The sequence below is a fragment of the Carassius auratus genome, chromosome 43 (genome assembly GCF_003368295.1).
Source record: "Carassius auratus strain Wakin chromosome 43, ASM336829v1, whole genome shotgun sequence".
Taxonomy (NCBI): domain Eukaryota; kingdom Metazoa; phylum Chordata; class Actinopteri; order Cypriniformes; family Cyprinidae; genus Carassius; species Carassius auratus.
The window spans coordinates 6,478,187-6,597,983 of NC_039285.1; the positions used below are offsets into that span (position 1 = coordinate 6,478,187).

Consider the following 119,797-nt stretch of genomic DNA (forward strand, 5'->3'; position numbering starts at 1 on the left):
ATTAGGGGGCGCCTCCACACAGCGCGCTGCTTGTCTAAGTGTGTGTGTGAGGTAGATGTCTCGTTCTGCAACAATAGTGCGGTGGAGGGCTGGAAACTCGCCGATCATCTCTGACATGGTCTGCTCCAGAAGATCCTTTTGTTTGCACTTCTCTACATCCTCCTTGCTGATAAGAACAAAAAAACATATAAAAATCTGATTAATAAAATTTCAATCCAAAAAAAACAAAAAAAAAACAAAGAGCATGTCCAGGCCATATTTCACCCACAATAGGAAAATTTTGTGGATAAACAAAATAAAGCCAATACTTAGGACCATTATTTTAACAAATTATTGACTGTCTTTTTTTATGTTAACTTATTTGGTTTACATCTTATAATTAAAAGATAAAGTTATTGCTTCCAGCCCACACCAATCAATTTGGCAAAACTTTAATGTACGCATGCAGACTGGCATCTTTTGCTGTCATGTCCTGGTGTTTTTCCGGTTTCGGAACCATATGAAGTTCCAGATTCCAAGAGACTACTTAAAAATGTCAAGGAGTGATCAATGTGTACATAAAGACTAAGTGGTGTAGAATTGTACCTGATGGGGTCAGAGAGGAAGCACAGTCCCCAGGCCAGACGAGCTTTCTGCCACAGGCTGAGAGCAGCTATTGCACGCTTAAAGGTTACTGGAATGGGCCGATCCCCAAGATGAAATTTACAGAAGGGCACTTTTCCTGCCTGCATTGGGTAGAACAGAAGGAAATGCATCTTTTATTTATTGCAGATCAGTATATGCTGTAGCATGCACTCCAGTCTCCACAGGATTCATGTTTCTTGAATATGTGCATTTATTGTTCTTTGATAATGTGTGACATCTGCTAGGAGTCGGAAACGAGTGCATGAGTTACAGTGCATGTCAGGACCATGAGGACTGCGTGAGTGAGCGAGCGAGCATGTGGATTAACACTGACCTCCTTAAAGGCTTCTCTAAACTCTCCTCCGGGGGCCATGCCCAGCTGTTCTGTAATGTGAGCCGAGACTTTGAGCAGCAAGATCTGCATGAGGCCAGACATCACTCCATTCTGACACGAGAATTGCAAGAAAAAAAACAAACGAAAAAAAAACAAACAGAAAAATTAGGTTAGACTAGTTACACGTCGATAAATCAATGCAGAGGACTGTGTTTGACAATTTAATAACTATGTCAGTACAGTCTTGGGTTTTGTGGCTGACCTGTTTAATGGCTTGCTGGACCTTCTCCAAGTTAATGTCTTTAGCCTCTTTTAGCAGCGTTTTCTCATCCATCTTAAGCATGGATACTCTGTACTGGCATAACTCCACCACCACCACATCTGGCTGGACTGCTCGGATCGTCTAAAAACAAAAAGCATCAAATCAAAACAGCATTTAATCTATCAGTAGAACACACTGACTTTGATAGTAGGAAAAAAAAAACATTATATGAAAGTCACTGGGGACCAGCAGCTGTTTGGTTAGATCTAAAAATAGGCTAAAATATCTGTCCTTCTTTTTTTATTTTGTTACCTTGTAAGGCTACGTTTTTTAAAATAGGGAAATAAGTATAAGTGTATAAACTTATAAGTGGTTTTACGTTCAAACACTGGTTGTTAGTCCATAAAAAGAGAAAGCAGTGGCTTACAGTGGCAACATCCTTCTTGCTGCTGTCGCTGAAGTGGGCGGTGCCAACCAGGTACACAATACTGCCCTCAGGTGTGGTGAGACGGGTCACAGTGTCCGGCAGATCAGGCTCCGTCTGCCGCCGCTGGGTACGCACTTGCCACAATACTTCCACTGCTTCTGAGTCCGCTAAATAGACAAAACATTTTCATACCAAGATCACAAATAAAAACAAACATTATTTATCCCAAGTACATAATAGGTGGAGCAAGTACAATATTATTATATATACTTTAAGGACACAGTAGAGGCATGGCTAAATTTTTTTTTTTTTTTTTTTTTTTAGAGAACTAGTTTCAGCACTGAAATACAGTATTCTTTTCATGGATTGAAAAAAAAAAAAAAAAAAAAAACCTTGCATGTTAACCAGACAACAATGGTAAGATTGGTCATGAGATCTGCTTATGAAATTAGAAACCTTTAAAACCCTCTAGCATTAAAAATGAAATGCCACTGGACAGGAATAATACTAGACTGTGCTTAATATGAATTTTGTGAAGCACTAAAATACAACAACTAAAAACAAATTAAATGAAATTAGAAAACCGAAAAGTCCAAATCTAAGAATAATAAAGTGAAAACTCACAATAACTGTACACTTAAATTATAAATAAATAAACATACATTCAAAAAACACTAATAACCCTACACTGGACAAGAATTTTATTTTTATAATACAGTATAACATCTCTAATTTATTATTAATTTATTGAGGACTACACAGCACCATTTCTTACAAAATCATATGAAAGAAAACTTGGATTCAGATCTATTATTTTGTAAACTTTAAATCAGAGAGTACTCACAGAGTCCGAGAGGAAATGGGAGGCTGTGCATCATCTTCTGCTGGGCCAACGGAGTCATCCTACAAACAGAAATCATGCATTATCATCTACATATTTCACTGTATGAACGCATTCTGAAAATGTACTGTACACAAAACAGGTACGAACAAGCTTGGCATTCACTATGAGGAACTGCCATTTCTTTTTTGAGGTTAAGCAGATGATATCATAAGCAGATGTGAAGCTTCAGTAAAACAAAAGAATGCTGTACATTTTTCTTCATCATGGGAAATGCCCACCTAAACAAACAAAAGATGATTATCCAATACACCCAGTACCCACAAGAAGGCACTAGAGAGACTACATGCACATTAAACCATAATGAAAAGTAAATAAAAAGCACAAGAAACTGAATCACTGATGCTTTAACTTTCTCAAAAAAAAAAAAAAAAAAGCTTTCCTTTCACAAATTTCCATTTAACGAACTGTGTTCATGGCTTGAATCAAAACCTCCTTAATATTCACAAATAAACCACTATAATCATGCAAATAAATTAGTTTCTAAATATATCTAGTACATTTCTCACCCTGCCAAATAAGAGAAAACAAAATGTAGAAGTTCTTAATTCTATACCTCTGAGTTGCTGTCCTGTTCCATTGTCCACCGTTCAGTAAATCTTTAACCTGGAAGTAAAGATAATACGAGTCAGATGCCAAAAACAACACACATAATGTGACTCCACAAAATGATCTTGAGATATTCAACAGATTTGAACACCTTTAGAAGACAGTGTACAGGTCTGTTGGAAATAAATGCCTCAACACTAAACCACACACTGTTTAATTAAAGGACTTCTAACTTTTCTGACTTCTGTAGTTGGGTTGGTTGAGTAAAGTGAGTCATCAGGCTTGATTATCAGTCTGCCATCTTGCCTTGTGCAACTAGACCACGTATGCTTTTCAAACTATTGAGATTCCAGCACAACAGGATTAGTTTGTTTTGCTGTGGGTTTATATCTTATAACATCTTTTAAGTGGCACAGCAAGCATTTGTATGTTGACCATATAACAGATCGAATCCTACAGAAGTCAGACATTAAAGGTGGCAACGTGATGTCATGAGACCATCGGGTTAACACACCAAACTCAATTCAGAAAGCTTATCGTGTCTAGCTTATAAACAGCTAAGTAAAATTTGGTTTAATTTATTAGCAAATCCGCTGATCTCGTGCCCATTTTCAAATCAATGTATTAGTCCTGACACAAAGCTAAACTAAACCACAAAATCTGATGGAATAGCAGCAATCTCAGCCACCACTTTGAATAAGCAGCAAATATAAAAATAGCTCTTACATTTGACTTGGCAGAGCGATTATCCACTCTTCACACAAATCGGATCGAAATGCAGTGCGGGATGGTTCTTGACAAAGTAGTTCGGCTACAGGCTAACTGCGCACACATACACCCAGCTGTTAGCCGATGCTATGCTAATATAAGCTAAGCCCCTTTAAAACTTTCAACTGACCAACAATAAGTAATTTATTTGACGCGCCGTAACGTCTATAATATTTAATCGTATTAGAGAGAGATCTTAACAATCTTAAAACTAACTAACTGACTGTAGTTTGTTTGCTAGCCTCGGCAAAAAATGAAATGATTAAAGTTAGAGCTACTGTCAGCTGCTGGCATGAAGTGACTCTGTACTGTAGCGCCGGCCCTTACTGCAATGCATTCTGGGTAATGTAGTATATAGGATGATAGAGACTGAGGCCTGCCTATCTATCTATCTATCTATCTATCTATCTATCTATCTATCTATCTATCTATCTATCTATCTATCTATCTATCTATCTATCTATCTGTCCGTCCATCCGTCTATCTGTAATCTATCCATCCATCCATCCACCATCTATCTATCTATCTATCTATCTATCTATCTATCTATCTATCTATCTATCTATCTATTATCTATCTATCTATCTATCTATCTATCTATCTATCTATCTATCTAATTACAAAAATATAGTATACTTTAAATGTTACCCTGTTATCTCGTAACCTTTAAAGCTGTTAACAAGTGAAAGTAGATGGAACTACTTCGACTCACGTTTATACTTTCTGAAACAAAACGTGGTTAAAACCCGAAAAAACTGTTCTGTCTTTTTTGTTGTAAAAGAAAAAAGAGAGATACATTTTGTTCAGCTGAAATAGCCTGCATCTTTGTTTAAAACAGATTATGTTGCTCAATTAAGATTAAGTTATTTGTTCATTGAAATTTGCTCTTGACATTCAGATAATATTACAACTGAAGACAAAGTTTTAAAACAATATGTTTATTATGGTAACTACAATTCATTACCCTGGTGACCATCATAACCAATGCGATGTCAGTAAGCCCAAACACGAAAAAAGGTGTTTCATATTAGCTAAAAATGCTGAATGCCTTTAACAGAGCTTATGTGGGACTGTTACAGAGACAGGTGGGATTTCTCATTATACTGGTTTCAGTGTTTTGTGAGGTAGTAGTAAGCATTTTATGCATTATATTAAAAATGGTTTACATCATTTTACAACATTGTGACCCTTATACACCTCTTTCTGAGGATCACGTATAACAGAAATATCTCATCAAACAAATTTTAGAGACAGGCTAAAAAATGATAAAGGGCTGATAAAGATCAAATAAAGACTCAAACTCATGTTTGACCCATGTAATTTGTGTATCATGTGTTTAATTAACCATTGAACATGCAGTATACAACCAATGTGATAATCTAACATTAGTTTTTTTCTTTTTGGCATAGATTAATTATTTTTTCTAAGCAGGTTACTTGGTTGAAATGCTGCAAAATATACACATATTAAACGTAAACATTTGTCAATAATTTGTGGCACAAAATAGACAAAAAAATTAAATAAAAAAGAATGAAATGTCACTTCAAAACAATTATATTTCCGCTAACGCATGAACAAAATAAACATGGCCATGGACTTTTATTCTTTTAAAACACTTTGTCTATCCATTTTAACATATTGGCTCAAAGACCGGTTGCCATAAAGCTTTTCAAGTTTGAGATTAGCACCCTTAACACCATCATATTATATTCTCATCTAAAAATTCGAGGCTGGAAAATCAGGTGCAGTGCCTTCCCCTCTAATGGTATTGCCATTCATGATCTGTGTTCGCTGTATCACAAAATCATTCTCAAAATATTGCACTTTCGATGCATGATATGTGCTTGAAAAACAGTGAGCTGCAGCTATCTCTAATATCAGTCTCATGCCTTGTGGTTAGAGGTGCTCTTGGATACTAATTGTGTGCTTTTTGTATTCACTCAAAATCACAAAAGTATGTTTTGGCAGGGCTTTTGTTATACTTTATCCCAAAATGCATAAGTGAATATCAAGGATTTATAAAGGTGGAATGACACTTACACAAACTGGGTATCAAAAGCATCTTTTATGAATCCACTTTAGTTTGAAAATCCAGCTAAAGAAGCTGAAATCTTTCCGTCAAAACGTTTGTTCAAAACAGCTGGTATAAGGATCTATATTTTTTTCTGATGATCCGGAGTTGAATGTCTTTGAGCACTTAACCCAAAGACCCAGAGTGATATTGTCTCATTTAATAAGTGCACCAGAGGTGTTTGGATGAACACATCATGTGACAGTCTTTTAAAAAAAAGAATGCCTAAAATCTCTCATATTATATATATTTTTCTGTACATCTAAGTATATACATTCTAAATGTGCATATTATTGCCACAAAAAAACATGAGGTTGCATATTTTAAGAATACATGTATTGCGTCGGATACCTTAAGACATCTATATGAAACAGACATTGATTGTGAAAGACAACATGAAACCATGTAGACATTGATGATACAGGAACAAATGGTGCTTTGTGCAAAATTCTGACGTGCCTTGCCTTCATTTGTAATGTCATAGGGAACTCGTTAACCCATATGGTGAGCACCAAGGTCATGGGTGATTTTATTTTCCCTCAAACTACACACGTCCTAATATGTGAATGTAAGGCTGGGAGATGATTTTGAAAGGTGCACTTATTTCTTACACAAATAAATTAACCGTTTTTAATAATCCAGCAGTAATTGAAAACTCCAGTTTAACATAAACAAAAATAATTAAGTGCACCTTTAAGAGTACAAAATAGGTTACACATTGGCTGCCCCAATGTCCCATAATCTTCATCTCTGAAAATGAAATAATGTGAGCTCCTCCACTCATAATTGAAAAACCATTAACATAACCCTAAAAAAGGGCATATTCCTTTGTGCTTCAGTTCATATACTAATTGCTTTTGCATTTGTGTGTGTGTCGGTGTGTATCTAAAATTTTCTTCAACACTCTCCAGCAGCAATCAACTCTCCCGGTCTGGCTAGTCTGTCCCTTCTGTTTTGCTCCTCCTCATCCTCATACAGTGTGTGATGGATGCTCAGCAGCGGGTGTGAGGGGTTTCGACTAAAAGGCCCTGGCTGGCTCTCAGGCTCTGTCTCTTGATTGAGAGGATCTTTGACATTCGGGGAGTCTGGAGGTTGCATGTTGGTCGCTCCACCATTCATATATGATGTTGTGGAGAGGGTGGCTGTGGAGAAGGCAGGGGTGGTCAACAGTGGAGGAGACTCTTTCTTCTCTAAGGGGACAAATGGTGATATAGAATTATCAGTAATACAAATATAAACCATTGTATATAATACATTGTTTTATGTCTGATATTAAAATGCAAATTTTTCTAAATAAATAATAATAATAAAATCTAAAATCAATTATTTTAAAGCCTACAGGTCAATTTATACATCACAACATTTTAATGTACTGAGTAAAAATGGATAAATTCATTTTGAGATTTGCTTAAGATTTAACAAAACATGTTATGTGTTATTAAATTATTACTGTTTTTAAAAATGAACTTGAAATAAGCTTAAGTGTGTGAATAAAATGAAGAAAAAGGTAATGTAAAAATAGGAAAATTAAAAAATAGGTGAATATTGGGTGATCTGTTGAATGTGCAATTAAGTACTGCAGGAACGGATTACTAAAACTCTAATCTAAATGCGTTTTTGCACTTCCAGTTCCATCATCCCAAGGTCAAATTATTATTATTATTATTATACATTTTTTTGTTTGTTTGAATGACTGAAATAAGGTCTGTGGTTAACACAAGTTCAAGATACATTTTCATGTTTTATTCTATGGCATAAAATATACCAGTAATATCACCTCATGATTTATAGGCGTTTATGTACAGTATATTGAAAAATGCAAGATGTGTGGCTAAATAGACTATAGAGACATCCAGATGTCTGAGACATTTAGAAGTGTGAGACATTTAGATGTCATCAGACCAAACAGAAAAACTCTACTCAGTAGCCTCATTATGTTTATATTTGTGCTATTGCAAACTATTATAATTCAAACTTTCCAACTTGTATAATTTAAATAAAGATTTTTTTAAAGGGTTGTCATGCAACTATAGTGTAGTTAATTTATACTGTATTAAACTTTTTACTTCTGGTGATTGCATTTCACTTCAAAAATTCATAGAAGTTAAATTAATTTGTAAAGATTACCTTAATGAACAAAATGTGTAATAATATGTATGCTAACCTCTGTGTTGGCCTACAAAAATACAGCATCCCTGCAGCATACTCTAATAATTCCAATATGGCACCAATCAATTGTGCATTCCTAGAGACAATCCTAGCATACCAGTATGAGAAGAGGAGACATGGACAACTGTATGTGGACCCTCAATATACACATTACTGAGAGCGTGCTCAACCGGGGGTGGCTCAGGATCGACCGTTTCTGTTTTTGCTTTCTGGATGGTTAGCATGTAAGGATGAACATCCAGCGAGAGGTTAAGAGTGTGTTTCTTCTCTATATTATTTGTTTCTGCAGCTGAAAATATAATTTTTAAAAACATAATCAGTAAATTTTAATGACATTTGCTATACTAACCAAAACCAGGTTTTACTACACCAGTACCTTTGTTAGTAGGAGGATGTTGTGTGCTCTTGCTGTCCAGAAGTGGAGCAATAATGCTATCTGGTACATTCTTCCTTCGGACTGGTTTAGGTTTGTCTGCCTTTATACTGTTTTCCAGTCTGGTTAGATTCAAGGGTTCCTGTATAAAAAACAGAGAGATATGAGGGACATTTCAATAATAGAAGGACCATTCGGCAAGTAAGCTCAACTAAATGAGTATGTCCTACCTTAAAAGGTTGTGGCAGAGGGTTAGATGAGGGGATCCACTTCATCTTCTTGCGGGGTCTCTTGATTACTGAGGGCTCTCCTCCCAATTCTCCCACACCCAGCATTGAGGGGTCCAAACTGGGGTCAATAGTCTGGTTCCCAGAGTCTCTCACAGTCGGAGTGGCATCGTGGTTGGATTGAGCCAATGCTGCCAGCAGCTGCCGCACCACGTTATCATACATGAGGTCACTCTCGTTGGTGATAAAGTCCAGTCTGTTGAGAGACTTAATGTGGTCTCTGTTCTCATTACAGAACATGGCCAGAATGTTAATGTCACAAAATTGTGACTTCTGCCAGCGCCGGCGTGTTTTGATACCAACTTTGTGCAGCTTGTCGAAGACGAAATTTGACTTCCGGACTACAAACAAATGCAGCAAGTTCACAAGGATAATGAGGTTCATAGTACACAGCAAAGCGATGTCCACTGCGGCCATAATGCGCTGGAGCTGCACAGCTGGGAGCTTGCAGTTAACATTCAGCCGGAGTTCAGGGATGCTGCTAGTGTCCGGCGGCTCGCCAAGCGCGCAAGTGAACTCGTTCTGCCTCTGACGGGCATAGTAGGTGCTCAGGTACGTTATGGGTATTGAGCTGAGGCAGATGATGGCTAAATGTCGCCCCAAATACAGCTTAGCCAGAAAGTTACTCTGCCCACGGCGCTCAAGATACTTCTCAAACAGGTTCTGCTCGGGGCTCTTCTCCTTCTCTGCGTTCTCGATGATCTCCCTCCGCTCACGTTCTGTAATCCCCGGCCCCTTGGACTGGATCTGCTTCTCAATCTTGGGTGCTCTGCCTTCGGCCGCCCTGTGGTAGCAGTTGTCAATCTCTTGAAGCAGGAAGTTGAGCTCAGAGGTGAGTCGAGTGGAGGCCAGGAACTCCCATGCCAGGGCAGGTATGTACATGATGCCTGCGAAGGCCAGCAGAGCGTAGGGCAGAAACTTGTGCTCAAACAAGGAGGGCCGAAGCTGGGGGTCGACTCCAGGCACTGCATCCCGCAGCTCTGTCCAGCAGTAGCCTCTGGCATACAGGGCCTGGTCGCGTGTGAAGTTGTGTGGGGTGTAGCAATATATAGATTCCTCTAAAAGTGAAGGAAAATCCCACTTCACAAAATATTTAGGATCTCTGAAGAGCAATCAATTAAATACCACTAGTGTCCATGCCACAGCTATAATGATAATGACACAAAGGAATGATGGGTCTGGAATCACTTTCAGAGCTATTCTTTCCAGCTGATCAACAATAAAATACTGACAACCAGAATTCAATTTGAAGAACTAAAAATGAACTGAAATGAAAATTAATCGTAATATAAAAAAACAAAAACTAATAAATATAGCTAAAACACAAGAAAATTACAAAAAAAAATATTAAAATGAAAACTGAAAATATAAAAATAAAAAGCTAGCTAAAAATAATACAAATATTAGAGTAAATAAATAATACAAAAATAACATTGACACCAATATAGTTTTATAGTTACAATTATTATTCTTGATGTTAACGGTAGAGATTTTAATTTCATCAACTACATTATTTAATATTTTAGGATTCAGTCAAAATAAATTTAAGGAATATTGTGTGATGCAATATTGACTAGATTTAATTGACTAGATTCTCATCAAAAGATGGAAAACTGCAACTAAAACTGTGTAAAAATGAACACTGGATATTACAACTGTCTCTATCCAGGAAAATCTGGCAATTGGTTTACCCAGCAGGGATTTGTTTCTTGTAACGAGCTGTCATTACGTTGGAATGGGTTTTCTACATAGTATAAGGCAGCACAGGCCAATAATGATGAATCAGTGATAAAACAAATGCTACATTTGTCTGTGCCAGTTGGACAAAGATAGAGGTAATTCTTTCACAGCTGCTGTAACTCCTATACAGTAGTTGCTTCGACCTTATTTGGGGATTATTCATTGGATTGCACTCCTGCACAGAATCAATAATGTTTAGAAAGGTAATATTGTCATTAGCTCTAGTTTACTAAAGCAGACTTGTGCATGTTATTATTTGGTGTGTCTAGATAGAATAAAATCTTTATGGTTACAGCCTGTTATTTTTTATTTTGTACCTTTAAGTTTCAGACTGATTCAAATTAATATCCTTGCAATTTATCCTAAACAGCCTCAGCCAACACAACATTGAAGGCTTGGCTTTCCCTTACCCTCGTTCCTGCTGTATAAGTATTCCTATTACAGAAACAATTATTGCAATGTAGTAGCCCTCAAATGATATGGAAAGGCAATTTAACTGCAGACTCAAAAGAGTTCCTACTACAACCTTTCTAAGCATTAATGCATCTCCAACATTTATTCAGATTTAAACTATACTGCATGTTTCTGCCCAGCAGGGTTCTCAATGTTCAGTCACAGCCAGTTGGTGCTGCTATGCAGTAAGACTGACTCAGCATTCAGAGTAAACCCCTCCTACCACCACAACCTCTCTTTATTTCTCTCTCTCTTTTCCTACTTACTCACCCCACAATATCTCTAGCTAAAATAATTTAACCACTCCTTTGCTGGATAGCAGAGGACCGCAGGAATACAGAAAATCCCATAAAAAATAGCAGTTAATAATAGCTCAACTTAATACAACTTAAATCTGGCACTTCTTTCACCAGTGTCACTCACTGATTTAACATTTTAAGCCATATCATCAATTCTTTATATGCATACATGTGTTTGCCCTAAGCATGTTTACATCCACACATTTTTATGAAAATACATTTTGCATAAAAAATACTGAATGGAAAAATATGAATGTGAATGTGCACAACAAATATTGAGGCTTGAGTCATTTTAGTATAAGCGAGGTTACTTTTTATTTTTACATTTTCTGTTTTCAATTTATTTTAGTTTTAGACATTTTTTGTGCTATTTGTAATTTGTATTAATTTTTCTTTGTCAATATAGTTTTTATACATTTTTATTTCAGTTCAAGTTTTGTTTATTCTAGTACCATTTTAATAACAAGTTAAATAAAATTAATATGAGAAAAGCTGAATAGCTGTATATATATATATATATATATATATATATATATATATATATTAGTTTTTATTCTATTTTTTATTCGGTTTTAGGTTCAGCTTTAATTTCAATTTAAGTTAACTATAATAACCCTGATGTATGCTCCTTTGAGGAAGATACATTTTTTAATTTGTAAGAAGTGCATAAACTGATGAAACACGTGTACCACATAAATCCCTAGACATGCATCAGAAAGTCATGTGACTGAATAATTTACTCAGATTTTTGTCTGCTATCACCATGTCGCTGCTCACTGGCATAAAGTCGAGCTCTGTTGTTCCTCACATCCTCAGAAATCATCACCTCATGTTGAAAAGGAATGGCTTTCAGAACTCTTTCTCGCTGCAAACTGTAAGGTGTTTACTTCTCCAGACAATGCTGCGTAACACCACTAACCTGCAAAGTTCCGTGTGAAAACTAATGTGACCAGCAGTATAGGGATGATGACAGTTCCTATGGTGACGACCCGGTCAAAGGGCAACTCTAGTTTGAGTTGCACCATGAGACCCGCCAGTACACCGCTCTTCTCATCCTGTGTGGAACCCGGCAGGATCAACTCCTTCAACTTCTCACCCGCAAGCAGAGCCGTGGCCATGTCCAAGTTCTGCTCGAGGATGTTCTGCATTCGGCACCAGCAACCCGCTCACCACTAACCTCACAACACTCCTGATGGGACCTGAAGCTCCTCCTCCTCCCAACCCGTCAGCCACTGGATTGGCTTTTCCCTGCAACAATATAATGAGTTATATGTAAGAGGTGTTGAGTTGAAGGATGCAAGTGGATCTTCTAAGTGTCACAAAGGAAGCTTTGTGGTCAGCCTGAGTTAATGGGTTATTAATGGCTGATCTCGTCAGAGGTAGATTGAAGAGAGGAAAAATCAGAGTTGATCTGTTGCTTCTACTGACAGCTGGGATGAATTTCTCATCATATCTATTCCACTTCTGCAAAAACCTGTAAATGAACAAGAGAATCAACAGATTACAGATTATCAAGAAAATGTAAACCGTAAAGATAAACTGTAAAAGTACAGTAAATTGCATTTGCTTCTGCAAGTTCAGACTATGAAAGTGCATGTTCCTTTAATTCAGTAACCAGTGGAGTGTGTCTATCTGCAGAGTCCTTCGAGAGCGTGCAATAGTGACAAGGACAAAAAGACATCCAACTAGAGGCTTAATCATTCAAGACAGTCCAGATTAGATTACAAAGATGGTACACTGTTGTTCTTTAACTCATTGGACAGATTTACAGCATTATTTCCAAATGACAGATGGAAGCTTGATATGTTGCAGAGTGTCTTTGCCCACAGTATAAAACACAGACAAGACAATATCTGTTGCACATTTAGAAAATCAATATATCTCGCTTTGAGCTCAAGAAATCAATAAGGAACAGCTTTCTAACAAATGGAAAGAGCAATACAAATGGCAGTAACCCCACGTTGGTAAGTAAACTTTATTTTTGGGATGAAGTAAATAAGTTTTTCAACTGAATGACTATGTTAATTGTTTATTTAGAATTTTAACAAAACAATGGTCAAGGCTGTGGCAAAAAAATGTTGGTGTCTTTGTGATTGACTTTATTTCGGCAACTATATAATAATATTAATTTAATTTAATTTAATTAATTTGTATTAAAATATTTAATCAATGCAAAAAGCCAAAAAAAAAAAGCCAAAAAAAAAAAAAAAATTATATATATATATATATATATATATATATATATATATATATATATATATATATATATATATATATATATATAAGAAATTACATTTAATACATATTCAACCTGTAAAATAACTTTGTATTAAATGCAAGGTTAAATTTCTATGGGTAAAATTTTTAATTGTATGTTATTTTATTGGATGTTGAGCAGTACACTCACTCTATCCATATTAAAGTAAAAAAAAAATTGCAATGTGGTTGAAAAATCATGTTACCATGCACCTAGACTGGTTGAGAATCATTAATTTGGCCGATAAAGTATATTGCACCCTGTTACATATATAACAGACACTGCGGTCAATATATTATGATCTGTTGACTTGCATGTTTTTCAATTTCGGTTTTGAATTATTACAATTGGTGCTGAATCTTGAATACAATATGTGCTGATATAAGACACTAAAAATGTACTTATGCCAGGCACAGATTAAGCTTTTATTTGTCTCTAGAAAGAGCAACTTTGGCCTAGTTAGGGACAATATAGATCACATAAGAGACTAGAAAGAAGACTGAAAACTCCTTTCACAGCAGGTTTGATAAAACTCTGAAACAAGTTGATAGTTATTAGGAATGTGCCATGCAACAGCATGCAGTATCTTTTAAGGTAAAACATCCTCAGATATAATCTATTTTCACTGACAATGCTGTAATGACACATTCTGACAGTGAATGTTTAGGAGCAATAAGGTCATGCGGTGCACATCACTTACGCTCGGTCGAGGAGCTGTCCATCACTGGATCATCTGGCTAGGATGACACACAGCGGCTTAAGACATAGATATGATCAAATATACGTTACTATATACGACATGAGCGGGGAAAAAAACAGACGGAGAGGAGAGGAGAGGGTTGCTTTGACTCTAATCTTCATGATGTAACATACCTGCAGTCAGATTACTCGATTATACCGAGGAATACACAGAGCCTGTATCCTATGATAAAATCATCAACATCAGGAAATATCTCCTCACAACGACCAACAGATCCCCCCAAAGAAACAAAGGACGCGGATGCTGTGACTTGTGCTTTGACGCTGAGCATCCCCGGCGTCTGAAGAGTTAATCTGCAGTGCGGGCGAGCCGTTTCAGCGTGTATCCGGACACACACCGGTTTGTTCCGCCTCTCGCCGTCCCTCTCACCCTCCCCTGACAAACCTCACACACTTCTCCGGTTTCCACCATCATCTTCACACAGACGTTCAAGGACATTCATTGTCAACGCATGTTTGAATTGCACGAGACTACAGTAGGCTATATCGTTATTACGCGTGTGTGGAAACGCAAATAAATTTGCTTAACTAAAAGTTACATTATGGAATTTTGAAGATATGTATTAGATTAAACTTTTTTCTATATGGTCTGCTGCTGTACTGTATTTTCCATCGGTTTTGTTTTATATTTTGCTGTATGTTATTGTAAATAAAAATCCTCCAGCCCAGGCATAAGATTCTATTCTATTCTATTCTATTCTATTCTATTCTATTCTATTCTATTCTATTCTATGTATCATGTTAATGTTACTGAAGTGTGAAATCTGGAAAATATCTCTAGGTAACAATGTAGTACCTTTATTTTTGTCACATCAGTTTTATTATTATAACAAAAATGTTATATACAGATGTGGCAAAATAATTTATGTAAAAAAAAAGACTATAAAGAAATTTGTTAATGTAATAATATAAATATAAAAAGACAGCTCTAGGAACCTTTTATTCCATAATTCTACAGCTATATGCAAATACTTTTGATATTCGACAGCAAGATAAGAACATTAGTTATGTAGTGTTTGTTTAATCCCTTTTGCAATTTCAGAAAAGAAATTATCTGAAAAAAGTATTTTATTCTAAATTAAATTAAATTAAATTAAATTAAAGTAAATTAAAGGGATAGTTCACAAAATAAATAAAATCATTCTAGAATTATTTACTCATTCCAAAAATGTTCGACTTTCTATCTTCTGTGCAACATAAAATAAGACATTTAGAGTTTTTTTTTTTTTTTTTTTTCAATTTAAGGCATTCACCAAAATGGTGTGGTGACCAACATTCTTAAGGGTGAATAAATTATGAAATAAGTTTCATTTTAGCATGAACTATCCCATTAACTGTGTCCATCTTGAAGATTCAGTGTTAGTATACATATATATTATACATATACATACATTGTATATTTTGCTGTATTTACTGCACATGCTGAGCTTTTAGGTCACTTTCTGGAAGAAGTAATTCACATTTCACATAAATAATATTTTACATTTTATTGATCTACAATAACATCACAAGACTTATATGTATACAAAAATAAAATCTAACAAAATAAAAATGGTTGCATGCAACATGGCATTGAACGATAATATGGTCCAAAGTGTGTTAGAATTATTAAAAGCATCATATATTAGGTCCCCTACTCTTCCAGCTTCTGACATATGGGTTTAGATAATGCATTACAAGTGCTATAGATTGTACATGCATGTCTTCACCATTTATTTGCATATAAATTTGCTCAGCTATTCGCTCATCACTTATGATTCTAATTTCAAACTGGTCTGGTTGGCTATATTCATGATTGTGTGACACAAGTAAGGATCTTTACAAAAGACTTTCAAAAATCAACCACACATTTTGACTTGTTGTATTTTTTCCTGACTAAATAGTCATTCAGTAATACCTTTGACAGACACTGTAACGTTCAAAAATCTGGGGTCAGTATGATTTTAAAAAAATTTATTTGAAAGAACTGTCATGCTCACCAAAGCTGCATTCATTTCATTAAAAACTGTAAAAAATGATGAAATGTTAGTTTAATATATTTCAAATGTAATGTATTTCCAGCGATGGCAGCGCTGCATTTTTCAGTGTCACATGATCCTTCAGAAATTATTCTAATATGCTGATTTAGTGCTCAAGAAACATATTATATATGTTGAAAAGAGTTGTGCTGCTTAAAAACGGAGATATTTTTTTTCAGGATTCTTTGATGGATAAGAAGTTCAAAGGAACAACGTTTAGTTGTCTTTCTTTCACTTTTGATCAATTTAATGCATCTTTGCAGAATAAAAGCACTAATTTCTTATAAAATAAAAAGTTTTAACCCCAAACGTTTGGACAGCAGTTCATAAATATGACAGGTCAGCTAACAACAATGACAGAACAGTAAGTTTCATACCCAAAAAACAAAATAAGCCTGTTTCAACTGACATTATAATCCTCCATATCTGTACCTTAACTTTTATTCTCTGTTTTTTTTCCTTCTGGTGCCTGTATCTTTGGTCACTGGGCCATCTGGACCACCACTGATTTCCATGCCTTCTCTCTGTCAAAATCCCTTAGTGTGCCATTTGATGTTTGTTGCTGTAGGAAAAGAATCAGACAGTAGAAATGAGATGACTTTAAGGTCTTCCTTTGTTAATCACAACACCCTTTACGTGGGTTTTGACGAAATTACAGAGAACAGCTCTGCGATGCTACAGCTGGCACTGTACAGTACAGTTTTCCTTTTTTTTTTTTCTTGGCTCACATGTGCACAGCCGTACAACACACACAGTATAAAAAAACTTATTTTACTCTTAAACTGACTTGTCATCTAATTCACAGAGTGTATGCTTGTGTGTTTACCTCAGAGTGTTTTTTGTGTAGTGTGTCCCATTCAGTAGCTCCTGTGCGGAGCTGGCTCTTGTAGGAAGCACACTTTACTATGGTGGCTAATGTCAGCACCGCCTGCACCAGCAGCAGCCCCATCAGCACAAGCAGCAGTATGTCATTCAACTGCTGCACGCACAACATACATTCAAAAACGTAACACATTTTGAACATCCTTCAAGATGGGTGTAAAAGTGAAAATGTATAAAGCCGAAATAAAATATAAATACTAGATGAAAAAAAAAACTGCATAAGGATGAGTCAGTTTTCATTTTTGGATGAGCAATCCCTTTAGGGAGTCAAAAAGGTCAAAATCAGACATTTTGGAACAAATTTGATTTGATTGGTGTCGTGCACAGAAATTACTCACCTTTGTTAATGGCACTTCAAGCAGAAAGATCTCAATAAAATTAATCATGCTGTAGGACAAAAATCCAGAAGCAGAGAAAAGCAGTGGTGAAGTCACACTACTTATAGCAATCAGCATTTCCACCTACAGCGTTAAAATTGAGAGGGGGAAAGAAAGAGAAAAAAGAAGGCAAGATATAGTCTTTAGCGGGGCTCATTCTACAGAGAAGGCAGAGAGACAGCTAAATGAGTGAGAATGGTGAATTTCCTCTAGGGATGTTCGATTGCACTGCTTTATTGCTGGAGAGACCCTGATGGTGACTCACCAGATGCTTGCTGGGATATTCTGCCACCACATGGCTGGCAATGGCACTGGGGAAACACTGCAGAGGAATCACACACACAAACAATATCAGTCACTCTGGATAGTTTATAATTTGAATGATACTAATATTTAATATAACAGACTGAACTCACAGCTACTAGAATCCAGAAGAAAGTGACAGAAAGATATGGATCTGGGAGGAGAGCACCCAAATTGAGAGCAATAATTCCGCCAAATACAGTGGAGATGCCCACTATAACCTCAATTACCTGCACCAGAGAGAGAGCAGCAAATCTACAGTGAATGTCATGCTGATATACAGTGCATACACACACATACACACAATCTCATTTGTAGGCAACTCACGGCATAAGCCTTGAGAAGACGAGTGGGGAACGAAGCCGGGGTCACCACCGCAGGACCATCAGACACTGGCTGGAGGAATGAGATGGATGATAGCAAGGAGGAAAAGAAAAAGAGCAGAGAGACATGAGCATATTAAATGTAATTCATACAGGTGCTGGTCATGTAATTGGAATATCATCAAAAAGTTGGTTTATTTAATTAATTCCATTCAAAAACTTGTATATTATATTCATTCCTTACACACAGACTGATATATTTCAAATGTTTATTTATTTTATTTTGATGATTATAACTGACAAATAAAGAAAATCCCAAATTCAGTATCTCAGAAAATTTGAATATAAATTAAGACCAATAGAAAGAAAGGATTTTAAAAAAATCTTGGCCAACTAAAAAGTATAAAAATGAAAAGTATGAGCATGTACAGCACTCAATACTTAGTCGATCAGTCTGTGGCACTTCTCAGGTGTTATGAGAGCCCAGGTTGCTCTGATAGTGGACTTCAGCTCTTCTGCATTGTTGGGTCTGGGATATTGCATCTTCCTCTTCCCAATACCCCATAGATTTTCTATGGGGTTAAGGTCAGGCGAGTTTGCTGGCCAATTACAAACAAGGATACCATGGTCCTTAAACCAGGTACTGAAAGCTTTGGCACTGTGTGCAGATGTGAAGTCCTGTTGAAAATCTGCATCTCCATAAAGTTGGTCAGCAGCAGGAAGCATAAGGTGCTCTAAAACTTCCTGGTAAACGGCTGTGTTGACCTTGGACCTCAGAAAACACAGTGGACCAACACCAGCAGATGACATGGACCCCAAACCATCACTGACTGTGGAAACTTTACACTGGACCTCAAGCAACGTGGATTGTGTGCCTCTCCTCTCTTTCTCAAGACTCTGGGACCCTGATATCCAAAGGAAATGCAAAATTTACTTTCATCAGAGCACATAACTTTGGACCAATCAGCAGCAGTCCAGTCCTTTTTGAGGCGAGACACTCCTGATGCTGTCTGTTGTTCAAGAGTGGCTTGACAAGGAATGTGACATCTGAAACCCATGTCTTGCATACGTCCGTGCGTAGTGGTTCTTGAAGCACTGACTCCAGCTGCAGTCCACTCTTTGTGAATCTCCCCCACATTTTTCAATGGGTTTTGTTTCACAATCCTCTCCAGGGTGCGGTTATCCCTATTGCTTGTACACTTTTTACAAGCACACAATTTAAAGGCTTTGCAGGTGTTTTGAGTTAATTAGCTGATTAGAGTGTGGCACCAGGTGTCTTCAATATCGAACCTTTTCACAATATTTTAATTTTCTGATATACTGAATTTGGTATTTTCCTTAGTTGTCAGTTATAATCATCAAAATTAAAATAAATAAACATTTGAAATATATCAGTCTGTGTGTAATGAATAAATATACAAGTGTCACTTTTTGAATGGAATTAGTGAAATAAATTAACTTTTTGATGATATTCTAATTATATGACCAGCACCTGTATAAGCTAGGGACAGTTAGTAATCCTGCTGGCTAGGAGGCACCATAAAAGCATATATTGCAAATTGAAATGAAGCTGAAATAAAAGTATATTTATCATCTGAAAAACGTAATCATAAAAAACCATAAGAAATGTTGCCTTGGCAACTTACAGAACTGTTAAAGTACTGAAATAACTAAAATAAAAAATAAATGAAAGCAAGAAAAAGACAAGTACATTTAGCATTATTAAGATTTTTTTTAAAATCACAGTATACTATACGTCTCACGCAGAATCAGTTTCTTAAAAAAATAAGGCAAGATATTACAGGCAAAAATAAACTAATCAATTCGGAAACATCAATTTCCACCATGCTAACAGAAAAAATTCATTATGAAAGATGTTAGATAATTATTTGATAAAATATTTATTTCCTGACTGATAACACAATTTGCGTAAACACAGGCCAAAATAATTGTAACGCAGGCAGTCTATACAGTATATACTCCCTCACATACAAACCTTTCCATGACTGCAGCAGTTGTCCACCGAGCGTGCTGACAGGATGACAGTACTGGCCGTGAGCACCTCCAGCACAATAAGCAGGAGCAGGTTAAAGTTAATCTTTAGGATGACAAAACAGCAGTAACGGGTTAAATAGTATAGATGTTTTACATGCACATTATGGTTTAGTATTTAAGCTATAAGTCTACAAGATCCTTTAAAATCATTTTTGCTTTGCTATTGTCATATTAGACTATATATTATACTAGACTTGAGCCGATCCATTTAATTGTGAAGGACATATTTCTAGGGTCCCAGACAGATATTTTAGGGGCATTAGAGTTGTGATGTTCTCACATTGATGGCTGAGGGACTAATGGCGAGTTTACAACCGAACCACACCAGACACGTGGTTGTCACAGCAAAGGATGACACATACACCATTTGAAAGTCTGAAACCTGTAAACAAAATGTACGTTACACATTGTTTTTGTAAAACAGTAAAGAATTGTTTATCTGCTATAGAAAAAAAATTGGGCATCTCAGTTAAGGTGATTAAACACATTTATTTACACTAAATATATAGCACCAATTCAAATAGAAAACTCTATGATTTATATATGAACTGAAAACTTGACTCATGAACAGTGTTTGACAAAATGTTTAAATATTGTCTTGGACAAAATAGAAAACACATATTCCAATAAAGAATTTTTAGAACATTTTATCTGAAAGTGTTTATTACTTGGTTGTATAATACAATATTACCAAAAAAAAAAAGAAAAAAAAGAAAATCATTTCACTTACTGCAACTTGTCTGTTCTTGGCAATAGCGAAGCTCACCACTGCAGCTGGTATACTCTGCAAACCGGAAGCAAAACATATATGAGTGTCAATCGAACCAGTGGCCTCTTCCATGAGCATATGAGTCATTCAGGACAAACACTCACAGATCCAGCTGTGCAGCGCAGGTAGTCCATGGCATCTGGAAACACATTACCCATGTAGAGGGAGAAAGCTGCCACTATTAGCAAGCTGCTCTGGGGATCAGAACCATATTAATACACTCAGGCGTTTGAGAAAAGCAGTGTGTTAAAGGATTATTTGACCCTAAAATGAAAATTGACTCCAAGGTGTAGATTGGTTTCTTCATCAGAACAGATGTTGAAACTTTTCACATCACTTGCTCACCAAATGGATCCTCTGCAGTGAATGGGTGCCATTAGCCAATGAAAGTTTAAACTGCTGATAAAAACATCACAATAATCCACAAGTAAAACATCAATTAACGCTGCATTTGAGAAACAAATCCATCATAAGCAGTTTTAACTTCTAGCTGAAATACCAATCCATAATCCATAATAACCTCTCAAAATCCACCAACATATTTGTTTAGAACTGTTCAAATGTGCATGATCTGTGCATATTTCTCTCCTGGTTCAGACAAGATGACTTTTTCACTGGAAAAAAGCAATATTATGGACAATGGACTTTACACTTTACAAAGCCGCGTTTCCACCGCAGGAACTTTACCAAGGAACTAGGGAGTAGAAGAGCCCTATTGTACCGAATTTTGGTTGCAGTACCACCAGAGTTCCACTGGGGGCGACCACCATGAGTGCAAAATGAACAGGAGTCTATGGGGCTAGAAGGCAAAATTTGTCCCTTTCACCTGATTGCCGTTGAGAAATCTCAGATCTGATTGTAGGTTTTGCAAGTTCAACATGGGTTAAAGGTCGAAAGTTAAATGAACGAGTATGTCCTTTGAATTTCTTACAGGTTGAGTTGTTGTTGCCCATAACATGCTGGCATTCTGCTAATGAACGCTGATTGGTCAGTGAAGGACTGATAACGACCAGAGATACCGCTTGATGGCATCCAAATCAGAATCAGCAGGATCAGAATGTTAAGGCCAGGGGGGCAGGGTTTCATATTTTTTTAAGCACCCCTGGGCGCCGCCATTGGCTAGCGGACCCCCACCTGCTGTTAGCATATACCGCCACCAGCTGACACCATTGACTCCCATTCATTTTGGCGTCACTTTGACAGCGAATAACTTTACATCTGAGGTGTTTAAAGACTCCATTTGTCCATTAATTATTTCTAAAGAAACACAAAAATGTATAAAAGGCTCCATTACCTTGTCTCTTACGTTATGGTCCCGTAGAAGCAGTTTTTGTAAAAGGCTAACAATTGCATCATAACCAGCGACTCTGTCGCACAGTAGAGAAATTACCATATGGACAGGAGGAGAGTTTTTATCAGTTGTTTGAACTCTCTTTCAGATGGCACCCATTCACTACAGAGGATCCATTGGAGAAAATGATGCAATGCTAAATTTCTCTTAATCTGTTCTTATGAAGAAACAGTCTCATCTACATCTTGGATAGCCTGAGAGTGAGCACATTTTTAGGAAATTCAAATTTTTGGCTGAACTATTTTTTTTAAGTCTCTTAGCTACGGGAGTGAAAATCTGTCAAAGCTTGTCAAAGCTGTTACCCCTATAACGATGCTGTAAAGCCAGACTCTGTAGCTAAAGCAGGGATGTAATGGACCGGGCTGACCCAACTGCAGGTCACTGGCCCTGACATCCACTGTGTAGCTGTCTCTCTCCATCCTCTCCCGCTCCAGATGCCTACTCAGTGTTCCTACTCCACTGTTTCGCTCCAGGGTGGACATCTGGGCATAGCTGAACACTTCCTGAGCTGATGCCTCCTCTCGTTGCATCCTGATATCCATGACCCCTAGAAATCCAATCCATATAAAGCACATATATTCATTGAACCAGAACATAATACTATTCACAGTTTGCTATGTGATGCTTTTAATGACAATCAAACTTACTTCAGTTCGCCAAAGCCATTAAAAGGAATGCAACACATTATACCTGTTACTTTTCTCAGAGCATTTGAATTCAATGATAAATATATCTCATGTATTCCCAGGGAATGCATAAACTGAGGATCTGATCAAATGCATACTCTGAATGTAATGCAAATTTGTTTTGGATAAAAGCATCTGCCAAATCCATCAATGTTAATCTTACAGTCACTTTATGTTAATCGTTAAAAATGTTAACAATTTAATAACATTGTTAAATGCAATCTTTAGCAAATCAAATTTTTATATTGTATATTCTGATGTGCAGTTTCAGTTAATCTCTAGCATTTAAAATGATCGATTTTAGTTTTCATTTTTACTTAAGTTTATACAAAATTTTGTATAAATTTTGTTTTATTTTACACTAAACATTTTTTCTTATTGTCAACTAAAACTAAAACATTGTTTTGCTGCCATATAAATATTATATGAAGAACTTGGAAAAGAACTGAAATTAAATGAAATTGAAGCACTACAATGACCAAAACTAAAATACTACTTCTCTTAATAATAATGACCAAAGCACAAAACAAAATTATTAAAAATGTAAATGAAAACTGAAAATCTTATATTTTAAAATAAAATCTAATACAAAATATTAATAAATTCTATATATAATTATTATCTGATATAATCTTATATAATAATTACTACTAATTATTATTATTTATCAATATAATTTTTTTTAATTAAAAATATGTTTTTTTTATTATTATTAATGTTGTTGTTGTTATATATTGTAATTATCGCCTTAACGGTATCGGTCAGACATTTTAATATCATCCCCTACAGTCTTCTCGAACAACAGAGAAGTTTCACAAAAACTAACTAATGATATCAACACATGTTTATATTCTCCCCAATATTTTGCTAACATAAAAAGTGCCAGACTGAACAGATTTACTTTCAGCGTATTGCTTCATTTAATAAATTTACATAAAAATGTCCTTAATTAGGCACAGCTGAAAAAACATATGGAGCAGAAAACAATGGCTTCACAGTGACATAACCGCAACCCGCTGCATTTTACACTCCGTGACAAGCTTTTGAAAAATGCTTTTTATATTTTTACGATCTGAAGAAAGTAGGGCTTGAAAATGCTCCAAGAACACAAAAGTGTGCTAAAAACACAATTTTCTGCTTTGCGCAGATAAAATAATCATACAAGACCTATGGGCTCTCAGTGCTACATTTCACTAATAATTACCAATATCTCTGCATCCAGGGAGAAAAAAAAAAAACATTTTGGTCAACAATGAAGAAAAAATGCAATCAAACTGTTCCTTCTTGAAAACCCACACGCACAATGAATATAAAGCATGTTCATGGTCTTATAAACAGCCACAGGAACACAGTGTAATAAAGAGGATGCAGTGCAGGGATAATGCATGAAGGCAATGATTCATAAATAAGTTTGAAACACATGAACCCCTCCTTCAGCCTCTTCTCCTCAACTCCATTCTGAGCCTCACTTGCATTCATTCATCTTATCTCTCCAGTGCTCTTTATCTTAATATTTGCTTCCCACTCACCTGCCTCTAGCTTCAAGACACTGTTTATTTCAGCTTGGACCACCTGTTCCTGTGGAAGGTATTAGTTGTACTTTATCTTTGTCTTCTTCCTCTTGTTCCTCTCCTCTCTCTCTCTCTCTCTCTCTCTCTCTCTCTCTCTCTCCACTCCAAGTCAATAAAAAAAGTTTTGGAACGCTTCAAAGCCTGGAACAGAAAGTTGAGAGTGTTGCCCTGCCAGCCAGTTTTAGCCAGTGAATGCAAATGGAGCGGAGAGATGGGGCTCAGATCAGGGGCTGCTGAGACCAGAGCCTCTTCCTGCTCTGTTCATCTCAATGAGAGAACTCACACATAAATCAACAGCTCTCGCTGCCATACACACAAAAACACACACAGAAAGAACACACAAAGAGTTTTCCCATGTACACACAATCAGGCACCCACAAATGTTTCCTTTCTTCATGCATGTGATTGCTTTCCAAACAAAAGTAAGAATAATTAATACATTTTTGAGTTTTTGAAAGCAGTCTCTTATGCTCATCAGTGCTTGTTTTCAAAAGTAAGAAATATTATGAAATATAAATGTAATTTATTGTTAGGATGGCAAAGCTTAATTTTCAGAAGCTTTTCCTTCGGTCTTCAGTGTAACATGATCCTACAGAAATCATTCCAACATTCAATTTATTTTTTTATTTTTTAATACTTGTGTATATAAATAGTTGTGCTGGTTAATGTTTTTGCAGAAACCGTGATCATTTTTTTTCAAGATTATTTGATGAATTACAAATTTCAAAAGAACAGCATTTATTCAAAACTGAAAACTTTTTGATCAATTTAAAATGTGTTTGCTGAATAAAAGCATTAATTCGTTTTTTAATCATACTTTCCCAAAACATTTGAATGGGAGAGTATCACAGCTACCACAAAAATATTAAACTGTACAACTCTTATAACAATAATAAATGTCACAAAATCAGCATATTAGAACGATTTCTGGTGAATCACTGAAGACTGGAGTAATGACTGCTGTAAATACAGCTTTGCATCACAGGAATAAATTATATATAAAAATATATATATATAAAAAAAGAAAATTGTAATAACATCTCACAATATTACTGTATTTAGTGTGCTTGTTATCAAATAAATGAAGCCTCTAAGAGCATAAGAGACTTACCATATGAAACTATATATATATATATATAACTCAATTATCCCCATTTTTTTACTGGTTTAGACTGGTGGTGTATGTGTCAACAAACAAGACACAAGACACACACAGTTCTCGTTGCATAACAAGTTCAAACTAAACTGTCCAGTCCTGCACTTCGCTCTTGACTCCTCCCATTTTGGCCTCCGTTTTACTAGGGTGGAAAAAACAAACTAGAGATTCGGGACATCCCACAGGGCTTCTGAAGTTTGCAACCAGTGGGTTAATAAACGGGGTCTTTAATCCTAGCACATTTCAGAAGATTCAATTATTTTACCATACACATCTCTGAAGCAATTGAATCCAATCTATTTAGCATCACAATCACAAATGCCCATATTTTGGCTTATATGTATAAAACAGATAAACAGGAGGAGAGCGAGCGAGCGTATGTGTAAAAATGCTCACGGCTGTATTCGTTCACATCAATGCTACTGTTCAAAAGTGTCCTTGAAAGTCAGTATCCATGGATACCTTTTAAACAGCCCCCTTCCACTGGCTGGCCACCATGCACACTTCACTGCCCTCTGAATATGCTCTACACAAAGATCACACGCTCATGTGGACACGTACACACATACTTGAGGCATGCCAAGCCACAGAAAACCCTGCAGAAGCATTATTGATTCACTATAATAGCTTTCAAAACTAATTTTAGGGGTTCATGAGGCAAATAGAAGTCTAAAGTTTGTGAGCTGTAGCAAAGAGAAACTTACATTTTCATTTTTATTTTCACCTAAAACACAATGCAAATCTCTTTACAGGGTCTTGATGGGAAAGCACATACATAAATACCAGTGCTCCTTTATTATGAGTGTCAAACAGCTAAAATAGTATAATATATATATATATATATATATATATATATATATATATATATATATATATATTTTTTTTTTTTTTGTTTGTTTTTTTTGTTTGTTTTTTTTTGTTTGCTATTTAGATATATTTTTTAATATTCAATTTGAGGTCTTTGACACATGGTGTAAACAGAGGTAAATTTGCTCTTATAAATAATTTTGAATCTAGGGTTTTGGATAGCCTAAACTAAAATCTTGGATTCACAGGTCACCACTTCATTAGCCTGCAAACATTGTGTCATAAACACACTGGGTCCAGATCCTTCACAATGGGCAACTACTTCCCACATAAAAGGACAATGGTTCTCTTGTTTCTTTCCTTTCTTTTCACTTTTCTGACTCCTATATCCCATGGATTTTCATTGCATCTTTTCATGCTTTCCTCCTCCCCTGCCCCACTCCCTCATTCACATCTGTTGTGCCTGTAAACATTTGCTGAGATTAAGTCTTCTTTAACATGGTATAAACAACTTGAGGGCTGAGTAACTCCAAAGTTACAAAACAAGATTTCTCAGAAAGCAAAAGAAATCTCAGAGCTGCTGAATCAGCTGACAGCATTACAATTCAGCAATTGGAGCATTAAAATGATTAAGCTCAGTGGTTCTCGGCGGGTGAGGGGTCTTTAGGTCACAGGTCTGGTCTGGTCGTGGACAGCAGAGGGGAAATATAAAATGCAAATAATAAAATACAACCAGCCATATAGTCATAAGTAAAGTAACAAAATAACTGTCACCCCGTCCCGTATACGGGACGCCCACATTTACTTCACTAAATCTTTATCTAATCATGACAAACTATATATCGTTGGAAAGGTCTAGGACTCCTAAATATATATTTTATTTTTTAATTTTATCTTATATTTTTATTTTAATGATCATATCTTTGATTTTATATACAGTACAGACCATAAGTTTGGACACACCTTCTCATTCAAAGAGTTTTCTTTATTTTCATGACTATGAAAATTGTAGATTCACACTGAAGGCATCAAAACTATTAATTAACACATGTAGAATTATACTGTATATTGAATTATATACATAACAAAAAAGTGTGAAACAACTGAAAATATGTCATATTCTAGGTTCTTCAAAGTAGCCACCTTTTGCTTTTGATTACTGCTTTGCACACTCTCGGCATTCTCTTGATGAGCTTCAAGAGGTAGTCACCTGAAATGGTCTTCCAACAGTCTTGAAGGAGTTCCCCGAGAGATGCTTAGCACTTGTTGGCCCTTTTGCCTTCTGTCTGCGGTCCAGCTCACCCCTAAACCATCTGGATTGGGTTCAGGTCCGGTGCCTGTGGAGGCCAGGTCATCTGGCGCAGCACCCCATCACTCTCCTTCTTGGTCAAATAGCCCTTGATGCTTTCATTGTGACTCTACAATTTTGATAGTCATGAAAATAAAGAAAACTCTTTGAATGAGAAGGTGTGTCCAAACCTTTAATCTGTACTGTATATAATAGGACTATGCAATTTTAATGTTTACATTTTATTAATTGCCTAAAACATTCAATATTCATTTAGAAACGAAAATTCAAAATCTTTCCATTCAGGCTATTTTATGGACACACAAAAATTTGGTTTGGGTCGCCACTTGATGTCTGTAAACGTACTGTAAAATCTGGGTTCTGTTACAGAAGTAAACAAAAAAGATGGACTTCCAGATTATTATTATAATTCTTTTTTTTTTAAATCCCAGACTATTAAAAATGACTAGAAACATGAGTAATTTGTAGTAATCTTTATAAAGAACACCGATTTAGCACTTTCAGAACATATTCCAGGCCCATTCTGAATCAGTCGATTAAGTCAGGGGTTTCACAGCTACAATTATGCAACTCCAATCTGATAATAGTTACTTTTTCCTGACAAAACAGACCCCCTGCACACACACAGAAGAGTGTAAAGTCAATGCAAGACAGCAACAAAACCCAAGCATGAAAATACTTACATGCTCATCTACATTTACAACAGTTAACAATACTTCAAGAACACTTCTATGATACATTATTGTGAGTTCTTGATGGAAGTCTTAAGATCATGACATCTTATATACATCTACTTACAGCTAGAGATCAAACGACTCCATATGAGAGATTTCCATCAGGTATTTACACTGGCAGCCACACATATGGTAACTGATAAAAAGAGCAACATCTGTACAACTGTGAAGCATCATCCCAGTGCTCAAAAATACAAATCTAGGAAGCATATTTAGTAACATCTATAATCAGTGCTGACAATAATGGAGTTGTTTTCTATTTAAGAAGTCTAACTCCTTTTACCCCTAAGCCATGACTTACCAAAAATAAAGCATGACCTGCTTGCCACTGTTTCTGGGTCACAACACATTTGCTGCTGTATATCTTCATACTGGTTCAAAATGAGTTACTGGATTTGCAATATTCCAAGGTTAGTAGAGGTATTGCATCTAACAAAACCATTACCTGTCACAGGTGTTATTCAACTTGGAGATAAAATGTAAAATGGCATTGTTTCCTTCATGGCTGTAACCTAAAGCACAGATCAAGTCTGTTGAGAAGAGATCACCACAGTCCTAGATGGAGAACTACGAGTGCATTGCTACTACCACTGCCAGTGATGAACAAATTTACACTGCACTGCTAGAGTCCTGAAGGAAGTGCACGTGTTGGGATCTCAGCATGCTTTGATGAGGTCTAGAGGCAGTTTTAGACGATGGATCCCTTCGAGGAGGACAGATGAATGGAGCGAATGCGTGTGGCCAGCGTCTTCTCCAGATCATGCAACACGTCAGGGCAGCAGTTATCCACCGGGGGGTTATAGAGCAACTGTTTAAATGGCTCAAGCTCTATGAGAACTGCCATGTTCTTTAGAAAGTAGCCCTCGATGTAGGACGACAGCTCAGGTGCCTCCAGGAACTAAGAGAGAAGGAGAGGAAAGAAAATACTGAGAATGTACAAAATGTTTTATATGCATTGGAATGCAATCTGAGAACATGTTAGATTGCTTCTTAAATAGACTGCTGTTACTTTAGCATGGTTATAGATCTCCACACAAGTTTCGGTGTTGATGTTCTTGGCACAGATGATCTCACAGTGTCTCTGTAAAGCCTCCAGCTGGAAGAACTTAGATGCAGAGAGAAGCTGGAAGAGAGCAGAGCAGAGAGACGTTGAGACCAAAAGAAATAAAACTCAAATACGCTTAATATTGTATTTAAGATTCATAGGTAATCAATAGTAAATGTCAATAAAAAAAAAAAAACAAATAAAAAAAAACATTATTTGTGTAGTTAGTTTATTTTTAGTGCTTTATTTAAATATTTTATTGCAGAAAATAATACTTTCAATCAGCAAGAATGCATTCATTTGATACAAGTTGAGAGTAAGTAAAGACATTTATAATGTAACAATATTTATATTTCAAATAAATCTTTTGAACTTTTTCTTCAACACTGATAAAAATAAAAATTTTTTATTGAACATCAAATCAGCATGACAGAATGATTACTAAATAATTGAGTGAGTAATGGTTGCTGAAAATTCAGCTTTGCCAACACAAGAGTAAACTGCATTTAGATTGTATTAAAAAAGAAAACAGTTATTTTAAATTGTAATAATATTTCCCAATATTGCAGTTTTGTCTGTATTTTTTATCAAATAAATAGCTGTGCATTTCAACCCCTTTCCACTGTGAAATGCCTGAAATATAACTATGCTAGACTGGGATTACATAAAGCCTCCAAATGAGTTATTAGTACTTACATCCATAACCTCAGTGTTTCTGATGTGAAGTGAATCTGTTCCACCAAAGTACAGATATTGCATCACCAGCTGTGTGAAAAAAGCAAAATATAATGTTTCATGCATCAGTCAGACACACAACAGACCACAATATAAAAATGATGAGGCTCCTTTCCCTCTCAATAAAATAGCAAGATACACTCGCCTCTTCTCAGAGCATTAGTGGAGCAGTCAGATTTACCTGAAATACATTGTATTTGACATGGCTGATTTCAATACAGGTGTTCTCAGCAGCTGGTCTGTTTGCCAGAAGTGATTTAAACCTTGGTATAAGAAGGAAAAGTTAAAACGGCAATACTACTCCATATACAGTAACAATAAATGAAAATATGCTGTTATCGGGCCTCATATCTGTGTTATTAATATGGTATTGTAATTACAACAATAGCACACAAGGCACACTGCCACTGCGTTTAATAGTGTTTATTTTTAGTTGGATGCTATGCATCAACTGACTTGTTGGAGGCAGTGAAGAGCAAAACTTTGTGAGCGTGGAATGGCTGTCCCTCCACCAGGAAGGTCACATCTGACATCTCCTTGTTGTTTAGAAAATGAGGATCTGACATAAACATATCACAGATACATTTCATTTATAAAGAATGGGGAATGTCGGTTATCCTCAGATTACTTACATGTATAATGCATGATCTGCTATAACAAATATATATATATATATTTATTATACATACTGTTACAGCAGATCATGCATTATACATGTAAGCCCTCTGAGGATAACCGATAGAAACAGACTGAAATTCAGCCTTTGTTCACTGAAAATCTGTAAAGCATCACAAGATCTATTAAAATTCATGAAATTCATGTAACTAATAATTTATGTAACTTATGAGCTTGAAGTTAGAAAGCTCCAGTCCTTGTTTTAATTGCAGAATGTGCTTCACTTATTTTAGCTTTATTTTGATGAACAAAATTTTTTCTTAATTGTTTTACCTAACCATAACAGCACTGAACAAAATTATTCTAAAGATGGAATTTAATTAGAATTTTAAAGATGTATTTAATTAATTCAAACAAACTGTACTTAACTGAAGTAAACTGTTCAGAATTTTGAGTTCTGCAAAAGGAATCATTCATACGGTTTGGAATGAGGGTGATTGAATAATTTTTGATCTCTTCAACCTGCATTTAAAATATTTTTTAATGTTTATATATATATATATATATATATATATATATATTTAATGACATTTTAAATTTCATTAACAAAAAGAGTACTCAGTTTAATTAAAAATGTCAATTAGTGTTGGTCATGACCAGCTTGCATTTGTTTGTATTTTACAGAGAGCACGGCACAACCTGATATCTCGTTCTACATACCCAGTCTTGATGTCTGTTTCCTCTTGATCTCTGTAAGTTTGGGGATCGGATACGGCCCGTAGCACTGAGTAAATATCATGGCCAGCTGCTGACTAATTACTTCATTCTGCAAACCATGAGAAAGTAACAGGTAACCTCTCATCAAGCCCCATTACAAAGCAAAACATTTTGACTTGCCTTGGGGGTGTTATAGCGCCTTTGTTTCAGTGTGTGCGAAGGTTATGTGTATGTGTGAGCTTGCATAGCAAAACTGCACCATCTATTCTTGAGACGTCCAAATGCATGGTGTTTTTTGGGATCAGTGTTACGGGATGATAGGAGTACTCTAAGTTCAGGAAGATTCTTAAATCCCTGTCAGATTGCTCCCTCTGCAGTTTGAACGATCAGCTTCTCTGAAAGATTGTTAGAGGTTCCTCATCAACTTGACATTTCTCTCGCCCGGCCTGCCTCTGCCTCTACAATTCACCTGCTGTCAGCACGGCACAGCTATTTCCTCTCTCTCCCGCTCTCTCTGCCGTTCTTTCTCTTGGTCTCTCTCTCTCTTTGTACTAACAAGCAGACACATTATTTTTGAAGGTTGAGCAGGGAGTGGAAACTGTCAGTGATTTCTGCAGGGCTCAGAGTAAGGTTCCTTGACTTCACCAAAGATCAACCTTGACAAACACGCTCCCACATACTCCTACTATATACTATATGAAACCCATGTTTTTCTTTACTTCCTGTACTGTCTGATCTGCTTTAGAGGGAGGAGGTATGGATGTGTGAAGAAGCAGATGTAATGGTCAGTGTCTAAGGATTCTTTCTAGCACCCTAGGTTTCAAAGCAAAGCTCACTATTACATAATGCTGTGGGAGGACATCAACAGAATTCCCAATTCAAATTATGTGAGTTTCTGCCTCCACTTCCTGTTCTAAAGTAGCAATGTGTTCCCCAGGGTTCTGGATTCCAAAGGATTCGGAGAGAAGTAACCCATGGAAGTGTTCTAGAAATTATCCGACGGGTATGATCATGTTTCTCAGGCAAGCTACTAGCAAGACCAAGATCAGAGGTTTGATTCCCAGAGAAAGCGTATTGGTGTCAATTGTGCATGTGAGTTAAGCATGTGTTTTTATTCACCTTGCTGGCACGCAGGATCTGGAACATGAGTGGGAGTCCATGTGTTATGAGTTCCTCTGTGTACTCCTCCTCTTCTATAGAGCTGAACTCTTTCAGCAGACCCTGGATCAGCGGCCGCCGGTGCTGCAGGAAACACGTTCGCAGTGACTCCAGCCAGGTGTGCAGAGTCCAGGGCACTCCTGATATACACAAAAACACATGACAATCACCGTTTTGTTTTTAAACATGGAAATATGTTGCGTGATCAGTAGCCTAGAGTCGCCTTTGAGATTTTCATCTGTATACACTACTGTTATTTTGGAATATTCTTTTATGCTTACCAAGGCTGCATTTATTCAATCAAAAATACAGTAAAACATAATTATTGTAAAATAGTATTACAATTTAAGAAACTGTTTTGTTTTTTTATATATTTTAAAATGGAATTTATTTCTATAAAGATGGCAAAGCTGAATTTTCAGCAGCCAATAATCTAGTATTTAGTTTCATATGATACTTTAGAAATCATTCTAATACACTTATTAAAAAGCTGTGACCCTTAATATTTTTGTCAACGATTCGATACGTTTTTCAGGACTTTATGATGAATAAAAGTTCAAAAACAGCATTTATGATGAACAGGAAATTCTAAAACATTATTTATTTGGAACAGAAATTTATTTTACATTTTATAATATAATATTTATTATTTTAAATATATATTTTATATTATAAATGTCTTTACTGTCATTTTTGGTCAATTTAATGTACCCTTGCTTAATAAAAGTATCAGTTTCTGGAAGAAAAAAAAATCACACACATACACACACATACAGGTTTTGCAGTTCCATACAAATTTCTGTTTAATTGTATGCCATGTCAAAATTGTCAAAACAGCACATCTCTATTCAACAAGCCATTCAATACATTAAGCTATACTTCAATTAAGCATTAAGCACTGTATTAATTCTAAACTTGATGTAAACTTGATGCCATTATTTGATTATTCTAGATACAGTATCAGCACTGACCTAGACTTCTGATGTCCAATGTGATGTCGACATAGCTGTGTTCAGAGCTGTGATACATCGCCTCTCTCAGAGCTTTGAGTTTGGCCTTCCCTGTGCGGGTTGCTTCCATCTTTAGAGAATTTCTCTCTTCCATCGTTGATCCCTCAGCCAAGATCTCCTGTAGAGACAGAATATCTGCCTTCCCCTTTTCAGACTGCGACAGAAGCTTGCAGAACACGTTCCTGCAGCACGAGGATGAGGATGATTTTGCAGGTTTATTAATAAATTACAAGACTGTGTGGGTGCATGTATTTGATTTATGCATGTGTGTGTGTGTGTGTTTGTGTGTTACCTGTGTCCATGCGCTGCGGCCAGACTGTAGGAGTTCATGTCCCCGTGTGGTGCGGTGGAAATGCCGTTGCGGTACATGGTCCCAACCATGGGGTCCGCTCCTCTCTCCAAAAGCAAACTGACCAGCTCAAAGTTCCCTACAGCACACAAACTGCTGAGTCCTCTCTTGTGGTCTCGCTGGCTAATAATTAAGGAATTCGAGAAGGAAGTGGCACTGTTATCCGGTCTGCAGTGTGAGCTTTCTTACCTGCAGCGGCAGCTAACTGCAAAGGCGTCTCAGTGTAGTTCTCCATCCCGTCCTGCAGAGAGCCCTCCACATTAGCTCCAGCGTCCAGAAGCAACTGAGATAAAAGGAAGGAGAGAGAGGAGATTTCGATTTCCATAATGGAGAACTCCAGCTGTAGTGAATAAGCTAATGAAAGCAATTCCTGCTAAGATTCATTCGAGGAATTAGAGACAATGACCGTGAAATAAGCAAACACATAATGAATCATAATGGCTGAATGAATCATGCAGACAAGGCTTTGAGGAGAAAACTGATGCATAGTCTTATGCATACTCAGTTGTTTGGCTTGAAATCTTGGCGAAAGGTCGGGCGGGAGAGAGAGGTCACTACCTGCACCACGGGGATGTGCTGGTGGAGTACAGCGAAGGTGAGAGGCGTGGCCTGCCGGGTCTCTGGAAAGACTGAGGGGTACTTTTGCACTGTGTTTGGCACCTATGGGAGGTACAGGGGACAGAGTAGGGCACATAAGAGAGAGAGATCGAGACCTTTAAACACCTGTCCTGGGAAAAGCACAGAGACGCTGTGCTCATCTTGGGGTCAAAAGAAATTAATACTTTTATTCACTATACATTAAATTTATCAAAAGTGACAGTAAAAACATTTATAAAAGATTACAAAAGATTTCTATTTTAAATAAATGACAACTTTCTATGCGTCAAATAATCCGGAAAATGTTTATCACGGTTTCGGAAAAAAAAAATTAAGCAGCACAACTATTTTCTACATTGATAATAATAGGAAATGTTAATAACAAGAGCCTACTGATAAGCACTTATTACTTCCAATTCATTAGTTACAAAAACTAATTACAGTAGCTCTTTAATTCAAAATATAGCTAAAATGATTATGCTGATAATATATTTTGTGTGTATTAGTGTTAATAAATTATTTAAATAAAGTATTTTTATTTCCATTTGTTAAAACTATAACCAATTTTTTTGTATTTGGCAAACTGAAGGTTAACATAATAACTGCTGGGGTTTTAACCGGCAACCTTCAATAATTTTTTTTATTATTAAATAAATTAAAAATTATCGAAAATGGACACCATTATATATTCAGTACATTTCTTTTTTATTTCCATTTCTTCTCAAATTTATTTCTACAGTACATATTGTAAAGATAAAAATTGAAGGTTAACCCAATAAGTTGCCTTATCTTCAGGCTTTGTGAGAGAGAAAAACAGCACCAGATTCATAGCAAACGTTGATGACCTTTTCACATTTTTATGAGACATAGTTGTAAACAATTTGATTTCCCTGCTACAAGTGACTGAAACCTAAAACTTGTGCTGATATCTCTGAGACGTGTTTAATCAAGCTGGAAATAGTGACGAATAGTGAGCGTGTGAATTAGTGAGAAATCTGTCTTTGCTAGCTTCTAGGGCCCAGTTTGCCAGAACAACACCTAGTGACAGTGACTTCCAATAAAACAGCTGAAATCTACCCAGACAAGTCCCTCATGGGCATGAAAAGCAGTCTGAGTTTTCTCCTGTCATACCACGACATAGAAAACACAAACACTACACTTGAAACTACATGACATGGTGAATGGGAGTACAGAATGTGTATATAAGAATACAGCAGAGATGTAGTCACAAACCTCACTGTTGATGTCGGCTCCTGCATCTAGCAGCATCTGAACCATGGCTTCGTCACCACGGACACATGCGTACATCAGAGGGGTCATGCCCTGGCAAACACAACAGACCAGTCACATTGAGCATACGCCAGACATATCTTCTGATTGTGGACATGGGGGAATACAACTTCACAATATGCAGCATCTCATTTAAATACATTGCTCTATTTTATATGGACAAAATTTAAGCACTGAAAGTCTTTTTGTGTTGATAGGAACCTATCTCCTGGAAAACCATAAAATTACTCAAATCAAGAGATGGAAAATCAGATAAGTTAATTAGCTAGGAAACAAAGGTAATGGCAAATGTTTCCACTCCCTGAGGTCGATAACGGAGCAAAGTAATCAGAGATGGAAAGTGCACTGGTGTGTTTCTGATTAATATTCTCAACTGCTAAACACTGTGAATCTTGAGGGAAACCTGCCGTGTAAATCTGTTTGTTTCCTTCTGGGCTTTAATAAATGGAAAATATAGCAATGTATGCAAGCATTTACCATCTGCAACCTATTAACCTACGCATTTATCTTCATTTAGTTGCTTGGTCTCTAGATATTTGCACCTGGAGTTGCACCTGAATTTATACTGGGACCTCATAAAAATAATCACTTCTAGGGGCTGAACCTGCAACTTTAAATTTACAAAACCAGGCCAGAACCATCACAAAATAATTCACAGTTTTCTAACATGTAACATGTAAACTTAAGTTACGAAAGAAATATGTTTAACTTTTTTTTTGCATTTACATTCAAAATTTTATTTAATTCTTCAAGACAATTATAGTAATTTAATTTAGATAAACTGAGACTATTTTATTCTATTCAAAGCACAAGTTTTTAAAAAGAAAACAATTCTCAAATTTAATTGATCAAAGTAAAAGTACACATCATATATGCTAAATATTTGCTAAATGTTTGCAAAGATCTATATAATATCAGAGTTAACATTTCCTGCACCATGTAAATGTTTTTTTTAAGGTTTTTTCAAATGTTTAGTGCTGAGAAGATTTTTACTTTTAAAATTAAATTAAATAATACAATTAAAAAAAATTCTTACTGACCCCAAACTTCTAAACGGAAGTATATATTTCAGGAATGGGGTTCATAAGCTAAGAAATCTAAATATTTGTAAGTAATTGGCATCAAAAATATGATGAAACCCCTACATTCCCATACTGTTAAATACAAAAATAACTTTTCTTTTTGTGTGCATGAACGTGTCTGTTTATGCAACAATCTTTCTAACCTGTTCACTCATACTGTTGATTCCACCGGGGCCTAGTAAGTTGATGGCCTGGTTGACGAGGTCAGTGCGGCCGCAGTTAAGCATGCGGAAGCCGAGGTCCTGCAGGAACTTGGCCTCGGTCGAGGGAGCATCCAGCTTACGTGACACACAGAAACAGTCATCTGTCCTGCGGCACACATACAAAAACATCTCTGTAATGTCTTAATCCTCTGCAAAAAAAAAAAAAAGCTCAAATCATAAATTCAAAGTAAAACACTCATCTATGGGCCAACCTTTTATTACAACACTTGGCCTAATAGCAATAAAACAGCAGTTATGGTGCGAGGCATGCCTTATGTTGGGTCGACTGAGCTTGTTTTCTCTGTACAGACTGTTTATGAGCCATTCTCATTTCAGTCATGATGGGTGGCAATATCTGGTAGCTGGATGTTAATTTAATGGCAGCACGCTTACTTCAGCTGGCGGGGTTCACAATCCACCCCAGGCAGCAGGAGTCTGGCTGCCTGCCGAACATCATCGCTATCCACTGAAAAGCTGCGGCGGTGCTCCGCGTGTGCCAAAGCTACTCTGATCCACTCCATCAGAGGAGGCAGAACGAGAAATGGCCTGCAGGTGGAGACAAAATGATTATGGAATTTAACAAATGCATATTATGTATCTTTATTAATATTATTAGCAGTGGTGTATAAAGTACCTAAAAGCCATACTTAAGTAAAGTACAGATATCTTACCAGAAAATTACCTTGGTAGAAGTTAAAATCACTGTTTAGAATATTACTTGAGTAAAAGTCTTAAAGCATATGATATTTATTGTACTTAAGTATGAAAAGTATTTTTTAAATCTTAAACATACTTAGTATTGAAAGTAAAAGTAAATGCGAGATGGAAAAGAAGCAAATAAATATATATAAAAATGTTCATACACAGCCTGAATAGTAAGGTTGTGTTCATTTTTAACTCTTTTTTTTAACCCTTCCATTTTGTATTTTTGGGGTAAGAATAAGAAGTACTTCATCCGGTACTTAGTGTCTTTTATTCCAACATAAGACAACATTTCTGGAATCTGCATCTGACATAGCATTTAGATGTATTTACACAGTTTATGTATCTCAGAGTGGACATGGATGCATTTCAACGGACATAAAACGTTAAATACTGATATTTTAAATAATTTAAAACATGAAAGATATAGTCGAAATGTTAAAACCGCCAGTAGGTGACAGCAAGTGACTGTCAGTGCCATTGAGATTTAACTGATTCATTCAAATGGTTGATTCATTCAGAAATGAAGCATTTGACTGTGTTAATGAGTGAATCATTGAATCGTTTATTCAACCGGTTTGTTCAAAAAGCTGATTCATTCAGTAAGTAAACACCATTTGCAGAAACTATTTTTGTTGGCAAAATTGAGCAAAAACAAGCAATATTATGTCTAAATGTAAGTCACTTAATTGCTTTACTGAACTTTTATAAATTTGTTATTAAATGAGCTCATGCTGATATCTGCAGAAAAACGGTACTCTTTTTGTGATATAGATTAAGTTAACAATATTAAATTATAAAAATATAAAAAGCATAGAAGCATTTTTGCCATCTACAATTTAGAATTACTGGAATTTTGAGGTTTAATAGACTAATAAATCAATGTAAGTGCACTCTATGTGTGATTTAGTGATATATCCTACTTGATAATGTCAGATGGCAAATCATAACAACAACCCTGACCATATTATTGCAGACGATGCTGACACACACCCCGGCTGTGTTCGAAATGGCATACTTGCTTACTGCTTATTGCTTACAGCCCAGTTTTAAAGAATAGTGTGTGAAACAGTATACGATATACGACAAAACATTAATTCAGCACTGCTGCTGAGGTTGTTACCTCTCAAATAAATGTACTAACCATTCTTACAAAGTCTTGTTAATTAAGGATTAATACTAGTAAACAATGCTATATTGCTCAATTTAATTCATTTCCTAATTAATGGACTTTACATACTGAGCAGAACTAATAATAATTGTGTAAATAGTAGCTAGGTGGTAGAGATTTATATTTCAGTACTGTAGTGGCTTATAAAACAGTATGCAGTAACATAATGTGTTTAAATTATCAGACTTAAAAATATTATTTAATGAATGCAACTTTACTTGGACAAAAACCTCACTATACCTATACTGCTAACCACCTGATAACACTGTATTATTCACTCATGCGTTAGAAGATTAAACATTACATGGAGCACGTTGCATTCTGTGAAACAGTATCCCATGCAGTGTCTTCAGATGCATACATCAAATTTCAGCAAATGTAGATGGTAATCTGGGCATTCCATGCATACAGAACATACACGCAGCATACTGCAATATAGCAGGAGCTGTGTGGTAGTATGCCATTCCGAACAAAGCTTCTGTACTGATTTCAGTGTACTTGAGTTATATTTAGCAGATTCTGGTAAATACTGTATAGTAGGTCATCCGGGTATTTGATGCATACAGAAAATGTGTACGCTATGCTCAGCATACATACTGGATACAGCAGAAATAGTGAGAGTAGTATGATAGTAGTATGACGAACGCAGCAGCCGACTCCACTTGCAGTCTGTTGCACTGTATTTCGCATTTACACTCTGCATTTCATCATATTACAGTGTCAAGCTGAATAAACGACTACTTGGCTTAAGGTAAGTACTTTGAGGGACTGCATCAATCAGAAAGCTCCCTAGCAAAAATGCCCAGCCACTTTGTAATGCATGCAGTAAGTACAGTGTGAGGTCCTCACCTCTCGGTCTGTAAGGTGACTTTGGATGGCTCTACGTTGGGGTTCTCCCACTCCATCTGAGGGCAGTGCATGAAGTAGCAGAGCGTATATAAAGCCTCGGGTTCCCAGTGGATCAGGCTGCACTTCTGAGGGAGCGGAGTGCCGTTGCTGTGGTTCTTTATGCTCAGAGGCTGGAGGTGATGCATGGCTCTGGACACTAAATCACCTGTCAGGGCACAAGAGACCTATGGTTAGCTGAATGATGTAAATGGTGAAGGACAGTACTGTCGTTGCATTGAAGTTACAGCATAAAAAATTAGCAGCTCTGTCAATCTTTCTCTGCCAGTCAGCTGTTTGTAGGTCCTCGGCAGCACGTTTGTCAGTAATGAAATTCTCAGCCTGTCCATCGACCTGAATATTACACAAAACTATTATGTAATTTTGCCATAGTTCACCTGTCATGACTCCTTAAGGACAAATTTTTGATCACTCCAAATGACCTGGTATATCGTTTGAATTTACAAAATCAATAGGTGCCTATTTGCATTTATGCAATTTGAAAAAAGTCTCTTATTCTCACCAAGACTGTATTTATTTAGTCTAAAACAGAGTAAAAACTGTAATATTGTGAAATATTATTACAATAATAAACTGTGTTCTATTTTTTTATATGTTTAAATATATAATAAATATACATCTCTGTGATGGCAAAGATACATTTTCTGAAATATGCTGATTTGGTGCTCAATTACTACACAGCAACTGATTTAATATCAGCTCAGCTCAGCAAAAAATAATAATAATAATATATATATATATATATATATATATATATATAAAATATACAAGTTCACAATTTCTAAGCTGAGTCTTACTAGCAATTAAGCAATGCAATGTAGCCTGAGAATACGTATTTACATTAAACAAGTTCAAAATTTAGCAAATAAATCCACCATTAAATGTTTATAAAATATATATATATTCACCAGTATACTATGGCTTTTTTTTTTTTTTTTTTTATAAATATGTGCACGTTTGCATGAGATGTTTTGTAAAGAGCATACAATCTGATGGATCGTGTTGAACACCAAAGATGAAAAATGTCACAGAACAAGGTCAGACAAAGCTCTGCATTCATTACACAGAACATTAAACACTCTTTCTCTCACTCTAATGACTACTGCCTTTCATATGAGAAACTTTCGGGTCATCTAACAGTCCCATTTTGTCCATGAGACCTAATTCTTCTGAATATGTTCAAGTCAATAAAACACTCTGAAAGGAACGCTGAGAAACAGTCTCATCTATTACTCTGCAACTTAAATGACTGCAGCACTCGCACTTGTTCTCTCTAGAACATTTCACATCTCTGTTACTCCAATGAATTAACAAGGTGCGAGATGAGCATATATTTAAAGAAATAAACAACTTGTTTAACTGTTGTAATTCCTCTGCCAAGGCTGCAGATTTAAAGAAATAGCCAAACCGAACTCTTGTCTATTTTACAAGGTGACAATTTCATATGAATTTGCACGAAAAAAAATTTTTTTAAGAAAAAGCATGAAGGTTCGCCTCTAACCTGTCACCGGGACATGAGTAAAAAAAAAAAAAATTGTACATATTCAAATTAATTAGCCACCGATTCCCTGAAACACAAAATAAATATGAAATGCGACACTGTGTTAGAAAAGCTTATCTAAAAATTAAAAGCCTGCCATTATTTACTTATCCTCATGATGTTTCAATCCTCCATGGAAGATAAGAGAAGGTATTATGAACTGTTTTTAATTTAATTTAATTTTTTTTCCCACTAAATTAAAGTAAAGACAGTCCAATGTTTTATTCGATCCCATTGACTTCCATTGTACGGACAAAAACAGTTGACTTCTTCTGGATTTGGAACAACTTGAGCATGAGTAAATAATGAAAAAATAAACCAAGAATGCATGCATTGTAAAGCAAGAATACTGATGAGTTGGAGCGGAAGCTATGTGAACTGTCTGACAGTGGAGGCCAAAGATATGCACTATAATTACACACAATAATTATAGGATTATGTGGAATACATTATCAGCAGCCGAGGCAGTTACATACACAAAACAATAAAGCGCAAGAATACACCTGTCAGCAGAGAAACACACAGCTTTAGCAGTCGGAGGTGTTGGCAGGAGGCTCTCGAGACGAGGAAAGATGCTGGAAGCCACCAGGGCACTTCTGTGACCAACCCTCATCTCTTATTCATGATAGTGTGTGACATTTCCTCAAGTCAGAGGGGCAGCAGAGGAACTGACTGAGAGATATGCTCAAGACTAACCAGCTAAACAAACACAGCAACGGCGAAAGGTCTTCGTCTATTAGTCATGACTGTAAACCTCATTACCAAGAGAGCCAATCATCTACAAGTACTGTAGGCTATTCATATAAATAAGCATGGCCATGTAAGATAACAACACAGCAGAAGATTTTCTTTTTGCTTAATCGTCTTGGGTCAAATATGATACTCTTATCCATAACAGCAGAGAAGGTGCCCTTCATCACCAGACTGAAAACGAGACGTTGGGAATGGAGGATTCAGAATGGTGTTTTACTTTGAAAACTAAGCAGAATCGATTGGTTGTCCTCCCTGAACCAAGATATAAATTATAGAGGAAAGGCCACGAGAGAGGTTTACGTAACAGAACAGATTTTTTGTCTTTTTCAACTGTCAGACTGGGATTAGTCGGATTAACTGTACTTGTTTTATTTAAAATGTCTGAAAAATCATGGGTACATCAACATCAAAGCTGTTTTTTCCCAAAATAAACCGAAAGGCACATATATATATATATATATATATATATATATATATATATAATATATATATATATATATATATATACACACACACACACACACACACACACACACACACACACACACACACACACACACACACACACATATATATATATATATATATATATATATATATATATATATATATATATATACACGTGTGTGTGTGTTTGTATAAAATCATTTTTTATTATTAATTTTATAAAATATTACATTTAATCATTAAATAGTTCATTGAAATCATGATCAAAATCAAAACATAAGCTAAGCACACAATTAAGCTCATTTCCTATTACTGTAATGCAAATAAATTCATATTCTCATTAGTTTAATGTGAAAAAAACAATGATATATTAACTAAATATACAGTATCTACTTTAAATATAGGTAATAAAACAACACTTAAATGGTACTAAAATGTGTAATATGTACTGTAAATAATCTAAAATAATAAACACCATTAAAATAATAATAAAATAATAACATTAATGATGACAATAATCATAAGATGTTTTGACATTGGAGCACATTTTGTGTCCATGTATGTGTGTATATTTTATAATGTTAATAATATTTTAGATATTAGGACCACTTGAGTTTTGTATTCCTTTAGATATATTCCATATTTGAAGTACTGTACCTGTAGAAACTGTATATTTACCTTTTTATGATTTTCACCCACAGTTTTCTCTTATTCTTCTGTTAAAAAGACTTGGTCTGGGTCTCATCACACCTACTGTACATAATGAGGTTCTTTTCCAGAAATGCCAAAGAAATTTATATCTCAGCAGCCATCAAGGTTACAACTACAGTTTCTGTGACAGAAAACTCACTGCTCGCCAGAATTGCTTTATATCCTGTAAGAAATATGTAGATAAACAATTAAGAACCAGTCATTGGGCACCAGCGGTGCTCCAGAGCAATGAAGCAATGAAATGTAATGAGCGTTTTATGGAGCAAGAGGGAATAAATGCATTAGCAGAGCTATGGGAGGAAACAGGAACTTTTAGGAAAACACGGGGAAATTTTTTTATGGGCAGCATGGAAACACTCTGATGGCAATCCAGCCATGAAGGTCTTTGATTGGTGTCTGGCCAACCAAAAAAAGAAAGGAAAAAACTCCTGACTGTTGTGCAGGTTTCATTCAGACAGATCCTAATGCAAGCCACTTAAACAGCTATTTATTTTGCATAAAAGGTCAAGTCTCCTTTAGGGCTGTTTTTAGAATTGGTGCAGACAAATGCGAAAATGACTATCAACAAATGTTCGTTTCATAATCAGCTGTTAATGGCTAAGTAACTGCTATAGCCCAAGGTAAAGTTTTTGCACGCACACACATACATGCTGAAAGCAGTGAATTGGTCTTATAGATCAAACAAACCATTACACGTACAAAAAAGTAGTACGTAGGAAAAAGCCCATAAAGTGCATAAGCACTTAGCTTTTCTGGACTTTATTTGTCCCTTTGTTAATGGCTTTTATTATTGTACATAATAGAAACGAAATTTAAAAATCCACCACTTATCTTTTCTGTACAGAAAGCAATAGCTACTCAATCTACATTACTGTTAAATTGACCCCAGAAAGAGTCAGAAAATGCATTCTTCAATGCAAATCTGGAGAGGGGATTATTAAGGAACAAGATCTGCTTACTCAAGGACACAATGGAATTTTAAGAGACAAGAATGAGACAAAAAAAAGGCTTCTAAGGCATCGACCTTTTGACCCTTTAGTGCTCTTCAGGGAGAGATGTCTTCTTGTTAACTTGCTCATGAGTGACATAAAAAAACTGTGTGCTGTAATAAGAAATTTAATCTATCGCCATGAAGTCCTGTTACGGAATTTTATGAGTGTAATTATATTATAGTACAATGTAATTTGTAGATTTTAGGCCTCCCTCTGGATGTAGACGATCGTGGCAAGCATACAAAAGGTCATACTTCAGATGCACAGTGATTTGCTGAGAGGCAATGACTTTGAGAGTCGAAATGCCTTCCATTCCAATTTAGTAGCATACAGCTTTGAATTCGTAATAACCCAGATTCTACTGCAAAAGCCTATAAACATTGTACTCGAACACTGTTATAAATATACATTACGTAATACACTAGCAGTCAAAAACATGGAATTAGGATTTTTGTTTTTAAAAAAGATAAAGTCTCTTATGCTCACCAAGAATTTATCTGATGAATTATAATTTAAAAGAACTGTTATAACCAAGATATATACAAAAGTTCAGGGTAAGATAAAAAACAATAATAATACTTTTATTCAATAAGGACTAAAAGTGAGAGTAAAGATAATTCAAATGTTGTAAAAGATTTCTGTTTCAAATAAATGCTCTTTTGAACTTTCTATTAATCAAAGAAACCTGATCAAGGTTTTCACAAAAATATTAAGCAGATTTTTTTTTTATTCCGCTTTGCTATCAAAGATGATAGCAAAAGTCAAGATGAAAAAATCAGCAACTCAAAAAAACTAATTTCTATCATTAAAAGCTGTATAATTAAATCTACATTTTGCAAATTCAGTCATATCTTAAAATAAACTGCCCTTTGAGTAAGCGTGTTCTGTTCTTTGACTGTCCAAAAGCAGAAAGAGTCTCTGTGACAGTTCTTGTTCCAGCTCAGCAGAATACATTTGTACACAAAACCCAGCTGAACCAGTCATCTGTTCAAGCTAGCTTTCAGGTAGCTAAACTGATTGCAACCAGCGGTAGGGCATTCAGTGACAGTGAGTTCGTCAAGAAATGTACGTACTGTATGAATGCTGTTGCGGAGGAGGTGTGCCCTGATTAAAAAAAAATGGCTTAAATGCGATGAGGGCTAATGTATATGCCCAACTGCAGGAGAAAGTGAAAGAATTTGATTTTTTTGCACTAGCACTAGATGAGAGCAATGATGTGCAGGACACATCACAGCTGCTAATCTTTCTTTGCTGATTTAGTTTAAACTTTAAAGTGTCAGAGGAGATAGCAGCCCAAAAAAATCAAAAAAGATACTACAACAGGGGAGGATATTTCTGGTAAAGTGTGCCAAACGATGGGAGAGCTGGATCTAGACTGGTCTTAGCTGGCCATCATCACTACTGACGGGGCTCCTAGTATGGTTGGCACGTCGAGGGGGCTTATAGAACGCATGAATAAAGAAATGGGGGAAAGAGGCCTAACCCCACCGTTACAAGTCCACTGCCTGATCCACCAGCAAGTACTCTGCTGCAAAGATCTGAAGTGGGAAACAGTCATGAAGGTGGTGGTGTCATGCACAAACTTCATCAAAGCAAATGGACTTAAGCACTGGTAGTTCCAAGCCTTTCTTGCCAAGCTAGAATCTGCTCAGAGAAATGTGCTTTACTACACTGGTGTCCTAAGAGTTTTGAGGCATCTTTATGAGCTGCTACCCAAAATCAACTACTTTTTTCTGACAAAGGGCAAAACTGTCCCACAACTGACCAAAGTAGAATGGAAATGGGACCTCGTCTTTTTAACAGATGTGACAGAAATGTTGAACGGCCTCAGCTAGCAGCTCCAAGGCAAGGGGAGACTTATATATGTGACATGTATTCTTGCATAAAAGCATTTGAGGTGAAACTACAGTAGCACTGCTTGTGGGACAAGTGCAAAAGCAAGACTTAATTCAACTCCCCATTACCCAAAGACTCTCAGCTGAGAAACCCCTGGCTCCATTCCCAGCTGAAAAGGCTGTGAAAGCACTGGAAATGCTGAAGGCGTGTGATTCCGTGAGCTACATGTCCAAGCTAAAGAAATCTACCTTTTCCAAAACCCCTTTGCTGCCGAAATTGATGAAGCCCTGCCTTCTTATCAATTAGAGTTGGGTGAATTACAGAACTGTGATTTCCTGAAAGAATGCTCAAGAGTCTCATTGAATTCTAAGCTGCCCTCCCTAACTAGACATATCCAAACATCAAAAGGTAATGAAGATGTTCACACTTTTTAGTAGCACGTATATCTGTGAGCAAACCTTTTCATGCATGGAACTGATGAAAACTCCAACGAGATCAATACTCACTGATGAACACTGGCATCAGTCTTTGAGACTGCATGGCTGTGACAGGAATGGAACCTGAAATTGGACTTCTCACATGGCAGAAGCAAGTGAACAGTTCACAATAAATAATATGCATAAGTAAATGTTTTATGAAAAAAGTCGTAATCTCTTTTAATGGGCTATATGAAAAGTAATACTTTGTATGTAAGGTGCATGACAAAATAATAAACTATTCTAGCATTAAAAGGCATAATAAATACATTTCACATCATAATAAAATCTCCACAATAATACTAGTAGTCACTCCGGGCCATGTAATTTTCTATTACAAACTGACCCAGCCCCACATTAAAGAAAGGGAAAATGATGTGGCCCTTTCAGAAAAAGTTTGGGGACCCTTGCTATAAAGTTTGAAGAGCACAGAAAATTCTGAAGGAATAAACAACAGCATTTCTCGCATTCAGGCTTCCTACGAGAAGTTTTCCATTTATTTCTCAGATATTAAACAGGGATTGCTTATTTGTTGTATTTGATGTGAATATTGTGCTTGTTGTTGCTGAGTTCATATAAGGCAGGTGATGTGGCTTCAAAGATTTCTCTTTCTGTTCTGCAGCGCATTTAGTATTCCATTTAAAATCGATGTTCTCAAGAACAGATCAAGCTTTCTGCTGTAAAATATATTGAATTACACGACCAATCTCTTAAGTAAAAGAGATTTACATCTAATTAGATTTGCATTTCCTTAGTGTTAAAGTTGTAGGCAAGACTAAATTTTAGGCTTTGGTTCTGTGTAAATTAAAATGCTGTCATTGTCATGACATTCAGCATGCATCATGTTTTCCGACGGCTGCACATCACACGTCGCTGTGCAGTTAAATAAAAACAACTATAACTGGATAAATATGTGCAAGGGAGACAACAATATGCAAGAATATGCGACAATATGCAATCAAAATGTATTATGCAACTAAATCCAATAATGCAGTGTATATGTATTACAGTTTCTGAACATTTTAAATATATTTGTAAATAAATATAAAATAAATCTACATATAGATATATAAAAATATGATATTCAATAATATTCTAAAATACACATAATATATACATAAAAAACACACACAAACAAAATTAGAAATTAAATTGCCTATTTCCTAATCATACGTGAATTATTTTACATATTTGTTGATTAATATTACTTATTAATCATTAATTATACAATACAATATGCATTAATTATTATAAATATTGTTAAACCAGATTGAGATGAACGTGATAAACTGTATGCTGTCTAACTTTAAGCTACTGTTAACTGATAACACTAAGCATTTTAAAAACCAATATATGGGAAGCAGTGCATTCAATTCATGAGGAAATCAAATACATTGTATGGCACTTATACGAGATTGGATTGTGCTGTATGGGATGTTGAGAGCTAAAGGCCTGCTTGAGGTGAGAGAGAGAGACCTGAATCCTAAGCAGATGGATCCTATAAGAAAACACATACCACTCCGGTGTAAAATGACTGCAACCTGGGGCTAATACTCACTTGCATTGAAATGTATATCTTTAAACAGTCCGCACAATCATGCAGCTGTTCCTGAGTACTCAGTAAAATGTGCTCTACATGCAAATCAAACAGAGCTGTAAATCACCCGACAGAACAACTACTGAGTAAAATGCTTAAAACAGGTGGCTTTGCATTCACGCAAACACAAACATGTACTGAACCAAAGAACGATGGTGGCTTCTGCTTTTCTGAGCAAGGAATTATTGGTAAAGTAATGAAAATATTTAATTTGAGTTAAAAATAGATGTTTGGTTACTCACTGAGCTCAGAGATGCTCCCCACGCGTGTGGCCAGCAGAGACTGCTCAATAGTACGCTGCTCGGACTCAGTGTAGGCGTCTCCAGCTTTACTCGAGCGCTGCTGGTTCCTGTGCAGGCTCAAACTGTCCGGCAAACTGAGGATTCCTGCCAAAAGAATTAAACAAAAAGAAAACATTATGTACAGCAAGAAAAAAAAGCCGCTATTAAGCTCAAACTTTTACAGTTCCAGAAGCTCAATCAATAGAGCATGGTGCTAGCATCGCCAAGACCAGTGAATCAAATCCCAGGGAATGCTTGGGAGAAAAGAATTCAACATTCATTTATTTGGTAGACATTTTTCCCCTAAGCATCTACATCAAAGACAATTATATAATAAGAATGATAATAATATCCGAAACAAACACCGCTCAGTAACACAAGCCATGACCTTGATGTTGTTAGCATAATGCTCCACAGATCAATACTAGGACTACAAGGATTTCTGTTCCACTTCTGTCCCACTGAAAAACCACTGGTGTTGCTTCGGCTTAAACTGTGAAAACTTCAAACCATTGCTTCTGGCTAAAGCCCTAAATCCATAATATTGCTTTCTCCAGTGAAAAAAAAGTTGTCTTGTATGAATCATAAATGAAATATGCATAGATTAAGCATTGTTTACAAGCCAACAGTATTAAACAAGTATGCTGGTGGATTTTGATGTGAGCGGACAAAAGGGGATGCTTTTTTTTTCTATTGGAGGAAGCGTTATTATGGATTTTGGCTAGATGTGGCAGCTTCATTTTAAAATGCCTTTATTGTGTATTTGTTTCTTACAAACATTCTTACAACTTTTCACTTCACAAGAAGATAACTAATGTCCTGGAGTTGTGTGGATTACTTGTGGATAATTGTGAGGTTTTTATCAGCTGTTTGAACTCTTATTATGACGGCACCCATTCACTGAGAGGATTGTCTTCTTCATTTAAAGGGGTATTTCACCCAAAAATAACAACTCTAGAATATTCACCCTCATGTTGTTCCAAACCTATATGACTTTCATTCTTGTGTGGAACATAAAATACGATATTTTAAGAAGATTTGAAGATTTCCAAAATTATTGAAAATTGTAAACATGTTTTGGTTCCAATTCACTTTAACTGTGTTTTTTTGTCCATAAAACAGAAGTCAATAGGAACCAAATCTGTTTGGTTACCAACATTCATAAAAAATATTGGTAGCACAATATTTTACAGTCCTGTTCCTCATGTACATACTAGTAATTACAATAACTAGGTACTAACCCTGAACCTACCCCTAAACCTAACCCTTACCCATGTAGTTACCTTGTATTACCAGAACTTTCTTAGATAAATACACTGTAAATACACCATAAGTACATGTTAGTACACGTACTGTAAAATAAAGTACAACAAAAATATTTTCTTGCATGTTCCACAAAAGAAAGAAACTCATACAGGTTTGAAACAACATAAGGGTTGGACTATCTCTTTAATAATAATAAGCAGGCAAGCCATATAACAAGTCCTCCAGGACTCTTCTTGGCGGTAACAGGTGAGAAACTTGGCCAGCCGCTTGTTTTGTCTGCTTACAAGGAGAAAGGGAGGTGTATCACCTTTCTGGACAACTAGCAATTACTGTAAAGAACTCCTGTCCTTTTTTTGTGGAACACGGACTGAGGTCTACATGCATATAACTTAAAGGAGACATATTATGCCCCTTTTAACAATATGTAATACAAGTCTCAGGTATCCCCAGTCAGTGAAGTTTCAGCTCAAAACGCTACATAGATAATTTATTATATCATTTGAAAATGCCTTTTTTGGCTGAAACAGGCTGTTTTGGTGCCTGTCTATTTAACTGCAAATGTGCTGCTGCCCCCCGCCCCCTTTTTCCAGAATAGAGCTGCTCCATTACAGCTCGTACCTGCTCAAAACATCAGTTTTGGTTCTTGAGTATCATGTTTATCACTTTGAAATCAAGTGTTTTAAACCATAGTAGTTTAAACTTATGATATAAGGTTTTCTGAGTGCAAAAATCTAAAGCACACTGACAGATAGTGGCTGTCAAGGCAAGTGAGTACTAAACTAAGTTCTCATTCACACACAAGTTTACATTATAAACACACGGGTTACAAAAAAGTAGTCAGTTATATCTGTGGAGGTAAACAGTTTAGAAAGAAATCACGTTTATATTAGATCTGTGTGGCAGCAGCAATAATAAAGTAGTAAATAAATCAATAAATCCACAGCTCTCTTGTCTCCTCTGAGGCTGGGACTCTAAATAGTGTTCTGTACTCGTCTGTTAGAGGTAGCATGTTTTGCTTAAACTTTCACAATGGAATTAAAACTGGTACACCGTGGCATTGTCGCTTGCAAAAACAAACTAACAGCACAGTAGGTGGAAAATACTGCAATATTATAATGAGATTCCTTTGCAACTTCACTGGGGGAGCGAAATCAGACTCATTTGTTTTTTCAGACACTTACAGAAAAAGGCTTACCAAAACAAAGTTACTGGGTTAATCATTTTCCTGTTTACTTGGTTGGCTGACGCACTGAGGACCTGATTATAGCACTTAAAACCAGGAAAGGTCTGATTTTCATGATATGTCACCTTTAATGCTAATGTTTCAATAATGACAACTGTACCAATCAAACAGACTCTACATCACACAGTGTCCCTGAAATCAACATTAGATTGAAGGCTCGCTTGTTCAGCACTACTGCACCATCACAAAGCTCTTCATCCTGGCTCCCAGCTGAACCACTGAGGTGAGACTCTGGTAGTGTCTGAATCACAGTGGTTATTGTTTTTAACAGGAGGGCTGGGCTCCATGAAAATTGGATTCCCTCTCATTCTTGTGTTTCCATCAGTTCCATTGTTGCCAAACACTCGTGGAGCTGATGGCGTGTTAAATGAAGATGTGGCAGAAACAAATGACTCTATTTTGTTGTCCTCCACTGACAGAGGGGCTTTCGTTTGAACCGTACTCTTGTGAGGCAAATGTAATTTTAGGGGCAGAATGATCTAAATCCTTAATCAGCTTCGACCGGGAGAAATGTGACGCAGTGTATGTTGCTTATCATAATGCAAATATACTGCTCGACAAACTCATCATAGATCTTCCAAGGCATGTTATTATGATAAAAAAATGCACCCTTATATAATTGCTGTTATAGATCATTCAGTCCCTCTTACAGTAAGTGTTTTGCTTCAAGGAAAAAGAAAAAAATAAGGGGCATCCTGATAGAATTTGAACTTGGTTGCCATGGAGACAAGGCAGGGATGGAGTGATGATTACTTGCCTGCGGCATGGGAGGAAGTACAGGTGTTTAGCAATGCAAGACCACACCTCACTGTCTTAGGCCTAGTACTCTGCTGTTGTATTCAAGTATTGATACAAACTAATTAGCAGCTCTGCAGATGTTCAAAGATAAGATTCATTATAAGATCTTGCTCTCCATTTTTCCTGACCTCAGCTCAATGAAGAATGACTGACAGGTGTATAAGATCCGAGAGTGGAGCAAAATTCCCCCTTGTTCCCTACAATCTCTCGAGTCCAGAGCTCTTATTAAAACTCTCAGCGGGTCTCCGTGACAGATGAGTGTGCCAGGCTCATGCACAGTCAACCTGAAACACTTAAAGCAATGGGTGGTAAGACTGGCATCTTGATCGCTTACCTTTTAGCTACACTCCCTCAAACATCAGTCAGGGTAAACTTTTTAAATTACAGTATGCTAAAGACTTCACACGTAGAGAAATGCACACACACACGTTTGTTTTTGTGAAAAGTGGGGACATCCCATAGGCGTAATGGTTTTTATACTGTACAAACTGTATATTCTATGGCCCTACACCAACCCTACACCTAACCCTAACCCTCACAGGAGACTTTGTGCATTTTTACTTTCTCAGAAAATCTCATTCTGTATGCTTTATAAGCGATTTGAAAAATTGGGACATGGGTTATGTCCTCATAAGTCATGCTCTCCTTGTAATACCTGTGTCATACACATGTCATTATACAAAGTTTTCTCCTGATATTTCACAAAAACAAGAGCACACACACACACACACACACACACACACTAAATCATTTTAAAATCCTGGCTTCTTCCAAATCCTTGCCATCATTTTTTTTGAAAAAAAAAATATTTTGAATCATTTTTGAAGGTCAGTGCATCAGATAACAAAATATAAAGACATGTACCATTTATTTGAAAGAAAAAGCAAAAAAAAAAAAAAAAAAAAAAAATCATAACAATAACCTTGTTAAATATATAAAAATAAAAACATTTTGGGGTTTTTAAAATAAATCTTAGGCTTACCATGTTGCATTTATTTGATCAAAAATGCTGTAAAGATAGTAATATTTAAAAATGTTACAACAATTTTAAATAACTGTTTTAATACATTTAAAAATATAATTTAGGATTTTATACAACCATTAGTCCAGCTTTCAGTGTCACATTCCTGCTGATTTGGTGTTCAATAAACATTTATTATTAATGCAGAAAACAGTTGTGCTGCGTAATATTTTTGTGGACATCATAATTCTTTGATGAATAAAAGGTTACAGCATTTATCTAAAATCAAAATCTTTTGTAAATTTAATAAATGTCTTTACTTTTGATCAAATTCAAGCTTATTTGCTAAATAAAAGTATTAGAATTAGTATCATTATTATAATTATTTTTTATGGTTGTCAAATGTTAAAAATAAAAATAATTAAATAAATAAAAACACTTAGTTTAATATTCTGCAATAAAATGTATACATTTAATGTGTGGTGTAAGTGTTCAAATGCTTATTCAGGATATTCAGTGGTCAGCTAAAAGCAGCCTGTGATTACAATAAAAATAATTACCTGCAGTTAATTATTGAAAAGGAATTGATTAAAAAGAAGAAAATCACTATTTCATGGGTATTAAAAGATTATGAAATTTTTATTTATATAAATAGTATATAAAAGAGTGGATGTATCGGAACTATCAAAGCATCAGGGTGCCGGAAAAAAGCCTAAAGCTTTAAACAATACTGTCATTCATACAGGGCCTTTGGTTTGGTTAGATATTCTGTTATTTAATTCACTTAAAAATGTATGCATTTTATGTGGTGTAATTGTTCAAATAAAAAAGAAAATGGAAAAATTTTCAAGCCGATGAACAAGAGAGAAGAAATAATGAAAGTTTCTGTCAGGTTTAAACCAGCTGAGGATTGTGTGTGTGCAGGCATCAGTGTCCTGTAACAATGTCAAAACCCAATGAATTCACATTCACATCACCCTTTTTGGCCAAAACCAGAGGCTTTGGTTTGGGAAAACGCAGCATCCACAGGTTCACACAGATTGAAGGCTCTATAAAATAATTTGCATTTCACCTCTAGGGTGCCAGAATTGCATTATAGTACTTATCACTTGTTTCACAGTGGACTAGTCAACCAAAAGTGCTTTGACAGGCTGACAAGCGGACATTAGAAGAGCTAGCACAGCGCTGTACGCTTGGATAGGATCCGCTGGGACATACCAGAGTTTTCCCAGCTTTCTCATGCACACGTGCCGAGTGCGGATATGCCACTGACCTCACTAGGCCTTAGAGTCTGTATTTAAATCTATTTTAAAGGCCTGTGAAGCCTGGCTTGCTCACTTAGCCTGAGAGTGCAGATGAAAACACACACACACACACACACACACACATTTTCTGTCTCTTGGAGTACAAATGTGGAAAAACAACTCCCTGGATTTCTCACAGTGCAATGCCAGCATGCAAAAGTGATTCAGTTCACATCATGTAAACCTACACCCACAACACCTATTACACTCATGCAACTATGTACTTGGTCAACTCCTTTATTAACCCCATGCTAAGTTAAACCCACACATAAGTAAAATAATATCCAGTATTTCTTGTGCAAGATGGTATTTCAGTGACACACTAGAGACTTGTGCAATGGCATTATATCCTACGCACTAGATAAACACTTCCGAAATCAGTTTAACTATACTGAAGCGGATAACTGAAACACTAAGCTACAAAAGGTTTTGTAATAGGTTAAATCATACATGCTGAATTCTTGCAGCCAAAGGCAGATGGAGTCCATATGTAAGCCAATAAGAACCAGGAATGCTGCATTTCTGAGGAATGGAGGGAGGAGTTTGAGGAGAGGGATGTGGTGGTTTCTACATGCGTCATGTGACTGTGAAGTCTGTCTCCAGAACTGGCTGACCACAGAGCTTTAATGGTTTTTGGAATCATCCCCAAGGATTTGCTCCAAGTTGTTCGGTGATCAGAAAGTTGGATCAGTCCTCTGATTTGTCGCTGACAGCACGTGTCTGTTCTAATTTAAGACACGCATGGCTGTCAGAGAAACAGTCAACACAAACCCCTTGAATATTCCCACTAAGGAATACACTACTGTTCATACAGTATGCAAGCTGTATGTACAGCATGTAACTGTACATACAGCAAACATACACTAAAAACATTAAGAATTAATATTTCTATTTTGCAATGATGCATTAAATTGAACAGAAAAAAAAAAGTGAAGTCATTTGTATTTTTGGAGGCTGGCTCCTGTGTCAGCACCATCACGCACGCGTACTAGACTTCTTTCAAAAACATTCCCACCAACCCCAAACCTAATGTATACAAAAATCTAAGGTTTAGTATTCAACATGTGACATTGACTATAACATATTAAGGTCAAGAAAACACTAGGTGAATACAAGTGATGACAAATGAAAATAGCATTGACACGTACATAAACAACATTTGCCTTAAAAGGTCTATTAACAGTGTGATGGATGAATAGATGTTGTCTTCTAAATGATCCAAACTGGTTCTTGAATTGCAGGTCACATAAACAAAAGCTCACAAAAGCTTTTAACTATTTTCTTCCAATCTTCATTGAAAGGATTTTTAAAGGTGAAGTGTGTCATTTTTTGAGACAGTAGCATCACCAAATAGAAAGTACACAATGAAGAAATAATAATCGTCTCAGACAGGTCTCCCCAACTCCATTTGCAAATGACTGAAATAAATCAATACATTCATTTACAACAATTACAGAATAAGGTGTGTTTAGACAATTTAATTATAGCCTTTGTAGACATGACCTAAATGCAAATCTATTGTCTTAACTATACATTAGATTACAATATTAGGCCAACAAAATTTGTTCACATTTCTCACAGACATAGGTTAAATTCATGCTTTATTTTTTTGATTCAGTAGAAAGAATGAGCTCGATATATAGTTTTGAGTCAAAATGTATTTAATTTTTATGACTTGCCTAATGAATTAATGTAAAAACCTGTAAGAACATCAGCAGTCTTCATTGGGAGCATTTGTTTTTGATCAGTCAGAACAGCAAAACAAAGTCCAAAAACAGGAGAGTACTACAGATCTGTAAATGAAAACATCAAAATAATATGATTCACACAGGCAGAAAGGATATCAATCTCTGTGAAAGCTTAAGAAATAAAAGACACTAAAAAACAAACACGTTTGTGTTTGCATGAGGAAAGATGCCCCTGTCGTCAATGAATGCTGGGTAATGACCATGCTGGGTATACACATGCTGCATGCACCAAAGTGATCCTGAGCTAGTTGTGTCATAGCCAGCCCGGTTACCCTTTGGTACTTCCCCCCGGAAAACTCCGAAACAACTGGTAATGGAAAGTGCTACCTCCTGCAATGACCCCGATTACATCACCAAAACAGTATGCGTGTTGCCCCCCACTCTCCCCTGCTGAAGTAAGCCTTCCTGTCACTAACAATCACTAACAATCAAAAACACATGCTGTTCTCTTATCAGCAATCTGAGACAGCATGTTATCAGCCGACCCCCTTGAGGACCGATCTCCTGGACATTCAGACAGAGGGTACACTGTTGAAAGTATAATAGAACAGTTCTGAGGAGTTTCCTCTGAGGCATTCATATATGAAAAACTTTATTTTATTTTGAGTCCCTTCTCATTACTCTTTGCCATCTTCCCAGTGCTGCTGAGTGGTAACCTGCATGAAACTGGGCTCCAAATTGCAATGTAATTGTTTGACTGGATCTGTGTGATTCATCGTTTTGACTTCGCTAAGAGTGGATTTCCTCAACTGTTAATATTTTCCTACAAGTATATGATTGTACAGACAATTTTTTTGAAGGTCTGTCAGTTGTTTCTAACATTTAATACATGTAATCAAGAACAGTATCCATCGTCCATTGTCCAGTCTTACGTCTGTCTATTTTATAATCAGGGACTGCAATGTATGTTCTTATTGTTCAGAAAAAAGTCAGGTCAATTCCGTCTAAGACTAGCACGAGTGAGCTTTGACCAGGCTTTGAAAAGGGGAATTTGCAGGCTTTTTTCACATGAGGTATGCTTACAAGCACTAACTATATTTAATACGAATGAATCCTTCATGGTTTCAGATTTTAACATTTCTGTAAAAAAAAAAAATAATCTACCATAATAACCAAAGAAAATTTGGATTCATGTATTTAAATGATAAAAATGTTCCTACAGATTGTATTATTTCAGGCCTACACAACCCTTTCATTTTGATCGCAGTTTATTTGGATAAAGCATAATCAGATGGACTAAGGTGTTTATTGGAAGCCATCAATCTGATTACTACCAAATTATTTGGTTGCACACAAAAACTATTTTCTGTGCCGTTTTTTGAGGAAATATTTGTTCCAATTCTGCAGAATGGATTAAAATGTGGTTAAATTGAGCCATATTTACCACATAATAATAAATAAAAGAAAAGATAAAGTAATTGCATCTTTATTTTTTGTAATTGGAATTTTTTTTAAAGTACAGATGAAGCAGAAACTTGTGAATGAAGGATACTCCAATTCTTTGAAAATCTGCTGAACAGATCCCATAAGGGCCTGGCTTTGACCTTTTTATCCAGATACTCAATAACGCTATATCCTGAACACAGGACTTGTGGGATTATGCACCAATAAAACCTGCCATACACACTGGAGAAATAATCTTATGAGCTTTTCATAGCAGAATGATTAGACCTGTTCACTTAATGGTGTCATGACTTATTATTTCCAAGTAAAACCCTCAATTCTCGCAAAATCAGCATGTAAATATATAAAATGTAGTATTCCATCCAATTTTTCAGCAGGTGGTCACTCACAAATGCATCTTACCTACTCGTTGTCACAGCATTTCCTCCAGGCATAATAGCGTTACCATCACATTACTGTCGCTCGCTTCCTCTCACACATAAACACACAGATACACATACTGTTCTGTATAAACACACAAACACACTAAGAATAGCAATGTTATGGGGCAAAAAAAATGCGTAGTTTTCTCTTGCCACCGTAACACCTCGTACACAATTTTACAGCTGGCAAGATTTGCTTGTTTAATGAATTAGTCTGATGTGAATCAGCTCTGGCGTGTTCAGAGACACCACACTTTCTGACCTTTGTAAACAAACTACACGACATTAGCTGAGCATGCAGAAAAACAGCTGGTGCTCTTTTCTATGGCAAGCGAGAGGGCTGTAAGGTAATCATGTCCATTAAGACAACAGAGCTAGTGTTTATGGAACAAAAGTGTAAGTATTATTCTGTTTGACGTGATCTCGGCCATGAGGCGCACTCGAAGTAGATCTACACTAGCGTCATCCTGACTCAGAGCTCGCAGCTTGGCTCTAGCTTGCAGTCTAGCAGAAACAAGCTCCAAACCAGAGAAAGCTTTAACTCCAAATGTTCAACTTGCCTCATTCCTCCCCTTTGAACAAACTCCCCAAACTGAGAGCCAGAACTGGGTGAGGTTTATGTAACTCACTGATGAAAAATATTATTATATTAACTACAGATTATAGTTCAACATTCAGTGGCTCCCTGCTGAAACTTAATGCACAACTCAAGGTCAACGTCTCAAGCTAAAAAGTGTTTTTAGTCATGTTTTTAGACCTCTGATGTCCGATTGTGGCTTTTTCACTGTTCATGCTATTTATGATGGCCAAATAGATTAAAACCAAGCTAAAAGAGATTCAATATATTTATAAGCATTACAAAATACTAAATTGACTGCCAAAAGGGTCACAGCTAATGTTGTTTGAAAAGAGGGTGGAAACCCCTTCAGAAATTCAGACCTGTATCCAGGAGTTGTTTCCAAATGTGAAATTTGAGTCCAGTCTTGGGTGGATCAAAATAATGTTAGATTTGTGGGCAAAAGGTTTTATATTAAGAGACCACTATCTTTAAATACAAAGCTAGCATGTGCCAGCATATGAATGATTCTATTAAAGTCAACAAATAAAGTAAAAAAAAGTAACTTACTTTTTTTTTTAAATAAAAAACTTAGTAACATAGCAACAGACCACTATCTTTAAATACAAAGCTAGATAAAGCAAGTATCTCATTCTATAAAAAACACAGTGCCTTTAACTTTAGAAGGTGATTTCATAGTAAATGTCTGTAGGGTTTTAAACATTCTACAACTCAAGAATGACTAAAGCCAAATTAATTAAAAAAATATGTTCGGATATTCTGAATGGGGTAAAATAAAATAAAATAAAATTCTAGAACTTAATCTAGTGTGATTAAGACAAATATACATTTTAAAATACATTAAAAACTTTTAAATCACTGGCTATACGGATATTAGGTCCAATTTTAGACTAGACCAATTAAAATCTGTAAAGATTATATGTATATAGTAACAAGATCTGTTTAAAATCAATGAGTTTTTTACTACTCCCCTACCCCTGGACTCCAGCTTGAATCCTCACTGTCTGTAGCCATTAACCAGGACTGCAGAAGTGTTACATCATTTCCAGGTTATTCCCTACATCTCCAATGCAATTTTGCTGTTAGATGACACTTTTGGTATCAGTGCAGCTTCAAATTCCACATACAGAAAATGTGGTGGTGATGACATCATTCAAAATCATAGGCTTCATTCAATTGTGCAACAGAGTTGCCATCATAAACACATCATAAAGTTGCTGTCACAAACATGTTTGAAGGAAAGATGGCTAAAAAGTGTTGCATAGAAATTTCATAACACTTCCTAAAAGAGTACATCAACAACATTTCCAAAGGTCTCCTTAAAAATCACTCTGACAGATAAGAGAAATTTAGAAACACTAAAACCACACAAACATGACTAAACGGACATTTCATCCAAATACTGGAAGTGAAGATTAAGGTTTGTCGATTAGTCGTCAACTGAAACTGGATTCACAGAAATACACACGGCGTCTGGAATCAGCCTGTACCTTCCATGCGAAATATCGCCCTGTCATTACTTCATGTGGGTGCCACGGCATTTTGGCATTGTTTACACCCATGAGCAACAGCTTTGCGGATTAGCATGCGCAAGTGACAGCATGTGTTGAAAAGGACAGCTTCTGCTTCGGTGACAACCAATACCCCACTCACTTTATCTCTTCTGTCCTTCTTATCTTATCGTGCCTCGTTCTGCCATACTCCCACCCAAACAACATACACTATTAAGCTGAAAGAGAACTGTCCAAACCACATTTTTCATAAAATGTGATTGCGGCAGTTATGAGCCATGAAAGCTCAAAGAAGAATAAGACAGGGAAAAGTTCATACTGTAATTACAAGACACGAGATTTGTATAAAATGCCTGAAGAATAAAGGACTTTTTGGAAGTGCAGAGACCAACTTAAAGGGTAACTCAACCCCAAAATGAAAATGTTGTCATTAATCACTTACCCCAGTGTTGTTCCAAACCTGTAAAAGCTTCGTTCGTCTTTGGAATCCAATTTAAGATATTTTGGATGAAAAACTGAGAGGCTTGTGACTATAGACTGCCAAGTAAATACCACTGTCAAGGTCCAGAAAAGTATGAAAGACATCATCAGAATAGTCCATCTGCCATCAGTTGTTCAACCATAATGTTAAAAGTGTAAATCCATTCAGAAAACATATCCATGTAGCGCGGCTGACATATAAAGTACAAAAATAAAAAGTACAAAAATATAATAATATCTCCTGTTGTCCTCCATGGAAAACAAAGAAAGTCAGAATTCCTTTCTAGGTCAACAAACCCTGCAAAAACCAAGTATAGAATGGTATTATGAAACTTGATAAAACTCAAAACACACACCAAAATGTTTCCAAGAGTGAAACGTCTAGTTGTTAAACATGATAGGGTTGTGACTATGAGACATGGCATCCGTACTTAATACTGTGTAGCATAACAGACCTGAGTGGATTTGAACTGAGCGTCCATCTCTTGGGTCTCAGTGACTGAGTAAACCTGATAGAATTACAGACTTCCTAAATTAGCAGTGATCGGAGTTGAGAGAGGGCCAAAGAAAACGAAACAGATTAAAATCTTTAGCAGAAAATCCCACTATTTTTAATCTATAACAGGTGGACTATAAATACAGAATGCAGTGTTTGTAGACAAGTATGTACTCAGCTTCCATCTCTAGCCTTAATTCAATCTACGTACTGTGCTGGTTAAAACAAAGTAAGCCAAGTAGCAACGTCACACAATGATATTTTTTCCCCTATTGCAAAACATCAGCCTTGGACGAAACTGTGGTTCTCTCACTTCTGCTTTTAATTCTGTTCTTAAACTACACTGAATGGGTTTCAACAGGAAATGTAAGCTCTTGCTTCTGTTGAGAGACCTACAGTTCATCTTCAGGCTAACACGCTGTCTACATCGAGATCGTCATAATCAATGTTGCATGCTCGGAGCACAGACAGCTCCATTGATTATAGCGAGACTGTTCTGGTTTTGTTGCTTGCTTGCAATGAAAAACAGCATAATAAAGTGCAAAGAAACAGAAATGAGAGGAAGCTATGACAAACATCTATAATATAGTCAAACTGTCCTGTTTTTCCTCCAGGAGTACATGGAAATGAAAAATGATTTTACACAAGGTGATAAAAGAAACAAACTACTCCACTGCCAGGGAAAAAAAAATATCATTTGCACTGACTTGCAGTGAACGTGCTAGCATGAGTTCAGATAGTTCAGCTACGATCAAATCTGACGTCAGGTCTCAGCTCAAGTTTTTGAGTTAGACTATATTTGCATGCAACATAGTAAATCATCCTGACCACCAACTAAAGCTCATTAGTTGATCATTAACCAGTAAGATTAGAATGATTTTTTTCAGTTCTTTAGATTTATATGCACAGAAATAAGCGTAAACAATAGACCATGAGGATTCACACATTGTCCCATCACACACTATTGAGATTATAATGTTTCACTGAATTGTGCAGCTTGAATACGCCCATACAACAGTAAACAAAGCAGCGAGACCGTTCTTCAAGTTTTTTTTATTTTATGAAACAAAGAGAGGAATGAGATATAATTCACCCCAAAAAGATGTGATGTGGATTACCTCAGGATTTGAGATTTGGATTTCCTCAGAAAAAAGAATGAAGCGCTTTATTCAGCAGAAATCATAAACATGAGTAAGTCTCTTTTTATTTATGAAACCAAATTATGAAATTAGCAAACACACTTGCGCTGTGCCTTGTGTCGCATTGCGCCGGGTGTATGATAGGGCCCAAAGTGTCTTAGAAAAATTTTATCAATATATTGTTTTCTGTGAGTGAGTAAACAAGATGATTTTCACATAATTTAGAAAGAAAAATTCTAGGCTACAAGCTCCAATTCTCAAAAGTCCAGGTAACCAATGTTCTGTATGCTTTTTATGGCCTTATTCAAGTGTTTTAACATTTGGATTTTTTCACTAACCACGCATATTTTTTTTTTTTTAAAAACACAATCATGTACAATTGTACATACATGCTGCTTACATATTATTATAGCCCAGTTTGTGCTGATGTGAAAACTTCTCCAGGCCCCAAATATATATATTTTTTAGATGATGTTAGTATGCTGTTTATAATGAATGCAACTATAGCGTAATTCGTGTTTTATCGTTCAATATGTAATTTTATTGCTATTTATTTTGAATTGCTACAGAATTGGTGGCATATGAATGTTTCTAAAATCACATGTGAACAATGTCATAAGTTGATTTGTGCGCTCGTTTCTACGTTTGATTGATAAATGAGGCCCCTTGTGTTTCCTGTAAATGCTCATGTTCTCCTCACTGCAGGTGGGTCTGTGACAAATACACAATATAACACAATATAACTTTGATGTTATGATCACTGGGGAAATGCTAAGAGAAGAAAAAAAACATGTCTGCAAAAAAACATGCCTGCACAGAAAGCATGAGATTTACTGGCATTGAAAAAGCATGAGATTTGTTGCTGGGGCATATGAAATACAATCCGTCCTTTGTCAGCTATTGAGCTGACTTCATCAGCAGTTTTTCAAACTACAAAACACAAAAACCTCCACGACCTTCACAAAACACATTTAACCACAGAATCCTCACTGCTATGTTGATTAACAAGTCTGTTTCATTTTATCTTCTTTTGTATTAGAGTACTTCACATTCATATATAGTGATGCAATTATTTGATCAGACATCCTATTTTTCTAGGGAAACTATTTTCAAGAGTTGAGACCCCTTCCACATGGTTGAAATTTGTCTTGATTAGGATATTGATTCGGGATAGTTCATCCAGAAAAGAAAATAATGTTATCATTTACTCATGTTTTCATTCCAACCACAAATGACTTCATTTCTTCTCTGGAACACAAAGGATACATTTTGAATAATATTGCTCTTTTCCATGCAGTTCCAATGAATCGGCAAATGGAAATTCCAAAGTACAAGTAAATGACAAAAAAGTGGTTCACATAACTAGTGCGCTACATTCCAATGCTTATGAAGACATATGATAGCTCTGAGCGAGGAACAGATAAATAGGTTATTCACCAATAATTTTCACAAAAATGTTTTTGAAAACTTAATAAGTCCAAATTGTAAATTAATTATTCAGACAATTTTGTGAAGAGAAACAATGATTCATTCAACAGATGACTCCAAAAATTATTTAACACAAATTTGATACAGAACGCTGTCAAACGGATTTAGTCTTGAAAAATAGTGGATTTTCCACATTTGACACTTTAAAAGTGCTTTTTTATATATTTTGGAGTCCAATACATATTTAATGTCATTATACTGCAAAGAGATGTTCTTCAAAAAAAAGACAAAGTCAGGTTTGGAATGACATGAGGGCGAGTATGATGGCAAAATGTTTTTTGGGTGACCTTTCTCTTATAAAAAAGCTTTTAAATACGAGACTGTTTTGGGACAAATTGAAAGCCAGTCCATCCCTAGTTGAAGTAATTGGAAGTAATTGCTGAAATTCCCATGAGGTCATTTGTTGAAAGTGCATAATGGGGTTCGGCCAAGTAATAATTATGCATAAAATATGACAGCCACAGCTTTAGCTGTTGGTGATACGCTTATCTGGTGAACGTTTGATTAAAAATCCCAAGCTACTTTTTATTACTGATGCTCCAGAAGACAATATATGATATATATATATATATGCTCATGAACACTGAATATGTATACAGTATGTCCTTCACATAATTCACCAACAGCAGACAAGTGCTGAGTTGAAAATCCCTTCTCAGTTACATAAAGGCAGGAATGTCCGGTTAGATTAAGGGTAATATTCTTATCACTTTTGGCCTCATGAGTTGCCAGGTGGATTTGGTGAAATAATTTCAGCGTGGGAAAGCAGCCTAGTGCAGGCATATCTATGAGAGCAGGAATACAATTCAGTCTCAAATCACACACTCGATGATTGAAGTTTGTTCAGTAAGAGAGTAAACGATCACTGTGTGGAAGCCTGCTTTATCCATCTTACAGAGCTCATCAGGGCAGAACTTGTTCTCAATGTTTCATTATGCTTTCTCCACAGACCTCATTAAAACATATGTTTTAACAGCAAAATCAGTTATAATGACCTGTACCTCTTTGACCTTTCTGAATTTGTGTTCCTTAGTAAACTATCATTAGCACTTTAACAGATATTTCATACACTACTTCATGGAGCCCATAAATTGCCCGTATCTCCACAACCTGGGCATATACTAGCAATGGAAAATTTATTATAAATTAATAAACGTTTTAAATTGAGAGCCCTAAAAACTTTGCATGTGTATACATAAACCAACAAATTAAAAGAGAAAAAAACAGCTTGAGCAATATCACACTGTGACAGTGCGACCTCTTGCAGACAGCCGAAGGATATTTTTTACACAACAGCTCAATATAGAAGTTTACATTGAGGGCCTTACATTTGTAGATACAACAGTGCCTTTCTATGTCAATGGAAACAGATCTAAAGAAGCTTTGTGTGTCTCTCTCCACGCAACGCTTTTTGTTCCTGAATAAATAGTGTTTTTGAACGAATCGGTTGAATGAACCTTTTAAAAACTCACTTGTTTCTAAATGAATCAGCCGTTTTGAATCAGTTGGTTGAATGATTGATTCAATAATTTACCCATAACACTTATTGCACAGCTCTGAAAGAATCAACATCTGTGTCCTAATTAATCCTAATCTGTGTCCTTAACTAATGACATGACTTTCATATACGGCCTCAAAAAACAAAATAATGAATGAACTTTTACAAATGCGTAATGGCATGGTTTAGGCATTCACTTCTGGTACGATTACGCATAATCAAGCTATAAATTAATCAGCATTTGCTGGACATATCGGAGCACATGGAGTCATTCAGGAAACTTGGTTAACTCTGGATATTTAAGTGATGATGTCAGTTTGCTGGGTGTTAGCGAGAGATTCTCAATGGTTTCTAGTCATGTAGTGTTTTGTGACCGCAGACATGGAATGCTCCGTGCTGTGTTTCTGTTCCTTTTGGAGGGGTTAACTAGTGACTTCAGAATTAAATAAAGCTTCAGAGCCACAGTAAAAGTTAAGCTGAATATATAGTATATAATATTAATCATGAATAGAGACCTATAAATGGCTTTAAGCTTCTGCCCAGTTTTTAAATTGAAATCTGTGTTGGTTGTATCTGACCACAAATAAATCATCTCTTTTCATTCAACTGTAAATTAAGCAATTACAAGAAAAAGAGGACAAACTTAATAGCTCTTCATGCTGCTGAAATGGAGTTTAAATGTTTCTGAAGCTCTCCCACTGCCACTGAATGACTAACATTAGACTTCCAAATGACAAAGCAATGAAGTGAATGAACCAATCAAGCATATCGTCATTGTCTCTTATCAAATAATGGAAATCGGTCTCTCTGACTCATACCATTCCATACCATTTGGCCAAAAGACAAAAGTTCACTCACACTCTTACTTCACTTAATGTGTTAAATATCATATTTAATCAAGGCCACACCTGATAACAGCACAGAGAAACCTCTTATCACATGTATTAAATCACATCTCACACTCACTGAACTGAGCAGCAGGAGAGGAACTGCCTGCAGCGGGTTTATTTTTAGAGCCAGCACTATGTGGTCAAACAAACAAGGATCAATCTAAGTATGGCGGATGTTCACCAACGTCAGCAAATACCAGTGCTGGCTACAAATCAGTCGCTATATTAGAAAGCCATCTGACCAAAACTAGGGTAGCAGGTTGACAATATTATTAATATATGAATTAATTAATATGTACTATATATTAATGAAGACAAGTTTGATTTGCTTTATTTAAAGGAGTAGTTCAAATAAAATTTCCCGATAATTTACTCATATTATTTACTCTTATTAAAACATGAAAATGTATATGCTTTATAAACACAAATGCTGCAAATGCACAAACACATGATGACTTCACACATCATGCAATCACATTGGAAAGGTCATGTGTGTCTTAGGCGGACGCTCCAACCCAGCATTTAAAAAGCTAACGTGCAAAGAAAATCAAAAGCCCTTTACAAAAAATGGTAAAACAATGATGTCGGTTGATTTTTAAGTTGGAAGAGAACTCTACCTTACCTAACTCTACCTTTTTTAACCAGAGTATACAGGTGAAAATAATACATAATACGTGAAAACCTTCATGCGCAAGCAGAGTTAGAGCAAGACGAGCATTTGTGGTTAAAAGTATATAACATTTTACTGTTTTAAGAAAATGACCCGATGGTTTGGCTAGATAAGACCCTTATTCCTCGGCTGGGATCATGTTGAGCGCTTTGAAGCTGCACTGAAACTGCAATTTGGACCTTCAACCATTTGGTTAACTGTTGAAGTCCACTATATGGACAAAATTCCTGGGATGTTTTCCTCAAAAAACTTATTTTCATCTGAAGAAAGAAAGACATGAACATCTTAGATGACATGGAAATTAGTAAATTATAAAGAATTTTTCATTTGAAAGTGAAATACTCCTTTAATAGGCTATTGTTACTCTGGGACAACAGTTTTGGTCAGATGGCACAATTTTAAAATAAATGAAAAATAACACTTAAAATATAAAACTATACAAATATATATATATTATAAATCTATATACAATTGTCAAAGCCTTTAAAGATTAATACATAATAATAATATTAATAATAATAATAAAATTGACAAAAGTTAATCATAAAAATAATGGTTAATGACAATAAATATATAAATAATTAAATTACAATAACATTGTTTAAAATTATACAAAAACAGATGGTTTCAAAAGATTAAACCCTATAAGATTATCCCAAACCTGTGTAGTGGAGGCTTGTGCTTTATAGATCACAGCTCAAAAATAATATTTATAAATATATATTACAAAAAGTATCCATAAACTTTATATTTTGCCATGCATTACAGACACCATATCCTTTTTTTCCAGGATAATCCTTGCCACCAGTGAAAGAGCTTGCTTAAAATTCAATTTTGTATGTCGAAATAAGAATGACAGAAAGCCTAGTCAATGCTGTGAGTAGTGACCAAAGACTTAATTAAGATATATATCACACAGTCTGACATAAAGACATCTGGTGGCAAACAGTCTGCCATAGCTTTTTATCCAAGATCTCACTGGGGTGAACAATCTGACAACCAACAGTAAAAAAATAAATAAATAAAACAGACTTAAAGGGATACTCCACCCCAAAATGAAAATGTTGTCAAAAAGCTTGGAAAAGTTCAGTTGTCTTCAGAACACAATTTAAGATATTTTGGATGAAAACCGGGAGGCTTGAGACTGTCCCATAGACTGTTACACTGTCAAGGTCCAGAAAAGTATGAAAAGCATTGTCAGGTTAGTCCTTCTGCCTTCAGTGGTTCAACCGTAACGTTATGAAGAAACGAGAATACTTTTTTTACGTGAATAAAACAAAAATAACAACTTTATTCAAAAATTCCTTTGTCAAAAAGGTTGAACAATAGGTTAAAACACAGAGGGCAGATAAACTATTCTGACAATGCTTTTCATACTTTCCTGGACCTTGACAGTGTATTTTACTTGGCAGTCTATGGGACAGTCTCAAGCCTCCCAGTTCTCATTCAAAATATCTTAAATTGTGTTCCAAAGATGAACAAAGCTTTTACAGGTTTGGAACGGCATTGGGGTAAGTGATTAATGACAAAATTACAGTGGCATAAATGCAGTGGCATAAATCCTAATTCTGAATGTAAAATCAAACAAGCTTGTTATTTTCTTTGGTGTAATGCATCCTAAGGCCAAAGGCCACCATGTCAAAGGCAGCATATAATAAACCAATTTTAAACAACCATATCAATGCAAGAATTATGCACAAACAAGACCCTCAGTTTTAGATAGGCCAGTCAGTGAGTGCAGTCTTGCATTTTTATTCTGAAACGACGATCACAGAATACCCTTCACATGTGCTCAATACCAAATAAAGCACCTGCTGTGAGGTTCAAAAGTAAATAGCCTGTAATACGTAGGTATACCTGCCTTAAAATCATATCACTTCAGAGATAAAAAGGCCTTTTGCGTGGTTCATCATTAGCATACACACAACACATTTTTCCAATCTACAGTGCAACTCTACCATAGGGAATTGCTGCGCTTGGCAGGAAAATTAATATAAAAAGGAGCCAGGCGGGAGCGTTTCAAGGGGAGCATCTCAGGACAGATGGGCTGGTTGCATGAGTTCTGAAAAAAAGCCAGAGGGACTGGCAGGGGCACCGCTTTATTGTTTGCTGAGTACTTTTGACATGTGGACCCTTTAGCGTGTCAAGCTATTTTTTGTGTAAACTTCGATGTACTCAGAGGAGAGACTCAAAAGTCTCTGGAGAGGCACGTGAGGGGAGAACTCTGACAAGGATCCCAAAAAACCACTGTAAAAACTCAAAAATGTACCTAATTTTTTTTACTCTACCAGGTATTCTCATATGTGGTTCAAAAGCTTGAGGTCGTTAAGATTTTTTAAAAAGTTTTTACAAGTGTCTTTTTAAGTCTATTATGCTTAATTTACTGTCATTTTTGATCAATTTAATGCATCCTTGCTGAATAAAAGCATTGATATAAAAAATATACAAATATTTCTGGCACATTATATTGCAGTACAAATTTTTATCCATCAATATTGACTGTGGTAAGATTAACAATAAAACAAAAAGCACTGCTAATGAACCAATTTCTAAACTGATCTGATGTTAATACAAACAATTACACCGGCTTGTGTTTGGGATGGAGAGGATGGATATGCTGCAGTGCCGTGGAATGTTCAATCATTGGACATCTAATTCATTCTCATTAGCATTCATTTGATCCAGCTAGCTATTTGAAATGACAGTGATGTATTCCTTAGATCACATTGGGATTGGACAACTAAATTATTTCTTGCCACATATCTGAAAATCCCATATTTGTTAAATATAAACTAATTCTGCCACCAACCCTTGAAACATTTCACTTCACTCCATGGAAAGCTGACCGAAACAACAAAGATCTCAGTGCATGTACTGTAGTTTTTATTCTGATAAGACACAAGACCAGATGTTCCTATAAAGACAAGGACAGTCACACAAATCAATGCTGAACTACTGAACTCAATCATCATGTGGATAACTGTGATGTTGCCAACACAAACTGATCTTCACTGATTTAACTTTGCCTTCCAAGAGGAGGCCCAGAATAAAAACTAGCCCATAAAAGGAGATTCACACATTAGGCGCTTCATCTTTCTTGTATTTTTCAAAACCCCTACTTCTTCTTTCAAAGAAGTTTCCTTAAAAAGGTTTCATATAGGTCATTTGAAAAACAAGGTGATTTCTAAATGAGTCAGATCTTCCTTTAAAATGGCATATCATTCAGTTTCATCACATTTTGAGATCAATCATGAATCAGTGGAGAATCAATCAACTGTCTTGCATTTTCTTGGCAGATGAGGTTTAAAACAATGCTAACTTTTTTTTTTTTTGATAGATCTTGTGCAACCACAGAATTTGAAGCTTCTTTTGTCATAGATTGTAACGATGGCTAACCTCCCTGGAAAAATAAGAAACAAACGTTTGTCACCTCCTATGAATGCCTCTAGGAGTGGGAGGATAGTGTATATGAGTCACTGATGAAATGCTTCAACCTTCTACAATTAACTAACACTGCTCTTTAATTGCCTTATTAATCACACTCTTAACTTACAACGTTAAAAAATAATTCCTAAGCTTATTTGACCATTGTCCACACTATCTTACATGTGGAATTAAAGCAAGAGTTCAGACAAAGATAAAAATGGTCTGTTTGGAATGGTTTTGGAATGGTTGTACCAAAAATGTACGTCTTTATTTCTTCTTTGGAACACAAAAAGATGACATTTTGATAAATAATTTTAATCTATAATCTTCCTTTTCAGTGAAGTGTTATCCACTGTGAGATCATTGCAGGAACTGAGTCCAATATGTGAATTATTCAGTATATATATATATATATATATATATATATATATATATATATATATATATATATATATATATATATATATATATATATATATATATATATATATATATATATATATATATATATATATAAATCTGTTTACAAATCCAACATTACTATTTTTCTCATAACCTCATGAACCTATGAAGAAAACACAACAACATTTTCATGCTACTTTGCCTGTAAGCTTTTAATACAAACCCTCTTTTCACATAAAATATCAATTCCTGCACTTTGCTGTGCTCAAGGTAAGAGTTTGGGTTTGCTGTCAGCTTCAATATAGTTTCTTACAGCTATATCCTTCAATAAATGCCAGTTCGCAAAGCATGCATTACATTTTGACAGATTCAAATGACAATCCACTCAAAAACAAAGTTTTGAGATCTGAAATCTGAAGTATGTTTTCATAGTGCATCAAACTCTTTTTTTTTTCATAAGATGAAGGAGAATTTCTTAAGAGTTCATCATTATAACTCCTTTAAAGTCAAGCAAAGCTTGTTAATGTGCGCCTGAGCTGATGTGGAGAGGAAAAGTACAAAAATTTATGACACACCATCCAATACGTTGTTTTCCAGATGGTCACTCTCTTTTTGACAGGCTCATTAAAGACTGCGGTCTAGTTCATGTGAAGCTACTTTGAGTGGATTTTCAGTTTCTGTTTGATTCGACTATGTCACTATCCTTTCCAGATGGAAACGACTGTCAGCTTCAACCCCATCATTCCATTCGTATAAAGGCTTACCCAGGCAGCTCAGCGTTTAGCCATTGGCTGCCCTACTTTCAGCTTCGGCTAGTGAATGGACTAAATTGAATGGAAACGTTTTTACTTGTTTGTGCAGGTGGGGAACTCATTCACCACAAGGCTTTTGGTTGGTCAGGCAGACAAATGGGAAGATTGCTTCTTTCTTATGCTGCAGACGCTTACAACCTATGTCCTAAGGGAAATGCACAAGACACAGTTGGGAGCATACTTTCTGAAAATGGCAGGCTAGTTTTTTTTTTCTTCTGGATATAGTAGAAACCTATTTATAACTTTAGATGGCAAAGATAGAGTGAGTAACTTCAGATTGTACCTTTCTGAAAAACTGCAGCTATAACCACATGAGGGCTGTATTTTGATGTGGAGATAAGGGCTAATCTCAGAAGAGCAGTGAGTTAGCTTAGTCAACATGATCAACAGCACTTCATTTTGCCATGGTACACCTAAGGGTATGTGTAAACCGCAATTAATTGCAATCCAGTGACTCTCAAGCGGGTCTGATTTTACAAGTTTGTGCATCTCTGATGCCGGATATTAACTTTTGCAACACTTTGTAGCATGCTGGCTAACATGCCTGGGCTTGCAGTCATTTTATTTTGTTTGCACCCTTGTTAGGTCTTTCAGGGTTGCCAACTCTCACGCATTTGGCTTGAGACACACGCTTTTAGGCTGTCTCAAACTCTCATGCTGTCCATTTAAATCTCACGCCAAATTAGCTATATGAAACAAAGTCTCAGCTTTCAAATGTTGTAAGCTTTAATACTAAATTCTAACAATAAATACCATTTTGGCAAACTTAATGTGGTGTAAATCATAAAATGTAGCACATCAGTAAAAGCCAAAGCTATTGAAAAGCAGACTTGCGACCAGCTTTGATCTTGCTGGCGTCGACGCCACGTGGTCATGTGATTCATAGAGCTCTGCAAACAAACCAGCATTAACAATACATTTGGATGGGTTTAAGTAGAATAGACGACAGAGTCATTATACAGGTATTTGCAGCAATTTTTGTTAAACATTACAGCATCTTATGTATTGATTATTACATCGATCGGTCGATGACATTTGCAATATCATTTTATTTTGGAGAGTGATGGACAGGCAACATTAAGATGGTTTTCTTAACCCTCAGGCATTGCTTGCGTATAGTGTGACCATGCAGCTTAACTATTTTTCAGCTAAACAAGTGTTGTAAATTTTAGTTCAGTGTATTTATTTAATATTTTGAGATCTTTGGTACAAAATACTTTATGTGCAAAAATTATGGTCAATTAATGACATAAAATATTTTTTCTAATATTTATATTACTTACATTATAATTAGTGTAGTGTTTAAGGTTAAAATAGAGAAAAGGTTGTTAATTTCCAATGCAATGGGTACCTGTATGGCTCTTTACTAAATACATCTAGAATACTTCATGTCATACCTGCTTTTTTTAAGTCTTCATTTGAATTCATATTAAGACAAGATTAAACACTAGATTTTTAAATGGGAAATGTCAAAAGTAAATTTAGGCATACATCCTTTTTTAATGATACTCGCATAATTACACACAATGAATGCAAGGAAATACAGAATTTTAAAATGGTGCTAAAAAAGCATTCATCTGCATTGAACAAAAATTATTATCCCCTTATATTTTACAGTACATACACATGAAGTGATACTGAATCGAGATCAACCCCCCAAAAAATCTCACTCCAACTCGCTGAATTCGTTGGTTAAAAAAAAAGTTGGTAACCCTGTGTTCTTCCTCAAAGGTGGTAGTGTAAACTTAATTCAGAGAGTAACACACCTATATTAAGCCTATAATAAATATTAAATAACTGAAGAAATCATAACCATTAGTAATACTTTCAAACAACTAGTTAACAGTAAATCAGCATTAGCATCAGTCTTCAGGCATGATGACCATGTGCATGTGATTAATGGTCACAACATGATTTAGAGCCATCTGCTTGTGGAGCACTTCCTATAATTAGATCAAGTCATCTGAAACAAAAAACATTTTCCAAACTTCTCTTAAATGTTTGTAACAGCTAATAGGGACTTCTTTAAAGATTTCATGAAAGAAAGAACTATAAGAGGAAAGTCCTAAAAGGGGGAACCTCTTTGGAAAACAGAAGAGAGCAGAGTGAGTGACCACAGACAGATGACAGGATGGGTCGTGACACAGTTAGGCAATTTTTACTGTAATACAACAACAAATAACCAATATATCAAAAAATCAAGTTGTTAAAGTTGCTTATTTGGGCTGACCAATTTACTGAAATTTTTAAATATAAAATTTTGAAACATCACAATATGCTGAAGTTTCAGAAGCCATTACTCCATACTATAGTGTCACGAGATCCTTCAGAAATCATTGTAATATGCAGTCATAATCAGTATTGATACATTTTAAGCATCCTTGCTGAATTATATATATATATATATATATATATATATATATATATATATATATATATATATATATATATATATATATATATATATATATATATATATATATATATATATATATATATATATATATATATATATACAGTACATTACTATTTTGTTTTTGAAAGAAGTTTCTTCTGCTCATCAAGCCTGCATTTATTTGATCAAAAATTGATATATTGTGATATATTATTACAATTTAAAATAATTGTTTTTAAATTGTTTTTAAATTTATTATACTTTAAATTATAATTTATTTCTGTGATGCAAAGCTGATTTTTTAGGATCATTATCACATGAACCTTTAGAAATCATGTTGATTCATTATCAAAGTTGGACACAGTTCTGCTGCTTAATATTTTTTCAGAACATGTGATACTTTTTTAGGATACTTTGATGAATAAAAAGTAAAAAAAAAAAAAAAAGGGAGCTATGTTTTTAAAATATTAATATTTTGTAATAACAATATACACTACTGGTCAGTAATTTGGGGTCAGTAATTTTTTTTTCTTTCTTCTTCATAAAATCAATACTTTTATTCAGCAAGGATGTGTTAAATTGATAAAAAGTGATAGTAAATAAAATATATTATTAGAATATATATATTATTAGAATTCTTTTTATTTTGAATAAATGCAGTTCTTTTTAACCTTTTATTCATCAAATATATTAGACAGCAGAACTGTTTCCAACACTCATAATAAATCAGAATATTAGAATGATTTCTAAATGATCATGTGATAGACTGGATGTTACATGTGACACTGAAGGCTGAGTAATGATGCTGAAAATTCAGCTTTGCATCACAGGAATATTTTTTTTTAAGTATATTCAAATAGAAAATTATCATTTTAAGTTGTAATAATATTTCACAATATTACTGTTTTTTCTGTATTTTTGTTCAAATAAATGCAGACTTGATGAGCAGAAGAAACTGCTTTCAAAAACAGTAATGTTTCCAAACTTTTGGTCTGTACTGTATGTATATATATATATATATATATATATATATATATATATATATATATATATATATATATATAAATAGCCACATTAATGAAAAACTGAATCAAGTACAACACATGCCACCTTCAATGACTGCACACTGTTTATGTCACTGTGGGGAAAAAATTTGGCTCTTTCTTAACTTAATTTTCTGCTGTATAACTTGTGGCAATTTGCGCCATTAATTGAACGCATCTGTGTCCATCGTCTCCAGTAAGTGACCCTTATTCTGAAAGTAGCATGTGTTTGTAATAAAAATGTCATGAAACCAGAAAGAAAAAAAAACATGCACACACAAACCTTGAAATAATATAAACCATATGCCAACTGCACAGGATGAAGCTGTAGCAATTGGTCACACAGGATGACAGTCTGATGCTTTTCCAAAACAAAAGTAAAAGAATTCTCTACACCTTAATTTGGACTATGGTGTCTGTTGTTTTGATTTGGTATGCACATTTATATATGTGATCTTGCACAAGTGGTGGTTTCCCACGCACAAATCTTTCACATACACGCACACAAACGAAAGACACACCATGGTAGCTTGACATAGAAAGCGAATCCTTCCACTTATAAAAGCCCTGAATTTCCTCGGGCTTTTGTGTGCTGGCTGTCTGTAGTACCTCTTCATCTAAGCACCACTACATTCACTGTTTGCAGTTTTCTTTTTCTCTCTGTATTCTTTATGTCTTTTTCTTTTATAGGATCACCAATCTTTTCACAAACAGAGAAGAGATCTCTGCAGGATGTGAGAAGCAATTTCATCTTCATGATAAGTAGAGAACAGCCAGTGACACAGCAAAGAGGTGTGAGTAGGTACAAGTCTGCCGCAATAGTGCCTTTCTGAATATGTTGTCTTGTTGTGGGTGTTGAATGTCACAGAGTGTTCAAAATTCAACTCTTTATTAAAAACTGAAAGCACATCTTTTGGGTCAAATACAGATGGTTTTAAAGTATTACATTAGGTACACTAAAAAATAAAGTTCCTTTATTGGCATGAGTAATTTCACGAATAACCTTTAAGATCAATGGAAACTTTCCAATGCACAAGAGGATCTTTATATTGGAAGAAGTTCTTCAGATTATTAAAATATTCTTCACACAAAGAAAGGTTCTTTGAAGAACTGCTCATAGAAAGATTCTTTGGGGATCATAAAATGGTGCTTATATTGCACCACTGCAAAAAAAAAAAAAAAAAAAAAAACTAAATTTTTTATTTGTAAGTATATGGGAATTAAAAATCTGAAAAATACACTGAACAAAATAAACGTATTATAAACGTAACACTTTTGTTTTTGCCCTCATTTTTCATGAGCTGAACTCAAAGATCTAAGACTTTTCTATCTACACAAAAGACCTATTTCTCTCAAATATTGTTCACAAATCTGTCTAAATCAGTGTTAGTAAGCACTTCTCCTTTGCAGAGATAATCAATCCACCTCACAGATGTGGCATTTCAAGATGCTGATTAGACAGCCTGATTATTGCACAGGTGTGCCTTAGGCCGGCCACAATAAAAGGCCACCTACTGTTTTGGAGAGGGGTGGGGGGTGCAGTGTTTCAGGTATCACTGGACTGAAGCCCTGTATATTTTACTATGCATAATAAAGTTATATAATACACCAATCTACTGTACATCAAACTCTGCTTTCTGGGAATATCATTTTACTTTTTTTCACCAGTTAATTCATGGTTATTGCAAACCATATTTACTGTATTGTATTTTACAGTAAAATGAAAATATTATAAAATTAAATATAATGTGTTCCCATTTTGCATAGTATATAGTAAGCTAATGTTATAAGGTAAGGTAAGGTAATTGCACTTAAAATTTACATCTATGTGGCAAGGCATTGCATTGCACTGCACTTTCAAATAACGGTTCAATTGAAATTACAAATTTTTATTTTAAAGAATTAATGTAAGCACAACGACCCATAGACTACTATTGTAAGTTAATTGCAAACAAGGTTTTTGTTCGTTTTCACAAACCAAGGGGCTAGTTAATGAGTTGTCTGTGATAATCGACAGTATTACCCAGAAGCAATCAAAAAAGCTTAACCTGAATGGTACCCGGAACATTTCTTTAATATATGATAAGAATTAGACCAAATGAAATACAGCAGTAAAAGTTTGTTGGAACTACTGAACAAAATGACAAACTAGTTAGCTGAAACCATTAGTGGTATCGATTGCTATTGAAGGAAGCTGTCTGACCTCTGTCTGACCTTGGGCTTGTGAAAATGTGTTCATTATTTTGCGCCACAAACTGATCTTTGTCATTACTGTCTGCTGCATAGTGTCTGCTGATAGCGTTCACCACCGCATCTCTAGTGTATTTTCCCTTTGGAATCTTGTAATGCTAAATTGTGAACATTAATCTGAGCATTACACTGATACATATCTGGTCTTTCCTCTTTTGTTTGTCATGGATCTTTGTTGTGAGGATTGGTAGTAATCCCTATCTGTGGGGAAATATGGTAGATATGTTTACTGTTTGTTCATGGACAATATCTGCAAATAAGTTATTTAATATTTATTATTTATTATTAACTGACCTTAAACTTTGACATTTCTTTTCTTGGTTTTATTGTCACATAAGTGAATGGCTTCCTGTGTTTAGTTACTCCTGAGTGACTTTCAGTGGAAGATTAATGATTAAGTAAAACTATTTTCTTTTTGAATGATTTCAAACTTTCAATGAGAGTATTTTTTTTATGATCTCTGGCACAGTTATATGAACTTGACATCTTTGCCTCATAAAATAGCAGAAATTTAAAAAATTTTTATCAAAATGTATATTTTAGTAATTTAGGTCAATATGCATTTTTTATTTATAATACATTATATGATTTAAATATATGATTTATAATTATATTTATATATTTTTTATATAATACATTATTTAATTGAAATATAATCATGTCATATCATTGACCCATAAACTCCTACACATTGTATGTTGTCTCTGAGTGTGTGTTTTTGTGTGAATGTGGGTGCCTGCCCTCAGTCCTGCCATGCATCCATATGTGTGTCTGTTTATTTACAAGAGCTGCAATACATGCGCATGCATATGTGTGTGGGTGAATCCACACATACAAGTGCTCGAGTTAGAAACAGTGTGTAATGCTCAGCTCATTATGTTTCATAGTTCAGTAAATTTTGATGAATCGAGGAGTGTTCCCTCTCTCAGGACCTGCCACATCAGCCATGCTGAGAGCCATCTGTGCAATTGGGCTGCATTCTCATGCACATCTCATGCCTACAGGAGATCAGCGTCTGTACTTTTAAGGCTCTAATGTATCTATTGTCATATACATATAGAAAATGTCAAACTTATATTAAAAACTTATATTTTTATATTGGCTTAAACATTATCATACCAACCCAACCCTATGACCTCTTTAAAATACAGCATTGTGCAATATTGAAATGTACAGGTTTGCACAAGTCAGTAACTTTCAACTTGCTGTTGCTTTGAGTAAAATTGTTCCTTATAGACTCATGTTAGGCAGGTATCTCTCCCCAGGAGGTGTCTCTGTATTGTTACCTTTGCGTTTTATCTGTATTTTCTTTCTTGTTGGATTCTTGCACTGCAGAATGCAAATTTCGTAGTGATGTTATCATCTACATTTTCAGCAAAGTCTGTGGGCAGAGAATCTGACGGCCAAGAGCCTTCAGAACCTGACAAAAATGAACACAACACTGCCTGCATTCTTCTAAGACAAGAGCTAATTTGTCTGAGAGATCGATTCAATGCCAAGGCTTGATGGATTACTGAATTTGAGTAATTAAGATCAGAACGATTGATAGTTTTAGAATTCTGACAACATTTGTGTTGCTCTACCATTTCTCAGTGATCCCTGACTGATAAAACAGACATGAATTTGAAGAATTAAAAACAACAATCTGTGAAACCAAGATACCATAGTTATCTCATCCTCCAACATTACCCTTAAGTGTGGTAATGCCTCCAACAAACCTGCTGCAGAAGAAATCCCTGACACCCAAAGCTTCAGACAGTAAAGAACCTGCTGTGTCCTGGAGCAGCTTGGTACAACTAGACCTGTGTCATGCTTGGACTCCCTAACACTGCATCCCTTAACACACACACACAACACACACAAACATACCCTTAAACACTGCTCAGTGTCTGGCACTGAACACACACAGGCACACAACAGATCTGGTCTAACTCAGTGCAGGCCACCTCTGCAGTTGAACCAACTGCCTCCACATCTACACCACTGCAGAAAGCTTGGAACGCATTTAATGCAATTATACATATATAAGGAAATTAAGAGGTTGTGTAACAGTTGCAAGTCTAAAATTTACACTTACTCTAACTGTAACACAATTTACAGCGGAAGAAGGCTTTCTGTTTCTCTAAATGAACCCCTAGGTCAATTAAAACAGCTCTCCAGAGAAGAACAAAGGGTGGGCTATTATCTGGCAGCCCATCTTGATACCACCCTTGAGGAAGAAATGTACCTTACTATGGAGGAGATGTAATATCCATGTAATTGGTTTGTTGAAATGCTAACCTCTTAATTTATGCAAAATGAGGCATTTCTGACAGAGGTGAGAAAACTGAAGCCTGTCCAGTATAAATTAAAACTAATCTGAGATTCCTTTGTTTCATGTCTATTATATCTATGCAGTAACGTATGTTGTGTGGCGATTGTTTATTTCATTGTAAATTGTTAACTATTTAATCACTTAGCTCTTTATATAAAATTTGATATATTAGTGGATAAATAGCTATATCACTGTAAAAAAATGTTTGTGCTGCCTTAAAATGTTAGGTTTAGCTACCTTGAAATGTTATGTTCATTGAATTGACAACTATTATTTGAGTTGACTTAACATTTTAGGGCAACACTACACTTTTTTGTTTGTTTGTTTCAACAAGCTAAAACAATTACTCACTTAGGGTAATATTATAAACATTATCAATATTTTCTGATTTTCTGCCCTGAAAAGTTTGAAAAGCGCTAAAGAAATTTTACTTGATATGTGGTATACTATATGTCTTATATAGTATTTATGGTATATTTATATATATAACAAAAAAAATACTAAGTTTAGTGAATATATCTTTGCAAGTGACACCAGTCCAAATGCAAACCTAAAATGGACACCAACTGACTATTGTAGAAAAGTCCCTCTGCCAGGTAGCTGTTTTAAATGAATGACATCATCACTCTCTTTGGTCCTGCAAGTCCACATTGTTGCACAAAGCATTATTGGAAGTTATACATTGAATAGTCCCTTTACCCCAGGGTCTTTCATTTCGATTATGTCATCCTGCACTACAGCCTGGAAACATTCTGGATGACACATTCATAACTTAAGTACCATAACTGTACAAATGATACATTAAAAACAACAAGATGGTACTGTGAGCTAATTACCCATGGAAAATGCAGCTGAGCTCAGTATTAAAAATGAACCGCTCTCTAACACACAGTTACATTATACACAGTGCACAGCACACACAGCCAAATACACATCTTAACATGTCCATACACACATAAATCAAAGCACATCCCTGATAGATTACGTTATCTCACATCTCTGAAGTGTTTGGGCCAAACATCATAATCACTGTGTTTACATGCACATTATTTGGTGATTATTATATTCTACCATCTATACAATACACTTAAGCAAGATTTTGCCATTTATTATGCTCCATTTTTTACTCAGCCAACTTAAACATGTCCTTAACAACAAACACACGAGTATATTGTAATATCAGCATATTACATTTTTTTGTGAATGTAAATGCAGCCAATGGCCTTACTTGATGCTTACATAAATGCAATGTAGGCCTACTGTATTGCAGAATTCTGATTAATGTTGTAAACGCAGTCATTGTAATAATATATACAAAGATGGTGTCAGTTTCTGGGCAGTGGGCCTAAAAGTTAATGTCACTGTATAAACAATATCTAGTTGCGTTTTTCCCTTAGTACAAGCACCATATTACCATAATCAAAATCTGACCGGAACAAGGGTCATAAAAACATAAGCAAGCTTTAAGTGTTTCCCCTAAAAAAACAATCAATTAATCTGTTTTAAACGACTGTTGAACTGCTTTTCGAGTGCTGAACTTACCATTGGCATTTTTCCCACATGTGAGGTGCTGATAGGGCAATAGGAGGCCGTATAACTCCGAATCATTGCTCAGAGCCTGCTCAAAGGATTCTAGAGTAAATTTGGGGATCCCATTATCCTTCTCCACCACCGAGCTATTCAACACCCGGGTGAAGACCTCTCGGAAGAGGCTCTCCATACAGGCCGTCAGGTATATGGCCGCATGCTCGTGGATGCGCACTGCGAACCTGCTGTCCACCATCCACCTGAAGAACTTCCCCACGGAGAAGACCAAGCCACATCTCTCCGATTTCCCCCGGCTGAATTTATCCTCGGTGCTCATGTTGTACATGGACAGCGCGCTGAGAGCCGCGGCGATGCAGTTGACCGAAATGGTCCACGATAGAATCATCTTGATGGCACTTTGGACTTCGTATTTGGTGCATTTGCCGTAGCGCAAACTCAGTCGTTGCGCTTCCCTGGCGATCCTCACCAGAGCGCGGCTCACGAGCGTGGAGAGGCGCGCCAGGAGATCCGCGGAAACGGTCCCGAACCTCAATTCTTCCTCCTTGTTGAGCGCGTTCTCCACCTCCCCGAGGCTCCAGGGCACATCCTCAAGCTCGGGAAGTTTCGCACAGTGTCCGGAACACTCCAGGGTCTCGCCGTCTTCAGCCAGGACGGTGTTGACGGTGTCTATGCTGTTGTGTCGACTGCGCATGGAGTCGGTCAGATGCAAGCAGTGCCCTCCATGCGCATAGGAGATGTGCGCTTCGGAGCAGCACAGAGACAAGCTGGATGACCTGAAGGAGTCCGCGGCTCCACCGTAACCCGAATCCAGCGTCAAATCCTCCAGGGTCTTCACTACGGATTTACCCCTTTTTGCCATAACTGCACTTCATATTGTCCATAAGGCTGAAAGCAAGGGGGAACCTTCCTTTGCAAACAAACGCCACTACTTGGCTGCTTTATTCTGTCCGCAGTAATGTTATTGAAAAGGAACAGGCGAGTTCCCAAATTGTTGCGTTCACTGTTGAAAATGCGCCCCCAACTTTGAAGGAGTAGTGGTGTTGTTATGGCACACACACTAGTGTGTTTAAAGGCTGCGAAGCATCAGTTGGAGGAGGAGCCACATACAGTACTGCATCCAATACGCTGACAGGGTCATTGCTGCGTATTCGGTTGGGTTTGAATTCGCACGGTGCTGCATGATAGATCTGTCTTCTGTGTACTTCTGTTCATTGGGAGATCCCCTCCAAAAAGGTTATGAAGAGATATTAGACCATGCAAAAATTAAACTACCATTATGACACCAAATTAGGCTATATAAATTTAACCAAAATATTTCTTTGTGTTATGACATAAAGGTCATTGAACATTATCTATGTATGTATTTAGATATAGATTTACATACTAGATAAAGAAATTTCGTAGTCTGAAGAATTTATGATAGCTAGCTAGATAGATGATTTTATATTTTTGCTTTTAAAATTAACATTTGCAGTTAAGTAAATTTACTACCGAACTGCTTATTAAACCCACTTTTCCCAGAAATTTTGATTGCACTCCATTTACTAAGACTTCCATCTGTAAATAAAATGTAATTGGTCTCCAGAGTGAAAGCAGAGCTTTAGATCTAGAGGTCTTAAGTGGCCAAAACAAACTGATAAGACTTTATACAACTAGAAGTCAGCATGCATGAAACTGCTCTGATCCAGTAAACCAAGCAGGGCAGAATGTTTGAGGACAAAAAGCAAGGGATCAAATGAACACCTGTCCTCTTCTGTATTCTCCTTTTCATATGGGGCTCAGAGAACAAGATTCCTGTTCATTAATAATGAAGAGTATGCATAATATATCAGTCATCTTGAATGGAGGCTTCTTAACTTCACTCCCAGTCTGAAAAATGTTTTCAATGTAAAACTAAGTATAAAAGTGAGACATCAATCACTTGTTTTACTAGTAGCTTTGACCAATGCAGTAAGTATACAGAAGAATAAAAACACTAAAGAAATAGACATAACTCAAAATGGCATTAAGACATTTATTTTTAAAGACTTAAAGATATTGCAATAGCATCAGTGACTAACATAAAAAAGCAAACAAGATGCTTTTAAAGCTGTACTACACTTGAGCATTTAAATGTTTTCAGACCTGCTTTAATAAAGAGGGGACCATATTTTACTCAACACTGACCTCTTTGGATAACAAAAAACTAAGACTATAAGGAACTTTACATTTTGAAAGCATAACTCGTTTTTACTAATTAAACGCACTGAACCAATAATTAATAATATTTGAATACAAATAATTAATTTGTATCTCATATTTATTCTATTAAGAAGTATCAGATCAAGAAACTATTTGAGAAACGCGCTTGAATTTAGCATTGTGTCGGGGTAGACTGCCATCTAGCGTTCAACTAAAGCAATCATCATGTCTTATTCACTCAAACGACAATAATAGTCCGAACTCAGTTAGTGACGTTACAAATTATCCTCATTCAAATCAATGATTGGGGATGAAAGATATAGGTTATATTAAGTTAACTGACATTTAGGTCTGTCCAGAGTGGTTTCCATGATTAATAAAATGACCAACTCTGATCTCAAATTAGCAGTATAAGAGAGGCTTGATCTTTAAATGATAAATTGTTTCAGTTACTTAATTTTATGTTAATGTTCTCTATATCTATCGAAGTGAAGACCTAGTCAATAAACTAATTATGTATTGGATCAATGTAGTAGTTCCCTTTGTGAAATGCTGTATTTCTCAACATATTGATCTTTCATCATAGACCATTTTACTGCTTAATTCTATGGGATAAGTTGGCACAATAGAACCTGCCATTATTATCTATTACATGCTTTGCAGCAAATTTTCAACAGTAAATAAATAAATAATCAAATGAATACCTTAAATGAGGGTGTTGCACTAGGTGTTTGAAGCCAAAAACAAAAACGAAGTTATTGAAACAGATACAGGTATGTTACTGGACTTTTGACTCAGAATTTTATTAGTAAGCCATTATGACAACTATCCCCCAGTCATCAATATGAGCTAATTATGTATTATATAACAATTACATAATTTATTATTTAGATTGCTACTAGTTTACCTTAAATTCGAAGTGATGTTATGACCATAATAATTGATATACTTAAAGTTACGTCCTACCGCTACTGCACAAATATTTACCCTCATCTGTTGTGCCTTTGTTCATGTGCCTATCCGGGTACTCACGCCCTGTCCAATCAGAGTCGAGCAGTAACATCGGCACAAAAAAACTTTTTCTTTGCATTTATCTAAATGCATTATTATCTTAAGCGACCTTTACACGTCATGGTCCAAGATAATCGAGAACATTCAATTAACTTGAAAAAATCTGCCTCATCTGTGATGTTACAAGCGCGAGTCTGCGCGAGCACGCCGCAGAAACGTGATGGACTATTACGTGTGCTGCATGGATCTGACCAATCAGCTACATTGGTGCCAGTTTGCGTCAGTGGGTAGGCGGAGTCAACTAATGGCTGAGGGTTCGCGGGGTGAGTTGACATTCAACTAAAGGACAACAATCGTGTGGCTATTCATCGCCAATGACGCTTGTAACGATATATGAATAGAAAGCGTGTATTTAAATATGTATATAATCTGAGAACGCATATATTTAACGTTTTAGGAAGGAGTAAGACGGCTGTTGTTTTTTTCTGCCTGTCTTCGCGAGTTCGTGTTGACGCTCGCGTGCTTTCTTTGTTGAGGTTTTCCTGTACGTGTTTTTGTTTGAAATATCAATCCGTCAGTTTTACACTTAGGGGCGCGTTTCTGTCTAGACGTACAGTCTAAACACACTGCGTTCTCTGATGCACGCGCACCGTGTCAGTCACAGGGTGTGTAAAGCAACTATAGGAATTTTCGCTCAGTATTTCAGCCAACATGGGAAAAGTTTTTCTTGAGCAAGGCTGAAAAAGACGCAATCAGATCAGACTTTACACCTGAATTGAGAAGGCAAATTTGGGTTTTGCGGGAGCAGACGTGATTTCAGAAGGGGCTGCGGAATATAAGGAGTAATGGTGGTCAACACGATCCACTGGTTCAGGAAGGGCTTAAGGCTCCATGATAACCCATCTCTGCGGGACTCTATAATAGGAGCCGATACTCTGAGATGCGTTTACATACTGGACCCCTGGTTTGCAGGATCGTCCAACGTGGGAATCAACAGATGGAGGTGAGTTTCCTTTGTGTGCAGAGAACTGAGAAAATCAGATCCTGTGACAAGCCAAGCTGTCTTTAAGTTACACTGCTGTTCAAAAGTTTGATTGTGTTTTAAAGAAGTCTTTTCTGTTAATCAAGGGTGTATTTATTTGAATAAAAATGCAGGAAAAAAACAGTCATATTGTAAAATAGTATTGCCATTTAAAATTATGAATTTAATGTACTTCAAAATATATTTTATTTCTGTGATGAAAAGCTGATTTTGCATCATAATTACTCTATAGTCTTCAGTGTCACACGGTCCTTCAGAAATCTTTCTAATATGCTGATTTATTATCATTGTTAGAAACATGATGAATAAAGTTTAAAAGAACAGCATTTATGTAAAATAGAAATCTTTTCTAACAATATAAGTCTTCATTATAATTTTTTAAATAAATTCAACACATCCTTGCTGAATAAAAGCATTCATTAAAAAAGTAAATAAATAAATAAGAATAATTACTGACCCCAAACATTTGAACAGTAGTTTATATTGTTACTATATATATATATATATATATATATATATATATATATATAAATGCTACTAGTCCAGGACTTGAATTTGTTTTGTAAATGGGGGGAATTTCCTCTTTTGGTGGCTCTTCGGGGGTATTTTTTTTTAGTTGGAGGGGGGAGTTAGGGTATTTTTTTTAGACACATTTTTAAACTACAATTATCCAACCTAAATGTTTCGTCATAGTGTATTTGTATTTTACAAATTATATTGTTGTTGATTCATATTTGTATTGTGAGGAAGATTCTTAAAAAGAACTTTGATTTCAAACTCTTAATTAAATTTATTTTAACTAAGAACGACAAGTAAACCATCAGTAATAACATAATAATATATAAATGTCAAGCAGTGGCACAAACAAATACAATACCAAGATACTACTAAAACGAACTGTGCTTTAAGTTTTTCAGGTATGTATAACAGTAATATTCAGTTACAGAAATACCACAGAATTGGAATAATGACTGACAATGTTTAGTATAAATCAACTGTTTGCGTGAATACTCATCAAGACGGGCATTTTAACTATAGTCTAATTTAACACTGTTTAAATTAGTAGTATTTTAGCAATGAAATTCTATGTCAATATGTACTTTAGATGATAACTGTTCACTTCAGACTAGTATGTACTGTAGTTGTTTTTAGTACCTTTCCCAGTATTACTAGTAATTACTCATTAGGTACTATTATTTATTCTCATGTACTGTAAACTGGTACCCATGTCTTGTACAAAAGTTATTAGAATAAGCACTAGCAAAACTGAAATAGTTACTAGTAGTGAGTGACTAAGAATAAGTACTAGTACATTTTCTAGTGAAATCTGAATATGTACCATCAAAAACTGGAATGCATACTAGTGAAGTGAATAACTTTAGACAGTTAGTTACCAGCAGTCATAGTGGAAATAGTCACCTGGTGCCAAATATTTATATCATCTATTCAATTAGCACTAGCAATTTCACTCATAACTATTGTATGAATACTACTAGCTCAGTATGAAGCTGAGTTTCTGTAAGCTGTACCATGCTTTGTAAAATATATAGCTTAAGAATCTTTACATTTCCAGTTTGTTTGTTTGTTTATTTAATTGATGTTAGCTTATTTATCAATTAAAATTTTGACTTGGTGGCCACGAGTAGCCCTTACTTTAGTATCTATTATAAAGACCAATTAATTAAGTTTAATTTGGGATTGTTTTACCATTAAGGACTTGTACAATACCAAAAGAGTAAATACAACTGCCATTCTCTTGGTTTACTGTTAGTGCTGGGTGGTTATATCTTTATAATAGGGCATTTTGTGGTGCGATATTCTTGTGAGATGCTTGAGCGGTCACTCTCATAGCAGAGTTATGATATAACGTACAGCTCAGCCACCTCTCCTCTCCCTGTGGTGCGGGACATGAGGAAGTAGGTCAGTGTGTCAGATGCGATTACCTCATTCCCCTTTCAGCACTGACTTACAGTTCTTTTCCACCTCCTTCAAACAGACTCTCGCCTATGGTATGTCACCACTCCTTTTCATGGTTGTTAAAAGGCTTCTTTTGAGAGGTCACGTGTATAATTTGTCCCCTGAATTGCCCTGCAATACTTTTGTTCATTTGTAATCGGTCTATGTGTCAAAGACACCCCGGCTGTTGTCCTAGTAATGTGTTTGATTTTACATACACATGCACAGCCTGTTTGTACAGTCCAGCTTGATAGGCAGCTATTTATTGTTTTTTATATATATAGCTAATGGAATTTATTCCAGGATAGCAAGACTTAATTTTCAACAGCTATTACTCCAGTTTTCAGTGTCACATGATACTTCAGAAATCATATTAGAAATTCTAATATGCTGATTTTCTGTTCATTAAATATTTCTTATGTTTCTCAATGTTGAAAATTATTTGGCCTCTCAATGTTTTTCTAACAAACTAAAGTTTGTACTGGAAGACAAAACATGTCATTCAGACTTGTAGAACAAGCTGCAGGTGTGCTTTCATATGCAGATCCATTATATGGCAGTGACTTTAAGAATGTGTGAGCTGATTCATTTTCATCTTGATCTGGGATGTGCTGTAGCGGATCAGACGTCTTTAGGAAGGGTCGCAGACAAGCTCAACTAGATGCTGCTGATTCACCGTCCTACAAGAGGGAACTCTTAACTCTCACTCAGACAGGATTAGATTCTTCTATTATATGCTTATTATATTATATATTCAATGCAGCTAAAAATAAAATCATGCATGCTATTTTACACTGTGAGGATCTAGCTGGCTTGTTTAACCAAACAGTGACCATGAAGTTTGATAAGGTCTATAATAATCTAATAAATAACCTAAATGACTAAACTGATTACCACATTTAGCCCCATGCAACCTAATAAAATCACAAGGTCATTGCCAAATCAGTGGGCTTTTTTTTTTTAAAGGATTAACATTTTTCAAGACAGTTATGCCAAGCTCTAAAATTATTTATTGGATAGAAATTGTGAGTGAAAATATTTATAAAACTCTTATTCTTAATCCTTATTCAATATATCATGAACGACTGTAAGGGGTCATGCAAATTCTTTAGTTAAAAAGCACAGGAACCTTAACAACATTCAGTTCTTAAAAGTCCTGAAGTGTATTTATTTAAGTTTTTAAGTAAAAAATATTATATATATAATTTTCTTCAGTGTACGGAATCTAGGTGTTATCATAGATTTAATAAAGTTTTGAAAGCAAAATTTGGGCAAGGGGCTTTTGAATGTTGCTGTGGACCAATGAGTTTCATTCTTCACAAAAATGAATGTATTATGAAGAATGCTGAAGACCTAACTGTTGCCGTTAGACATTGAATACTACAGTATATTTGATTTATTTCTTAGTTTTTTCAGTACTACGAAAATCTATTGCTGCCATAAACATTCTTCAGAATATCATCTTTTGTGCTCAACAGAAGAAAGAATCTAAATTATGACATTTTTTGAAGGACTATCCTTTTAAGAAACACAGGTGTAGTAGACTGTTAAGCAACTTTAACTGCTTTTAAACACAACTGTATTTTAACTTACTTTCAAAGGAATATTAGGCAGTACACTGTCAGTAAACTAGTATTCCATTCCATTCTGAACACTGTACATGAAATACAGAATATAACCGATATGTTTTTCGACCCCATTTGTCTGTTAGTGCCCTCTGCTGGACAAGTCAGAAAAACCTCACTCTTGTTCCCTCAAGAATTAAAATAAACAACCATGTCTATTTAAACTACTGTTTCATTTACTAGTAATTTATTCAAATTTGATTTCTCTTTGTATTACAGGTTTTTGCTGCAATGTCTTGAGGACTTGGACGCCAGCCTTCGCAAACTTAACTCTCGCCTCTTTGTCATCAGGGGACAGCCCACGGATGTCTTTCCAAGACTTTTCAAGGTCAGCCGCCTAAGCCTATTCAACAGTTTTGTGTAAACGCTCTGTCGGTACATGCTGTTCTGTGTCTGCCTCTTATTTGACACTGCATCTCTTTATTTAATTTTTTCTCCCTAGGAGTGGAAAATCACCCGGCTGTCATATGAGTACGACTCTGAGCCCTTCGGGAAGGATCGTGATGCAGCCATTAAGAAGCTGGCCACTGAAGCCGGGGTGGAAGCCTTCGTCAGGATCTCCCACACACTCTATGATCTGGACAAGTGAGTGTATCTGTAATCATTGCCATATGCCCATATGACTTCCAATGTGGCTGCCAACAGTCCTGTGGGAAGCTGTTGCCCACCATGCCTGATAGTTAACTCTTTATTGAGAATGTTATGCAGAAAGATACAGAGATTTTTAATCTGTCATATGAATACCATAAAGAAATCACATTTCAAATATGAAATATTGTGTTACACAGTTGCATATTACATATTAGCATTTGCTGTGGGAATCATGTTAGTTCTTGTTATTGGCTTTGAATTTTAGTATCTTGACAACTCTGAAATGCCGTTATATTGTGTACATATTCTAATTATCCCATCTGTTGTTCTAGGATCATAGAGTTAAACGGAGGACAGTCTCCTCTCACCTATAAACGATTTCAGACGCTCATCAGCAGAATGGATCCTGTGGAAACACCAGCAGAGACGATCACGGCTGAAGTCATGGGCAAATGCGCCACACCAGTCAACGATGACCATGATGACAAGTTTGGCGTTCCCTCGCTGGAGGAGCTCGGTGAGATGCCGTGCTCCCTCCCTTTGCATGTGTCTGTTGGAAATGAGATTTTGAACAAGTGTTTGTGTCTTCAGGTTTTGAAACGGATGGACTGTCCTCAGCTGTGTGGCCTGGTGGAGAAACTGAAGCTCTGACTCGACTAGAGAGACACCTGGAGAGGAAGGTAGACTTGTCCTCTAATACACAGTTTTGCAGTTATGCTGTTATTGTATTACGCCATATACCATATTTTCCGTACTATAAGTATGAATGAAAACTATGCATTAAATATAATTTATTGATTAAACTGATTGAAAGTGACAAAGATGTTTATAATGTTATAAATGCATTTCAAATAAATGCTGTTCTTTTGAACTTTATGTTAATCAAAGAACCCTGAAAATAAAATATCATGGTTTCCACGAAAATATTCAGCAGCACAAATGTTTTTTACATTGATAATAAAAAGAAATGTTTCATGAGCATCAAATCAGCATATTAGAATGATTTCTAGAGGATCACGTGACACTGAAGACTGGAGTAATGATGCTGAAAATTCGTCTTTGCCATCACAGGATTAAATTACATTTTAAAGTATATGATCAAATATAAAACCGTTCGTTTAAATTTAAATAATATTTCACAATAGTACTGTATTTTTCATAAAATAAATCAGCATTGGTGAGCATGAAAGACTTCTTTTAAACAACAAAACAAATATGGGTCACTCCAAACTTTTGACCATTTGTATATATTATCTTTTTCCATTTTCAGGCTTGGGTGGCTAACTTTGAGCGTCCCAGAATGAATGCTAATTCCTTGCTGGCCAGCCCCACAGGCCTGAGCCCTTACCTCCGGTTTGGCTGCCTCTCCTGCAGACTTTTCTATTTCAAACTCACAGACCTCTACAGAAAGGTAAAGAGAACAGCACTGTCTCACTCTGACTTTCAAGGTACTTTTCATCACTGATAACCGTTCGTAAGATCCTCTTAAGTGGCTGACAAGTTATTCTCATCCTTTTTTTTTCTGGCTTTTCAAATGCAGGTCAAGAAAAATAGTGTCCCACCTCTGTCCCTTTACGGTCAGCTGCTCTGGCGTGAGTTCTTCTACACGGCTGCCACTAACAACCCACACTTTGACAAAATGGAGTTCAACCCCATCTGCGTAAAGATCCCGTGGGACAGGAACCCCGAAGCTCTGGCGAAGTGGGCAGAGGGCCGGACTGGTTTCCCGTGGATTGATGCCATAATGACCCAGTTGAGGCAGGAGGGCTGGATCCACCACCTGGCCAGGCACGCTGTTGCTTGCTTCCTTACACGTGGAGACCTGTGGATCAGCTGGGAAGAGGGCATGAAGGTACTGCAATCATTGTTCTGGATCTCAATAAAAAAACTGTTGCTTTATGTGCTAAAATCTATATTGATATTGTTTGATTTGTTTTTAAAGGTGTTTGAGGAGCTGTTGCTGGATGCAGACTGGAGCGTCAATGCTGGAAGCTGGATGTGGCTTTCGTGCAGCTCATTCTTCCAGCAGTTCTTTCACTGTTACTGTCCGGTGGGCTTTGGTCGACGTACCGACCCAAATGGAGACTATATAAGGTGCTACTCTTGACCCTTGCTTATATCCACAAACATTCAGTTGAATAAAAATGAATAAAAAATTTGGTTCAACATTGAGACCATTCTCTTTGAATGCTGATTTTATTATTACAGACGCTATTTGCCCATATTGAGGGGCTTCCCTGCCAAATTTATCTATGACCCTTGGAATGCCCCAGAAAGTGTCCAGAAAATTGCAAAGTGCATAATTGGAGTGCACTACCCTAAACCCATGGTTAATCATGCTGAGACCAGCAGGATAAACATCGAGCGAATGAAGCAGATTTACCAGCAGCTGTCCTGCTACCGGGGCCTCGGTAAGAAAATGAAGAGCTATTTCAAAACCCCAACTCTTAAAAATCTTGTTTAACTTTCCTGTTATGCTTTTCAGGGCTCCTTGAAACTGTTCAATCCAACGCACCCAACAGTGGAGATGGAGCAGGTCCTTCCTCAGGAGACAGCACACAGGAGAGCACTCACATTACCGGTATCCCGACAAGCACAATTTCATACATCTTAAATTTCATCTCTGGAAATGTCTGATAATGGGGGTTTTGCTGTAATCTTGGGGTTCCCAAATTTGTTCATTAACCGGTCCCCTTACATGTAAAATATATGCCGTATTTTCCGGACTATAAGTCGCACCTGAGTATAAGTCGCATCAGTCCAAAATATGTCATGATGAGGAAAAAAAAACATATATAAGTCGCACCAGACTATAAGTCGCATTTATTAAGAACCAAGAACCAAGAGAAAACATTACCGTCTAAAGCTGCGAGAGGGCGCTCTTTGTCTTCAGTGTAGACTACAGGAGCATTGAGCAGCATTGAGCGCAGCTGTAGACGGCAATGATTTCTCTTGGTTCATTTCTCTGGTTCATGTCAAATAAATTTTGATAAGTCGCACCTGACTATAAGTCGCAGGAACAGCCAAACTATGAAAAAAAGTGTGACTTATAGTCCGGAAAATACGGTACTTGAAGTAAATCATTTAATGACACATTTAAGGTTCTCTGGTTATTGTTCACATAACCAGTAAGAAAATGGGAAAAAAATGCACTTGATTTATAAAGATTTAAATACAAGTTACAATACTAATATTTATGTAAAAAAAAATGTGATATTCCGTTAAACCTAAGTTGAGCTTTAAACATTTAATATGCTCTGTTTTATTTTGGCTGAAATGCTGTTAACTTCTGTACAAAGTCCAAATAACCTATGTGTAAAGAACTCACGTTTTTGTGAAACCCTGGTCTAATTGGTCCAATTTTAGTTATATTGTGGTCATTTATTCATGATGTGTATTAGTAGTTGGGATCATTTGAGTTATATTTGTGTTGGAATATTTACCCTTTCTTTACCAGCAGTGCAGACATCACCAGCAAGTTCTCAACCAAAGTTCTCACCATTTACAGTGTCATGTGGTCAACTGTCTGTCAACAGTGTACAGCCACAGCCAGGTATGTACTGGCTCTGATGCATGGGTTTTGAGTAGGGGTGTAACGGTTCACAAAATTCACGGTTCGGTTCGATACGATACACTGATGTCACGGTTCGGTTCGGTTCGGTTCGATACGTTTTAGATACAGCAAAATGTAAAAACATCTCAACTTTTCAGAATGCCGCAAGCGCACCGCGGGTCATGTGACAAGAACCAACCAATCAGCTTCATCCTTTCCCGTAACAAGGTTGAGAGCTCAGCCAAGATGAAGGAACAGCTGATCGTAGTTGTATATGGATTGCAATTTTGAAATAAATTTAGTAGCAGAGCTACTGCAAGCGATTTTTAGAGCTGCAAATCCATTTATCCTTCGCTGAAATTTTCGCGTCTCATGGAGAGAGCACGTCATTGTTGCTTAGCAAAGACAGACGCCTCATGAGCGCTTCTGCCCGAGCGCTTTGGAAAGGAGGAGAAAGACGTGCTTAGCGTTTTCCACGCGTTTTTAGGAGCGATATGTGAACGGCCCCTAAGGCGCTCGCTCACTCAGCACGCGTTGAAGGCTCGTTGCAAAATGTCTAATGCATTTAACAGACCAGAAATATAAGATCCTAAAATAACCAACAGGTCTGGTGTTTGGGTTGGATTCCCTGTAAGCTATAGTGTCTAAATGCTGCAGGGATAGTTTGCTGCGTGCATGTTTCTCCTTTTTTTCGTCTTTTCCCAGATAGTACTGACGCATATATCCCAGATATTCCCGCTGGTGTTTTTTTTTTTTTTGTTTTTTTTTTTTTTTTATTCCCGCTGGTGTACCCTGTCATGTTGCAGATGCGACATACCGTTGTTTTTTTATCCACCACTCTCTTGCCATCACCATTATAGCTTAAAGGGAATCCAAAGTGCACCCAAACACCAGACCTGTTGGTTATTGGGGGATCTTCTCATTTCTAGTCTGTTAAACGCATTGGCTATTTTGCAACGAGCCTTCAGCGCGTACTGAGTGAGCGAGCGCCTGCTGAGTAGCCTAACATAAACATATAAGATGGTGTTTTTTTCTTCTTCGGGAGTGTCAGGGGCGTTGCCTGTTACGTTGTTTGGGTTATTGGGCTACCTTGTTGAACGCATATCATTATATTTCTATCTCTCTCTTTTTTTTTTTTTTTTTCCAAATATAATTAATTACTCCAACGAACCGTTCGGTATACATAATGCGTACCGCGTACCGAACCGAAAGCGTCGTACCGAACGGTTCAATACGAATACGCGTATCGTTACACCCCTAGTTTTGAGATATAATAAATGTTGCTTGCATGTGAAACAGACCTTAGGCTGCTTTATTAAGATGTCTGTCTTTCCGATCTAGGTTACTCAAGTGTTGGTTTGGTTGGACAAGCTCACACACAGTCACAGAGAGGTGAGTTCTGTTATCCATGTTCTGTAGCACATTCTGAACTAAAGCGGTCTCACTGTGGCCTAACGTTTTAATTTAATTTTAGTTTGTTCTATGTTGAGATTTGCTTATAACAAGTCAATGTCAGACTAGTTTAAACACACCCAATCTTGCAATGAAAAGAAGGGTTTACCTCATGTTTGTGGAGGATTATATTTTGCTGAAAGCATAGACTTTTTAAAGCCAGGGCTATTCATCTGTGGAGTTATACTACCAGTCAAACGTTTGGGGTGGTAAGATTTGTTTGAAATGTTTTTGAAAGATAATATTATGAAATATAATTACAATTTAAAATAACTGTTTTCTGTTGTGATATGTTGTAAAATGTAGTTTATTCCTATAATAGAAAAATAAATCTTTTGGAACATTATGAAATGTCTTTTATCACTTTTGATCAAATTAATGTGTCCCTGCTGAAGAAATGTATTAATTTCTTTAATAATTTAAACATTGTACTAACTTTAAACTTTTGAATGGTACTGTGGAATTTTCATGCCACTTAAACAATAATGTTGTACAAATTACAACCTCACAGGCTGTTTTTGTGTTTAGGGAGAGGGACAAGTGCTTTTTTGAAGCGGCATAGTGAAGAACGAGCTTCAGATGGTTTGTCGAAGATTCAGAGGCATGACAGTAACTAGCTGCTTCAGAAGCAAGGATATACACACACCCTTCTTGAGACTGGTGTTTGGCCCTGTCCTGAACCATGGCTCAAAGGACAATGTCTACACATGACATATCAACTCCATGCTTTGCTTTGCTTTGGCCTTTATGCTTTACCATGGTCTCATTCTGCTTGTAGAGCTTCAGTTAACATTGAGGTCAAATGGGGTGGCCCAGGGTCAGGGGACTGTCAACTAAGCTGTTTGACATTGTATAATGTATGCAGTTGCCGAATTTAAGATGTCTCAATTTTTGCAAGCTGTATGTTGATTAGTTGTGGAGGAAAAGGTTTTGTAGTATTCACACAATCCAAATGTCAAAATTGTTTTCTCTATGAATGTGTGTGTATCTATCATACCATTTGATGTTCATGTGTGCAATGTTGTTGCAATAACTGTGATTTACACAATCCTGTGTAATATTAAGAGGAATGTATTTGGAAATTCATATAGCGATCATCAGGAGCATAGCGGCCACTATTTGAGAATCTTTAAACTAGTCGCTCTTTGATAAGTCAAAGGATTTGGTTGATCTAAATGTTCAATTCTAATTTATAAATAGACATGTTAAAATTTATTTGAAGTCCACAGTGAAAATCTGTATATTTAGTCAGATTTTTGCTTTATATAAAGGAGTAACTATCATTGAGGTTTGTGGCTCTTCAGCACAAATTGATTTGTTTCAAGATAATTACTGGGAAGCAAACCAACTGTATATAAGCGTATACTGGAAGTAATTCAGTCTGCAAAACAATGTACATAACTTTTTCTCTTGCTTATTTACAGACTTGCTGTTATATTTTTTTATATGATACAATACTTTTTTTATTGTTGTAATGTCTTTATAAATCACCATTAAAACATGATAGATCTGTTACAATGCTACAGTGATTATGAGATAATTTGAACCATGTTCATCAGTATTATTGAAATTTATTTTCTTAACATTTATTATCAGTGTTGGCTATTAACAGACCATGTGTAATCTATTTTACACCATCAGATTACTATTATGTTTGTATGAATTACATATTGTACGCATGACCTGTCTGACAACATCAATAAATTACTTTTTAATCTGTTTGGAATATTTTTATTGTGACCCTAAATTGTAAAAGGTGCAGACGCAGTAAATACACAAGGGAAATATCTGAATAATACAGTTCTTGCCTTCCAAACGTTAATATGACAAATTGAAAAGTTTGGGGTTGGTAAGATTTTAGAACATCTCACCAAGGCATTTAATTTGATCAAAAACTAAAAACTTTTTTTTAAATATTGCTATAATTTAAAATAATTATCTATTATAAATATACATTTTCAACAGGCATTACTTCAGACTCGCCACTGAAGACTCTAGTTTACTAGCCTGACTAGTTTACTTCTGTTTAAGGAAAGGTATAATAAAAAAAGGTGTAGTTCGACTAATGATAACTGATTCTTTACCATGTAAACAATATTAATTACAGACAGCCACTCCCATTTGACGTCACACGGTGACTCAAGCAGATGTTTAAAAGCTCCATTATAAAGCTGGGGTTGCGAACACCTCTTCCAAACTTCCAAAGCCCGACGGACGATAAGCTGGTCGTAAAGATGAACATCGAGGGGGAGGAGATGCGCAAACCAATCCGGCTCATCGCGGCTGCCTGCCGTGACATGGGCATAGGAAAGAACGGACAGCTTCCCTGGAGCCTTCCGTAAGACATAGTACAGTTCCTATCATCATTCGATTCAGCTGGAATCGCTGTATTTTATAAGTTATGTTAGATACGAATAAATAATTTGAATCAGTAATCAGATGAATTCATGAACGACGTGACGTGACACAATTCCTTTATTAGCATTCGAGGCATAAAGTTAGGCTATATAGCAATTACTAGTTAAAAAACATCAAATCGATGTTTGTCTGATTACAAAGGTGTTGACCTTCTGGACGGTGTGCAACAATTTCTACATGGTATAAATAAGAAGTTATTGTAAGATTGTTTCTCACAAAGTTCTTTGTGTGTGAGTGTATGTGTGTTTGTTATACACATACACATACACAGCTCACATAAAATTATTTTGAACTTTTAATTTTGAGATTTCAATTTGAAATGTTTATTTTTACTACTTGTCATTTATTTTACATATTTTCTGGATAGCTCTGATAGCTCTCTCTCTCTCTCTCCCTCTCTCTTTGAATGTCACTGACCTTTAGAACTCCAACTGAATGTCAGCAGTTTTTTTTAATTATATTGAAACTTCGAGCCCCCCAGTGCCCGTCCCATTTGAGATAAGAGATAACAGCATGTGCAAACCGGGGCTATAGACTACTGGGAATTGTCTTTATCTTTCTGGTATATAATATTATGTTGGTATGAGCCTTAGCCATGCTTATTAAATTGGATCAATGCATGCAGTGTGATGCAGGATAATCTTGGTTCAATTCTGATTCGGGCACACAGCCCTGCTTTTTCTGAAAGCTATGAGCACATCAAAGATATTTGTCATGCAGCTCAAATTGCATTTTGCACACTATGCAGTTATCAAAGTTGAATTTATGTATATCGTATTGCACACAAAATATCTAATGTGCTTATGTTGTTTACAGAAAAGAATTTCTGTTCTTTATGGATACAATTACAGCTGTGTCAGCACCTGGTAAGTGGCTTTAAATTCTATGTATGGTTTGATTTATATTTTAGTTAATGTAATTTTAACAGTATAATGAAAAATCATAACTGTTTTTTTTTCCTCTCTCTCTGGTGCACATCAGGGAAGAAGAATCTGGTTGTCTGGGGGCGAATCTCCTTGTCCTCCTGTCCTGAGACGGTCTTCCCTTTGGCCAACTGCATCAATTTGGTATTGAGCAGGAAGCTGACGTAAGTATGTTCATTTATAAACACTTTTATGCAACTGTACTTCCATTCAAAAGTTTGGGGTCAGTTTTTTTTTTTTTTTAAGAAATCAATGCTTTTATTCAGCAAAGATGCATGAAATTGATCAAAAGTAAAGACATTTATATGTTACACAATATTTATATTTAATATAAATGTTGTAATATTGTATGCTTTGGAACTTTATATTCATCAAAGAATCTTTAAACATTGTATCACAGTTTCCACAAAGATATAAAGCTGCATAACTGTTTTTTTTTAATAATAATAATAATAAATCAGCATATTTAAAAGATTTCTAAAGGCTGCTGAAATTTAAACTTTGCATCACAGGAAGATATATATTTTTTATTATAATAATATTTCATAATATTATAGTTTTATTATTTGATCAAATAAATGCAGGCTTGGTGAACATAAGAGACTTCTTTCAACAGCAACAAATATATATTTATATACTGACCCCAAACTTTTGAAAAATAACTTATATTACAATTTCTGTACTAATTTACTATATTCTGCATTACTGCAGTGCAGTGCCTCCACGTGCCCACTATCTGTGTAAGGATTTCGGATCAGTAATTCGTCTGGCTTCTGAGCCCCCCTTATGTCACACTGTGGAGACCATCTGGGTTTTAGGAGGCACAGAGGTGTATAAGGTGAGAAACCTGATCTGTGCAACATGTCTATAAGTGTAAATATATACAGTAATTCAGTTAATATTGTAACTGTGCTATTTAGGAAAGTCTTGCGCATCCATGGTGTGATCTCATCTATCTCACTGACATCATGGCCGAATTTGACTGCGATGTCTTTTTCCCCAAATTTGACCGCAATGTTTTCAGAAAACAAAAGGGGTAGGATTATCCCCTCATTTATTAGAGTTACAAATATAATATGGCATAATTTTACAATTAGGTCCAATTTGTTAACATAAGTTTGTGCATTGTTTAACATTAACAGTGAGCAATACAGTAGTTACAGTATTTGTTAATCTTTGATCATGTTTGTTCATTGTTAGTTCATGCAAACTCAGTTCCATTATATTAAATGAACATACACTTTTGATTTCAATAATGTAGTAAATGCTGAAATAAATATTAAATAAGATAAAAAAAATGCTTTAGATATATGATTAATTGTGAGTTCATGTTAACAAATGGAACCTTATTGTAAAGTGTTGCTGATCATACTTGCCTCATATTATGCATTGTAATTTTGTCTGATTAATTGTTGATTTTCTTTAAACAAGCTTTCCAGGAGTACCAGATGAAATTCAGGAAGAAAATGGTATTAAATTTCAATTTCAAGTCTTCAAGAAAGAAGCTTAAAACTGAAGCTGGGAAGAGACCAGACTGAAAAACTACGGAGCCCCAAAGGGGACAAGGTACTACTAATGGAGGAAAAATGCGCTTGCATTGTCTCGCAGAATTATTACTTTCTCCCGAGAACCTTTACGTTCTTACGCAGAACAGTTGCATTCCCTCGCAATAGTATTAAGAGACATTTTGCATTTTCTTGCAAAAAGTATAGCATTCTCTCCCCAAAGTGTTGCATTCCTTTTTGTGCTCTTTGCATTCCCCTGAGAAACTTTGTGTATTCTCGCAAGTGTTAGATTCTACCAAAAAAAAAAAAAAAACCTACAAAACATTTACATTCTCTCACTAATATATTGTTTTTGTATTGAAAAACTATAGTTATTGTAAAACTGTACTTGTTGTATTGGTTTTAACAATAATGTCAGCTTTGCAGACTTTAAGAATATTGCACAGAAGAACACTTTATATCAAAGGCTCTGTTGAGAGCTACAGTATGTCACTGGTGGACTTCATAACCATCAAATCATAAGCATTTCAAAGCAGCAAGTTCTTCATATAAACCATATGAAGATAATTTACATAATATCAACTTTTTTCATTACATAAGAAATCACACCACACATGATCTGAAACAGCAGATGCACTCAGTGCTGCCAGTGATGAGCACCACTTCTCTCACGGTTACACATGAAACAGTTTGTGACCACTCACCAGATCCACTGTTACTCATCTCACGGTCACCATAGTGACACGAGTGTGATGAGTCAAAGCAGATCAGGGAGATGGGACACAGTAGGAGTTATATATATATGGTTTGTGTATACATACCATCTGCTGTGTGAACCTTACTCAAGTTAGCAGGCTATTAGTTTTTCTGTCATGTAAGTTTTGTAGGCAGTGTATTTAACTTCTTATAATTGTGATATTCTATAAACTTGTTTTTTTTTGTGTGAAATTAAATATTTTGTGCTATAATAAAGTTTGTTTCTATAATAAATTGTTTCTAAAAGTGTGCAGCATTTAATGGCATGTTACTATACAATTAAACATATACATACACACACACACACACACATATATATATATATATATACACTTTTTTTTTTTTTTTTTTTTTTTTGAGTAATTGTCCAGTATACATTGGGACAGTGAATAACTTTCGCCACTAGATGGAGTCTGCAGCTAGGATATAGTCCAGACTCCAGCTGTAATGCTGCAGTCAACCTTTAGGAAATGTTTGAAGTATTTAACTGGCCTTCCCAAACACGAGTTTGTCCCATAAGTCTTTTCACATAAGATCCTTTTTAAAAAATTCTCAAAACATGCTGGATAAAATTTTCAAAAACATGAAAATCAAAGGTGAGATGTTGTTAACTGTTATACTGACAGTTTGGCGTCAGTGATTTTGTGATGCTTTTATTCAGCAAACATGCATCAAATGATCAAAAGTGACTAAATTTTTAAATAAAAAGCAGCACTGTTTTCAACATTGATAATAAAAATAATAATTAAAAAAATAATTTCTTGAGCACCAAATTAGCATATTTAGTGTTATAATATAACACTGAAAACTGGAGTAATAATAATAAAAAATTATAATAAAAATAATAAAATTCAGCTTTGCCATTCAAGTATATTCAATTTTTACAGTTGTTTTAAATAGTAATAATATTTCACAGTGTTACTGTTTTACTTTGTTTTCGATCAAATAAATGACACAATGGTGAGTATAAGACACTTCTTTCAAAAACATTAAATACAATAGACTAATAGTGAAACCATAAAATTATTTTCTTTAGGTTAGATTTACACTTGACTATCTTAAAATAGTCATTATCCTAAATATACAAGATTAAACTTTTTTAAAATATGACCTAATTGGCTACACCAATATCATCCCATGCTAATTTAGGATGAACATAATTAATAGAAAATTAATATTACTGAACTGTTATATCTATTAGTGGTTTTATTTGGTGGTATTACTGGTGTTTAAATCTAAAATGTCCACACTGACGTCAATAAAAACCATCTCGTATTCACATACAGCATATTCTGATTAGAAGATCTGAGAGCAGATTGCACAGAGGACAGCGGAGCGCTTCAGCATGACCTCAGACATGGAATATTTACCACCTTAATATTTCAGCATGCAAAGGAAATCATAGACTTTAATTGCATGTGTCATCTATTTTCATAATATTCCTGAGTTATGCCCTATGAAATCAATGTATAACATTTGCTAATAATACCCACTGTCACATTTCAAATGAAAAAGAGCTATTTATATCTTCACTTATTAACCTCCTATGAGATCGGGTATAACTCAAAGTGTCATTTGCAGGATAAAGCAGCCATCCGGTCAGAGTTGTACACTAGGAGTGGACAAAGAATGGAGAACAAAAGAGAATGGCTGAGGCAAGAATTTAGGGATGTAGAATAATCAAAACAGCTATAAATATAAGTCAGACCTGCCTCAAAAGGTAATGCATAAATTTATTTAATTATCAGGTCCAAACAAGCTCAAAAACATCCATTATTTTGAAGCTATAAGAAATGTAATAGTCACCATTAAAGAAATCATAAAGTCCACTGCATAAACAGCAAATGCCACGAGGCAATATGTAATGTTACTTCATTAGAGATACCAGTGAAGTCTTTAGTCTAAACATTAAAAAGCGCAAAATTATCTCAAAATGCTGCCCAGAGGGCAAAATACTGGGAAATGCTTGCAAATGAGATTCTGACGGCAGCACACGAGTAAACATTCAACGATCTGAATATTTATCTGCATAATGCATACCTCCAAGAGGTATTTTATATTGCTCATTATTAAAGACTTTGATGAAGAATTTAAAAAGCTACATAAATTATTTGGCACAACACATCTGTATGTGGCAATACAACGACTAAGTGCAACAAACAGCAAAAATGTACGTTTATAATTTTTTTAGGGGAGAGAAATGACATAAAAAATACATTTTCTTTGAGCACAGTATGGGTTAACAATGTTGTATTTGATAAGAATCACCTTCCACAACATTAACAAAACATTCGACAATTTATTCCTTTCAGCAAATTAATAAAATAAATAGATGTATTCATACAGAAAACTACGGAGCCATGCAGGAAAAAAAATATAAGGCTAAATCGTGTGCAAAATTTACTAATTCATTCCCTCAATGTACTAAAACGTGCACATGATTACTATAGCATTCCCTTGATTCACTATTGCGTTCACTCGATTTATAAATTGTGCGCACAATTTACTAATTCGTTCCCTCGATTTGCTAAATCGCACGCATGATTTAGCAAATTGAGGGAACACAATAGTAAATCGAGGGAACGCAATAGTAATTGTGTGCACATTTTAGTAAATTGAGGGAACTAATTAGTAAATTGTGTGCACAATTTATTAGTTTTTTTTTTTTGTATGTCATGTGCGGGGCTCCGTAGTACGATAACAGACAAAGGAACCCGCTGTTAATATACCGTTTACAGCACAAACAATTTTAATTATGGAAGCCTGATTCTACCATGCAATTTTAAAAAAATTGTAATTGCAACTTTTTATATCCGAATTCAGAGTTCTTGGATATAAACTAAGAATTACGAGAAATAAAACAGAATTCCGTTATGAACTCGCAATTCTGATAAAATACAAACTGTGACATGTTTACTCAAAATTGTGAGATATAAACTCAAAACTGCAAGATGGTAACTCAATATTGTCAGATATAAACTAGGTACTGCAATACATAAAGTCAGAATTGTGTTACAAACTTGCACACAATTTATTTCTTGCAATTCCAAGATTATGTCTCACAATTTGACTTTTTTCTCAGAATTAGATATACTCACAATTCAAAAAAAAAAAAAAAAACATTCAAAATTGGCAGATACAAACTCAGAATTATGACAACTAAGAATTGTGTGTAAAAATGTGCAATTCTGAGAAGAAAAAAAAGTCTTGAATTGCGTAATGTTAACTCAAAATTGCCAGATGTAATCTCGGAATTGTGACAAATGAAGTCATAATTGAGATTGAAAGTCACAAAAACAGGCTTCCACACTTAATCTTCTGTTTGAAGTGGAGCTACTGGATTAAAAAATGGCCTCTCTCGTCTAAGATGCAACTTCCCGTAGCTCATCTCAAACTCTTTCTTGGTGCCGTCGAGGACTTCCAGGCTACCTGACCGTACATCATAATCAAACGAGCGCAGTTTCTGAATGCGATATTGAATGATCTGCGTTGTCAGTTCTAATACTGTGGGAGTCTCCATGATCTGCTCCATACTTACTCCAGCGGTGAGGAGGCCTTTGAAGCGGTCAGCTAATATAGGCACAGAATAGTATAACAAGGCTGGACACTGAAGCACGATCTGCCTGAGCTCTGCTTCTGTGCATCCCAAAGTCTCCTGGGAGTAGTTGAGGGTGAGTCTCATACTTTCAGGGTTCAGCTCAGTAACATATCCCTTCAGTTTGGAAAGCAGCCGCAAGAGCTCATCGCCAGTAAATCCCACATTGCGTAGGAATGCCAAGTTATCGTGCAGGGCCTCGGGAAGCTTTAGAAGCACGTATGGATTTTGAGTAAGCAGCTTCTGCAACCAGGTCTTCATGTTGTCCTCCTTCCCACCCAAGTCCAAATAGGTCTTCTGCAGGGTCTGGATCATCTCCTTGTTTAGCTTCAAGGGTCGGCTGAAGCTCTGAGGGGCACTGGCCATAAGCTTGCTAATAACGCGTTTGTTGAGATGTAACGTCTGGAAATACGCAATGTTAGCTTTCTGGTTGTCGTGATCGGAGGACGAGGAGAAAAACGAGCTGGGGAATTTTTCAATGATTGCTACTAGATCCTTCTGGCTGGTGCACACTGACATCCACAGCTTTTTCTGAGCCTCCATTTGATCGGGTTTGCAGAGGATGGCCTCAGGATGGAGCTCCAGAACGCGGGCGATAACAGGCCCACTAGCCCCCATGTTCCTCAGCAGGGCGGCGGTCTCATTCACATACACTTGTTCACGGCGCAACACCCAACCCTTCAGCTTCCGGACTTTACTAATGTCTACAGACAAGTCGTAAAGGGCGCTTACAGCAAGCGGGTTCTCTTCTTGAACAATCGAGGAGGAGGGCCTCATGAAAAGCAAAGGAGTCACTTGAGCCCTCTGGCAGTAGAGACACAGTGAAGTTGTGACTAATCGCAACATGTTTGCAGGTCTGTTGGTTGTTTTTGCATTGCATGCAAGTCACATGCCTGAAACAATCGGAAAAACATATCAGAAAATCTACTTCAAGTCTCAAACTGTTTAAATTGAAAACTTCCTCATTCCCACCTACTAACACAAATCTGATATCACATGAGTCTTCCGAGTGAATAGAATGAGCATTCAGACTCTACAAACCATCTACTTACATGATAAAGAACTGTCACCAGAAAACAACTAGCTGTTTAATAGCTAACATCCACAAAATGCCAATTTTAGAAGTTATTTTACATCTACACCTAAGATAATTTAGGATACTTTTGGTAACTAGATTTTAGCTTTGGAGAAAACAGCTAAATTTCACAACAACAAACAACCGTTAGGTACACAAACAGAAAAAAAAGTACAAACAAGTAAAACAGTTTCTTTATAATGAGATAATGACATATTTTTCTTGGGATTGCAAAGAAAAAGACTAGATACCTTTATGGTCAAGGATGTCCCATAGTTTTTAAATGACATTCACGACACCATTTAACCTTCATGCTCTTTTTGGGGTCTTTTATCCCACATAAATAAATTGTTTGACTTTTGTGACTTTTTTGAGGCAATAATCTATATACTGGTGTTCTCTTATTAGAGAAAAAGAAAAGAAGATACACTATACGCATTAAGAATTTACAGTAAATTGGCTTTTGAAGAAACAGAACAGAATATCAATGACACGCCTTGCACCGAGGGGCACAAAAACATTTTTGTTAAAATAAAATGCATTCTAAAATTAGAATAACACAGATAAATATGATAAGTTAAGATTTTGCTTGAGTACATCAGTATCACACACACACACACACACACACACACAGTATATGGGGGAAGTGTGAGGAAAAGAAAAATTAAAAGAAAATGAGTTTTTTAATTCTGTAATTATATCATTATTATTATTACACTAACATCAAACAAACAAACCATCAAGTAAATCTCCACAGAACATGAGGCAGTGTGTTCTCTCTTATGAAACATGAGGCAGTGTGTTCTCTCTTATGAAACATAAGTCATGACATCGAGGTAAAGAAACAAACAGCGTTGTCTACATGCGGCGTGCGTTTATTAGTATGCAATAATATCATTATCTGAAACGTGTTCATAATAAAAACTGATCAGTAACGTTACCTCAGCAGGTCCAATTTGGTCACATTTGGACTTGGAACTGGGGGAGACCACAAGGGAAGACGTGGGCTTCTCTTATTCTGGTTTTGACGCCCCCATGTGGTCTGAGTACAACAGCGCCACCCTTCGCATGGGAGGAAAACTGAAACCAGTTAATAAAAAATAAATAAATAAAAACATTTTGATTTACAGCAAAGGAAAATATGACTTAACCACTCACCTAAAAGACAAAATAGTCAAAACTGGCACTAATAAAAAGATCAACAAATATGAAAGACAGCCAAGCTTTTTCTAATTAGCAGATAATTCAATTTTAAGCAGCAGTTCAGGGCTGTTGTGTTTTTCACTTAAAATGGCATCAGGGACTGAGGGTTCTATAATCAGAACAGAGAGATATTAGTCTGAATGGCAGTGGAGAGTGAGTCACAGTTGGAGAATAATCACAATGCTGGATCATTCCTGCCTAAACTGTTCACTCAGCCCACCCTTGAAGTCTCCACAATCTGGCGACTTACAAAATGCTTTGCATTCAGAGGGCCCCCACAGACTATAAAGTACCTGTAGGCCGACAAGGTACAGTTTAAGACAACAGATTCTCAATATTTAAAGACTACTTTAGAGTTCTCTGTCTCTATATTAGTATTTTTCTCACACATATAAGCGAATACACGTATGTATATATGTGTATGTGTGCATATATATATATATATATATATATATATATATATATATATATATATATATATATATATATATATATATATACACACACACACACCCACCCACACACACACACACACACACATAGGTAAGACTCTAAAATAATTATTACATACATTTTGCTCAAATCTACTGATATGATTTATTTATAAGTTAGTAGTGATCAATTACACTTGAACTATGAATTTCTCTTCCAGATATTCCAGTATGTTGTTGTAGTACAAGAGTGAACATTCATGTTAATGTTTTTCCCTGCAGGCAAACTATCAGGTTTTTGCAGAGCATTGTTGAAATGGTTGACTGAAGCTGCGACTCACTGCAAAAAAAAAAAAAAAAAAAAAAATTGTCCATTATTTGAGTTTCAGTTGAGAATGACCTAACATAGACTGATGTTTCTCATACTCAGACAACCACAAGATATAACCAAATGAGGAAGCACAGAAGAGATAGAACTCGATATAGAGATTGAGACTAGAGATAAATCTTTAGTGATTTATGAGATAAAACTTTTTGTCAACAGCACACAAGATTACATGAACAACCTTTAATGGAAAGATAAATGAGAATCATGTGCTCTGGGTTATAAGGGAGGATATAGGCATGAGGAAAGCAAAGCAAGAAAAACTGCACCTGAGAAACTGAAGGAAAAAACCCTGCACCTAATAAGGACAACATCCCAAAGTGGGTGGATCTTATTGCCAAACTTCAGAAACAGGTTACTCAAATTTCTGATTATGTGGAAGGTAACAGCCTGAAAGCAGTCTTACGGATGGACAGAGTAGAACAGGATGGTTCAGACAGGGAACACTGTGATACTTCTCGCTCTGCTGCTAGTGAGCACTATTGCAGAAGAAGACCCAGAGCCCATTTTCAGAGCTCTTGGTGGGGAACTGGACATGGGTTATTGCTTTGGCAATGACATTGCTGTGTACAAACTGAATGCTGATGGAAGGGAGCTATTGGGTCAGTTCTCGAGACCTTCAGTTTTACCACCTGATGCCTTTAAGGGTCGGATCAGTTTATCCACTGAAGTTGTAGGACTGCTGGGTCTGAAGCTCACAAATCTTCAGTTCTCTGATTCTGGCATTTACATCAAAGAGTGCTGGAGTGATAGCACAATGGAAAATTATCGCAAGCACTATCTCTATGTTTGTGACATGGAGTTCGACTTTAAGGAAATTTCACTGACACCCGGCACAGGTGCAGATCTGGTATGTAATATGGGTTCCACGAAACATGCTGAAATAAAATGGTACAGAGATGTGGACAATGCAACTTTGTTCATGGATACTAAGATTTCTTTGGAGCCACTACAAGCGGAGTTTAAAAACCTCATTCAGGTTCATGATGAAGGCTCATTTTTACATGTTTCAGATGAGTTTATTCAAGACAGACCTAGTTTTTTCTGTCTGATCATGGAGGGAGAGCAATGCAAGAGCTTCCAAACCCTAGGACTACCAGAGGATCCTGAAATGAAGACTGTTTATCCTTCTGTAGGAGATACCATAGTCCTAAAATGTTCAGTACACAACCTCAGACAGAACCACTGGGAAACACCTTTTGGACAAGTTAACCCATCGGCACCAGTAGGGACAACCAAAAATCAGATGTTCGTGTCAACAAGCAATAATTCTGAAGACTTTTCCCTAATCATTCGATCTCTCACTTCAAATCATTCTGGGAGTTATAAATGTTTCTCTACCTTCCTCATTGAAGATTATGTTGTGAATGTGTGCCCTTTGCTTGAATCAACCAATATTTCATTTTTTGCAGAAAATAAGAAGGTGGTCCTCCCATGTAACTTCAGGTCTTCATCAGAATTAAGCGATAAATTAAAGTACGCCAGCGTTCTTTGGTATAGAAAGAATGATGGGAAGGACATCCAAATAATGGACTCAGGGGATCCTTCTGTAGCCCCTCCTAATGATTTACAAGGCCGCATGCATTTCTCAAAGGAAGATTCCTCTCTCATCATCAGGGATCCCAAAAAGGAGGACAGTGGGTTGTACTGGTGTGTGGTGCTAGTGGATAATGAGGAGACTGACGAGGATGATGATGAGGGTGATTATGACATTGATGATGGTGATAAAGAAGATCACATGGATTCATGGATAATGGAGGAAGAATACATGGATGTGTGTCACTTTAGACAGGTCACCAATCTAAAGTTTCAATCTAAAACAGAAAGAAAGTGGAATAATAAAAATCAGCCTGAACCTGAACCTGAACATGTACCTGAACATAAACCTGAACCTGAACCTGAACCTGAGACTAACCTGACAATGTATGCTCTGTGTGCAGTGATTGTATGTGTATCATTACTGGCTGTGATTTGTATTTTGGTGTTTCTAAAAATAAGAGCTAAGAAAAGATCTGCCACTATTCCAGGAGGAGGTTTTAAACCATCTGAAGAGGAAGGAATAGCACTTAATACAACAAAGACATAGAGTATAAGGTCACTCCTTTTTGAGCTTCCATTGTTTTTACACAATAATGTTAATGAAAAGTGTAAATGTGAAAATTAAGAGGAAACTACTTAAGGTAAAGGTATAGTTCATAAACAATTCACCAGAAATCCTGCCATCATTTACTTACTCGCGTGTAATTCTAAACCTGAATGACATACTTTCTTCCGTGAGACACAAAAGAAGATATTTTGAGATACGTCTCACAGTTTTTTTGTTGTTGTTGTTGTTGTTTTGCTAACAATCAAAATCACTGATCAGTAATCAATAATCACAGAACTGCTCGGTAACCGACATTCTTCAAGATATCTTCTCTTGTGGGAAAATGATGAAAGAATTTTCATTTTTCAGTGAACTATCCCTTTAGAGTTCATTTTCACCTTCATACCTGAAATAGGGAAAGTCATTTGTAAGACTTACTCAAAAGGCTTACTCAAGTATTGCAAAAGGGTGTTCAGTATCACAATTACACATCTGACAATTGTTGTTTTTGTAAATGTTGAAATGCATCGCAAAAGTGTCTTCAGGGTGATCACGCAGCAAGACTCAGTCATGAGGGTAATGTAAAACAGCTACTGGTATGTGTGACAATTTCTTGTGCAATGAAGACAAGACCATCTGGTTTGTTTCCCTGTCAAATACTGAGTACAATCTAAGCAAATCGTGCTTTAAAACATAAACACACCATAACATATTGGTCTTAAACGGATAGTTCAAACTTATATTAAGAATCATTCACTCATCCACATGTATTTCCAAACCTGCATGAATTACTTCTGTGGAAAAAATAATGTCATACAGGTTCGGAAGGAGTAAATAATGACAGTAAATTTGGGTGATCTATCCTATTTGCTACATGATTTATAGAGGACGGTGTACATATGATAGTTCGACATGCATTTCTCTTAGTTCTTTTCTGCATTTATGATTCAAAATTGCTCTATGTCTTGTAAAAACATATCCATTAATCATGTATCCCATAGTTTCAACTGGAAAGAGGCATTAAGCACTACTGAACTGCTACCATTAGAACATCATCTCTCCCATGACAGAGATCTTGGTAATGATAAACAACAGATGTGCAAAAAACATCCGTAAACATTTTCATTCTTCTTCTGTCCGGGGATGTGTAGAACACTTCCTGTTCTAATTTTTCTTTGGCTTCCATTAACATGTCAACAGAGTTTTAATCTACTGCTGAATCTAATATCAGCTGGCTGCATAAACACAGGCAGTTACTGAGAGAAAGGCTGACGGTGTCTAGAGAGCTCTGTGTGCATTTGATGGACATGGTTATGTCATGTAAAGCTGTGCTGTTGGTCCTGTGTGGAAACGCAGATTAGAAAAACGGCTCTGTTTATGTGCATTCCAGATATGAGTGTGTTTTGCTGTGGTTGGGCAGACAGCCAAAATACTATCTTTGTTAAATAGGTATTAAAATTATTTGAGTTACAATGGGTTGGAATTGTTTGAAAGCTTTAATCCATATTTGTGTTTTTATTACAGCACGGGTGCGTTCTCAGTGTATACACTGGATATAAATGATCCAGTGCTTTGTTAATGGATTTTCTTTGCATTCAAAAATGCTGTCAAATGTTTTTTTGTTTTTTAAGTGCTTATGGAACATGAAATAATCTTGATAATTAACTGCACAGTTCATAGCAACATAAATAACAGAACATGCTGAGTGAGACGCAAGACACATTTAAAGAGGTTTTGATGGTTACCACTAAATAAAAACAGTGCTTATTTTTAGACTGCCTTTGAGTGATTGAAGCCACTTTGACACATCTACCGGTAATCCCTACTTTACTCCAGTTTACTGTTTTCTTTAATTTTGATATGTGTCAATGATTCACTAAGTGCCTATATCCAGCAATGAACCCAGTTCGACCGGCAGGTTTTTAGATGGGACATGTCAGCTTTAACTTGTCAAAGTAGTCAACCTTTCTTACTGTCATTATGCATTATGCCAAAAGGCAAGAGTTGTACCTATTTCATGGGTGTCATTTGTGCTCCAACACACGTTTGTATTTGACTTGAAACCTGCACACTTCTGTCCTTTATTTCTAACATTTTGAAACATCATTTCTCTCAGACTGTCTAGCTTATCTTATATATTAATATGTCCCAGGTTATCTGGGTTCTGCATGGCCTTGTCTTATTTAATCCCATTTAAAGACATCATGCATCGAAAGACATTACCTAAAGCATGAAAGACATTGCCCCTCAGATATAATAGTTGCTGCATCCCTACTGATAAAACAGCTGCAATTTTCATCCAAAAGATTTTATCAGGACTGTAGTGATGTGCATTTCCACTGGGGGTGTCCTTTTTGTAAAGAAAATTAAACATTGAGTGGTGAGCTAACTGGCCACCAAACCTTACAGGAATTACCTTTTATTGATTTTAATTAAAATGCATGCATGAAAGAATGCAGTTTTCTTTTCAGAAGGGGAAACAAAATGTTAACCGACCTATGAACCCTCTTTTTTCTTATCAGAAAGCATTACATGTTAAACATGACACATAATATGACTTATTCCAAAAATATCAGATCGTAAAGCCGAGCCACATTATAACTCAAAAAAATGTGTCATGATGAGGCAATGTGACTTTGCCGTATAGCAACACTAAATAAAAAAATAACATTAATAAACTCAACCAACCAAGAGTATTTGTCCAGACAGGATCTGCCCCCTGAAATAGCCCTGGAACAGCCTAACCACAATAAAAATACACACACACACACACACACAAACACTGTGAGCTAGGAGTGACTTCTAGGGCAAAAAAAAAACAAACAAAAAAAAACAATAGTAGTTTATAAGAGGATCAACAGGAATGTCTATAAATTAAAACTGATTCTAACAGGAAAGTGATGAGTGCGGCTATGTGAGACAACTGATCAGTCACTGTGTTAAGAGCAGGATTATTAAACAGTTTAACATCTTAATTGAACAGCCTTCTCTGAGAAGTGATTTGGAGCCTGGCATCTGGGTCTGTCAGCTCTCCCTTTGGCGGCGGGACAGTAAAGACAAGCCTAGTGAGATGTTGTAATGGGCTGACTTTTCAACAAAATCTATCATCATACTTTTAAGCTTGTGGTTTTGCCTGCCTTCATAGACCCTGTGTGTTTTTAATAAAATCTGTGCTTTGTAAAAGTTATTTGTTACAATATTCATGAACCTCCTGAGGAGTTACTTAAGAGTTCACACACTGTCAAGCATGGGGCTGATATTGCAAAAGGAAAATGATATGCAAAACCATCATAAAAGCATATAGACCTATAAAGAGAACCAGAAATGTCCAATTAGTGAACAGATTTATTGGAGTGGAATCCTTTCAAAAAATTCTTCACATTTGTTTTCTCATTCACATCGTTCTGATCCTCTAATTTAAACCCGACCTTTACGCCGTTCAAGGGGTTAAGAAAAAGCTATCCGAGATCGTGTTTTTGTGGGCATTTAAACAAACAAGCGAACAGAGTGTGCATTTGCGTGAAAACACAGTCTGGAAAAAGTATCTTGTTGGAATTACACTCCTAAGCCGCGTTCTTGCAATAACCCCCTATACTGAGGTTTTCTGACTTTAGGAGAACTGTATCTTTAAATCATGTGCACTAAAATCCCGCGCGGATCAACATTCATTGTCGTTGAATGAAAAAATGATGACAAGGTTGCTACCAATATTGCATATACTTATTCAATTGTATGTTTTCCATAGAGGAAAGTTTGAAACGACATTAAATAAATACCACAATTTTCATTTTCTGCATAAACAATTGCTTTAATAAACTTATATACAAGCGATTTTTTGATGAACGCTTTGTGAATAAGTGTCTAAACTGCTCAATGAAAGAAAGAAAGTAGCTACTGGTTTGTGCGTCAGGTACAATCAACCAGACCGTCATCCCCGATGCCCGTTTTCAGTCGCAGTCACTGATTAAAGGCAGAACGCAAACCATTGACAGAGGAAGAGAAAACCCCACTGGTTATCCACGCACGATGCCCACCCCCTGCTTTTACAGAAAGCCAACATTATCCATCTGTCACTTAATACAGACGCTCAGCACACGCATGTTTGCCTATGGACTGACTCGAGAACCGCAGGACTATCTGGATCAACTTTACTGGATCGAGTCCATGCTTGTTTTATCGGTGAAATATTTCAACACGTCGTGAGTGGTAAGCGATGCTGATCATATTAACTTCCAAGATGCAAATGCATTTGATACAGCTTCTCGAAGCTTAGATAAGAAGTTGTGTCAGCGGAGGCTGTGTGACAAGGGATGGTCTTAACAGATGTGGCTAGATTCAGTCTTATAAACAAGATTTAAACTGCGAACATCAGTGACATGAAAACTAATTTCTAGGAACCAGTAAAATGCTTGTAAAATCTTTTGTTATTTTTTTGTGTGTAATTCATTTAGGCAGTCTTGTGGAAAGAGTTGTGGTTCGACTTATCAATGTAAAAAGAAAATATTCAATGCATTTTTAAAACCATGATTTAAAACATAGGTTAGGCTACATTTAGCAGAAACTTTTATCCAAAACGACTTACAGTGTATTTAGGCTATACATGTTTTTATTTATTTTTAATATATTTAAGTTTTTTATCATTATGTAATACTGTAATACATAAAAATGTATACTGTAATACATATCATGTATTGCACCTTGTTCCAGCTAGGCATGCTCTGGTAAAATATCTATAAAACATCAAACATCACACCAAACTAAACTGCATTGCCCGTCTTATCTGGTCTCCAAACCTGGTCATACTCGTCTTTTGAGTTAATTGGTTAATTCAGGCACTTTTCATGGCCAGGCTATGAGACCATCTTAATGAGACCAGCAAACCAACTGAATACAATCTTAAACATGCAAAAACAAGCTTAAGACCAACAAACCATTGTTGTTAAGCAATTTGTACTCTTGCAAATTCTACATGAAAGCTATGGGGTAATGCACTATAGACATTTTGATGGTTATTTATTGAGCGATGCTGTATTTATGGTTTTTTAGATATAATGGATTGGTCGCTCACATTAGTGTTTTGCCTGTAGCTATTTTGGCCATAGACACACATTAACCTTGAATAGCAGCCTGCTGTGCCTGTAGGCATGTAGACACATGAAGAGTTTAGTCATGTAATAATAAATAACTTATATAGAATTCTGCATATATTCCTAATCTTGTATTGACAACTTAATTCATCCATTTAATAATAATAATAAAAAAAAAATAAAAAAAAAAAGAGTTCAGAGTGGTCAAATATCTGCTATAGATGTACCAGTGCAGATTGAGACCTTGGCAACACTTTTGATTTGGCAAGAATGAAACTTAATTTTTTAATTGCAGTGAGTGTGAATTGTTGTATGCATAACTGCTCGGATATTTAATTAATTCTCAAACTACTCTGACATTTATTAGGTGAGGTAAATTAGAAACTATCTGAATCCTTTGATGTCATCTTTGGAGACATTAACATGTCTGTAATGAGTTTTTAAAAACAGATGAATATATATTAACACAGCAAGGTCAAAATACCCAGGCATTTACTTAGGAGAAATGTGACACAGAGAAATAGATATCAGTTTTCTTCCAGTAGCTGACGGCTCATAGTGCTGCTTGATTGTGTTGGTCAATGTGGCTGGAGTGATTTTGTCAAATGGCAGAAAAAGCTCTCAGTGTGCACACTGATGGAAATAAATCCCCTATTCCCAATGTGGTAATCAGTTTGTTGAATGAAAAAGCAGAATCATAAGAGACTTTATTGTAAGAGACAACCCTGAAAATCCTGTAAATGGTTTGAAAAGGGCTGTAGCCAATGAGGATTTCAAGATAGCAGTGATTGAAAAGCGAAAGACAGTCTTTACTCCAGTATAGACGCCAAAGTATACTGTATGTCAGATTAAATTTTTTTTATTTTTTATTTCAACAACTATCCTAATGTGTATTTGGTCTGTTTTTTTTTTTGTTTTTTTTTTTTGGAAATGAAAGTCTAGTTATTTATAAAATACAGGAGAGCTGACACATCCAGAGATTCACAAAAATACAACCAGCTGGTCACATGCAGATTTCAATATATTGATTGTCACAGACACCAAACAATTTTGATCAATCCTGATAGTGCTTGACTTTTTAGTAACAGCTCTCTTATGCTACTTGCTGTATAAAACTGTCATTATATACAGAGCTGCAGTGGTGACTAGTCCATCTCAGGAGCTAATAAAAAGCACAGGGAAACCACCTAATTGAACGCTAAATTAGCAGGGCAGCAAAAGCTTTTTCATGCACATTTCAAGGAACCCAAGGCAAGCAACATGCTGTTCATTGATAAGGAATGTGTAGAGTGCTTGATTGCCATTTGTAAATGTATGCTCTCACAATGTAGTTGAAATGCTGACAGCATCAAAAACTGCCTTGCTACATTTTTCTGACATGTTACTTTATATTAGCTGCAGAAGTTAATATGTAATATGGCATTTCTGCTTCTTACATTTTGTCTAACAAAATCGCTGATATCATAGACCATATTCATTCAGAGACTAAAAGAGATAGAAAATTGTACTTGGAGGCCATCACTGCCAATCTTGTGCCACCTTGATGAAATGGATATTAAGGATTTGCTCAAGAGAAACGTGGCAACATACATCACAGCTAAAATAGGCACTGCATTATTTAAGATGCTAATTTTCATAATTTGAAGAGAAATGAGATTGTGATAAGGGGCAGAGAATTTCTTGCAGATATTGCATGTCTAATAGCAACACCTCAAACAGTGTAAACTGAAAACTGCAGCAACACATTGATTTTGGAGCAGGTTCGGGCAATTTGAAATGTTGGAAAAGGAAAGGCCAACTAGCTTGGGTTGTCATCTGTAACTAATGCTAAGATGCCATGAGTTTTGAGCTGAATTCTGGGGATTCAAAAGTAGATGAATTCACATTACTGTTTTAAAGCACCTGCAAATGGAAAGAGATGAATGCTTAAAACTCATTAGTCTTTCATAGCCAGAGGTTTGACAAAAAGGCAAAAGGGCTGGTCCACATCACAGCTTATTCTGGCTTTCAGAAACGGGAACATTGTTATTATAGTATCAGTGAGATTGTATAGTCAGTTTACATAATTAATAATATGCAAACTTTGGTAAACTATTTACATTTTTCATCATCAGAGCTACTTGTTGTATCAGCTTGGTATTTTGTTTTATGGTAGACTAATAAATCAGATTGGAGCTTAACAGATCAAGAGAGAGCAGCATTAGATATTTGGCCAGCAAATGGATTGATCTGTGAGTCCAGGTGACAGAAATGACCACCTTTTTACTGTGGTTTAGTTTACGGTTTTGCAATTATTTAAATATGGAAATAATATGTTAATAGGGCCAAGTAGCCTATTCTGTGATTGTGAGAATGATCAAATGTGAAAAGTATGTAATACAGTTCCAACTCCTTACTTTAGCTCCTACAATGATAATGCATGTCACATCTGCCTATTTGTAATGAAACTCCATAAGCAACTCTGTGTAATGATCTCTCAAATGCAAAGCAGACACACTGTTTACAATCTGGCACTTTATCTTGTTTAAATGTTTTAAAGTCTAAAAAAACAATTCTAACCAACAAAGAAAAGTGCAATCCTTCCTTTTTTGCTACATAGGTTGCTATAGTAAATAAGAGTTCATGCTCGCCTTCCTGACAGAGTGAAGAATGTGATGGTGACGGAGCAGTATGGAGTGCTCGTGGAAGACTCTACTTCTGCTCGTGTGCACGTCTTTGGGGGTGCAGTACACTGCCATCCGTTCCCTCCACGACTCCTTCAGTGGCCCATGCCAAGACTCCGCCCACTGCCAAGGACGCCAGGGTAAAGGTGAGTCACTGTCCTGTAACATAAAGCACAATGACATTTAAAATTGTATGAGCATTCTGCTGGTCAGTGCTGTAACTGAAAGAAATGAAAATGAAATTTGGAAGTGGAAATTATTATAATTTTTTTTAAATTGTATCCGATTTACAATAACCCACTGATGGATTGTATTTACATTTATTCTAGATTAACAAATAAACAAGGTTTTCCTTTCATCTGTGTCTGGGTCATTTATATTATGCCATACAGTTTCATGTTCCCATAATACCATATATTTATTAAAGCTGGAATTAAACAGATAAAATGACAGATCTTTGCAAGAGAGAGGTATGTTGTTTCATTCGAATATTGCGTTATGACATTTTCATTAAAAAGTACAAGGTCAAAAAAAAATTTGTTTACATGCATATGAATTGTTCACTATGAGATCAATAATATCCATTCAAAAACATACAGTGAATTTTCATTTAATGCTGAAATATACTGGATAAAATAAATAGAGCAGCAAATAAAAAGATCTAATTAAATTACTTTTAACACAGAAACAGTCTTTTGATTTTCTTTCCTTTGTTTAAATAGAATTAACGAAATGAAGTATTTGAGCTTGACCAGGTCATGTATCTCAAAACCATGTTGTAGAAATACTAAAATACAGACATAAAGTTACAGAACTTAAAAACTGCATAACAGCAATGACCTATCTATTCATGTGTAATCAGAATGCATTTTAGACACAGTTTAAGCCCTCCATTTTATTATAGTTTGCATAGAGATTTAAATTCAATTATAATTCATGTTTGATTATGCACATAGCTTTAGCTGGTTTGACAAGATCATTATTAAGGATTCAAATGGCATTCTCTCTATAGGCTTATCTCTCTCGGGTCATCACTTCTGTAATGAGTAAGTTTGTAAGGAAAGAAATTAGAAGAGGACTGTTAGAAATGCAACCTGGAAATTCCCTCCTCATCCGCTGTAAGAAGCAAGAGATGGAATGTCAATAATTAATTCTACAATTATCTAATCATTAATCTGCTGTAATATGTCCTCACGGACCAGCTGTTTGCACTTCCAGCAAGCGTCGACTCGCACAACCTAATGTGCCACGCACAATCAGTCTCTCATCAGCCATAATTACAAGCATTATCAGTCTCTTCCACCCTCTTGCTATATATAGTAATTGTTCATTCTGAGCAAAAGTCGTTTTCGTATGTGGAGAAATGCCGTTGTTCATATTTCAATTTTATAATTTTTTTCAAATATTTCTTCAAAATGGTGAAATAATTACTACCACAGACGGAGGGAATCCAAGTCTTCAAAACAACATTATTACTTCTGTACGTTTCCTCTCTGTGGGTAGAATTGGTTTTTGAATTGCACTGGACTTTATTATGTTTTTTTTGTTAAGATTATACTGTGCTTTTCCTTAAATTAAAGCTCCAGGTATTTCTTACCCAGATAAATGATTGATTAAAGACGAAGCTGAACTAATTGGGTCTTTTGTACCTTATAATGTCCTCTGAGGTTTCAGAGCACCATATTATCTCACTTTCTCTTTTTCTCTTCCCCAGAGCAGAGATGGAAATCTCTCTGCGATGACAGCCATGTCCCTGATGAGACTAGTGCTGTCACCGCTCGAAAGCACATCCTTCTGTTTGCACAAACCCGCAGTGGCTCCTCATTTACTGGACAACTTTTCAATCAACATCCTGGCATATTTTATGTTTTTGAGCCTCTTTTTCACGTGCAGCAGGCCTTCACCAATTCTAGTAGCCGTCTACAAAGGGCTTTAGATGGCAGAGCTCTTCTGGGAGCCTACCGAGACCTCCTACTCAATCTCTACAACTGTGACTTCAGCTTTCTGGAGAGCTATATTCGCCCCGAACCACAGGATCACATGACCGGAGCCTATTTCCGCCGCAGCTCCAGTCACGCCCTGTGCACGCCGCCTGTATGCCAGGAAGGTGGCGAGGAGGTTCTGGCAGGCCAACCGGATGAAGTCTGGTGTCCAAAAAAATGCCAGGCCTTGAACCTCACACTAGCCTCTCAGGCTTGCCAAGCACGAAGTCACGTGGCCATAAAAACAGTTCGTATCCCAGAGATAGGCGACCTACGTACGCTCTCAGAAGACCCCCGTTTAGATTTAAGAATTGTCCATTTGGTGAGAGACCCCCGAGCCATTCTCACCTCCCGCATGTTTGCTTTTGCCGGTAAATTCAGGGCCTGGAAGATCTGGAATGCCACTGGCCGCCAACCACGGTACGTGGACCTGACGCAGATAACGAGAACTTGCAGAGATATTGAGTATTCTGTGGAGACCAGCCTCCAAAAACCCACATGGCTGAGGGGGAGGTATCTTTTGGTACGCTATGAAGACTTGGCCTTGAATCCTGAGGAAAAGTCCAAGGAGATATACAGATTTCTGGGGCTGGACCTCCATCAAAGAGTGCTCACATGGATTGTTCATAACACCAACGGCACTGTCCCATCTTCTTCAGAATGGAACTACAAGTACTCCACTAAAAGAGACTCTAAAGCCACAGCTCAGAGCTGGAGAGTACATCTGAACTTTGACATTGTGAAGACAGTTCAATCTCTTTGTAATAGAACTCTTGCTCTGCTAGGCTATAAGCTTGTCCAGTCTGTAGATGAACTGAGGAATATAACAAAAAGTTTAATGGAGCCTAGGACGTAGTAAAGTTCATTTTTATGCGAACTACTCATTCATTTAGAAGACACTTTTATCCAAAGTGACTTACTTAATGAAGGCTTTCAGTCCGCTAATAGCCACTTCCGAACGAAACAGGACTCGCAGGTTCCAACAAAGTACATTTGGTTACGTAATATTACTTTTAAATTTTTTTTTTCCATTTGTTTTGACAATTTGGATATTAATTGTCAATGTCATGTAAATGCAACATTTTAGATCCTACTTTGGAGCGAACTTAGCTCATGAATAATAATTATGGCTATAATGCTTAGTACCTTTCTTTAAAGGGATAGGTTACCCAAAAAAAATTAATTCTGTAATAATTCACTTACCATTCTGTCATTCCAAACCTGCATGATACTATTTCCTCTGTGGAACGTAAGGGTACTTTTACACTTGGTTCACTTGCCTGGTCCACACCCGAATTTGATTGCTCCCCCCTCCCCCTGCCCCCACTGGACTGCGTTCATATTATGTTATTTGTGTCCGAACCA

At 36.0% G+C, this 119,797-nt stretch overlaps 8 protein-coding genes across 11 annotated transcripts; 3 read left to right on the forward strand and 5 right to left on the reverse strand.

Moving 5' to 3' along the window:
- Window positions 1-3: 3 nt before the first annotated feature.
- On the reverse strand, window positions 4-4,180 carry LOC113061222 (traB domain-containing protein-like; the record flags this gene model as incomplete). Its single annotated transcript, XM_026230262.1, is given in 9 exon segments — window positions 4-166; window positions 586-725; window positions 959-1,069; window positions 1,221-1,361; window positions 1,648-1,814; window positions 2,492-2,510; window positions 2,512-2,550; window positions 3,105-3,154; window positions 3,824-4,180. Coding segments are annotated over 8 exon segments (804 nt in total), but the record flags the coding sequence as incomplete, so codon positions are not given.
- A 2,532-nt stretch (window positions 4,181-6,712) lies between these two features.
- On the reverse strand, window positions 6,713-14,680 carry LOC113061566 (pannexin-2-like). The gene is made up of 8 exons (XM_026230760.1): window positions 14,388-14,680; window positions 14,215-14,270; window positions 12,686-12,731; window positions 12,177-12,505; window positions 8,709-9,823; window positions 8,482-8,620; window positions 8,203-8,394; window positions 6,713-7,126 (listed from the first exon to the last, which is right to left on the reverse strand). Exons 4-8 carry the CDS (start codon window positions 12,403-12,405, stop codon window positions 6,834-6,836), a joined length of 1,968 nt encoding a protein of 655 aa, XP_026086545.1. The 5' UTR covers window positions 12,406-12,505; window positions 12,686-12,731; window positions 14,215-14,270; window positions 14,388-14,680; the 3' UTR covers window positions 6,713-6,833.
- A 2,034-nt stretch (window positions 14,681-16,714) lies between these two features.
- Window positions 16,715-24,882, reverse strand: LOC113061262 (membrane protein MLC1-like). 2 transcript variants are annotated; one of them, XM_026230298.1, is made up of 12 exons: window positions 24,567-24,882; window positions 22,654-22,898; window positions 21,105-21,194; window positions 20,962-21,015; window positions 20,512-20,613; window positions 20,173-20,274; window positions 18,181-18,249; window positions 17,967-18,083; window positions 17,816-17,872; window positions 17,512-17,634; window positions 17,118-17,267; window positions 16,715-16,853 (listed from the first exon to the last, which is right to left on the reverse strand). In XM_026230298.1, exons 2-12 carry the CDS (start codon window positions 22,891-22,893, stop codon window positions 16,773-16,775), a joined length of 1,185 nt encoding a protein of 394 aa, XP_026086083.1. In that variant the 5' UTR covers window positions 22,894-22,898; window positions 24,567-24,882; the 3' UTR covers window positions 16,715-16,772. The 2 variants fall into 2 exon arrangements, with proteins under 2 accessions (XP_026086083.1, XP_026086082.1); XM_026230297.1 differs by having other exon boundaries at window positions 17,118-17,270; window positions 24,567-24,880.
- Window positions 24,883-28,221: 3,339 nt separating this feature from the next.
- Window positions 28,222-81,963, reverse strand: LOC113061567 (ankyrin repeat and BTB/POZ domain-containing protein BTBD11-B-like). 2 transcript variants are annotated; one of them, XM_026230761.1, is made up of 17 exons: window positions 80,907-81,771; window positions 48,789-48,932; window positions 40,138-40,342; window positions 37,809-37,961; window positions 37,356-37,521; window positions 36,074-36,163; window positions 34,802-34,903; window positions 34,433-34,526; window positions 34,187-34,322; window positions 33,856-34,076; window positions 32,846-33,024; window positions 31,730-31,835; window positions 30,851-30,953; window positions 30,576-30,657; window positions 30,356-30,424; window positions 29,624-29,737; window positions 28,222-29,512 (listed from the first exon to the last, which is right to left on the reverse strand). In XM_026230761.1, the coding sequence occupies exons 1-17, from the start codon at window positions 81,769-81,771 to the stop codon at window positions 29,303-29,305; spliced, it is 3,039 nt and encodes a 1,012-aa protein (XP_026086546.1). In that variant the 3' UTR covers window positions 28,222-29,302. The 2 variants fall into 2 exon arrangements, with proteins under 2 accessions (XP_026086546.1, XP_026086547.1); XM_026230762.1 differs by lacking the exon at window positions 34,802-34,903 and having other exon boundaries at window positions 29,303-29,512; window positions 80,907-81,963.
- Window positions 81,964-84,381: 2,418 nt separating this feature from the next.
- On the forward strand, window positions 84,382-95,780 carry LOC113061568 (cryptochrome-1). 2 transcript variants are annotated; one of them, XM_026230763.1, is made up of 13 exons: window positions 84,382-85,107; window positions 88,947-89,055; window positions 89,170-89,312; window positions 89,651-89,835; window positions 89,910-89,998; window positions 90,589-90,729; window positions 90,859-91,170; window positions 91,261-91,412; window positions 91,527-91,729; window positions 91,804-91,899; window positions 92,776-92,871; window positions 94,213-94,263; window positions 94,852-95,780. In XM_026230763.1, the coding sequence occupies exons 1-13, from the start codon at window positions 84,950-84,952 to the stop codon at window positions 94,938-94,940; spliced, it is 1,824 nt and encodes a 607-aa protein (XP_026086548.1). In that variant the 5' UTR covers window positions 84,382-84,949; the 3' UTR covers window positions 94,941-95,780. The 2 variants fall into 2 exon arrangements, with proteins under 2 accessions (XP_026086548.1, XP_026086550.1); XM_026230765.1 differs by having other exon boundaries at window positions 92,779-92,871.
- A 565-nt stretch (window positions 95,781-96,345) lies between these two features.
- Window positions 96,346-100,146, forward strand: LOC113061569 (dihydrofolate reductase-like). The gene is made up of 6 exons (XM_026230766.1): window positions 96,346-96,661; window positions 97,558-97,607; window positions 97,723-97,828; window positions 98,376-98,502; window positions 98,585-98,700; window positions 99,096-100,146. The coding sequence occupies exons 1-6, from the start codon at window positions 96,471-96,473 to the stop codon at window positions 99,172-99,174; spliced, it is 669 nt and encodes a 222-aa protein (XP_026086551.1). The 5' UTR covers window positions 96,346-96,470; the 3' UTR covers window positions 99,175-100,146.
- A 2,356-nt stretch (window positions 100,147-102,502) lies between these two features.
- LOC113061570 (transcription termination factor 2, mitochondrial-like) lies at window positions 102,503-105,674 on the reverse strand. The gene is made up of 2 exons (XM_026230767.1): window positions 105,537-105,674; window positions 102,503-104,413 (listed from the first exon to the last, which is right to left on the reverse strand). Exon 2 carries the CDS (start codon window positions 104,364-104,366, stop codon window positions 103,236-103,238), a length of 1,131 nt encoding a protein of 376 aa, XP_026086552.1. The 5' UTR covers window positions 104,367-104,413; window positions 105,537-105,674; the 3' UTR covers window positions 102,503-103,235.
- Window positions 105,675-112,671: 6,997 nt separating this feature from the next.
- Window positions 112,672-119,317, forward strand: LOC113061263 (carbohydrate sulfotransferase 1-like). The gene is made up of 3 exons (XM_026230299.1): window positions 112,672-112,906; window positions 116,429-116,596; window positions 118,165-119,317. The coding sequence occupies exons 2-3, from the start codon at window positions 116,458-116,460 to the stop codon at window positions 119,286-119,288; spliced, it is 1,263 nt and encodes a 420-aa protein (XP_026086084.1). The 5' UTR covers window positions 112,672-112,906; window positions 116,429-116,457; the 3' UTR covers window positions 119,289-119,317.
- Window positions 119,318-119,797: the final 480 nt, after the last annotated feature.

What these genes read in the sequence shown, in the direction of transcription:
- LOC113061566 (XM_026230760.1), bottom strand. Translation starts at nt 12,405, where the DNA reads ATGCAGAACATCCTCGAGCAGAACTTGGACATGGCCACGGCTCTGCTT. An exon ending in CTCTGCCACAACCTTTTAAG is followed by an intron (nt 8,621 to 8,708) that starts GTAGGACATACT and finishes TTTTTTATACAG; the next exon opens with GAACCCTTGAATCTAACCAG. An exon ending in TGTCTCCTCTTCTCATACTG is followed by an intron (nt 7,127 to 8,202) that starts GTATGCTAGGAT and finishes TTGTCCCCTTAG; the next exon opens with AGAAGAAAGAGTCTCCTCCA.
- LOC113061262 (XM_026230297.1), bottom strand. Translation starts at nt 22,893, where the DNA reads ATGGATATCAGGATGCAACGAGAGGAGGCATCAGCTCAGGAAGTGTTC. An exon ending in TTTACAGCATCGTTATAGGG is followed by an intron (nt 21,195 to 22,653) that starts GTAACAGCTTTG and finishes TCTGATCCCCAG; the next exon opens with AGCAGCTTGCTAATAGTGGC. An exon ending in TTAGTCCCTCAGCCATCAAT is followed by an intron (nt 20,275 to 20,511) that starts GTGAGAACATCA and finishes GTCATCCTAAAG; the next exon opens with ATTAACTTTAACCTGCTCCT.
- LOC113061567 (XM_026230761.1), bottom strand. Translation starts at nt 81,771, where the DNA reads ATGGCAAAAAGGGGTAAATCCGTAGTGAAGACCCTGGAGGATTTGACG. An exon ending in TGTGAACCCCGCCAGCTGAA is followed by an intron (nt 37,522 to 37,808) that starts GTAAGCGTGCTG and finishes TGTGTGCCGCAG; the next exon opens with GACAGATGACTGTTTCTGTG. An exon ending in TCAACAGTATGAGTGAACAG is followed by an intron (nt 36,164 to 37,355) that starts GTTAGAAAGATT and finishes TGTGTTTGCCAG; the next exon opens with GGCATGACCCCTCTGATGTA.
- LOC113061568 (XM_026230763.1), top strand. Translation starts at nt 84,950, where the DNA reads ATGGTGGTCAACACGATCCACTGGTTCAGGAAGGGCTTAAGGCTCCAT. An exon ending in AGAGACACCTGGAGAGGAAG is followed by an intron (nt 89,999 to 90,588) that starts GTAGACTTGTCC and finishes TTCCATTTTCAG; the next exon opens with GCTTGGGTGGCTAACTTTGA. An exon ending in TCACACACAGTCACAGAGAG is followed by an intron (nt 94,264 to 94,851) that starts GTGAGTTCTGTT and finishes TTTTGTGTTTAG; the next exon opens with GGAGAGGGACAAGTGCTTTT.
- LOC113061569 (XM_026230766.1), top strand. Translation starts at nt 96,471, where the DNA reads ATGTTTAAAAGCTCCATTATAAAGCTGGGGTTGCGAACACCTCTTCCA. An exon ending in GTATTGAGCAGGAAGCTGAC is followed by an intron (nt 97,829 to 98,375) that starts GTAAGTATGTTC and finishes GCATTACTGCAG; the next exon opens with TGCAGTGCCTCCACGTGCCC. An exon ending in GTTTTCAGAAAACAAAAGGG is followed by an intron (nt 98,701 to 99,095) that starts GTAGGATTATCC and finishes TCTTTAAACAAG; the next exon opens with CTTTCCAGGAGTACCAGATG.
- LOC113061570 (XM_026230767.1), bottom strand. Translation starts at nt 104,366, where the DNA reads ATGTTGCGATTAGTCACAACTTCACTGTGTCTCTACTGCCAGAGGGCT.
- LOC113061263 (XM_026230299.1), top strand. Translation starts at nt 116,458, where the DNA reads ATGGAGTGCTCGTGGAAGACTCTACTTCTGCTCGTGTGCACGTCTTTG. An exon ending in CCAAGGACGCCAGGGTAAAG is followed by an intron (nt 116,597 to 118,164) that starts GTGAGTCACTGT and finishes TCTCTTCCCCAG; the next exon opens with AGCAGAGATGGAAATCTCTC.